Consider the following 120,490-nt stretch of genomic DNA (forward strand, 5'->3'; position numbering starts at 1 on the left):
CTGATACTCAGCTGCGTTGACCTTTCGACAGTTGCTTTCATTACAATTGACTTGAAAGCTTGGTTCAAGTGGTGTATATACTGGACGACACACATCCATGTCATATTTATGCAATAGTTGTTGCACTTGTTGTTTTTGGCAAATTGATATCGCCCCAACTGAACCAACTCGCTCGATCTCCATACCCAAGAATTTGTTAATGGGACCCTTGTCAACAATCTGAAAAATACTAGAAATTTGTTGTTTTATCTGCTTTAACTCACCAAGATCTGAACAAGCAATCATCAGATCGTCAACGTATACTGCAATTATATTTAATTTGCGCCCTTGATTTTTAGTATACAAGCACGGCTCGCTGTTACATGCAGAAAACCCCATTTCCTTTAAAACTTCATCAAGCCTTGAGTTCCAAACTCTGCCTGACTGCTTAAGGCCGTACAATGATTTTTTCAGCTTCAAAACGCAGTCGTTGTCTTGCTGAAACATCTCTGGCTGTCTCATATAAATGTCATCTTCTAGCTTGCCATTCAAATAAGCCGTCGACACGTCAAGCTGATGAACATGTAACTCGTATTCGGCCGCTATAGCCAACACCATTCTTATAGTTGCATATCTCACGACAGGTGAGAAAATCTCGTTGTAGTTAACGCCATACGTTTGCCCGCAACCTTTTGCTACTAGCCTCGCCTTGTACCGCTCGATGTCACCATTTGCGTTTGTTTTTACCGCAAATACCCACTTGCAGCCAATAACTTTATGGCCCTTCGGTACCGCTGCTTTCTCCCATGTATCGTTGTTAACTAAAGCGTTGTACTCCTCCTGCATAGCGCACCACCATTCATGCGCCTGCTTGCTGTTCATTGCTTCTTCAACTGATACTGGTACTTTAACATTTTCAGTATATGCTAAGTTTACTGCACTTTGTTGTTTTCTTGGTCTGCCAGGTAAACCAGTTCTAATTAACCGTGGCCTACCACGCCGCATCTGCTGATGTTCAGGACAATCGCGCATTTCATCATCGATTGAACTGTTACTCTCTACAGCGTCTTCATAATCGGACTGCTCTTCTTGTTCTGCTACATGTTGAATCGGATCAGCTCCTTCCAATGTAAACTGTGCTACCTCCATTGGCGAAAAATGTTCACCCTTATTTTTCCCCATCAAAATTGTTTCGTCGAATTTTACATCGCGTTTAACAATTACTTTTCGCGTTTTTGTATCAAAGAGGCGATATGCTTTCGATGCACTGTCGTACCCTACCATGATGTACTCGTCGCCTTTTTGCTGAAATTTGCTATGCTGCGATTTGTTCAAGGCTATCGCAAGACATCCAAACACTTTGAAATGCTTTACCACAGGCTTTCGTTCAACCCATATTTCGTATGGAGTAACACCATCCAGCGCTTTAGATGGCGACCGATTTCGAATGTACACGGCACAATTTATTGCCTCTGCCCAGTAACTCTCACTCAGCCCTGAATGTACCAGCATACAACGCGCCATCTCTACCAGCGTTCTGTTAGCACGTTCTGCCACACCATTCTGCTGTGGAGTATATGGGACTGTGAGCTGGTGCCTTATGCCACATTCACCCAAAAATCTTTCAAAATTATTATTAACATATTCACGGCCATTATCCGTGCGTAATGTTTTTATTTTGTTACCGGTTTGTAACTCGACCATTGCTTTAAATAATTTAAAGTTTTCAAACACTTGGTCTTTTGTTTTCAAAAAATATACAAACACCGACCTCGATTTATCGTCTATAAAGGTCAGAAAATATCGTGACCCACCGTGCGATTGCGTACTAAACGGACCACAAACATCCGAATGCACCAAGTCTAAAATGTTTTTTGCACGATTTTCTGAAGCCACAAACGGTTGAGAACATATTTTGCTCTTAACGCATGACACACACACAATATCGTTTGCATTTGATATCGAATCTATTCCATTCACAATGTTTTTATTTGAAAGTTCACTTAGGCTTCGAAAATTAATATGCCCATATCTATTATGCCACATTACAGTATTTTCGGCTCTAGTTAAATTACACGACTGTATTTTGTCTCGTATTACATACAAACTATTTTCTTTATTTGCTTTAAATATAATAGAATTGTCTTCTTTATCTCGCACTACTGCACAACCATTTTCGAATGTTGCTTTAAACCCTTTCTCATCAATTTTTGGTATTGATATAAAGTTCATTTGCAAATCTGGTACATACAAACATTTCGTCAGTTTAAAATTCCAACCAGACGTTTTTACAACAACGTCGCCAATGCCTTTGGCATCAACGGAGTATTTTCCTGCTAATTCTATTCTTTCGCTATGCTCGTTCATTCGCACAAATAAGTGTTCATCTGTACACATATGCGACGTCGCGCCGCTGTCGATACACCAAACGTTAGAATTCTGCTGCTGCCGCTTTGCCTCCGCAAAAATTGCTAACGATTTCTCCTTTGCCTTCTCTTCTCTGCACTGTGCCGCATAATGCCCCTTCTTACCGCAGTTGAAGCATTTGAAGTTGCGCTTCGCTTTGCTCCTACTGTGTTCGGTTTGCGCACTCGTTCTTTCTCCATCGCTGCGATTGTTACTAAGCGTTTTGGTTTCGTTGTATTTCTTTGAATTTGCGCGTGCAGCGCATGCTTGTGTGTTTTCGAAACCGTTATGGCTCGCGTCTGTACAGTTGTCTCTGCGACGCTCGCCTTCTTCCGTTACTTTTATTTTCAACGCGTCCAATTTTGGCAAATTATCCCTTGCTTCCAATGCTACTACAAGGTTCTCGTAACTTCCAGGTAAGCTTGCCAACAGCATGATTACCAATAGCTCTTCTTGTAACTCGATGGTTACTTCTGCCAACTCGTCGACAATTTTTGAAAATGTATTCATATGCTCGCGCACATCTTCGCCCTCAGACATTCGTAGACCAATCAGCCTCTTAACCAGTGAGACTTTTCGTACGGGACCACTTGATTTGTTTAAATCTTTTAGCGCTCTCCACACTTGTGGCGCTGTTGTACACTTTTTTATATGATTAAGGCTGGTTGCTTTTACACACAACATTATAGTTGCGATCGCTTTATTGTTTTTTACCAACCATTCTGCCCTATTCTCCGCTGTTTCCTTTAACTCTTCGGAAACCACTGGCCACAAATCTTGATGCACAAGAACACTACGCATTTGCAGACACCAAGTGTCATAATTGCTTGCGTCTAGTTTTTCGATGTTGAAATTCATTTTTTCAGTCATTACTACACTTACGATTTTTCGCAAAAAACTGTTCACGGTTTGCTTAATTTATTTCGCGGCACTATTTGTAACGTTTTACAATTATCCGCGTTGTTACTGCCCAGCCTGCGTTTGGCCTGGGCCCATAACCTGTTGACGAAATAAATTGAAAGCCGACGATGTTTGTTCAACGATGTTTATTCAACGACAGTTTATTAGCAATTGATTTGTATAGACAGAGTTTCGGTATTCAATAAAATAGAAAAGTACTGACTTAGAATATTCGAACATACGAGTGTTGCCAGAGTTTATATTATATATTCAACAGTTATCTTGATTGTAGGCAGCAGCCATTGAAACCTGAAGAAGCCGATTAGCATGAAACGGATGAATTCATTAGACGAAAACAATATTCCTTGGATTCACATCACATTCGTCACCAGAAGATCTATGTATATATTTGATCAAGGACTGTTAACTCGTTTTAGATTATTTAATTTATTAGCATATGTATTTCTCAGTTATATAACTCTCTTTATTCCAACGAAATTAAACAAATTTTATTAACGTTATAAATATTTTTAATAATTTATTTTTTAATCTTTAAGTTTTGCATATTCCACACCACCCCTGAGGTTTGCAATAAGGCGCGTTACCGACTTTTTTTAGGTGTTCGGTTCCCCGGTAGGCCTATTTTCACCATTACGACTTAAAATAAACATAATTAATAATTTACATAAAAATTTAAATATAAATATTGCACAAAATGTTTAATAAGCTCCCACAATAGATGCATCAAAAATCCTATAACTCTATTAAATATATTAAAATACAGAAACTAACTTTAAAAGGGGGAGGTAGTTACCTATGTGAAATGCACAAAAATTTTATGTGCCGAAAATGAGGGCTGGCTGCCTGCTTATTAAAAATTCTTAAAGAAAAATATGTCCTAATTCTAATAAAAAGGAATTTTAAAACGTCGGGTTGTGAGTTTTCGCAGCAATAAAAAGGCTCTACATCTCCCATCATACTATGTAATTTTTTTGAAAATCCTACAAGATGACAACAAGAATCAAAATTGTCATTCAATATAGCATCAAGTTTTTTCAAAAAATCTATGAAGGGTTCAGGAGCTTTTACCAGATTTGACGAATCGTACACTTTTTCTTTTGTAAAAGTGAATGCGTCTTCAGGGATCTGGTCTTTTTCAAAAAGTGGCAAAGGTTGGGAACAATTATGCAATTTAAAATATTCATAATACATATAACCACAAAAATATGCAAATGAATTTCGCTGTAGGAAATCGCTTTCAATTACATCGATTTCGATACAATTCCTAACATTATAGGGGCTATCTAAGAACGGTCTTGGCAAACCTTGAAATGTCTGCCAAGAACTATCCTGAATCAAAGGGTCATTACATACCCTTTCAAGGGTATTGAAAGAAAATATCTCTAAATCTCTACCCTGCAGAGATTCACAATTGCCACGTGTCACAAATTTGACATGTCTAAGGCCCCAAGATTGGCGGAAAAGGTCAGAAAACATAGAAGGAGTTGTTCTGGCGTTTAATCCTCCCCCTTTCCTAATCTGTCCGAAGTAGTGTTCCAGTTCGTCTTGGCAAAGTCTTCTTGTCTTAATATATTCAAATCCCTCCCGGGACAATATGCGCCACAATCGTCTTAAACTGCGAATGTTAAGAAACCAACCTCTAATGAACGAAAATGTATTTGTGATATCTCGACCAAACATATCACAAACAGTGATAGAGTTAAGTGCTTCTTCGGCTTCTACTAAAAAATTCATTTGATCTAAGCTGCCCGAAAAGGGTTCACCATATTTTTTCAATGTTCCGAGGTATTTACTATTAAAAATATTGAAAAGTTGGTCGAAAAACAATACAAACTCCGCGGTATTTAAAAAAGTTTGGGACAGAGATGTATTTAAGTGACCCGTTGTATACATGGCTAACATTGCGCTAGCAATTGTATTGCTAAAGACTTGGGCAGCTAAACGTACATTCATTTTTTGAAAAGTACTGGGCTTTAAATGTGCGGAAGTCAATTTTGGCGCACATCGAATATCACGATGTGAATCCTGTTGATGGAAATGAACTATATCTTTCCAATCTACAGGATGCCCACGAAATTGTACATGGTTTTTGAAGTTTTCAATACAATTTCTCGTACTCTTTAACAGGTGAGGAGAATCATAAAAGAACACGATTTCTTCACCGTTAACTTCAAAATAGGGCCTATCATCTGTAATCCCCACTACCTTAGCAAAATTAACAAAATTGGATCCTTGATCACAGACTAATTGACAGGTATGAAGACCTATTCCCTGGAGTTTCTCAATCACTTCAAAAACATACTTCCGAACCACATCCCCTTTACAAGAATTATGGACGAAAAAGTATGCAACTGGTTGAGACCAGGAGTTGCCTCCAATGCCTTGAGCCATTACTGTAAAAACACTGTTGGCTATCCTGGACGTGCGATTTTCATCCCCATAGTCCTCCAATCCTACTATAAAATCCCTATACCTATCATATTTCAAATGAGTTTTCAATGACATTTCATCACAACACAATGAAATGTATTTCTCCTCATTACTAAAGCCTCGGCTACGCAACTCCAGGGACTTAATGCTGCAAAATGAGCATCCAGGATTTTATAAATTTTGAAAGGGTGGTTGTAGAAGGCCAATGAAAAAGGGGTCGCAAATATCTATAGGCCAAAGGAGATGTGAATTTTACTCCAAGGGCTATAGTCTTCATATTTTTGCTATATCTGCGACCTGAAGGGCTGCGAGAAGTATTTTTTACACTATTTCGGACACATATTGCGAGATGCGGTGGTAATTTGCCACAAATCTCATCAATTTGGGGATGGATATTGTTTTGATTAATTAAATAATCTTTTTGGGCTTTTAGCTCTAATATCTCCTGCTCTTTTTCTTTGATTAACTTCATTAATAATGAAATTTGATTCATCGCACTGTCAAGTTGTTCTTGGCAATTTCGATGACTGAAGGATCCATCGCAGAGATATGATTCGGTTTGGGTCCCCTGACATCGAACCCCAAAAGGAATCACTTCTGCCCTAGCTTTTTCTGTTTCCCTAAAATAATCAAAACCCTCCTCCTGAGCAGCAAAATCCTCAGGCCCTAATCGAATTACCCCGTCATCTGCGTCCGTCTGTTCGACTAAGCTACCTATTCCAACCCCTAAATTATTTTTTGTAATTCCATCTACTGTGGGTGCGTACAAATTACTATCGGGGACTGCCCCTTTACTTAGCTTTAATTTGTTCCTCATCCGGAACGAGAAATGGCGCTGGCAGGCGAATAGCTCTTTTTTTGGGGTGTCTGTTACCCCCAAAAGTTGCATCCATTTTCCTCGTCTATAAAAATTTTCATAAATTTAAGAAAAGAATATGCAAGCAAAATGGTTAGTATAAAACAAATAAATCTTGGTTAGTTTTTTTTTTTTAATAAAAATTAAAATGGTGCAAAAAAAATTAAAACGCATGAAAAGCATTAAATTGGTTAGTTTTTTAAAATAAAAATTTAAATGGTGCAAAAAAAACTTAAAACGCATGAAAAGCATTAAATAAATGCATGAAGTGAACCAACCTTTTTAGAGGCATCATTTAAAACATCGCCGAAATTTTTAATAAACTATTTATAAGTTTATTTTCATACAAAAAAACTTATCTTTTAAAAACTATCATATTATCTATGACTAATTTTTAAGGTTTAACAAAATGAATTACCTTAAGTAATTAATACTATTTATGGTATTGATAATTTAAAAGTAACATGTGGTCATATTTTGTATAACTACGCTCTTATAAGTTAATATAATATTTACTTAAAGAATTATATTTATAATTAAACATTTTCGTAAAAAAAATTTTGTTAGCCATTTGTTCTTTAACCTAATTAAAACTAATACAGTTTTCATTATACTTAAAAAAAGTTCTTAACTAAAACTGTATTCCGTAGGCCATCCCGAAAAAAAACATAACCACTTCACTTGGGTAGTTTGTATTGGTGGAAAGGCTGCCTGTAGATAATACACATGTGGCAAAAAAAATGGTTTTGAATTAATAAAAAAAGATATTTTAAATTTTTATAATGCACACATTTATGAACAATAGCATTAAAGGGGCTATACCAGTGTGACACTTTCAAAAAACCGGTTTTTATTATTTTTTTTTATAGTTGAAACTGAGTATTCTATAGTATATTATTTACCATACAATAACCTACGATCTTCTTGATTGGTTGAAAATTGTCAATTTGCCATTAAAAAAACGACAACTGTTTACATAAAAAAAAGACACTTTTTTCGGAACCTCCGAAGACAGCACATAATTTCGTTATTTTTAAATATTTTTGTAAAAAAAAACTTCAAATATAGCCGAAAATGTACCTTATTCTGTCCAAAGAACTTCGAAATATTCGATGGAGTATTTAAAAAAAAAAAAATCACGAAATTCGCCTAACTTTCCACTCGTAACACTGGTATAGCTCTTTAAATATTTGATGAATGTTATATATATATAAATTCACCCAAGTATTATTAAAATATCTAACATATATTCCAAAATAAATTCATACCTTGCTAATTCTCGTTCCGATGGGAATTTGTAGAAGGATTCAGCTCCTGCGCATCTACATACACATGATTTCGGCATTCTTCTGTAAACACAAACTTATTAAAAACTTCAACATATTTCTGATATATTTATAGACCTTACCTTTATCTTGCTTTTCAGCAAAAACACTTATACAAAATATATATATTATAAAATACACACTAAATATAATAATAATAATAAACAATAAATCACTTTGTAATTGATATTTTTCTAATTGTCACTTTGTATACATATGTCAAACGACAAATTACCACCCAGGATTGTATCCTACTGCATGCAAAAATATAGAAATACTTGAAGCATGTTTTAAAATTGCACACAAAAAAATAACTGATTTAACATTAAACAACAAGTAATATCCCAATAAAATTGAACAGATACTCAAAGTAATTCAATATAATCACTTAAATAACGTAAACACTTGCATTATTTAATATATTTTAAAGTGGTGATGATCAAAATTTAAAATTTATATGTAGCTCAAATGCTAACACAACACCCTGATTACCATGAAAGTAGCAAAAAAAGTGTTACACAAAACCCTAAGATTTGATAGAGGTGAGTATAAGTATGTAAACAAAGCAAAGGTTGTCTACTGTATATACTGAGGATTGGACTCCAGTGGAAAATGATGGAGCTATATTTCTTTATTTATTGCGATTAGACAGTACTTAAACACTTCTCAGAATTAGTTGTTTTTGTTGGATTATGAACTTGCGAGCACCTACTTTGCAACTCAACGGTGGATTTCCCTGAGCCCAAATTCAACAGTATTTTTCACAAAAAAACAATGCTTTATTGACACATGAAATGCTTTATGATCGATTTTTTTAAACTAACACAAGTTGCTTCAGAAAAATGCTATATCTCATTAACTAATAGTAATAATCCAACTAATAGAAATCATATAGATGGTAGTAGTAGTATTATTTATGTATCAGCCACAGTGAAGCGTGGACGGGTCCTCTAGTGCTAATATAAATATATGATTTGTGATATTTTCAGTTTGGTTGTTTTATCAAAATATTCAAAGAATTGAGGTTTTTTTCTACAATTATTTTGTTAAATTTTAAAAATCTAAGTTGCCTCTGGAAATGTATTAAAATAATAATATGCGTTGTAGAAAGGGAGCACATATTTTCAAAAATATAAGAAATCATAAAATAAAAATATATTTGCGCGGTATGGCATTATTGATTAAGAGTGGCTAAGCACACAAATAGAATACAAACGCTAATGGCAGAAACATCTTCTCACTTCGCCACGAGCGGCAAGCGTTTTGTTCTCGTTTTCATTCAAACAATGTTGCCATTACTCAATACGCATATGTAGTTTTGTACACATCTAAATTTTCAATTATAATTTTTCATAATAAAAAATATCAAAACTGAAATCAAACTATTAAAACTAGTTTATATATTTGTAAATAATAGCATTCGATTCTGAATTTGAGTTATTTTAAGAAAATTTCAAATATATTGAAGACAATTTTTATAATTACTACAATATTTTGAGCCTGGCAACCCTGCGGTGTGAGAGAGCAATCAGCTGAGTCGTTGGAAATTCTAGGATTGGCGGGTGGTAGAAGGGTCGTTGGGTGATTATTTACATTGCGCTCTCATAAGATTCATTTGATCATATGTGTTTGAAGAAACAGTGGTTCATAAACTGAAGTTATTATTGAAATTACTTTTTATAACGAAGTTTTAAGAAATAACCTGGTTTGAAACTTTTTGCTTCGAAAATTATATATAAAATAAGAAGTAGGTTATCTGATTTAAATTTTGGTACTTGGTACAATAATGCGTGGAGCTATAGCAAATGAGATTAAACCAGATTTATATATTTTAAATGCTGATATAAAGACATATTAAAAAAAATGATTACTAAAATCAAATATTTATTATACTTTTTGTTGTCTTACATTTTAAAAATTTATAGTAGTTACAAAGAAACTTAAAATTGTTAGGCACTTTTACCCACAGTGCAACTTCCCATATATGCGTAACCGGACCGCTGAGTGATCAGAGTAGGAGAAGTTTCAATAATCCCAGTGCGCAAGAGTTGCACGAACGAAAGCTGCTCACAGCGCAGTATAGAGCCGAAGTGTTGTAGACGAATGTGGTTTATCGAATTGTATGGGTCGAATTGTTAACGTGCGAATTGTATGTGGATATGCGACGAGTGACTGACGAATTGTGTCCGCTACCCTTTTTGTTGAGTGGGTTGATTGATGTAGAATTGTGGTGAGTTGTGTTGAGTGGTATTGTATTATAAAGTGTGGTGGCCGCTTGGTGGGTGATGTTCTCAATTGTGGTGTGATATAGAGTCATCAGCTGTGGTGAATTAAGCTGTCTTATTAGTGTGCGCCAGTTTTTTCGGGTAAAGTGGGTGGATGCTTAACTCATTTAAACATCCTGGGCCCCCTAAGCGAATATTTTGCCTAGTTTTATATATATAATCTGAGACATGTAATTCGGCTTACTGTTGGTGAAGTAGCCGAGTCCGCAGAATATTAGCTGTAAGAACCGATTTTGGTTTTAATAGAAAATTGTGTTTTATGTAAGTTGAGGTAGTAATTTCCTTTTGCGTGTTTTGACGACTTATTATTATAGTAAATTTGTAAAATTGTTTTGATTTTATTTAATTTACTAGTGGTTATTTACAATTTATTATTTTATCGTTTTGACATACCGGTTGCATAGTATTTGCCCTTTCTGTATTATCGGCAATTGTTTGCATTTAATTTATTCTTGGCATATGATACGGGCTGACTCAGATACGGCCAGAATGGGTACTCCCTAGCCCTGGAGTTAGGGCTGTGCCAATAGAGTAGGGCTGTCGTAACTCTGACTCCGCTCACCAGGACACTTTACCCAAAAATTTCCCACTCATAAAAAAAAACCAAAAATTTTTTTACTGATAAATTTATCAAACATTTATTTGAAAAAAAATTAACAGTTCACTTAAACATGTGTTCGAAAAAAAGACTATTCATTTTAACATTATAAGTCTTAGTATTTCTCTGAACTTTGAACTTTGCGCAAAACTTCAGTTTTTTCTTTGATATAGTTGTAAAATTCATAGCATGTCAAATTAAAATTAAACTTACATTGAATGATACATTCTAATGTAAAGAATTTCTTTCTTTGGTCCATTGTGAACTTATTAATGAAAAAATACGTTCTACGTAAGCATTATGACTGGGCATTGCGTATAAATATTGTACTATCTTTAACAAATTTTCTTTTCGCTTTTTTTAATTGTATCCTTATCCTTTAGATATTCTTTATTTATCTCTAAAAATGACTTAAGATATGAAACTTCATGGAAGGATTCATCAGACAAAATAATATTTTTTTCTTGTAAATAAGTTATCGTTTTTTGAACGTCAGTCCATTCAGGTATATTTTTTAATGTCATCCAATTAAAAATTGCATACTTTTTTAAGGGAACCACCCAATCCTCTAAGTAGTTAATTGAAGTCGTAAAAATAGTTTTAACGTCATTTTCAAAATCAGAAATTTTATCATTCAAACATCTGTTCTTTAAATTATTCAAAACAGTTTGTGTTTGAATTCCAATAAAATTGTTTTCAAATCTGTCTTTCATATCACATATAGTTTCACTTAAAATTAATTGAACTTCTATAACTGAAATATTTCGCTTTTCAATTTTTTTTGATTTGTTTCTCAATTACAAATGCTTGGCTGTGTATGAACGGATTTTTAAAAAAAGTCAGTAATTACTTTCGCTGCTCCTTTTTCAACCTTAAAGAATTCTTTGAGCGGTATCCAAAGCTGTAATATGGGAGAGTATTTCGTTAAATATTACCTGGGCGTTTTCACAAAACTGTTTCAATCGTTCAGTTCTAACCGTGAAGATGCAGAAATATTTATATATCTTCAAAACAACAGATTCAATGTCGATTGACAGTACATCTGTAGCATGTGAAATAGTGTTGTGGAGGATATGAGCAGAGCAACCAATGCCGTCTATTTCTCGACCCAATTCAGATTTCAACTTGTAAAAAACGTTAGTTACGCCATTCCTTTGTCTGCCCTAAAAATTCGCGTTTGTTTTGTCTGCACCAAAAGCCGTAAGATTTTTTAGTGGAATATCAGCTGTTTTTAGTGCATCGATGCAGTATGTTGTTATTGTTTCGGATGTTTCATTTGGCAATGACTGTATTTTTAATAATTTTATTTCCAACCCTTTCTCCGTAAAATAATGAATTATCAGGGGGAACATTTTCTGTGCTTTGTGATTGCTCGAATCGGTAGATATTCCAAAGAATGGAACATGATCTTTTAGTATTTTAGTGAATTCCGTAACTGAATGTGATGCCAAAACATTCTTTATGATGGCTGTTGCTTTTGTTCTGGCGTTCGACTGTTTTGCGGCGATTTTTGAATCTGGATATAATACGGCATCCAGTTTTGTGGTACAATCCAATGAGCTAAATGATTGATGATGATTTACAATTCTGTAGGCGCTTGTGATTTCAGCAACCTTTATCAAATGCTCAAGTTGTGTATTCTTCTTCACCATAAAAGTACTAATATCTTTTGAACATGAAGCAATTGTTATTTTTGAAAGCACTAAGCACTTTTTACATGATCTTGAATGCTTGACTTTCCTCCATTTGCAATGTTAATGTCAAATCCACATAGTGTCATCAGTTGTTCCTTTTTTCATATACGACCATTCAGCTGTTGTGCATTTGCTACAGAAGAAGGAAATAACATTTAAATGAAATTTATTAAACAAAAAATAGAAAAACTTACGAGCGATACAAATCCACGTTCATCAGCAATGCATAAATCATATGTTCAATATGGTAGAGAAGAAACAAATTTTATTATCGATTTTCGATTAAACTAGCGATGAACATTTTTTCATAATAGCGGACTTACACTTGTCAAGTACTTGAAAGCAACTCTGCTCGCATAGGATGAGAGGGGTGAGAAGCAGGGGAAATTTCTCTTGCTTTCAAGTACTTGACAAGTGTGAATCCGCTCTAACAATAATCTGAAAAAAGAAAAGCTTTTTTTCATTTTATTTATTCACATACATGACAATTTGACAGTAGACCAGGACAATTTAAGGGTTGACCAGGACACCAGGACAATTCGTGCAAAACCAGGACGTATGACAGCCCTACTATAGAGGGATCTTACGAGAGAGTGGCCGGTAATTGCGGCTTCATTAGAATTATAATTTTTTAAGTGAAAGGTTCATGCTTTACCACAGATTCTCACTAACTACCCTAATGAGGAGCGCTTATGAAGGGGCGATAAGAAAGATATCTGCTTTTGTTAGTTTTAAATTTTTATTTTTTTTTATTTTACAATTTGGGCATCTGTGGGGCAATATTGTATGAAAAGTGTCGTTTTTTTTGTGTTTTTTTTTTTTGGAGACACTTTTGTTATATTTTATGTTTAAATGCTTATGCACTAATTGTCGTTTAGTAGCCCGCCACCGCTCTAGGATTTTTTTTTTCATCATTGGCGAAAGCCATCCTGCGGGGCCGAAAATTGTTATGTGTTTTTAATATAGGGACTGTCAGAGGTAACTCTGACTTTGTTTTTTATACCAATTTGTGGAGTATTGGAAAATTGTGGCTCTAGTGGTAGTCGTACGACGTACCGGCCATTATTTGATCGAGTAGTTGTGGCTTTAAAGAAGTGCTCACAATACTGATCTTTTATAGTTTCGTTTGCTAATGGAAGTTTCTTTAACTTTTGAGATTTACTTAATTGTTAATTAAAGTTTTTGCTCTCAAGCTGAGTTGGTCTAGTGGAAACTGGTTCTGTAACTAGACCACTTTGTGCTTCGCTGTGCAGCGTTTGAACTTTTTGTGCCTTTGAGCAACATGGTGCCTTTTGGCTATTTTTAGAATTTTGATTTTCGGGATTTGCGTTTGCAATTAAACCCGAGGTTCTTGATTTATAAGCCCTTTTTTGGGTAGAGATGTGATATCTGCTGTAATGAAGCATTGAATTGTGACAATATAAGCAGTTAAATTTGCTTTTGCAATTATTAAGATTGTGTGAGTGGGACAAGCAGTTTGTACAGAGTCTTTTTGACCTGACAAAGTTGTTCCTTTCATTTATGTTAAACTTTTTAAACTTCTCGCAAGTTTTAAGTTTATGTCCTCTTGTGCATAGTTCGCATGACGTTTGTTTTTTCCGTTCGGATGTGAATGATTGCGTTTTGTAAAATTTTTTGTTTGAATTGTTTTTGTTACTAACTTGGGGTCCATTTTGTTTATTTTTTCTTCTAACCTTTCCGCAATTTCATATTGGGTAGTGAGAAAATCTTTCATTTGTTGCCACGTTGGGCACTTTTTTCGTGATGACAGCTATTGCTCCCATAGAAGTAAGGACTTTTCTGATAATGCGGCGTTGCAAATGTTTACCAGAATAGGATCCCAGCTGTCTGTGGGGATATTAAGTGTCGATAGAACCGACATAAAAACAGTGGATTCTAGTTTAATCAATTCTACACTTGTTTCTTTCTTAATTTTAGGCAAGTTTAATAGTGTCGTTACTTGCTTATCGACCAGTATTCTTTCGTTTTCAAATCTCGCTTTTAGAGCTTCCCAAGCCAAATTGAAATTATCGTCATTTAATGCGAACTGTTTCACTATTTCGCCTGCTTGACCTTTTGTTTTGTATCGGAGGTGATACAGTTTTTGCGCCTTTGGTAGTTGTGGATGGTTGATGAAAACGGCTGTGAACATGTCCCGGAAGGACGGCCATTCTTCATAACCTCCGTAAAACGTTTCTGTATCACATGCAGGCACTTCGAGTTGGATGCCTGAACTTGCCTCTTGATTGTCTATTTGTGGCAGCTCTACTCTACAGTGGGGAGTAGGTGCAATTGCTTTGATGAGCTTTAATTGATCGGAGATCATAGCTTTCGTTTCTTCATATTGGTCCAAGCAGTTTTCGTAAATATCGTTAGCAGATAATTTAAAATTTTGTGGTAGATCTGAATCGTCAGAATATACAATGGCGTCGTGAGCCGCTTGGAGGCGAGTCCAAAAATTTTTTTAGATTTTGATTTTTTATTTCTAGTAACGATTCCGAGTTTTCGTGAATCGGTAAAGATGCAAATCTAGTGCAGTATCTTAAAAAACTGTCACTTTCTGATATAAATTTAGCAACCTGTTTTGAGCGTGTAGCTGCTGCAGGTGTATTTTGATTAGTGTCGTTATTAACCATTTTTGCGAAATAATATTACTTATTTATTTTATTTTAGCTTTAAGTTTGAAAATATTCGACCTTTTAAGGTGATTTTAAAAATTATGTAAGAATGAGCAAAGAAACTTTTGATGAATTGTTGGCAAAAGTGGCACCACTAATAAAAAAAATTATACAATTATGAGAAAAGCGATTCCAGTGCATCATCGTTTGGCCTTGACGTTGCGGTTTCTGGCAAGTGGCAACAATTTTGAGGACTTAAAATTTCTAACAGCCATTGCTCCGCAAACTATAGGTGGAATAGTGTTCGAAACTTGTGAAGCCATAATTGAAGTCCTGAAAACCAACATTGCGGTGATTAGTCAGAAGACTTCACGTGTTGACACCTAAATATAATTATCGTTTGTCATTTTTGCAGTTGCCATCAAGTGAAGAAGATTGGAAAAAGGAAGCTAATGCGTTTTACCAACGATGGAATTTTCCTAACTGTATCGGGGCGATGGATGGCAAACATGTTGCTATTACAAAACCCCCTGGAACGGATCTTTCTACTTCAATTTTAAAAAATTCTTTTTAATAGTTTTAATGGCTGTTGTAAATGCAAATTACGAGTTTTTAATGGTAGATGTTGGCAAAAACGGACGCGCTTCAGATGCTGGAATTTTTAGTGATTCACTTTTTTTATGAGTTTGAAGAACAACGAGCTCAAAATACCGTCTAAAGAGTGTCCTCCAGGTTGCGATACTGCATTACCCTATGTTTTTGTCGCAGATGACGCGTTCCCTTTAACTGGAAATATAATGAAGCCGTTCAGCCATACTTCGATGATAAAAGATGAAATAATATTGAATTGCCGACTGTCACGTGCGCGGGGCGTAGTTGAAAATACGTTTGGAATTCTTTCATCAAGATTCAGAATTTTGTTAAAAACTATTAATTTGTCACCCGAAAAAACAACAATCATAGTCCTCACTTGTTGCCACTTACATAATTTTTTAAGAAAAAAAAAATGACCAAGTATACGCCAACAGTAATCTTGCAGGTACAACAGAAACAGAAGTCCTAGCACCAGTAAATCGTACTGTTATAAGAAATCATGCAACTAATGCAAAAGATATAAGAAGCCAATTTTGTAAATACTTTAATTCTGAAGGATCTGTTTCATGGCAAAACAATATATATGAAAAACTCACAAACAAAAATGTCAATGATTCAACCAACTAAAAATAATTTTTAACCAAACACCAGTGTTTAAATGAGTTAAGCATCCACCCCCTCTACCCGGTGAAATTGGCGCATCCTAATGCTACAGCGCAATTCACCACAGGATGCCACTACACAACAACATCAATATAACACACCACACTCGCACCAACCCAACCAACAAAAGCAAAAGCGACGGAGAAGCGGACACTTTTCGATCTACACTTTCGCCATACACTCGTCGCAAATCAGCATTCGTCATTTACTATTCGTGCTGTACAAGCCGCTCATCCACAAACGCTTTTTTTCGACTCCACACTGCGCCGCGGAATTCCCACTTTGGCTTCGAGCGTCATCGTTCCACATCCTATTTCTATTCGGCGCGATATATTATTAAGCAAAACATTGTACCGCAAACAAAAGATAATTTTAAATAAATTGTGCTTTTCAAATACTCAACTACTTTTTCCTTTTAAACATTTGCGCGAGTGTCAGTTCATACCATCAGTGGTTTGTATTCCCCAATAAATTGGGTCGTTATTTGTACAACCAGAATTATATAATATAAACGACTGGATTTACAAAAAACAAATAATTCTTTTTTTTATTTATTTTTCTCTAGTATTTGGTAATAACAAAACATAAAAAATTCACTTTAATTCCAGTAGTATAAAAAAAAAAAAATTTATTGAAAATTCGCGTAGAATCCCTGTATTGATTCCTTTGAATTATATGTTGTTGGGTCATATAGAGCATTTATAAGCTCTACTGGCGATGGAGTTGATACGTAAGAAATTGCTGTTGTTGGTCTGGATTGAAATATGTTGAATAATAACCCTGACAGACGACAGCGCTAACATGCATTAGCGGGCTTAATTTACATTTATTTGCGCATTTGACCCATATTAATGCAAGTTTGTAATGCACAAGAATTCCGTGCATTTGGTTGAATTTACTAAATTTGAGTAGGCAACACTGCTCAAAAATGGCCTATTTTTGCTATTTATTGACAGATGTCGCACTTTTGCTATCCATTTTTCCAATATTCTTAACTTTTTTGCACGCTTTTTCCGCATTACAATCAATTATTGCTATTAATTTCACTCTATTATCTTTTAACGTAGATAATAATAAACGAATTTTTTCGTTAAATTTATATTGATTTTCCAAAATTACCACAATTTCTTTTAATAATTTATCTTATTCATTTTTATTTCATTTTTTTTTAATAAAGAAACAAATTTCACTATCAGCTGTCTAAATGCACAAGTCAGCCGTCTGTCACCATAAAATTTTAATTCGCATTAGCGTTGCTTAAGGCGCATTAATTTTGCTCGTCTGTCAGGGCTATAATTCCTGTATGTGCGAATTATTCAAATTTCCAACACATCCTTGAAACAAAACATCCGATATTAATTTACGCGCCAATATTTTTTGTTAAGGCTCCATCTCTTTTAATTGCGCACCCCAAGATGTGGCAACCACATCATGTGAGTCATTGTTGTTTTGTTGGTTACTGTTATTTTGTGAATTCAGGTATTCGCACGCTATTTTAATTAAATTATCTTCCTCGGTAATTTTACGTTTTTTTAGCCTATGTTGTGTTGTTGATGTTTTTGGTGAAGTCTATAATTTAAAAAATAAGTTGTACATATTTATGTGAATACATATTTATATATGTATGTATGTATATAGATTATAAAAACTACTTATTTTTACCTCTTCTAAACTATCATATTCCATGTGCTATAGGGTGTGTCATTCTGAGGCAACCTTTTTTTCAACTGAAAAACAGGCTCAAAACTTTCGAAAATGTGTAAAAAAAAGTCACTCAAAAGATGAGCTCTTAATATTAATATTAAGAGGTGCCTATTTCAAATTTTCTGTTTTCCATATAAATTACATGGAAAAAAAATCATTTTTTTTTTGTGGTGGTTATTGTGCGGAGGTTTTATATGTGCCCCGATGGCTGCCAGTAGGGTTGATAAACTCGATTCCGATTCTACTCGAAAATCGAGTTTTCTCGTAAAATAATCGATTTTTCGGAATCGACCTTCAGTAGAAGAAGTCGATTAAGAATCGGTTCTTGACATTCGAAAAATCGATTATTTTACGAGAAAACTCGATTCTCGAGTAGAATCGGAATCGAGTTTACCAACCCTACTGGCAGCCATCGGGGAACATATAAAACTCCCGCACAATTACCACCACAAAAAAAATTATTTTTTTTCTATGTAATTTATATGGAAAACAGAAAATTTGAAATAGGCACCTCTTAATATTAATATTAGGAGCTCATCTTTTGAGTGACTTTTTTTTACACATTTTCGAAAGTTTTGAGCCTGTTTTTCAGTTGAAAAAAAAGGTTGCTTCAGAATGGCACACCCTAATGTGCTAGGTGCACTTTCTTCTTGATCCTCCAGAAAATTTAGAATATTATAGAACCATAATTTTGGCTCATAAATATCCTCAAATCCAGCTCCAGACTTTTCGCTTCTTTGCACTTTCTTGAATTCTTTTCTGTATGTTGTCCTATTTGTATTTATTTTTTAACCACCATATCTCTGTTTGCGTCGGGATATTTTTCTTTTAATTTTAAAACTAATTTTTCGTATGCTTCAGCTTTCATTATTCTGTTGCTATATTCTTTGCTTTTTATTCGCCATAATGAAGGTGATTCTTTATAAAGTTCAAGGAACTCGGTCCAAAACTGTTTGTCATCACTCATAATTAAAATAAATGCCTTGTTTCCTTTTTTGGTTTGATGTTAACTTCACAAAACTGAAACAAAACTGAGCTAATTTCGCCATATACTACGCAAATTCACTGCGCAGTATTCAGACTTGTGTAAAAATATGAAAATCGTTTTGATATTGCTCAGTTCGCTGCACAAGTAGCACAAACACCCCCATATACTACACAAACGCACTGTGCAGCGCTAGACTTGTGCAGTTTACTTGTGTGGTCTATGGCCGGCATTAGAGAGATCAATTCGTTTTTTTTTGATTAAAATGCACAGATTGTTTGTGCTAATGTATATGAACAACAATATGCTGTAATGCTTGTGTAATTTTACTTTTTTTGTTTGCCAATATATTTGCACAACGAAAAGAGAGCGGGGAAAATGGATTCGGAAAAAACAGGTGTTTTCCGTATGCACTATTATATATACATATGTATATATTATGTTTATATGTAAATGTTCTGATAAGTATGTTTGTAAAACAAAATATATTTTCACCACGTAGATACGCATACATATATGTATGTTTGTAAGTATGTTTTTTTTTAATTATTGCCTTCGCTTACTAATTTTAAGCAATCCATAAGCAGGTATAAAGGGTATTGCCGGATACTGGTGTAAGTGAATACTTGAATTTTTATTTTATTGGTGCGATAATACTGTTTAGACTGCACGAAGGTAAGTACATAGGCATCGAAATTTTTGGTATCTGTATTTCTGTATGTATGCATATGTGTATACTGAACAGTTTTCGGGTTTTATATTCCTATATATATATACATACATATGTGCATATAATATATAATACATATTAAAGGACTTGATACGCCCACTTGGTATTTTGGTATGATATGTTTTGCAGGGTATATTTCTTTCTGCGATTTGTTCCTCTTTCTTTGCTCCAGCTGACTACCTCCTTCTGCCGTTGTTTAGTTTTGTGTACGCCTGTGTGTTTCTTTTTTGGTTTTTTTGTTATTGGTGTTTTAGTTTTTCGCGCCCGATTTGTGTTTAAGCTTATTACTTAAATTTCGTTTTCGCGCACGATTAATTATTTAGTTGATGTTTTGTGTTTAGGTAACGCACGTTAGTTTGTTGCTGTTGTCTTTTGTTCGTTTTGTTGTCGTTGTCACTTCACCTTTTCTCTCCACTTTATGTATGTATGACTGTATGTACATATATTTTAAATGTACTTCACTGCACCTTCTGTTGATTGTTATTTTTGTTTATTATGTGTATATAAGTATACGGCTATGTTTTTTTGTTCGTTTTCTCCCTGCACACTTTTATTTGGTTGCTTTTTTTTTGTTTGTTATATACGTATGAACATTTTGTACTTGTTCTCTGCACATTTTGGTTTTTGCACTGCACAAGTATATATTAATATATTTATATGTTTATTGTGGTTTATGTTTTTCCACTAGTGCCTGGGGATGTTCGAGCAAGCAAATAACTGCGGCAATATTGCAACCCTGATGTTTTTTTGCAGATGCTCAGCTGATACTTATGCATATATTTTGCAAATATTTTGCGCGGCATGCAAGTAAATTGAACAAGTGGAGTTAAAAAGTTTCTAAAATGAATTTTTTAATAAATTTAACAGTTGATAGCATGGTGGAGAGTGAGAGTGCTTTACTTTTGAAATACAAACAAAAAAGGAAAGAAAGTTTTGCGCGTAAAAAGAAATGGCTGTTGACTGAAATTTTAAAAAAGAGGACGATAGTGAAATCGCAAAATTTTTTCAAGACAATTCCATTTTATCCTCCGGACATATATTTGTCACATTTTCGGATGTCTCGTGAAACATTTGCGGTAAGTTTTCTGATTTAAATAATCTAAATAAACACATATATATGTATATACTTCGTAGGAATTAAAGAGCGCCTTGGAGCCTTTTTGGATAACGTCACGAGGGGAATATTCAATGGATCAGGCCTTGCATATTACCCTGTGGAAGCTTAGTAACAGCAGAGTCACTTATCGTGAATTATCAGATAAATTTGATGTTTCAAAAGGGACTGCCCACAAAATTTTTCTTAAAACGATCAATGCAATTTGTCAGTTGAAGCATGAAATATGTTGGCCATCAATTTCCCAACAGCAAACAATAATGGAGCGTTTCCAAGCGAGCCGGCCGAATGCATTTCCTTTCGTAGTCGGCTGTTTGGATGGGACACATTTTAAAATAAACACACCGAAGAAGGATGCAATTAGCTACTATGACCGAAAGGGGAACTATTCCATTATTATGCAGGTATGTACATATGGTGATGGTTAAGCTAGAACTATTTTAAAAACATAAAACATTTGCAATGTTTAGGGCATATGCGACAGCACATTTCGTTTCTTGGATGTTTTTATCGGCTACCCAGGGAGCTGCCATGACGCCAACGTATGGAAAAATAGTCCGATATACAAAGGAATTACGTGTGGAGAGATACAACTTGCAAAAGATGCTATAATTTTAGCTGACTCAGCTTATCCTCTTTCAAAATATTTGATCGCGCCTTATAGAGATAATGGACATCTGTTGAGAGAGGAGAAACAATTTAATTATTATTTAAGTTCAACTCGGGTATTCATAGAACAAGCTTTTGGGATTTTGAGGGGAAAATTCAAAATTTTAAATCATATTGATATTCAAAATATGGAAGAGGTATCAAAAGTAGTATTAGCTTGTGTAATTTTGCATAATTTAATAATGCGGAACAATTTTAATGATTCTGAAATCAATTATCCATTGGAAAATTTCGAAATATTTAATGAAAACGATGCTGAAATGCATGAAAACATAAATGATACTAACGAAGGTATTATCAAAAGAAATAATTTAAAAATGTTGTTTGTTTCTTAAATTTTTTATTTTTTAAATAAAAATGTTAGTAAATAAATATATGTACATGTGATATTTTATTTCATTTCAACTACTTCAAGTACAGGTCACAACAGTAATAAAAAATTATAATTAGAGATCAGGTTTACATTAAATTGTTTTTTTTTTTTACTTTTCGGTTAACTTTTCTAAAGTTTCCCGCAGCTTCATCATTACGTTTATTTTTTCTTTCTCAAAATTCAATTTTTCTTTTTCAAATTGTAGCACTTCTTCATGACGTGCTTGTTCTTTTAAAGCCTCATTCTTTAAAAATTCCAATGCTTCATTGGCGGCAGTCTTTGGACGCTTTCGTCGTTCGTTTACGAGTTGACCCTCGTAAGAGTCGTCAGTCTTTTCATCCCCACTGCATGCACATACTTCGGCGCTATCCACTATGGAGCCTTGAAGGTTTTTGGCTGGCGGTTGTATGGAATGCCGCCTACCGTACACCTCGTCGAACTCTTCAAAGAACTCCCAGCTTGTTGCCTCTCTCCCAGTCTCCCCATTTCGTTTCTTTATTCGTTTGTATGTCGCAAATAAATTTAAAAACTTTCTCTGCATAAGGTCCTTTGATTGCGGAACATCCCTATTGACCAAGCTCATTTTGTTGACCACTTTTGCCCATAATACCGACTTTTTGCGTTTCCCCGCAGAAAATTCGTGCTCCATTTCGAGCCGGCATCTCACGAGGAGCTTGGTAAAATTGTGACATAGCTTCGGGCTGGAAATGATGTTTAAAATAAAAAATAATATAATATTATTCATTAGTACACATAATTAATAAAAATAATTAGTTATAAACAAAAATAAAGAGTGATTTCGCTTACCTCATTTCCTCCATCACGAATTTTGTTGATGCCGATTTTGTCACTTTTGCGCGCACGAAATGTCAATATTTGAGTTGTTCGAACGCTTGACATTTGCAAAAGTTGCCACATTTTTGCGTCGAATATGATGCTTTGCAATATTGCCGCAGTGATTGAGACTCGAACATCCCCCCTTTCTGTTTTGTTGCCGAAAAATTTGGAAACAAAGCAGTATTCACTTTCACGACGTCAAATAAAAATGCGCACGTATTTAAAGTGTAAAATAATTTAACGTTTATTAAAACTTATGAAAAAATATAATATAAAATATAATGTTCTGTTTGAAATCCGAGTACACGTATACGGAGCGGGGAGGATGTAAACCGGACCGCTGAGTGATCAGAGTAGGAGAAGTTTCAATAATCCCAGTGCGCAAGAGTTGCACGAACGAAAGCTGCTCACAGCGCAGTATAGAGCCGAAGTGTTGTAGACGAATGTGGATTGATTATTGATTGATTGATTATTATCAAATTCTATGGGTCGAATTGTTAACGTGCGAATTGTATGTGGATATGCGACGAGTGACTGACGATTTGTGTCCACTATCCTTTTTGTTGAGTGGGTTGATTGATGTAGAAGTGTGGTGAGTTGTGTTGAGTGGTATTGTATTATTAGTGTAGAGTCATCAGCTGTGGTGAAATAAGCTGTCTTATTAGTGTGCGCCAGTTTTTTCGGGTAAAGTGGGTGGATGTTTAACTCATTTAAACACCCTCTATACAAAATTCAATATCGTGTGATGTGTAATTTAAATCTTTCAGAATTTCCATTATTTTGATAAATCCCGGTGTTGGATCGACTAGGGCCGAAGGCCGCCAACGCCATCCTACGTGGAAAAAAAACGTGACACAGCCCGGTGTTGGACCGACCAGGGTTATTTCTTTGAATCGCGGCCGAAAGCCGCCAACGCAAAAAAAAGAGTTCTACGCGAAAAAAAAACTTAAAAAATCCCGCTTTTGGATCGACCGGGGGTATTTCTTTGAGTCGCGGCCGAAAGCCGCCAACGCAAAAAGGAGTTCTACGCGATAAAAACTTGACACACCCCGGTGTTGGACCGACCAGGGTTATTTCTTTGAATCGCGACCGAAAGCCGCCAACTCAAAAAGGAGTTCTACGCGAAAAAAATTTAAAACACCCCAGTGTTGGACCGGCCAGAGTTATTTTTTGAAAAAAAAAATATAAGTGTAAAATTAATTTTAAATCCAAAAAAATACGTAATTCAAGTAGTAATGGTTATTTTCCGCTTTAAACGCAAATATCGCGAAAACCATTGGTTTCCTGCGGCTATAACTATATATATTCTTGATCCGCAGAACCTCCTCTATCCGACCATAACCATTTCACATCTGTAATCCTGGGTCGGTATTCGGCTGGGATTTAGAATAGCATCCAAAAAGGTATGTACGGATAAGGGAGGTCCCCAAGATCAAATATATATATATATATATATATATATATTAGGGTGTGCCATTCTGAGTGCCATTCTGAGGCAACCTTTTTTTTTCAACTGAAAAACAGGCTCAAAACTTTCGAAAATGTGTAAAAAAAGTCACTCAAAAGATGAGCTCTTAATATTAATATAAAGAGGTGCCTATTTCAAATTTTCTGTTTTCCATATAAATTACATAGAAAAAAAATCATTTTTTTTGTGGCGGTTATTGTGAGGAGGTTTTATATGTGCCCCGATGGCTGCCAGTAGGGATGGTAAACTCGATTCCGATTCTACTCGAGAATCGAGTTTTCTCGTAAAATAATCGATTTTTCTAAAGTCAAGAACCGATTCTTAATCGACTTCGACTACTGGAGATCGATTCCGAAAAAAAAATATATATATATATATATATATAAAGTTGCCGCTCACTTATGGTTTTTGAGATATTTGCATTTAAAGTTCAAAAATTCAACGATTTAAAACGCGTATTTTTCCAATTTATAATTAATTTCATTTTTTCATTCATTTCACTTGTATTTTTAACTTTTATATCCACTAACTAAACTCCACTTATTGGTTTCTAACTATTTATTTTATATTAAATGTTGTAAAAATAACTTGAATTCCATATTAAACTTTAGTTGAAATTCACTTATTCATACAATAAGAAAATTGTTGTAAACAAGCAAAAAATCAGTGTTACTATATTTGTAATGGAATAAAAATAAGACAACAGAGTGATTATAACGTCATTACAAAATACATCATCGTGTAATGAGTAATGTGAACCCGTGAAAGGAGAATCGAAAGGAGAAATTAATTTTAAATCCAAAAAAATACGTAATTCAAGTAGTAATGGTTATTTTCCGCTTTAAACGCAAATATCGCGAAAACCATTGGTTTCCTGCGGCTATAACTATATATATTCTTGATCCGCAGAACCTCCTCTATCCGACCATAACCATTTCACATCTGTAATCCTGGGTCGGTATTCGGCTGGGATTTAGAATAGCATCCAAAAAGGTATGTACGGATAAGGGAGGTCCCCAAGATCAAATATATATATATATATATATATATATATATATATATTAGGGTGTGCCATTCTGAGTGCCATTCTGAGGCAACCTTTTTTTTCAACTGAAAAACAGGCTCAAAACTTTCGAAAATGTGTAAAAAAAAGTCACTCAAAAGATGAGATCTTAATATTAATATAAAGAGGTGCCTATTTCAAATTTTCTGTTTTCCATATAAATTACATAGAAAAAAAATCATTTTTTTTGTGGCGGTTATTGTGAGGAGGTTTTATATGTGCCCCGATGGCTGCCAGTAGGGATGGTAAACTCGATTCCGATTCTACTCGAGAATCGAGTTTTCTCGTAAAATAATCGATTTTTCTAAAGTCAAGAACCGATTCTTAATCGACTTCGACTACTGGAGATCGATTCCGAAAAAAAAATATATATATATATATATATATAAAGTTGCCGCTCACTTATGGTTTTTGAGATATTTGCATTTAAAGTTCAAAAATTCAACGATTTAAAACGCGTATTTTTCCAATTTATAATTAATTTCATTTTTTCATTCATTTCACTTGTATTTTTAACTTTTATATCCACTAACTAAACTCCACTTATTGGTTTCTAACTATTTATTTTATATTAAATGTTGTAAAAATAACTTGAATTCCATATTAAACTTTAGTTGAAATTCACTTATTCATACAATAAGAAAATTGTTGTAAACAAGCAAAAAATCAGTGTTACTATATTTGTAATGGAATAAAAATAAGACAACAGAGTGATTATAACGTCATTACAAAATACATCATCGTGTAATGAGTAATGTGAACCCGTGAAAGGAGAATCGACCACCTCTTCGTCGACTTCAAAGCTGCTTTCGACAGCACGAAAAGGAGCTGCCTTTATGCCGCGATGTCTAAATTGGGTATCCCCGCAAAACGAATACGGTTGTGTAAACTGATATTGAGCAACACCAAAAGTTCCGTCAGGATCGGGAAGGACTTCTTCGAGCCATTCGATATCAAACGAGGTTTCAGACAAGGCGACTCCCTATCGTGCGACTTCTTCAATCTACTGCAGGAGAAAATTATTCGAGCAGCAGAACTAAATCGAGCAGGTACAATTTTTTATAAGAGGGTAGAGCTGCTGGCGTATGCCACCGCGAAAATGTTCAACACCCGCGCCGTTAGTTCTGCTTTCTCCAGACTGGACAAGGAAGCAAAGCAAACGAGTCTGGCAGTGAACGAGGGCAAGACGAAATATCTCCTGTCATCAAACAAATAGTCGTCGCACTCGCGACTTGGCTCTCTCGTCACTGTTGACAGTCATAACTTTGAATTTGGGAACCAGCATAAACGTCACCAACAATGTCAGCTTGGAAATCCAACGCAGGATAACTCTTTCCAACAGGTGCTACTTCGGACTGAGTAGGCAATTGAAAGCAAAGTCCTCTCTCGACGAACAAAAACCAAACTCTAGATGTCACTCATAATTCCCGTCCTGCTATATGGTGCAGAGGCTTGGACGATGATAACAACTGATGAGTCGGCGTTGCGAGTTTTCTAGAGAGAGAGGTTCTGCGAAAGATTTATGGTCCTTTGCGCGTTGGCTCCGCGAATATCGTATTCGGTGGAACGATGAGCTCTACGAGATATACGATGACAGCGGCTACGCTGGCAAAGTCATGTTCTCCGAATGGACGAAAACACTCCAGCTCTGAAAGTATTCGACGCAGTACCCGCCGGGGGTGGCAGAGGAAGAGGAAGACCTCCACTCCGTTGGAAGGACCAAGTGGAGAAGGACCTGGCTTCGCCTGGCATTTCCAATTGGCGCCACGTTGCGAAAAGGAGGAACGGCTGGTGCACTGTTGTTAACTCGGCAGTATGAAGATTAAGATCAGAGAAGACAATTGGAAATAATAATTGACACGCAGTTTTTAGTGTATAAACCAGTGCTGCCAGAACGACGAATTTTCCCCGAATTTTCGAGGCTACACACATGTCAATATAAACCCATACTTTTATGCAATTTGATATCCTATGTTGTACATAAATAGTGTCCTGGTGTCGATTTATATAGAAATGATGTGATGTCGGATTTTTCCATATTTTTTAATATAATGCAATAAAGTTATGGTGATTTATTAGTGCGTTCATATATAATTGACCTTACAATGTTGAAGATTTACAGGTATGGTTGTTCTGATATTTGGCATGGTATTTCACGCATTTCGTATAATATTTCAGGCAATTAAATCCCTGAACAAAAAGACGAAACTGCAGGAGTGGAATTTTTATGTTCTAACTCCATTTAGTCTATTGGTCTTTCAACATACATTTCAATGCAGAAAACAATTTGTGTAAGTTTTTATATATTTATTTCCTAATATGATGCAATTTTGGTAATAACCTTTTGTAAACAGAGTAAATTTTCAAGACCGGATATCTGTTATGTTATTTTTATTTATATTGCAATGTAACGATATGCAATTTGATGGCAATCTGTTCTACGAAATACGAACCAACTGTATTTAAAAACACAAACACTGTAATTTCTGCAATTTCTGGGGCAATTATTCGAGTTTATTTAATATTTGTAAGAAGCAAAAAAAAATATTTAAGAAAATAATTTCAAATGTATGTCTAGTTAACGTGATTGTAGGTACCAACATGACTTTTGACATAAATAACACTTCAATGCTTTCAAAATTGTTCAAATTTCCGAGACGTAATGTAAGTGAAGGTAGCAACGTATTATTGTACATTTACCGTTATAATAAAACTTCTTACTTCTACGATTTAAATTAATATTAATACCTTGAGACGCACTTAGTAATTAAACTTTCAATAAAAATTCATACACGTATACTTTTACAATCCGTTATTTGTTGCTGTTGTAGAATTTATCATATATCATGGTCTTAAAAAAAAGTTATATGTATATTTTAATGTTTAGTAAGTAGTGTCAGTCTGATTATAATATATATTTGCTTCAGTCTAGTATGATCGGCATCTGCGAGATTCGCTGGCATAACTGACTGAAGTAATTTTCTGGAAAATATAACAATTAGAACTATGAGTCAACAGTAGTCATAGCCAAGATGTAGCAAATTTATAGCAAATTGATGGTAGAGCTGGTTAATTGGAGTTGAAATATTGTACACGAGTTATTCGTCTGCAATTTGACAGATGTTCATCTTGCAATAGCTAGAAAAAAAATAAATTTCTTTTGTACTATTCATAATAAAATAGACATTAAATTCACGTTTCTTATTATCTTAGACAGTTTAGAATAGGAAACAAAGTTTCCTTGAGAGCTTTTGTTTGTGAACTATTGCTGCAATTCACGGACTCACCTTTTCTAAACATACTGGAACACTCACTAAAATTCTCTAAATTCATACTGTCCCTTAATATGTAGTGTGACATATTTAATAAATTATTTGCTTTAAATAGTAGTTTATTTTCAGGGAAATAATTTTCATGCAGATGTCAGCAAGCAGAGGTTTCCTCTCCACTTAACGTAAACGCCACATTTTCCAACTTATGTGATAAATTATTTTTTTTGCAATTCAGATCCGTATCTAGAGCATGAACGATCTGTAGAAATGATAAGAAATTAATAAAAGTAATTAATAAAAAATGTGTTTTGAATATATAAATATAATAGAAAACCTTAACACCCAAATTTAATTGCGATTTATGTTACTGGGCGAATCATTATTTTCCCCGAGAACTACTCTTACCTTCGAAACAATTGTGAAACTCCTCCTTGATGAGCAGAAACAGGACTACATAATTCATTAGCGTACAAAATACTATTAAAAATTGTCTTTAGCAATAAGCCACTCAGAAAATAAAATGATGGATTTAGAATCCGAAAAATCCTAGAGAGATTCTTCGAGCGTTTTTGTGTTAAGAATAAATCCGGTACTTATGCTCGAATGGTAAGCACGTATAACATTTAATATTATAAACTAATACAATCAACATAGAAACAGTCAATATGAAAGCATATATACTTTCTTCTCTTTCTTCCCCGGACTTCCACCAATATTTTAATTAGTTAAATTTATTCAGCCGTAAAAAAAAAATTATTTTTTTTGTTACATAAAAACTCATATCAGTAATATGTGAATAAAATATAATTTACACTTCAAATTTTCTTGTGACATCAAAACCTTTAATTTCTTATAAAGTATAAATATCAGCTACCTTTAGAGAGATTACTGCTTAATACAATAGTCTATGTTGTAAATGTGGCAACACCAGTATTTGTCATAAATGTTAAGTCACAAATCTTTTGAAATTGTAGGTGCGCAAAATAGTTTTTGGCTAAATGAGATAAAGAAAACAATCCACACGGGCGCGAAGCTTAATGACCAAAATATTGTATTGGTGAAAAGTAAACATTTATAAACGTGAAAAAAAAATTAAAAACACAAAAAAATAATAAAAAATAATAACAACCTAAAAAGCCAACCAACGTAGGAAAGTCAACCCAACGAAGGAAAGCCAACCCACAAAGGGATATTAACAAAAACGGAACAAGGAACACCAAACAGGAAAGGAAACGGACGGGAAGCAGTTTGGACGAAGTGGCATAAACTAGACCACCCCAACACACAACATTAAAAATAAAAAAAAAAATGTTCAAGTACTCACTTGACAACATTTTCCGGCAATACCCCTTATACTCAACAGTATAAGCAAGATTGCGCAAAAAGTAAGCTAAGGCAATTGCGAAATTCAAAAGGAGAAAAGAAGAATAACAAAACCAAACATACATATATACCGAAACAAAGTGAAAGACAAAATTAATGCGACATACACCCACATGTATGTATAAACAGCATAACAAAAATGAAATTTGACGTATTAACCAAAAGTGCATACCTGCACTTCACCGATTTTCCATTCCCGCGTTATCCGTACGGCAAATAATATACGCACATACATACGGCATACAATTTGCCTATGCCGGTACATACAACGTACATAGGGTACCAAATTAAATTAAAATTTCAAATTTTACAAAATTTGGAAAAAATAAAACGCTAAATGCAAAATTTTAATTTATTAAAAATTTTAAAATTTACTATTAAAAAAAAAAAAAAAATACGGTCAAAATAACACAAAAACTTTAAGCGTTTTTCAAGTATTCACACACACATACTTATATTCAAAGACGAAATCGGCACCTGTCCAGCAATACCCCTTGTTCTTGTTAAAGCACAAGCAAGCAGGATTGCAAACAAAACAAAAAAATAAATGTTTTGCATGTTACGTATGCACATAAACACGCACATATTGTGCAAACTTATATACAAAGGTCATCAATCTTTTTCTCCTTTTTCATTATCGCTCGTATACGCAAGTATTTGCTAACGAGTACGAAACATTAAATAAAATAAAAAACAAAAACAAGAACAAACTAGTAGCTAAATACATAAGCACCGGGAATAAGTAAAACGAAATACGCGTTCGTTATTTGATACATTGCGTATACAACAAAAAAAAAAAAAAAACTTTTTATCTTAAAGATTTCACGCGTACTTATTATTATCAGAAGTACACTGAGAGAATTTTTTTTCTCATATTTGCAATTTTATCATATTATCAAAATAAACGGAAATTCTAAGGAATCTAAATCAATACAATATTTAAAAGTACAAACAATGATTTCAGAAGAAAAGAGCCCATGTACACCTGCTGATGCTACACGCTCAAAGCAAGGTGCTACAAAGCAAAAAAAGCTGAAAGATATTTCATATACTAAATTTATTGCTGAGAGTGACAGTCTAATTCGATACTGCACTCGATTTCTAATTCGAATTCTGAATCAAAAAAGAAAATCTAAGAAATTTCTGGACACGTCTCCAAGCTGCGTATGACGCAATTGTAGAATCTGACGAATCAGATCTACCTGAAAATTTCAAATCTTCAGCATACTCCAAATATGAACACTGCTTAGACCAGTACGAAGAAACAAGAGCTATGATCTCCGATAAATTGAGATTAATTAAAGCAATTGCACCTACTCCACAACCGAGAGTAGAGCTGCCACAAATTCAAAGCCAAGAGGCCTCAGGCATTCACCTTAAAGTGCCAGCATGCGATACAGAAATATTTCATGGAGGTTATGAACAATGGCCTTCCTTCCGGGACATGTTTACGGCCGTGTACATAAACCATCCTAAATTATCTCAAGCGCAAAAATTGTATCACTTCCGATACAAAACAAAAGGCCAAGCAGGCGTAATAGTCAAACAGTTCGCTCTTAATGACGAAAATTTCAATTATGCTTGGGAAGCTCTAAAAGCTCGTTACGAAAACGAAAGAATATTAGTCGACAAACAAGTCACAATATTAATGAATTTACCAAAAATTCAAAAAGAAACAAGTGAAGAATTTATAAAACTTCAATCCACTGTTTCAAATTGCTTGTCGGTTCTAGCGACACAGAATATTCCCACAGACAATTGGGACCCCATTCTGGTAAATATATGCACATCCGCATTACCAGAAAAATCGTTACTTTTGTGGGAGCAATCGCTCTCATCACGAAGAAAGTGCCCAACGTGGCAACAAATGAACGATTTCTTAACTACCCAATACGAAATTGCAGAAAGGGTAGATAAAAAAATGGTCAGAACTAAAAACGTTCAACACGACCTGAACTTAAATCGTAGTTTTTTCAAAACACAAGCGTTCACATCCGAACAAAATAAACATACGTCATGCGAACTGTGTAAAGGAGGGTACAGGCTGAAATCTTGCGAGAAATTTAAAAAACTAAACATTAACGAAAGAAACAATTTCGTAAGAACAAAAAAAATGTGTACCAATTGTTTGTCTCATGCGCATGCGCTCAAAGATTGCGAAAGCAAATTTAATTGCGTTTATTGCCATAAACGACATAACTCAATGCTTCACATTACAAATTTTTCCAGCTTCGCTCAAAATAACACTAATGTTAAAAGAGCTGCGGGATTAGTGGCAACAGCAAATCCCGACTTACAAAATTCAGAAAATTGCCAAGAAGCACCATACTGCTCAAAGGCTTTAAAAACTCAGACGCTACACAGCGAAAACCAAAGCAGTGTATTATTACCCACAGCAGTGGTCTCCATCGAGCACCGAGGAGAACTGTTTAAACTTAGGGCCTTAATAGACCAAGGATCTCAACGATCTTTTATAGCGTCAAGGGCACAAAGTAGGCTACAACTGCCAACAAAACTAGCTAATTTTGAAATTACGGGAATGGGCGGAAGAGTAGTACAAAACCCAAACAAAATCTACCCCATTACCCTTATTTCCCCCCAAGCGGATAAGCGCATTCAAGCAGAAGCTATTGTCTTACCGCAACTAACAAACATGCTTCCAAGCTATCATATAAATAGCAAACATTGGCAAAAGGTTTCACACCTTAAGTTAGCAGACCCCAACTGCAACACTCCCGCTCAAATAGATATTCTATTAGGCAGCGATCTCATACCTCAAATTATTCTCGAAGGTGTTGAGAAAATTACAAAAACACTTCTGGCGCAAAATACCATTTTCGGATGGGTCCTAAGCGGACTAGTTGCGGAACCAGTCACAACAATGACAACTCAAGTTGAGGAAATCTCAAACGAGTACCTCAATACTCAACTAAAGAAATTTTGGGAGTTAGAAGAACTTCCCCCCATATCAATCACAACCCCAGAAGATCGATATTGTGAGGATTTTTACAAATCCACAACTACTCGATTAGATAATGGCCGGTACGTCTTACGACTACCACTAAAGCCAGAATTTCCCCACACACTCGCCTTAGGTCATTCTCGTACCTCTGCTATCCAACAGTTTTTAAGTATGGAAAAAAACCTACTTAAAAAAGGCGAGCTTAAACCAGAATACGATAGGGTTTTAGAAGAATACATCCATTTAAACCACATGGAGGAAGTCAGCCCTGGCGAAAAAATTATAAAAAGTAAATACAATTCTTTTTACCTGCCACATCATGCAGTAATAAAGCCAGACAAAAAAACCACAAAGGTAAGAGTTGTCTTTAATGCATCAAAATCATCAAGTTGGGGGAATTCCCTAAATGACATTTTATTTACGGGACCCACGCTTCAGCCAGATTTAATGCTCCTCATACTAAATTGGCGTATATACAAATACGTTTTCAATGGGGATGTGGAGAAAATGTATCGACAAATAGTCGTACATGATGATGACCAAGATTATCAGCGAATTATTTTCCGAAAATCTCCCAATAGTCCACTACGCGACTTTAAATTAAAAACAGTTACCTTTGGCGTAAACTGTGCCCCATACCTCGCCATTCGTACACTCCACGAACTGGCAGAAGACACAAAGTCAGAATTCAATTGGCAACGACATTCTATCCGGAAGCCACAATCTTCCACAGGCATACGAGTCACTAGCACAAGTGACACAAGCGCAATACAGCAGGGTTTCCGTTGAAAAAGATAACGGCGAACCACCCTAATATTTTAAAGGACATACCTAAAGAAAATCTATTAGACACTAATTTCCTTAAATTCGAAAAGGAAAACACAACAAAAACTTTGGGGATACAATGGAATGCGATATCTGACCAGTTTTCATACACAAATGAGTCAATATCCGCACTATCAGCTATAACAAAGAGGCAAATTTTATCCTCGGTGGCAAAACTTTTCGACCCCGCAGGATGGCTTTCACCAATTATGTAACAAGCAAAGATTCTAATACAAGAATTGTGGCTAGACGGAACTGACTGGGATGAACAAGTGAAACCACTTCGTTTAGAAAAGTGGTCCCAGTTCGCGGGTAATCTGAATGATATCTCACAGATACAAATCCCACGATGGATAAATTATGCCCCAGAGCACAAAGTCGAACTACATGGCTTCTGTGATGCCTCTGAAAAGGCATATTGTGCCACCATCTATGTGCGCACACAATCTGACACAGCGACCACCAGTCACCTACTGGTAGCCAAAGCAAAAGTGGCTCCGCTAAAAACAATAAGTCTGCCACGACTGGAACTATGTGGTGCGCTACTACTAGCCAAACTAGTATCCATGGTGCAAACGCATCTAAATATGACCAAATATAAATTGTATCTCTGGTCTGATTCCGAAATTGTATTAGTCTGGTTAGAAAAGCCACCACACCCGTGGAAAACATATATTTCTAATCGAACCTCTCAAATACTTGACCTAGTAGGAGCAGCCACATGGCGACACGTAGCCAGTGCCGACAATCCTGCTGATCTAGGTACAAGAGGGTGCAAACCCCTGGATCTTGCCACCACCACGCTCTGGTGGAATGGCCCCCGATGGTTAACCGAATCCACAGATTCTTGGCCACAATCGACAATACGCATTGCCCCCGAAAGTCGAAAAATCGACTCCTTTCACACGACATTGGATGATACTGACATCCTTAAGCGATTTTCATCATACCCTCGAGCCCTCAGGATAATCGCTTACATGCTCAACTTCATAGAGCGACTCAAACTTAGAATTAAGGGAATGCGCACAGTATGTCCCCAAGGCGTTACATTGACGCACCTAGACCTAGAAAAGGCAAAGGTCGCTCTTATCACTTATACTCAGTCGCGCCACTTCAGCTGCGAGATGTCACTACTAAGAGAATCGAAGCCGATTGACAAAAAGAGCTCACTCTTAGTACTAAATCCATTTCTGGATACGAAAGGTCTGCTTCGTGCTAATGGTCGGCTTGCTAACTCAAGCCTGACATAAAACGAACGCCATCCTCTAATAATACCAGAAAAGTCTCGACTTGCAACATTGCTACTCAAGTATGTACATATACTAATGTTGCACGCGGAACATCGCCTAATGCAATATATAATCCGCCAAGAGTTCTATGTTCCCCGGCTTAAGCCCCCAATAAAAAAGTGCATTTTCATGTGCAAGATCTGCACTATGCATAAACAGAAGATGAGGACGCAGATTATGGCAGCACTTCCACCGGAACGCTGCAACTTCGCTCTGCCTCTCACTATCACAGGTATTGATTTTGCTGAGCCTTTTCAGATAAAGGCGTCCATGCTAAGGTCTCCTACCCTAATGAAAGGCTACGTGGCTGTCTTTGTCTGTTTTACGACAAAAGCAGTGCACCTCGAGCTATGTACTAATCTGACAAAAGAGGCTTTTCTCGCGGCATTTGCTCGCTCCGTCGGGCGACGCGATTTTCCGTCCAAACTCATGAGCGACAATGGAAAAACCTTTATCGGAGCTCAAAGAGCCACAGAAAAACAGTTTGTGGACTTTATTCAACAAGTCTCCCCTGAGATTGTACAAAAGTACGCCCCCCAAGGCATTAATTGGTAATTCATCCCCCCAAGAGCTCCTCATATGGGTGGTTTATGGGAATCAGCTGTAAAAAGCTTCAAATCCCACTTAAAGAAAGTAGCTGGAAACTACAAATTTAATTACGAAGAATTTACAACTCTATTAATTCGCATTGAAGCCGTTCTCAATTCACGGCCACTAACAACACTCTCGCAAGATCCCTCAGATCTCACAGCCCTAACACCAGGGCACTTTCTCAAAGGAGCACCCATTGTGGCCACACCTGAGCCAGGCGTGGAGTCGCTATCCTTATTAAATCGATGGGAGAGAATTAAAATTTTCCATCACAATTTCAGTCGCAGATGGAAAGAAGACTATTTAAAGGACCTCCGCAAGAGGTATCGATGGAAAACATCAGAAAATGCGCCAAAGCTTGGAGATTGTGTACTTATTAACGACGATTGTCTTCCACCTACCGAGTGGCGACTTGGCCGTATTGAAAAGCTCCATTATGGCTCAGACGGCGTCGTTGATCTCCGTACTCAAAGCGGAATACTCACCAGACCGCTGGTTAAATTATGCTTTCTACCAACTGCGGATAATAACGAAAATCCGATACTAAACAATCCGAACATAATGCCGTAACGCAAATGAAAATAAATCAATAAAATCGCAACCCGCAACCAACCGTTAACAATAACAATAAAAATAAAAATAACAAAAGAATGGTCGGTGAATACGACGACCAGTCATGCCACATAACGTGGCCCAATCACACATTCTATTTATATACTACCATGTATATTCAAATACAATTTCTTACAGAGTTCAAGATGGACGTGGACATGCCTACAATCCCAACACCAACTGTTCGGTCTGCCACCAACGGGGCACGTATTGGGCCTACTCCTCCGCCCCGCTCAACCAGTGCTACGGTATCGACTGCCGCTTCTGGTAGTGGCTCACGAGCAGCCCCATCTACGCCATCCGCTCAAGTCGAGCCGCGTCGCATCCGATGCCCGCTATGTCGCCGGAAACATCGACTGCAACACTGTGGGCTCTTTAAGGAGCTAACACCGACACAACGACATCGTGTTGCCCAGGCACATGAGCACTGCCTCAACTGCCTGTCGCACACGCATGAGACGCAGGAGTGTGCTTCTTCCGACTTATGCCACACGTGTGACAGACCACATCACACGCTGCTGCACAGGACCCCACGACGCGATGTAGGTCGGCCAGCTGCCCCAAGCACGGGTAGATCAACGCAAGGAGACCGGACGGTACGACGTCGAACTACTGCAGCCCGGCCTGCGCCCCATCAATGGCGTTCGCACCGCGTTGCACAAAAGCGCCACAGCATCGCCCCGCTACTGGACTCAGCAACGTGGTGGCAACACTCCAGCAATTGCAGAGATTGCTAGGCTGAATATTCGCTTAGGGGGCCCGGATGGCTAAATGAGATAAGCCGCCAACCCCCCATATTGAATTTCCCTTGTAACTTAGCCGCGTTTTTATTAAAATAAGTGGAAGTGGTAAGTGTCACAAGGATCACAGTGAATTGGACAATGCTGCTTTAAACAGTTTTTAAAGTATTTTTTATTTCTTAATACATAATAAATGTAAAAGTCAGAAATATTTCAATGTGTACAGTGTAATTAAAATGTATTAATTGTAAAATGTATGCAAATTGAGTTAAACATAGTGACAGAGCATGTATTACTTTTACAAATTTTTGAACTTTACATACATACAAATATCTCGAAAACTGTAAATCTGAGGGGGGCACATGTTCAAACACTTTTTAATCCTGAGGTGTTTCTCTATTCAAATCACGTCACCAAAATAATCGTAATATTGCCATAACATTTATATGGAACCTAGGATTTATTTTGATTCCTCACAGGAAATCCAAAATAGTATAAATATTCTTCTTCTTAATTGGCGTAGACCCCACTTACGCGATTATAGCCGAGTTAACAACCGCGCGCCAGTCGTTTCTTCTTTTCGCTACGTGGCGCTAATTGAATATTCCAAGCGAAGCCAGGTCTTTCTCCACCTCCCCCGGCGAGTACTGCGTCGAATACTTTCAGAGCAGGAGAGTTTTCGTCCATCCGGACAACATGACCTAGCCAGCGTAGCCGTTGTTGTTGTTGTAGCGGCAGTTGTAGCGTTGTTGTTGTTGTATCGGCAGCGTAGCCGTTGTCTTTTAATTCGCTGAACTATGTCAATGTCGTCGTATATCTCGTACAGCTCATCTTTCCATTGAATGCGATATTCGCCGAGGCCAACGCGCAAAGGACCATAAATCTTTCGCAGAACTTTTCTCTCGAAAACTCGCAACGTCGACTCATCCGTTGTTGACATCGTCCAAGCCCCTGCATAGGGAATCGCCTTGTCTGAAACCTCGTTTGGTATCCAACGGCTCGGAGAGGTCCTTCCCGATTCTGACGGAGCTTTCGGTATTGCTCAACGTCAGCTTACACAGCCGTATTAGTTTTGCGGGGATACCAAATTCAGACATCGCGGCATAAAGGCAGCCCCTTTTCGTGCTGTCGAAAGCAGCTTTGAAATCGACGAAGAGGTGGTGTGTGCCGATTTTGCTTTCACGGGTCTTTTTCAAGATTTGGCACATGGTGAATATCTGGCCGATTGTTGATTTGCCAGGTCTAAGGCCACACTGATAAGGTCCAATCAGTTTGTTGACGGTGGGCTTTAATCTTTCACACAATACGCTCGATAGAACTTTATATGCGATGTTTAAGAGGCAGATTGAGGGGTCTCCTTTTTTATGGATTGGGCATAGCACACTTAGCGGCCCCTGTCGCTTCATTGTTCTTCAGGAGGGCAACTGCTTTCGAACTTCTTCATGGTCGGGTAGTGGAACGTCTGCTCCATCGTCATCGATTGGAGAATCGGGTTCGCCTTCTCCTGGCGTTGTGCGTTCACTGCCATTCAGCAGGCTGGAGAAGTGTTGCCTCCATATTTTAAGTATGCTCTGGGCATCGGTGACTAGATCACCTTTGGGGGTTCTACAAGAATATGCTCCGGTCTTGAAACCCTCTGTAAGCCGCCGCATTTTTTCGTAGAATTTTCGAGCATTACCCCTGTCGGCCAGCTTATCAAGCTCTTCGTACTCACGCATTTCGGCCTCTTTCTTTTTCTGTCTACAAATGCGTCTCGCTTCCCTCTTCAACTCTCGGTATCTATCCCATCCCGCACGTGTTGTGGTCGATCGTAACGTTGCGAGGTAGGCAGCCTGTTTTCTCTCCGCTGCGACACGGCACTCCTCGTCGTACCAGCTGTTCTTTTGCACCTTCCGAAAACCAATGGTTTCGGTTGCAGCTGTGCGTAAGGAGTTTGAAATGCCGTCCCACAGTTCCCTTATACCGAGTTGTTGACGAGTGCTCTCAGAGAGCAGGAGTGCAAGCCGAGTAGAAAATCGTTCGGCTGTCTGTTGTGATTGCAGCTTCTCGACGTCGAACCTTCCTTGTGTTTGTTGGCGTGCGTTTTTTGCTGCACAGAGGCGGGTGCGAATTTTGGCTACAACAATATAGTGGTTTGAGGCGATGTTAGGACCTCGGAGCGCACGCACATCTAAAACACTGGAGACGTGTCTTCCGTCTATCACAACATGATCGATCTGGTTGGTGGTTTTTCGATCCGGAGACAGCCAGGTAGCTTGATGTATCTTCTTATGCTGGAATCTAGTACTACAGATAACCATATTTCGGGCCCCGGCGAAGTCGATCAGCCTCAACCCATTTGGGGATGTTTCCTCGTGGAGGCTGAATTTACCGACCGTAGTGCCAAAGATACCTTCTTTGCCCACCCTGGCGTTGAAGTCGCCAAGCACGATTTTGACATCGTGGCGGGGGCAGCTCTCATAAGCGAGCTCCAAGCGCTCATAAGAGTCATCTTTGGTCACATCGTCTTTCTTTTCCGTCGGGGCGTGGGCGCAAATCAGCGATATGTTGAAGAACTTCGCTTTGATGCGGATTGTGACTAGGCGTTCATTCACCGGAGTGAATGATAGTACTCGGCGACGGAGTCTCTCGCCCACCACGAATACCACACCAAACTTGCGCAGCCTTTATTTTTACGAGGACATCAACAAGCTGGGCAGGGGCACCTTCCCAATTAAGAGAGCGAACATTTCAGGCGCATGTCCTCAATTCGTAGTCCTTGCCATCCTTTGCCATGGTCGTCATCAAAAGTGGGGTCTCTCATCCGAGGCTAATTGCTACTTTTCATTGGTGGTGTTTTTTACGTGGCGGGTCCCAAACGAAGCGCACAACCATATGCAGGGGATGTTTCGCCTTTTCACTTCGGCTCGCCTTCAAACGGATGTTCTTAGGCTACCCAGAGGATACTTGGTCAAAGACCGGAAGTCGTGAGCTGCTTGAGTCATATGTAAAAGAATCGTTTCTGGCCACTCCCAAGTGAATGGCGATCAGAGAACTTTCCTCACTTGCGTGAACTTCTACACATGACTCCGATCGCACTATTCAATTAATCAGTGGTGTGGAATCTGATAGTTGTCGGAATTAGAATTTAACCGAAAAAATGGAAGGTGCCATGGCTGCAGGTCCTCCACACAATGATGTTACCGTGAAATTATGTGTGACGGAGCTTGCATACCAAGCCTCTCCAAAGATTTTAGAAATTCCACTGAATAATTCACGGCTTCGAATTTTTGGCAGCTAAAATTGTGCGTGCGCGTGGACTTCAGTGGCATGCGAAGTAGCTATCGAATCGTCTATCGTTTGATTCCAATGATTATCATGTTCCCGCAATTGTAATTGCGAACATGCTTCTCAAAAGGTTGCAAACACTCTACCATTCACAGTATGCAATGACTCAAATGAAATTTAACCACGTATGTACATTTATCAATAGCAACTGAAAGTAGAAGCAACCGTCGTTTTGCGGAGGGATTGTGTAAATTCATCCTAAGGCATTAGTTGAAGACACACCTTGGATGTCCATCTACTGGCTGGCCATAGTTTCTGCGTAACTATTTCTTCTACGATGCATTCCATATATAATATCAAGGTATTTCCGAATAGAGCTTTGTTCTCGCAAGCGGATCACTGACGCAAGTTGAGAACAAACTCGTCAAGGTCAATTTTGTTGCTGGCGGTGTTTCGACTGGTATATATATATTCTCTGGGTTGAAATACGCTCTTTGGCCATTCTCCAATGAACTGCGAGACGCACAACAGTCGGAAAACGTTCATAAATTGCAAAAGTAAATATCCTAAAAAGCGCTTTATTGCAGTTCACGTATCGATCGATTTGATACTTGCTGATCTTATCTCGTTCAAGGGCAATAACCGCCATGTTGCTTTCTTTGGTGACGTATTTGCAAACGTATTTGATCGATTTTACCAAACTGCAATAATCAACATTCAAATGAGTTTTGAATGTGAAATAGACAACAGTAGCGAATATGGCACGATCCATAGTTATCGACTTCGAAATTCACTCCTTTAAGTTGAATGCTAAATGTTCTGCCATTGTCGTCTGGTAATCTACGCCGATAGAGTGGATATCCATCATTTCCCGTTTGCTTTTCCGAAATAAAAGCACGTGGATAGCGTTTCGTGCATTTGTTACAAGCCGAAGTGGGATTGTGGTGTCCGAAAGGTCCATGAAAAATATGGGTCTTCATCACTTCGTATAATACTGAATCTTTCTCTGCATCAGGAATTTCCGCAGAAATTATTTCATCAATTTGATCTGGTGTAACCACCATCTACCATCCAAAGAAAAATATGTGCGTGTGGCAAACCACTTTTTGCAACTCAACAGAGTACATGCAGCATCTAACAGCACCATATATACCATACTTTGCTTCAAGATAAAGTCCATCAAACATCTTAGCTGTTGTTTGAAAAATTGTTGTTTTAACGGTTTGCTAATCCCCGTTAGTATGGTAAGGGTCGTTTGTGTTGTCGTTGAGGTCATCTAACGGTAGGCCCAAGGAACGTGCTGTTTCGACGGGGTCGGACTAAAGGGAGGAGGGTGTTAGATGGGTAAGGCTTGTACGGCATTCAAAGAGGTGGCCAGTGTCATGCGGAGACTCGTTGCATGCAGGACATACATTAAGTATGTCGGGGTCGACGTAGTCGAGGAATGACCTTTTGATGCTCCTAGGGGGCGGTTCCGCTCCAAGCAGATGGCTGCAAGGGTGATTCCTACGGAAACATCCCAGCAGGAACTGCCTGAGAGGAGTTCATTATACTCCTTTACACGTAGCGTCTCACTGTGGAGGTGTTCAATGGGAGACATCAAGAGGCATCCCGTCGTGGTCCGGAGTGCTGTATTCTGGCAGGTCTGAAGTTTCCTCATCTGCGTGCCACTGCATCCAGGCGACCATATTGGTGCTGCGTAGTTGAGGACCGGCCGGCCGATTGCCTTGTAAGTTGCCAGCAACGTTTCTTTGTCTTTTCCTCATGTGCTGCCGGCTAACGACTTGAGGATTTTGTTGCGGCTCTGTATCTTGGCGATAATCGCGGTCGTATGGGGAGAGAAGGAGCATAGACTATCAAAAATTACACCTTAAATCTAAGGATTTTTTACAGTCGGAATTTTGACGCCATCGACTGCATTATTAAGTTCAAGTCTATACTCCTTCGTCCAGTTTGTGAATATGGTCGCTGTGGATTTGGTAGGGGAAAGTTGGAGATTCCGTGCAGTGAGGAAACGAGAAAGGTCGGAGAGGTAGTTGTTTACTTTCGAACAAATGCGATCGATTCCATTGCCCGACGTCAATATCGTGCAGTCATCTGCGTACGAGGTTATGGAAACCCCCACTGGTGGTTGCGGGAGTTTCGAGATATAGGAGTTAAAATGTAACCGGGAGAGGACACCACCCTGCGGAGCCCCCTGTTTAATTTTTTTCACTTTAGATGTTTCACCTCGAAATAGTACGGAAGTCTGACGACCGCGATAGTTCATGGTCCACCTCTTTAACCCTGGAGGAAGCGTTGTTTTTTCTATGTCCTGCAGTAGCGTTGTGTGGTTGACTGTGTCAAAGGCTTTTGACAAGTCCAACGCTACGAGGATCGTTCTCTCACAGGGTGGCTTCTGGTTGAGGCCACGGACTATCTGGGCGTTTATGACGCTAATTGCTGTGGTTGTGCCGTGCACTTTGCGGAATCCATGCTGGTGAATGGCTAGGCTCAGTTGGTGAGTGAAAGTCGAGAGTAGCAAGGCCTCAAATGTCTGCACTACTGGGGGGAGGAGAGTTATCGGGCGATAAGATTCCTCTTTATTGGCGGGTTTCCCAGGTTTCAGTAGTGGCACCACTCTTCCAATTTTCCACACATCGGGTATTTGAAGAGTGGTTAGTGACAAGTTGAGGACCTTGGTGTGATAACTTACTCCCGTCGAGCCTAGATGCTTTAGCATTAGCATGTTGATTCCATTAGGGCCAATGGATTTGGATGATTTTGATGAACCTCCTCATCGGTGAAAGTAAGCGGCGCGCAGTTGTTTGGCATTTTGCGCAGCCGTCGGTTAACACATCTCTTGGCTTTGTCTACGGAAGGGAGCAGTGTAAACTGCCGGCTAAAATAGCTCGCGCACTTCTTCGGGTCCGAAGAGGCATGGCCATTGAATTGAATTTCAACTCCGTCGTCATGTCTCTTCGGATCAGTCAAGTCAGTCAGAGTGGGAGCTATGTTGCCTGTTTGAGCTCCTGTTGCAGTCATCTAACCCCGTCATCTGTTGGCCACTCTGGTTAAGTGGCGGCGCGGCGCGCGAACTATGTGCAGTGCAGATTGCACAGCCGTAGAAGCTTGTGTCGCAGTATTGCGCAGGCAACATGGGTCCACGTAACGCGTGGTCCACTCCCTATGAGTCTTAAGGCCTGAGCAGGTCTTAAGATGGCTCCATCCATTGCAGAAAAATTCCTCCGGGCCCGGGTTGGACTCAATGCCAGCACGAGTCCGGAGGATACGGAGCAACCTTGCTGCAAAGCGTTGCTCCAATGACGACAAACACAAATTAGTACTCATCGATCCAAACGGGGTTAGATCGCCGAAAAAACAGCCCTTGGTCGGAAAAAATCTGAGTCAATTCCGGTGCGTAGAACCGGCTGTCGTGGGAATTGAATCCTGTTTGAAAAGTCGTGACGATCGCTTTCTGATTGACCGCGATCCATAATTCCACACGTATGCTATGGAATCCTCGGAGTACTCGTTCATGTGTATTGAGCTGCCATACGTTGATGGCAAAAGGAAAGCCGACTGATATTAGCGTGACCTCTTCGCAGCTTCGTAACAAATTTCAATCTGTAATTGGTCACTTTGTATGAAACACACAAAGTTTTCACTGAATAATTTTCAATAATTTTTCTTTTGAATAGCCGGTATAAAAAAGCAAGTGACCGAAATTGAACGATTCAAAAAATTTAAAAATCAAAATATAGAAAAATAAAACAAAAAATTTAAAAAAAATATGTATGGAAAAAAGTTACTTTTTGGAATTGTGCAATTTTCCGGCATTTCCTCTTGAAATGTATAAGGGTTTTTTTTATTTCTAAACCTTACCCGATCCACAACGAATAATCTCTGAAAATTTCATCAAGATTGGTGCAGCCGTTCACGAGCTTAAGCGCTACTATCAAAGAAACATTCAAGAAAATAGTTGTTCTTAGGGATTCGCAGTAAAAACCATCTTTAAATATCAATGAATATTTAAAAAGAGAATTGGCCAAATTGGTCCAGGCGTTGTTGAGTTATGCGCTTACCAACACATTTTGCGATTCATTTTTATATTATAGACAAGTCTAAGCTCGCTTGTCCTCTCGCTCATTGTTGTCAGGGATATCATCTTTTTTTTAGCTGAATTGGCAATCTAAATTTTTTATTGACATCGTAAATCACTTAAGGAATAGTACATACATAAATATGTATGATGTAACAACATCTTCACAGTGTCCGCATCTGCATCATATGTGGTTACATCATATATGGTATATGCTTCTTGTTATAGTGAATAACAGTGCACGAGTAGAGTAGAAGAGGGCGCGTTACACGCCCTATATCTAAACATATGGTAATGTTTTGTCCAACATTCATCGAATGTATTTGCAAAATCGACTGCTACTGCACATGCATTGCATTCAGGAATATTTGTCAGCTATTATGCGCTCATCTCAAATTATGATTTAACCTTTTCTTATTCAGTTACAACTATCATTATAATTCATATATGTATATGTGAACCACTGTACCCTGCCAGTAACTGTGTGATTATTTTGTACAAAAAAAATTGTAAAAAAATTTTCAAATTTATCTTACATGAATATTGAACACATGCTTTTGTTTTAAAATATACTTTTTTCCTTTATGAATAGATATGACTTTAACATAAAACGATAGAAAGTAACCTATATCAGCACCATTTTTCAGCCGTTCTTGAGCTATAAATATAGACATAAATTGCGAAATCTAGGATGGTTTTACTTAAAAAAGCTAGGACTAAAGGGATACACGTGCAAATTGTCACGTCTTTCCGTGCTGTGGTTCGGGCGGAATGCGTGGACATAAAAAAGGCGTTTCATTTTTAAATATAAGAATAACTGTGTAGAAAAGCGAAATTAAATGAAAATTAGCACACAACAAAATTGAGAGCCGAGCAACAGGAGGTGGCCCCTTTTCTAAATATCAGCTTACTCAACTCAGCAACTATTGTGCGTCTTTGTGGCATTTCGCAAACTGTAGAAGGCTAAACAACGCCGTGTTGCTGCCATTGGAATTACAAGTGGAATCGTCGAGGGCTGCATATGTGGTTCTATGATATTTAATACCATAAGAACACATACACAGTAAATACAAGCTAAATTCCACTCCGGTTCTCCTGTGGCAACAAGTGGGTTACTGTGATCTCTTAGTATTTTCCTTTTATGTTTTTTAGGATTGCTTTCGCACGACTTGTCACTTTAGTAAACAGCTGATTCGAATATTGTTTTTGCGTGTATTCGAAAACACGAATATCCAAACAGATTCTGTGACACCATTGAAAATCAGAATTGGTTTGCAATGACGGAAGTTTACGAAGCTGCGATTAAAAATTTAATTTTCAATTAAAATTGCCGAGCTGATTGTAAATTTTATTATTATTTGTCACATTAGTAAACAGCTGATTCCAATATTGTTTTTGCGTATATTCGAAAAGACGAAAATCTCAACATATGAGTTTACGATGCTGAGATTAAAAAGTTAATTCTACACAAACATAACAAAAACTCTCAGGGTCATTAGAACGAGTGGGATGTTTCCGATGTAACAAACGTATACTTATAAATGATGCAAGTTAGTAGAATGCAATAGTTTTACAGAAGTATAAATGAAGTTATTAAACAAATATAGTGGTCAGAAATTCTTATGTGACTGTCACAAAAAACAAGACGTTATTATTACATACTAGAGGACGCGTTCACGCTTTGCTATAGCTGACAAATAAATAATACTACTCCTCAACTAATACCATCTATATTATTTCTCTTAGTATAACTATTAGTTAATGAAACATAGCATTTTTGTGAAGCAACTTGTGTTAGTTTACAAAAAAAATGGATCATAAATATTTCGTGTGTTAATAAAGCATTGCTTTTTGGGAGAAAATACTGTTGAATTAGGGCTCTGCACCAGGGAAATCAGTCGTTGAAAAGAGATTTGCTAAGTTTGAAAGAGACGAAATGAGTCCCGAGTACAATCAGCAATTCGTTGTTTATTCGTTTAGATCAGTGTTTCCCAAAGTGGGCGATAACGCCCCTTTGTGTGCGCTGCAGCTGTCAAGGGGGGCGGTAAGAGACCCAGAAAGAAAATGGGGGCGTTGTGTAGAGGCCTGGGGGGTTATTTGTAATTTTATTTAGCTAGGAGGCCTCTTAGACAACGACTACATGAGCTCTCGACTCTCAACAACAACTTGTGAACATCAACTAACTCAAACTCGGTTCTATATTTCTCTCCGCGTAGTTCATATATCTGTCCTATTTTATTGAATATAGAAAAAATGAAAATCATGTCAATCGGTCGCTCCGTTTCATAACGGGGCATCTCGACAGGATGAAATTTATAGAATACTAACTATCAGACGTATTGCTATTGCCATTGCCAAATCTGTATGTGGGCATTTGCTATCATAATATAATCATTTGCGCAAAGGTGTAGGGTAGGTAGGTTCGAGCTGATGTAGTGCACGTTTTGAGCTTTTGAACTATATTATCCGAAAAATTCCTTTGAGTAATAATTCTGTGCAAAGACGAATTGTTGAAATGGCTGAAAACATTGAAGAATCATTGTGCGATCACCTGAGGACAAGCCAATTCTCAATTCAGCTCCATGAGTCCACTTTACTAACTAATGAAGCATTGTTGTTGTCTTACGTGAGGTTTATTAAATATGAGAAAATATGTGAAGAACTATTATTTGCTAGAAATTTAGAGACCGATACAAAAGGCGAAACCATATTCAATATATTGGAAAAGTTTTGCGATGAGAAAGAGATTCTTTTGAAAAATATTATTTCAATTGCTACGGATGGCGCTCCGGCTATGATAGGGTGCCATAAAGGCTTAATAGCGCACTTAAAAAATAAAATTCTAGATGTCCTTGGTGTACATTGCGTTATTCATAGACAACATTTAGTTGCTAGAAACTTAAGTGAAAAACTATTTCAATTAGTGCGATATGTCATCAAAGCAGTCAATAAAATCCGCAACAGCTCTTTGAAAGATAGATTATTTCATCAGCTTTGTGTTACTAATGACGAGGATTTCAATCGTTTGTTGTTTCATACTGAAGTTCGTTGGCTATGAAGAGGCAATTGTCTGACGCGATTCTACAACCTGTTTGACTCTGTTATAGAGTTCTTGGAAACTAAAGATATAGAATTTCAAGACAAGCTCATAACATCAAAGAATCATATAGCTTACATGACAGACCTGTACAAATCATGTCGTTGAATCTCCAACTGCAAGTCACTAAACTAAATTTAATTAAAACAAAAAACGTCGTTTCTGCTTTCGCAGCCAAATTGCTTCTACACAAAAAGAATCTGGGCAGACGTAAGTTTCACAATTTTCCGAATTTATCAGTATCATGCAGTACCGACGAATTGTTTTCCTACTGCCAACATTTGGAAAACCTCCACACTGACTTTACCGAACGATACCAGGACATTTATCAGTATCATGCAGTACCGACGAATTGTTTTCCTACTGCCAACATTTGGAAAACCTCCACACTGACTTTACCGAACGATACCAGGACATTTTGAACTTGGAAATACTAGACTGGGTGTTCAAAAAAGGGTAGCAAGAATTTTGGCTACAAAAATCGATCTCGCAATTGTACCCTGGATTGTGGTCAATCGTTCAACGATTCTTGATAGCATTCCCCTCGTCATATTTGTGTGAACGTGGATTTAGTGCTGTGACAACACTGCTTACTAAAAATAGAAATCGTTTGCTTGTTACCGAACGTGGCGACTTGCTACTGTTCTTGAGTAAATTAGAACCTGATATTAACAAACTTATTAAACAGCATCAGATTCATCGTTCACATTACTTTTTATATATGGGTCGATTATTTTAGTTTTATTTTTAATAAAAGATTATCTATTTTAATACTATAAAGTTGTGTTTCAGTAATCATTCTTATTGGCAGGTGGAGCCCGTAAGAGTTAACTTCAGGCCTAAGCGCCGTTGCATGTTACGTACTGCCCTCAGGTTTCAAGTTGCTGGTTATAGTATAAGTTTCGTTTAGAATTCTCCGTTAATATACATATATAGGTCACAATAATTAATTTGAAGTTAAATAGGTGAAAAAAGGGGGGCGCTAAAAAAATATTTATTCTCAAAGTGGGCGGTAGACAAAATAAGTTTGGGAACCACTGGTTTAGATTATGAACTTGCGAGGCACCCACTTTGCACAGAGCTTTCGCCTCATTACTGCCTGTGGCCCGCACATGTTAAATTTGGAGCAAAACAATACCTCTTTCCTAAACCATGAACAGCTTTTTTGTCATTAGACAATACAAACGTTTTTACTCTAGACGTTACTCTTAAAAGAGCGACATACAGTAGGCCATGTGAACAACAGTCAACGCTCAAATCTAAGCCTGCAAAGTTGAAGGTTTGACCCTGCGATTTATTAATGGTCATTGCAAAAAATTTCTTGACCGGAAACTGAAATAGTTTAAATTGGAAGAATAAATCCGATGGTATCAGAGGTATTCGGGGAATCAATACATCTTCTCCGGTACCACATCTTGTGAGTATTGTGCACTCAATTATGAAAATTTTCAGTGGTTTTACCTGCAAACAACCTACTTTTAACACCATTTTGTGAGGAGGGTGTCCAGAGGGATTCAAACAGTTTAGAAATTTTGTAGGAAAATTAATAGCTTCTTCCAAATCGAGAACAGTATAGACCGAGAAGTATATTTTAGTCGTCGCATCAATTTTTAAAAGAATCAAGTTAATTACCTTATCTACTTATTCGTTAGTTGGTGACCTAATCGCTCTTTCTTTAAACCAAGATATTGTGTTATGACTTATATTATCAATGTCAGAATAGACATTGTTGACTAACTCTTCAATATTGGCTATCAAAACACAAAGGTTTTCTAGGTCAACCCTTCTCTCACTTTGTGTTAACTCTCCATTGCCAACTTTTTGCAGCGTCCCTGGAAATAGTATGTTCTCACGTGAAGAACCTAATGTTAGTTGTGAGATCTAATCAATAATCAAAGGTTGAATCTTCTTAGGCAAGCATTTATTTCGTCAGTACGTATTCCTCGAGCCACAACTGGTAGGATTTGACGGAAATCTCCTGAGGGCAGAATTGTACATCCACCCATAAGTGAATTTTTGTTGCGCAAATCGCGTAATGTCCTATCCTGTGCTTCCACAGACATCTTAAACAAGATAGTTTCGTAGCACTATTAATGAGCAGTCACGCATAAATTTTCCTGTATTGCTCTGTTTAGAAACACTACAGAAGCTGTTCGATGGCGATTTTCAGCAGGAGCTTGAATGTAGAGTGTGCGATTCGGCCTCCTTCCAAAAGCGTAGCGCCAATGCCGGATGACGCATCAGCTAACGCAATTTTTTCGGTAGATATCACTTTTTTAAAAGCAGATTGTAAAACTCTCAAAAATAACGGTATTTTCCACTATTTAATGGACGTTATTATGCATATAAACCTTTCTCTTCAATCACTCTATATATTAAAAAACCGCATCAAAATCCGTTACATAGTTTTAAAGATTTAAGCACACAAAGGGACATAGGGACAGAAAAATCGACTTTCTTTTATACTATGTATTTATTGAGGGTACACCAACCTGAATAAAAATCCTCTGAAAATTCGAGTGGCAAAAACAGTGTAATTTTTGTACTCTATCATAACAACTAACCATTATGGTTTATTATTCGTGTGCAGGGATTTTATATGCAAACTGCAAGATTCATGTCATAAATTGCTGAGTTAAAGGAGTTACCTAACTTACCTCATCCCAATATTTTGTAACGTATATATAAAGCTCTTTTAACGCCACTAATGTGTCAAACTCATCACTCTGTTGCACTGATAACTGCTGCATAGCTGTACTAATTTCTTGATCACTTATTTGAGGCAAACGAGCGATATCGCGATAAAATTGTCTAACCATCTTACGATATTGCGGAATGTCCTAAAAGTATTAGAATTATATAAAATCACCACATATAACAGCATATTCGGTACAAACCTTTGCAAATAACAACTTGTTAGAAGGAGAATCTTTCCCAAGTCGATGCTCAGTTGTTGAACACGCATCCATAAAAGTTTGCGCTATTACACTTAGGCAAGAGTCCAAGGTTACTGTTTTATTTACATCAAATATAAAGTCTGGATTCTTTATAAAATTTACCCAAAACCGCAACGGTAAACTGTTTGATTTCCATGCTTGGAGTATTTCTGCGTCGACAATTTGGTATCTCCGTGCGGCTTCGTCAAAAAGATCAAATAGCCATTTTACAGACGGAGGTAATTCTTCATTTACAGTTAGTATCGTAGCAAAAAAATCATCAACAAATTTGTGTACAGTCCCTTTAGCCGCCAACAATCTCGTTAAATAAACTTCAGGTATAGTCTTGTTTATGCGGTCGCTAACTGCGCTACATGCCGCAGAAGTTACGTTGCCACCGGAAATGGCAGTATTTTTAATATTCATAAAATGATCATTCCCTACTGGTTTCACCAAATGATACAATCGCGGTTGCTGTGGTCCACTTTCGATGTCATTGTTAATAATAATTTGGGATTGCGAATTATTAATGTAATAAACTGCAAAAATATCTAATTAGTTAAATATGTATTGCTTCATGGTCATGTTTTATTACAATTATGATACGATTGCTGATTTTTATTGTAATGTGTATTAAAACCATCCTCTTGACGTGCTATCAGCGACATAACTGCAGATTCCTTCACCCCATAATGGGCCAGAGTGTTTAGGCGTTTCCATCCATTTATTGTCTTGGTGGTTAAATCCTCATCTTGTAATGTTAAGTGACCGCCACGACCATGACGCCATTCTAAATCGACTTCATTCACTGAAGGTCGGCAAGAAAATGGTGTATTTTTAAAAAGGGCATCTAGTACCTTCGATTTTACTTGTGAAATAGTATCCCAATCAAGTACTTTGCACTGGACTTTTTCATCAAGATCATCCTGCACTATGTGTAGCATCACAACAGAATGTGGGATTTGCTCGTGTAATAATCGTTCTTCTGATAACGAGTACCGTGCCTCATGTGTTATAGCATCTACAAGACCTTTCTCTATTTGATGTTTGATGGCTTTAAACAATAAGAACAAACTTGAACCAGCATATTCCTTTAAATAGTCGTACATACAAATCGCCATGTAATTGGTAAGCATTTTTTCGACAACACTTTCAGTACGGCGTAACATTAACTGCGGATACTTTCCCACTACTGACTTATCTACTAAACGTAATAATAGACACTTCAAAATCTCTGTGGTATATTCCATTTTATTCATCAAAACGATCATTAACAGCGAAGCAACATTAACTCTACCCGAATAAAAAATAAATTTATGTTCAATTCAAATACTATATTACTTACTTGTCGCGGATAGTGAACGTTTTCTGAGATTCCAGTGTTTCAATAAATGTCAATACAAAATACTTATTGCTGATCAGTTGTTCAAATTGAAGCATGGCTGTATCGTATGGACTATGGGGAATATTCATTCTTAGCTAGATAAGAATAATTGTGAAAATAAATATGAGTAATTATTGATGTAAAAACACATTAAAAATTTTTGGTAAAATGTTTACTTAAAAAGGATCGAAGGACCAAATCAGCGAATACGCCGTAAAAAACAGACTTTATTTTTTAATAAATTTTACCATATAAAGGATCTATGCTAAATACATAACTGCATATTTTAATGGATTATTTCATTTTTCTACAAAAAGAATGAAACAACTATGCCACTAATCGTTCTGCCATTGATAGCTAAGCTGTGTCCCTTTTAGGGAAGAATTATATGCGGAAAATTTTATTCCTATCTCTATTGGTGCTTGTTTTATATATCGTAGAATGAAAAAATCTGATAAAATTTAAAATGATGCTATATGGAAAATGTGTTTTCATGTATGACAATTATACAATTTAACATATGTTATTTACACCACATATTAAGAAGAAAATGTGAAATTAAAAATTTTATAAACATGACAAGGTTTCCCTTTTTCATCAGTACCAGGTTTTAGTTATAGCGCTTTATATTTTTTTGATTAACAACATTTTGGGGGCGAGTTGCTTATCTAACCAAAGCCGTTTGCACCGGCGGTATAAGAAAAACTTTTGTATTCCGTACAAACATGCTCCAAGAAGAAAAAATGGGAAAAGTTTTGGCATTTTCAGAAAATAATGTCATAGTAAAACAATAATAAAAATCTGTGATATTTCTACTACACAAATTTAATCGGTTTTATACCAAGATATACACATATATTTACATTTACCTTCGGTGCTACTAAAATTGGGTGATCGGAAACTCCAGGAAAGAACACTTTCATTATGTAATTGACATGGTCCAGCGTAGGTATGCCAGTACTTTCTAAATCAGCGGTCAAATCAGTCAAATCGGTTTGCAATTCGGCAAATGCTTGTTTACATTCTGAACGCACATTGCTTTCCAATGTAATCATTTGAATTTGAATTCGTTTGTATTCACGTTCCGCCTGCGTTGATTTTCTTCTATAGATAATTAGAACTACAAACAAAGCTACTAATGCGGTGATAACTATTACAATAATAGCTACTAGGGCATTAGAAAATGTGTATGATTTATGTAAGTCATACTTTAAATGGCCGATCACAAAACGTAGATTTCGACCAACTTTTACAACTACTAAAGGCAAAGAGTTTGGCTGCTCCGCTCCAGTTTCGTCAGTTGGAACTGGCTGATTTTCTGGAGGAATACAAACTAATTGGTTTAGCGCTAAGCTTGTAATATTACACCGCATAGTACCAATTGTTACATTTACGTCATACTCATCAGCAGCAATGTTTAATTGTTCGCCTTCTATTACCAGGGTATCGCCCTTATACAACTTAGTACCTCCCGGGAACGGAGTATACTTCGGATCAGGCACGTAAACGATGATGCTACGTATACTTTGAAAGTATTTGTTTAAATCGCGTACCCACTGCACATTGTCCATAATAAAGCCTACTTGAAGACTTAATTGTGCTTCTCGTATTTTAACAAAAGCGGTAACATCAGAACTAGCACCGGTTCCAGGAAAGTAACCACTAGCAGTGTTGCTTGTCGATGTGTATAAATATGTACTATCTTTACCTTGTGGACTGCGTTTATTAATGGTACCAAAAGTATATTTAGTAAGCGGTGAAACAGATGGGTTAGCGACCGCTGTTGGGATTTGGTCCAAAAAAGCTTTGTACTCCAAAAATTTTAAATTAACTGCTGGTGATGGGCATTCCATCTGATTAGAGTTTATGACAGTGCAAGCACTTTTATTTACACGCTCACTATCAATCATTACTTCTAATTCCGGCTTCTGTATCGAGTTCAGATGTATGCCATGTATTGTCATTACCCTTCCTCCACTTATAAAACTTCGTAAGGGTTTTATTTGCATTATACGCGGATCTTGTGTATAATTAAATATGGAACATACTCGTGGCGTGGGTGTAAGATAATGGTTATTGTAATCCAATTCAGCGGATACAACATGTTGTTGGCTGTTCAATCTTTCTTGCTGACGAGTGTGTGCAAATAATGGACTATTGCAGGTGTATGTACGATTAGCACCATCTATGACTAAATGTAAAGTTCGTATCGGTTCCGGTTGAGTAGCTTCGGAAGTAATGCAAGTTAAGCGGGAGGAGGATGCTTGAGTAACATTTATATGACATTCATATTCATCTAGAAAGGCCCGTATATGTGACCCGATATTGAGATACTTTCCCATAAGGGAAATTTGAGTACCTCCTGACCTAGGTCCTAGTGTTGGTTGCAGTCCATTAAGTTGTATATTCTTGTAGTGAAACTGGACACTAGACTCTGTATAGCCAGCTTCGTTTGCAACTTTTATAGGAGCAGATAGCTCATGCGCAACAGGGCCAGTACGACATTCAATTTTTACAGAAATTTCATAATTAACCAATTCACATGGAACCTTGCCAATCGATATTTTTCCTCGAACATCTTCTTCTCGTATACCAAGATTGCTACCTTCAATAGTAATTAAGGTTCCGCCTTCAATCGGTCCTGATAATGGTTTAATCATGTCAATGCGGGGACGAGGACAATCATGAGCACGAACTAACGAATATGGCGAGCCGTACATTACCACTGACTGTTCTAATATATCAGTGGAACAAGTTTCGTTGTAGACACATGAATTACCACACCACGCACATTGATATTTTGGGTCTCTTGTAACACATAAACTGCAATCGGCATGCTCCCGATGTGAGCCCAATACATCACATTTGTATAAAATGATCGTTGCCGTATCGACATAATGTTGGCGATTCCATGTAATATCTACTTTGGCTTCATATTCACGTGTATTTGTTTCGTAGAAATACTAAATATACATGAAAATTAAATTTAAATTAAAAATTTCACATTTTATTTACGTACCAGAGTTTTTTCGCATACTACAATATTATTAGATTCAATTCGCGCTGGTAAAAGCATTTGTGATGTTTCTATTTGAACTGTGCACAGAAATCCTGAATGAGCACTTTTTGGCTTCGGCAGGTTTTCAATTTCTAGTCGTATTTCCTTTGGCACTTGTACAGGTAGTAATATCGGTTGACGGATGGATTTTAAGTGGGGGCAGAGTTTTTCATTAACAATTACGTTCTCTATATTCCTACATTGCTCCATTCGATGTACACATCTATTATCATAAATGCACCAATTACAACCCCAAATACTCCGAACGCAGTTCTGACAGGTGTTATGTCGCGAACAATCAAAAAATGCAAATGAACGTGATACAAAGTCTTTATTTGTTTCAGAACTTCGAACAGCCAGTGGAACAAGAACATGGTCCATATTTGGAAGTATATTAGGCCTTTCCTCTAATAGTGGAGTCATACAAGCTAATCCATTTTCAATAACATCAGCGTCGATGGGAGTAGAATTTCCAAAAACGCAACGATATTTAGCATTGAGTGGTTCTGGCAAAGTACGTATAATTAACTGCACTTCTGTTCGCTCTGATATCGGTATTTTGTCCGGAACAACAGACTCGAAATCGATACATTGTTGACCACTTCCTAAAGAGAGCCAGCGAGCAGCAGAAGTGTCCTTTTGACATGTAGATCGTACAGTACATCGTTTTTCCAAAGAACACCAGCCACAAAATGGGTCACGTGATTCCAAGCACGTGGAGCAATTTGTATAAACAGAGCAGTGTTCAACTCTTAACTTAGTTATCTTGAAAAAAATTAAATGAAACAAAAGTATAAAAATAAAGTCTTCTAGAATAAGGAAAGATTATATGTAACATATGAATGATGATGTAATTCGTGAACCGAATAATACACTAAGTCATTAAACTATACTATATCCTATATAATACGTTCACTTAATTTAGCTAAGATATCGTGTATATTGACCGATGTATACGGTATGTTGTTATTTTAGCGGCCGGAAACATTCCTGAAATATTGGGTAGTAAAAAAGCCTTTTCGTATTTCTAATCAAACTTCAACATATTATTTTTATATTTATACTAATAAATAAATAACCAAAGATGTACCATTTTTGGTCGACCACTTTTTGCCATTTTTCCGCTAGAGTGTGAATCGAAATTTCGAAATTTCCAGTACGGAAGCAAGCGAACCATTGTTGTGCTACACGAACTGATACAGCATCGTCTCCGTAAACTTAGCAAATTTCATTGGTGAATTGCGTCATTCTTTTGGTTTTTTAGTAAAGTGAAGCTTAAATTCTCACCTTCCCAACACTACTTATATGGTATGACACAATTTGATTTGACCAGTGCTACCGGTGATATACGACTGCAACGATATCTACTGACAAAATACGAAAATACTTTTTCAACTACCCAATAATTTGGAGTAATGCTACCGTGGAGTTGGGTACCTGTAATAGCTCGCCCGATATTGCCATTGCTAGCGGTGTTCTGATAAATAGTATAACCTGGCGTTTTATGCTAACACTCTGATAACAATAATTATCTCGATCGACAAACCTCCCGATTTTATTTATTTGGGCAACTTTAACAAAGCTGATTGAGTCCGCTTCACAAAATTTACTGAGAACACCTTCACCGCTCTACCCATCCCTACGGAAGTAATCGTTGGCGAACGTCGATTCCGCAAGGTGATCGCAGCAGCCATCGCTCACTTCATCCCGGCTGGAAGAATTGCAGAACTCCGCCATAATTTCCCAGCTGAAGCAGCTGTTTTAACTAATGCGCGTGAATCGACGGGAGTAAGTTACTTCAGGTCCTCAACCTGTCGCTGACCACTATTCAAATACCCGATGTGTTGGAAGGCGGAAGAGTGGTCCCACTACTGAAACCTGGAAAACCTGCCAACAAAGGGGAATTCTATCATCCGATAACTCTCCTCTTCCCAGTAGTGAAAACACTTGAGACCTTGCTACTCCCGACCTTCACTTGGCGTTATAGACGCCCAGATAGTTCGTGGCCTTAACCAGAAACCACCCTGTGATACGAGTGATCCTGTGGCGTCGGACTGGTCAAAAGCCTTTGACACAGTGAGTCACACAACGCTACTGCAAGATATTGAAAAAACTACGTTTCCTCCAGGACTGAAGATGAACTACCTGAGAAGAATTAAAGAAGGGGTTCAGAAGGGTGGTGTCCTCTCCACGCTATTGCTTAACTTCTATATCTCGAAACTCTCACAGCCACCAGAAGGAGCTTCCATAACCACGTTCGCTGATGATTGCTCAAAATTAACGTCGGGCAATGGAATCGATGGCATGTGTTCAAAGGTAAAAGGCTATCTCTCCGACATTTCTCACTTTCTCTCTGCACGGAACTTAACACTTTCCCCCAGCAAATTCACAACGACCATATTTACAAACTGGATGAAGGATTAGACTTGACCTTAATATTGCTGTCGATGGTGTCAAAATTCCGACTTTTGATAGTCTATGCTCCTTCACTTCTCATAGGACCGCGATTATCGTCAAAATCAAAGTCGTCGCTAGCCTAGACAGCATAGACAGCACATAGGGAAAGGACAAAGAAACGTTTTTGGCAATTTAGAAAGCAATCGGCCGGCCGGTCCCCAAACTACGCCGCACCAATATGGTCGCCTGGGGGCAGACTTGTCAGAACACTGCACTCTGGACTACGACAGGATGTCTTTTGATGTCTCCCATCGAACACCTACATAGTAAGGCCCGTATGCTCGCTGTTAATGAGCATAATGAACTCCTTCTTGCTGGGATGCTTTCACAAAAACTACCCCTACAGTCACGTTTTGAGCAGAACCGATTCCTAGGAACATCAAGTAGGCATTCCTTAATTACGTCAATGACATAAGACAGTCCGCCGACTAGACTTCGGACACAGCAAACTTCCGACAAGCACTGACCGCCATTCACAGTGGAGCCATCAACATCTTTCGACTCCCTTCCAGTGAATGGCGTAATCGGAGTTAAACCATCACCCCACGGAGACTAGGTACCCGTTAAAACAACAACTACAAAATGGGTCCATCCGCTGCATGTATTACACCCTACCGAGGTGGAGTTAGGACAGCCTTTTAGCGCAGACGCAACAGAAGAATTTCTCAGGGCCCAGGTTGGACACAATGCCAGCACAAGTCGGGAGGATACGGAGTTACCCTACTACAAGGAGTTGCTCCAGTGATGACAAAAAGTCTAAAAGTCACCGATCCAAACAGGGTTTGATCGCCGGAAAATAGCCCTTGGCCCGATAAAATCCGGGTCAATTTCGGTAACATAGAACCGGCTGTCGAGGGAATTGCAACATTTTTGAATCTTAACTTACGTCTTGGTTATGAGACTTAGTAAGTTTTCGATGAACAGGATTTTGTGAACGTGGCAGGCCTTTGGATGCAAAAGATTAAGTTTCATCAAAATATCTTACTTTTTATTCAAGTTATCGCTTGCATATGCAAACACAGACGAAAAAACTTACTATGAATAAGAATAGTATAAGGTATAAATTAATTATAAACCACGCAATCCAGTGAAGAGTCCACAGGGTTAAAATTTAAACATAACGTACAGATTTGAGATTTTTGCCGTTTAATCGAGCGATTCTGTACTATGATAAGTTACACGTCTCTAAAATTGTGATTTTGCAATTCAGTGACAGTCACAGAATCTCTTAATTGAAAACGAACATATATGTAGAGATGTATATAAACATTAATGAAAATAAACATATCGATAACAAATATTGCAATTACTAATTATATAATTGTCTATAAAAGTAAATGCTGAATTTGTTTCAGAATAATTACGAAATTCATGTGAAATTTATTTTTAATTTTTTTGTGTTTGAGTTGCTAACAAAGTATTAAAAAAACGACATGAGATCACAAATTTGAGACATTTTGTGACTAGAGACTGTGTTGTGAATAGAAACTAGTCACAAATTGAGACTACCTCAAAACATCTCAAATAGTGACTAGAGACTGATTACAGAACTGCGCTATAAATATGCCATTACTCTGTGCTGTGCTTTGAAAATATTTGTGAGTCATTATGCGCTCATCTTAAATTACATATTTTCTGAACATTGGAATTATTCCGCTATTTTTTATGTTAGATATTGCGTTCGGTTTATTATGAGGACTTGGCGTCGTACGCCCATTAACTAGCTAAGTAACTGTAATGCTTAGGCGTGCAATTGTCAATGCGATTTTCTATTGTGATATTATTTTGATTATTTGTTTTGTATTGCCGGTTCCACATGGTGCGCTTTGTTCAGTAATACCGATACGAACAAAAATTACTGTAGTAGCTATATGTTCTTATTTATTAATATATTGAATTGATTTTACATACATTTTGATCACATGCTTATGATTTGAAATAAAATGTTTGTATTTACGGATTGTTGACTCTTGATTGACTTTAAGCATAAATATTGTATATAAAAAGTGATCTATGTCCGTCTCGTAGTTTTAAACTACCTCCCCACCAATTTTTTTATATCAGTTCATCCTATTGATCTGCTATTTATCAAATACAGGGTGTTTGGTGTACTGACAGTAAAATAGAAAGCTCTTTCATTTAAGTCAACTATTCCACTCTACTACTACTATTTTCCATTACTCTAACCATTACACGGGATTCTCCATAGCATGAGGTCACATAACTAATATTCCATGTTCGATATATCTTAACGGCTTAATATTGTAGGTCTCCTCCGTCTGACTACATCTATTACACCTAATCGAGATGCAGTTTTGACGCGAGGCTTTTGACGCACAAGAAAATTTTTGGATACAGGATAGACTAATTGCCATCACTAATTAGGAAGAAGAAAACACCCCTGCTGCACGGTGTTATTCCAAGGATGTGAACTTATGTAAAAGTTATCAGTACAAATTGGGACAAATCTCCGAAATAGTCCGTAAGGCCGATGATATGGGATTAGTAGGGAACTGAACTCGATGTATGTGGCTATCTTGCTAACCTATATTATGCGGTCAGGCGGCACTTAAATCAATCTCGTCTTACTAGAACAAATCAGTATTGGTCCAAGAGTGCTCATTGAGTCTATGTAGCCTTTGATGAGGATGCACTAAGTAAAATTAACGAGGCACTGGGGCATAGCCGGAAACAAATTGGCTAAAGAATTGCTACGGCTGTTAGACTTTTAGAACCTTCCATGACCATTCCCATTAGGACTCCATGGCATACAGAAGTTCCGTAAGGAAAAAACGAGCGAAAAGAAGAAGGAGCTAGCTGTATATTTGTTGCCACCGTCAGTATCAACTTGTTTACAGACCACAGTAGATTTCGGAAACATTTGATTTTGAATGTGTAGGACTCATTAAAAGTGAAATTCTCAGAGGGAAACATTGCCTTCTCGACTCCAATAACGATTCTGAAATTGATCAGGGACATTTACTTAATGAGACATTGTGAAGAGAGAGCGGCACAATTTGTACTTCGATTAGATTATAATTCCAATTCAGATACCAATAACGCCTTTTAATCCCGAAGTGTAACAGAAAGTGAGTTTGACATAAAAATTAATACACTATAGTAAATTATTATTTTTTTCTTTTTGTTTTTTTTTGTAACTAACCTTACGCTTGGAAAGAACGTATAAAAACTCTTTATTAGCAGACATCATTGTATCCTGTAAGATTTTGTTTCCAGGGTCGACGGCTATCTCTTCATATTCGCCTGCATTGTTACCAGATATTAATACTTTTTTTATTGAACCGGTTTCAGTGCCCAAAAATGCCAAAGAATGAGGACCAGTGGTCGTGGTAGTAACTGATGTGATGCTAACGTTATCAAAATGAAGTAGGGCTTGCGCTGTAATTGGTGATGATCCACTGATTTTTAATCCCACGGTGCAAAAGTCTTGAATATTCCCTATAGTCTGGAAAACATTAAGACAAAACCCATTACAGAGCTTTACTAAGTATTTCATGAAAATACGTACTCCTGCTATTGGACAGTGGCCATCATCGATAGTTCCTGAGATATAGCCTAAATTTCGATCTTTGATTGTACCATTGAAGCACATATGTATATTTTCGTTAAATACTTCCTCAATATCTTTAAGACTGTATAAGCACATAGCCGAATTGGCCTCCGCTTGGTCAGTAATCTCATTAGATGGTGAAAATATCGCAACTAAAACAAAATCGTCACGCTTTATTCCCAAATATTGTGCTAGTTTTTGTTCTGCTTGAGTTATCTTTGCGTCGCGTAGGATGTTATAGTCGACATTGTTCTTAGTAGCAAGGCATTGAATGGTTACCTCAGTATAGGTGTCATAATTCGGATCAGTAACACAAATTCGTGCTAATCGAGTAACATAACCAGCTTCATCAGCCAAGTGAGACTTTTTCTGTACTATAGCAAAATAGGCATATTCTGATGAATTAAATCCATAAACGTAGTTAACAAGAAAATGATCTCGATATTTTACATCTATATTAATAATTGATTGTTGTATTGAAAATTCAACGTAGTTTAAATCGTCTAAACGGCGTGATGAAATCGCAGGCACGTCGTGCCTATAATCGCCAACATTTGTAAACGTTGTACCAACATATAGAATGTCTTCATCTTTCCATGAATATTTGGCTGGACCAACATATGCATATGTGGATGCAAACTCATCATTTGCTGCCAAAGGTGTTTCAATAAATGTTGGAGAATTTGGGAAGTTAGTAAGATTGTACATTTCACAGGCTCCTACAGAACAAGAATATATTTATATAACTTATCTATGAAATTGTAAATAAAAAAAATTACCTTGTCGTACACTGCCGCAAGCAATAAGAATTCCAAGCCCTTCTACATAATTAACAATTAGTATTTTATTATGAGTATCAACTAATGTTGTTTCCACATCTTCGGGGCAACCACTGGCATGACATTGTGGAGAATCATATTTTGGTCCAGTTAACGCCTCAGATAAAACTCGTAAATTTTCATTTAATTGTAGTATCTTATTAGTTGCGCCCGCGTAAAACACTTTCTGCTTAAAATCGTATGTCAAATGTGTAAAATAATTCTTGGCTTGGGAACCACTTATAGTGTTTGGTAGTGAGCGATTTAGGAAATTTAAGGTTATTGTTGAAGTGGTAATACTTTCGGAACCTCCATCGCTATTGCCTAGAGCCCCTTCAGACAAATTAAATTGAGCTACTATATCACTGCATGAAAGTTGTAAATTTATAGAAGTAGCGTTTGTAGCGATTATATTCGACGATGCGTCGTTTAATTTTTTTCGACCGCCTTCATTTAATGCGGCATCGACGCTTAAAGTATCGCAGTAGAAAAACCAGCATATAACGCTAAATGTATAAAATCTAAATATTCGTAATAAGGCCTGTCTTTTCCGACGCCGCCAAAGTCTGAATTGTATAAAACCATTTCCGCATGTGCTGGCAAAATCTGGTGACATAGAAATAGAATTCGGTTCGTCATTATTTGGGCGGAATATGCAGTGAGACATAGTTGTTACTGTTCCTAGGACGGTACCAATCACTTTCCCATTTCGTTGATTACGCTCATGGGTCGAATTGAGCATTTGAAGTAATAGGACTCTTTTTCTGATATATTTTTGATATTTGAGTGAAGGGATAATTTAAATTGCCTTTCAATATAGCTATTATAATTGATCTATTACAAACTTATATAATAATGAAATGGCAGTAAGAAAACTTTCTGGACAGTCTGCGCATTCCGAGGCATTCCATCCACTATTCTCCAAATGTGTTATTTCATAATTTGTATTCAAATATTAATTTATTTAAATTTTTTTTAAATCACTTTATTCTTTTTACCCAAGCTCGTGGATTAGATGTTGAATCAGTCTTAACTTTTTTATGGTTTTGTAATTAATTCTCCTTTTCCATTTAAACGAATATGCTGAAAGTTATTAAATATATTCTTCATCAATTATGTAATGCAAAGAATGAATATGGAAACTAATTTATATAATTACATCACTAATATAATGTAACTACATAATATATACAATTAAACTATATAGAAAAATGCATAATAAATCGAAAAATGGCATATTTATATTAGAATTTTTTCGATTTTAAATTCAATTTCTAGTGAATATTTCTTAAAGTACAAAATGTGGCCTTAAATTTTTTTTTAAGAATTATCACAATTATAATAACATAAGCATTATAATTATTCGAATTAACATATTAATCAATGTAGTTACATTATAAATACTTCGGACAAAATAATAGGTGTAAGCTGGTTTTACTTAATAAATTTGAAATACCCAATTCAAACAACTTTGTTTTAGTTATATCTGTTTTACTTAATTAAACCTAAATATGTCGTAAAACTTTCATTTCGAATATTAAAACTGAAGTTTTTTTTAAACTATTACATTGGCCAAATAATAGGCGTAAAATAAATATTTTTTGAATAAAAACAATAAATTCAAGTTATCTTTTATTCCGTTCACAGATTTTTAATAACCTGTATATCGCCCGTGACTTTTCTTCAGTTTTCCATTGCGCTTCTGCATGAATTGAATTCATCCATCTTCTCTTAAGGTTACTCCAGTTCTCCTTAAGGTTACTCCAGTTCTCAATTGGGGTTAGATCAGGGCATTAACTAGGTCATTACATGAAGGTCACATTTACATCCTCGAACCACTCAGATACTAACCGTTATATTTTTAATAACACAATCTCAGCGGGATGTTTTCTTTACCATAAGGTAGCATAACGTTTTGCAAAATATCTCTGTACTCAAAGGCGGTCATTATGACATTTACCCAAAATAGAAGACGAATGCCCTTTCAGGACAAACAACCCGACATTATGTTTTCGCCCTCAAGTTTAATTGTCTTTGTTATCTACAATCAAATGCATTACCGCCGGCGGACAGTGCTTTTATATTCATTTGCATAAATATTAATCCTTAATAACTGCAACGAGTAATAAATTTTTGTTCATAATCGGGTATTGATCCTTTACTCTTTCTGATTCTGTCAGTTAAGCTCATGTACACGAAGCGAACCGTTTGTCTTCAAATCATCGATAGAGAACAACTTTGAATCACTAGCGATCAGCTTATACTTGATTTGTTAACGAACGTTCGCATCAACAGAAAATACCCGAAGTGATGCAAACTCAAGTGCTAAACACAATGACAGCGACAGACTGCAGCAGCACTACAGTGAACTGAAAATGACGTTGTGCATCCTACTACATGAACGCATGCACACAAGATAACACAGCTCTCCATTTTGCATGTACACAATTTCGTTGTGGCCATACTAATACCTTGAACTTCAATGAAATTTTAATATTTTGTTCAAAGTGAAATTATTTATGCAAAAAATAAGTAAATAGGTATATATTTTTGTTTTAAATTATCAATTGTTATTACAAATGATATAATGGAGCTATTTTACGCTTTTATTTGTAAAATAACGTCAAGTTTGTTAGAGCTGTGAATAGTTTTACATTTTACATATTAGTGGCATCACCACTCTACCTCATCTCTCTATCTCCCATTCTACTGTCAGCTCTACTGTCGTTAGCAAATATAAGAATATATTGAAGTTAGCGCGAACGACAGCTGTCAGCCTGCAGCCGTGTAGTCGTGCAGTTGTCAAAATAACAGTGTCCATAGGAACGTGTGTATTTTAATATTTGACAGTTGTCGTGTGCGGTCTGTCGCCAGCATTGTGTTCAGCATATCATGCTTCAATGATTGAAATGATCGATATCGTCCGGTTTCAATAGCATCCCCTAAACACTGATTTACTCGTGCACTTCTGTTCTATTTCAAATACATATGTTTGTATATACATGTATGTATGTATATACATATGTTATATGTATAATGGAAATTCCATCCGGTAGATACATACAACAAATGTATGTACATATACATTATATATGTATGTACGTACTCGATGGAATTTCCATTGCATACGCATCGAAAATTTGTAACATGTGCACATTTTCAAAGCTGATACATTTTTTGTCTCACATGATTTAAATCAATTCATCAGAAATTGTTGTTGCTTGCTGTACTCATAGAATTACTCGTAGATTTACTTATAGTTTACCCGAAGTGTCACATCGATTCAAACAATCGTCGCAACGCTATGAACTGACATGATACGATTGGAACCGAAGCCAGCCATACCCGTTACCCGATTGTGATTGCCGAAGAACAGATCGTTCATGTTGCATCAAATTAGTTGACCCTGCCGGGTACTCGAAGTGATCAACAATGTTGTCTATGATGAAAGGAATTGACTTGATTTAATCATACTCGTTGCAGCTCCCTGGTCACTATTTGAGGTAAAGTCTGTATTTGTGACTAGTTACTATTCACTAAAGGCTCTAGCATTAGTCACAAAATGTTGTCACAAATTTATGAGAAATTGACACAAAACTAAAAGGAACTCTTGTTTGCATTTTGAATAAACTGAATAGAGATCATCACAGATATTAATCGATTGTTGTTTTTTGTAAGCAACTGAAACGCGAAAAAGTCAAAAATAATCAATTTCTCATAAATTTCGTAGATATTCTGAAACAAAGTCAACATATATTTATTTTTATTGACAATTATGTTGCTATCTCTAAATAATGAAATGAGGAGATTTTTGTGACTGTCACGTACTGAATTGAAAAATCGTCTCAACTTACAAAAATTGTCTCTAATTTAAAATCTCTATTTTAGAGACTTGTGACTGTATCACAGTACAGAATCGCTCGGTCAGTCTAACTGCAATTTGTCGTGTAGTCTAAAAAGTATAGGGCGTTCATTGATCCAGACAAGTTTTAATCAGACAACCACCAGTCTTCTTTCCATTTTTTGAGCATTAGCAAAAAAGTTTTCCCACCGCCCTAACATATTTGCAAGAATCTGGTAGGTTTTTTGTTTATCACACAATTTTTTTTACCAATCGACGCTCTAAATCGGTGCAGTGGCTCTTACGACTCATGATATATTGATCAATTGCAATTATTACAATGTAAAATGAAATACCTCTTTTATTGTCCAACCCAATTTAATGAAGCAATGATAACTTGTCACTCAATAGCAAAATAGTAATGCACGTTGTTGGTACGGTCGCTCATTCGCCTTCATCGTAAAAATATAACGGTATAAAAAGTAACAGGTTCAACAGCATTTGACGAAAAAACTGTACCAGCTAAACTCACACCTATTATTACGTACATATGTGCATATATATTCGAAATCGGCAGCAGTCCGTATCAGCTCACACCAAATTTAGGGTAGGATTCAAAGTCAGATAAGTATCCTATTTATTTCAACTTAAACGCACAATTTGAATTTGAAAGAATCGTATTCAAAAGCTTCAACTATAAATTAAATACTATTATATTATAATAGACTATTCGATGCGTTGAAAACTTCATTGCTGTTATAAAAACAGAAGGGATTAAGGTTTTGACTTAACATCTAAATTTGAAAATGATGGTACAAGCTATTGCTCATTCGAAGTCAAAATTTAAACTACAAATCACCCTTTTTTGAACTTATGGCTTGCTTGAAGACATGCTGAAAATTAAAACAATAGGATAGCATTCTGAGAGGTAACGTAAATTTTATGTCACTCAAATACGTTGCAGCGCGATTTCCGGCAAGGTCTACAGTAAGATATTCCCAATGTTAAGTTTATCGTTTTTTGATGGAATATGTTTTTGCACAGCATTTCAAGCTCCTTACGCACAGCTGCAACGGAAACCATTGGTTTTCGGAAAACGCAGAAAAACAGCTGGTGCGATGAGCAGTGCCGTGTCGTAGTGGAGAGAAAACCGACTGCCTACCTCGCAAGGTAACAATCGACCACAACACGTGCGGGATGGGATAGATGGAGTTGAAGAGGAAAGCGAAACGCATTTGCAGACAAAAAAAGGGAGAGGCCGAAATGCGCGAGTCCGAAGAGCTTGACAAGATGGACGAAAGTCGTAATGCTCAAAAATTCTACACATTGTCATAGTTCAGCAAATTAAAATATACGCGGCTACGCTGGCTAGGTGATATCGTCCGAATGGACGAATACATTTCAACTCTGAAAGGTTTTGACGCAGTAGGTGGAAGCAGAGGAAAAGCAAAACCTCCACTCCGTTGGAAAGACCCGGTGCAGAAAGACGTAGCTTCGCTTGAAATCTCCCATTGGTGTGTCTACGCAAGTAAAGAATTTGTTTTGCAGAAAACTTCCTTCATTCCGATATATCTTTTAGGGTAAATCTTAAAATAGCATCCCTTGAAATCGGTAGCTCGTACGGAGAAATTTTTAGCAACCGCAGATATGTAGTTGTTTACAGTTTTGTATTTAAAGTTCGAAAATTTTAAGTGCGTGTTTCTTCGATTTATGATGTAAATATTTTTACATTCATATTTTAAACGCTCCACAATTACTCCACTTTCCACTTGCTCTTCTATTTTGAAGACGGCAGCGACATATCAAACAGCTGGTGTTGGTTCCTTGTTGCTGTATTAAAACTGTTCACTTGAATGAAATCTTAATATTTTGTTCAAAGTGAATCTTTTTGTACAAAAAATAAGTAAATAGGTAAATTCATTTGTTTCAAATTATCAATTGTTACTACAAATAATATAACAGAGCTATTTTATGGTTCTGTTGGTAAAATAACGTTAAAAGCTTTGAATAACTTTAAAGTCCACATGTTAGAGGGCAACACGACCGCTGAGCATTGTCGTCGGCACAGTAGAATGGTTTTAATTTAGCGACAGCGACAACTGTAAGCCTGATGTCTCAAAGTCATGCTGTCGTTAAGAACATGTGTATTTTAATTATTGGCAGATTTTTGTTGTAGACGCTTCTTGCGCTTGCCGCCATCAGTGTTTTACATGCATAAATTATTTAATAACTTTTGTATAACTCTTTTTAACTGCATTATAGTTGAATTTTAGAAATTCGGTATTACAGTGTCTAACTCAACCCGTCACAAAAAGTTTCGGTTGAAGTGTTGTCAAACTTCAACTTTTGGGGTATTACCGTTTACAAATCTGTAACATTGGGGTTTATAGATTATTAAAAATTGTCAACCTTTAACGAACATTTGTAGTTAAATATGAATAAATTTATTATTGAGGAAAGACCTTTTGATGTTCCTAGGAGGCGGTTCCGCTCCAAGCAGGTAGCTGCAGGAGTGATTTCTGCGAAAACATCCTAGGAGGAACTGCTTGTAGAGAAGTTCATTGTGCTCCTTAACTGGAAGCATAAGCATCTCACTACGCAGGAGTTCGATGGGAGACATAAAGAGGCATCCTCTCGTGGTCCGGAGTGCAGTGTTCTGACAGGTCTGAAGTTTCCTCATCTGCGTGCCACTGCATTCAGGCGATCATATTGGTGCCGCGTAATTGAGGAGAGACCAGCCAATTACCTTGTAAGTTGCCAACAACGTTTCTTTGTCTTTTCCCCATATGCTGCCGGCTAGCGACTTGTGGATTTTGTTGAGGCTCTGTACTTTGACGATAATCGCGGTCGTATGAGGAGTGAATGAGCATAGACTATCAAAAATTACACCTTAACTCTAAGGATTTTTTACAGTCGGAATTTTGACGCCATCGACAGAAATATTAAGGTTAAGTCTGTATTTCTTCATCCAGTTTGTAAATGTGGTCGTTGTGGATTTGGTGGGGGAAAGTGTTAAGTTCCGTGCAGAGAGTAAGCGAGAAATGTCGGAAAGACAGCCTTTTACCTTTGCGTACGAGGTTATGGAAGCTCCTTCTGGTTGCTGTGAGAGTTCCGAGATATAGAAGTTAAACAATAGCGTGAAGAGGACACCACCCTTCTGAACCCCTTCTTTAATTCTTCTCAGGCAGTTCATCTTCAGTCCTGGAGGTAGCGTAGTTTTTTCAATATCCTGCAGTAGCGCTGTGTGACTCACTGTGTCAAAGGCTTTTGACAAGTCCAACGCTACAGGATCACTCTATCACAGGGTGGTTTCTGGTTAAGGCCACGAACTATTTGGACGTTTATAACGCTAAGTGTTGTAGTGATACTGGCCTCAAGAGTTTTCACTACTGGGAAGAGGAGACTTATCGGACGACAGGACTCCCCTTTGTAAGCAGGTTTTCCTGGTTTCCGTAGTGGGACCACTCTTACGACTTTCCACACATCGGGTGTTTGAAGAGTGGTCAGCGACAAGTTGAGGACCCTGGTGAGGTAGCTTACTCCTGTCGAGCTTTGAAGTTTCAGCATCAGCATGTTTATTATATCAGGGCCAATGAATTAAGAGCAACTTCCTCATCGGTGAAAATGATGCGCCGTCTTTTAGTATTCGTCGGCTAACACATCGACGATATTCCCACTCTGCGAATGGTAGGCACCTTGAAGCGGTGCAGGGGCTTAGACGCAAGGCATAATTGGCATTCCCCAACCGGTGTGGATGGTGCTGATAGGCACTGCCCAGGCAGGATGTCGGGTGCCACATGCGTGCGCCAACCAATAGCTACCACCTTCTAATCCACGATGTTATGCGATTCCCGTGCCCATTGGATGATTTGCAGCCAGGAGGTAAATTCGGCTGTATTATAACGAAGCCTCCCCAACACTGGGGCGAATTGGGGAGTAACTGTGCCCTTCCCGCGTCAAGGGGCTCTTGCGTGGCGGACCCCCTAGTTCCCCGTTAAAATAATAGACCCGACAGCTCACCTTGTAGAGGCAAAGGTCCTACGGACAAGATTAACACAAATAAACAAACAAACACAACAACCACACCAACCAACTCGACAACGAAGCAACAACAAAGGACAACGGCCACGGATAATGAGAAGGAGATCGGCGCAGTGGCAGGCAAGGGGGGGTCAAGGAGCTAGGCGGAAGTTTAGCTTCCTTGACGCTCTCTCATCAGAGGAGCGGGCGCTGTTTGAGGAGCCTGCCAGGGAGGATGACGACGACATGCCCTCAAGCATCGGCGCTAGCTTGGTGAAAGATCCTATTGGCGCTAAGGCAGCTACGAGCGCCGCCAAGACCCATGCCAGAAGGCGTAGCGGGTCGGACTCGTGTGAGTCACATCGGGCAGAGCCCGACGGTGCTCGTAGAAGGAGGAGGAGGCACAGAAGAGGTGGGCAACGCCCTCTCCCAGGAGCTGGCAAACCCGGCGGATGTCATGACCCGCACAGGAAGGATATGAACGGTGCCAGCCTGAAATTATAGCTGCGTTACCTCCGGGATGGGAAGACTCCCGAGGTAGCAGAGGCTATGGCAAGAAGTAGGAGCAAAGGGAGCAACGTATCGCCAGCAAAGGAGCGTGGCAATATCGGAGAGAGTGTTCAAAGAGTACGGACGTTTTATTTAACTCGCTCCGTGAATTCAATCTTTACAAAAAACAAAAATTAATCATAAAACCAAACAAAAAGTAAAACAAAAATAATTTGTAAATTGTAAACAAACATTAACAGTGCACACAAATTACTAATAATATACATAAACAATTAGTGCACGAATCAACAAGTGAAAGCAAAAAAAAAAATAAAACAAACAATAATGAGTGCTTCGCAGCCTCATCAGCAAGGCCGTAGGCATTCCTTAAATGCCTACTTCAGCTTGTCGACCCAACAACAACCACAACTATTGGCTATAAAAAGTGTAACGGCGATGATGAGTCATCGCGGCGATCAGCTGAAAAGGAATCGAAGCAAAGAACGCAGTCAGCAGTAGCAGCCGAAAACAACAATAGGGCAACAACAAATGCCCTGAAACCAACCAGCCTGCAGATACCAGGAAACGCGCAGGCAACGAAGAAAATCACAAAGCAAGGTGAGTGTACCAACAAAAAAAGGACCGTCTGTACAAACAGGCATTGACCGCTACGTCAATATAAAAAGGAAATTAAGTCCTTCTAAATCAGCGGTCAATCCTAAAAAATTTCAAGGCAGCACACCAAATAAAAATAAAACGGAAGTTTTAAATGGCAACAGATTTGCCATACTAAGCAATGGTTCAGACGACGATACCGACGAGGGTACCACCACAGTCGTTAATGCCAAACCACCTCCAATATATTTGCGCGAGCGTAGCAGTAATACTCTTGTTGCGAATTTAAGTGAAATTGTTGGCACTAACAATTTTCATATAGTGCCTTTGAAAAAAGGCAATATAGACGAAGAGAAGTTTCATGGAAATCGTTAAATTTTTGTCGAATAAAAACAAAAATTATTATTCGTATCAACTGAAGAGCCTTAAGGGCCTAGTTGTTGTAATCAAGGGTATAGAGTCCGTTGTAGATTCTAGTGAAGTGAAAGAAACATTGGAAGAATGTTGTTTTGGAATTAAAACAGTTGTAAATATATTTAATAGAAACAAAGTACCACAGCCAATGTTTAAAATTGAATTGTTGCCGAATTCGAATCAACTAAAAAAAAATGAGACCCATCCTATGTACAATCTGAAATATTTGCTGCATCGCAGAGTAACTGTGGAAGAACCACATAAAAGAAACGGTCCGGTACAATGTACTAACTGCCAAGAATATGGGCATACTAAATCATATTGCACTCTACGCAGTGTTTGTGTGGTATATGGTGATTTACATCCCACTTCGAAATCTTACACAGTGTATAACACAATTTATGTCTAGCATGCAAAACATGTTCCAAGATTTAATACAATCACTAAATCAAATGCTGCAAAATTTATTAAGTAAAAAATGAGCTTACTAAATATCTGTATATGGAATGCTAACGGTGTTAACCAACATAAGTGAAAGATTATCATATTTCTGGCTGAAAAGAATATTGATGTAATGCTTATATCAGAAACTCATTTAACAAATAAAAATAATTCCGGGATTTAGAGTCTATGTCACAAATCATCCAGATGGAAAAGTGCATGGTGGCACGGCAGTGTTGATTAGAAATCGTTTAAACCACTACACAGTTACAAGCTACAACAATTTCACTCAAAAATCGGGGTTATGACTTAAACCTTACTGCTATATACTGTCCACCTCGTTTTAAAATTACAGAAATCGAATTTAAAGACTTTTTTGGAACACTAGGTCAAAAATTTTTAGCAAGTAGAGATTACAACGCAAAACACACGTATTATTACGCGTTCACGTTTTATTAATCCGAAAGGACGACAGTTGTACTACACTATTATGAATAAGCATAATAAGCTGGATCTAATATCTCCTGGTAAGCTGACATACTGGCCCAGTGATAAAAGAAAAATACCAGACTTAATAGATTTTGCTGTAGTCAAAAATATAGATAGATCGCTTATGACAGCTGATACATGTACAGACTTATCATCTGATCATTCTCCTGTACTAACAAAGTTAAACATAACACTGAAAATTAATTAAAGAAACTGTGTCCAAATTCTCGCAAGCAAAACTCTCTTTGGAAAGCCCAAAAGTCTTTCAAGCCACCAGTAGATTCCAACATACCTCTAAGACAGTTGAATGGTAATTGGGCACGTAGTGATGAAGATAAGGCAAATTGCTTTGCAAATCACCTAGAAAAGGTATTTCAACCCAATTGCCCAAAGAACAACTTTGAGCTGCCAACCTTGCCCAATACCGCAAACGAGTCGCATGTGTCTATTAGGACTTCTACTTCTGAAGTTACTAGAATAATAAAAGAACTTAACCCCAAAAAATCACCAGGACATGATAATATTACCCCAAAAATGCTAATTGAGTTACCAAATATTGCCGTAAAGGTGCTCTCTTTGCTCTTCAATGCAATTCTTAATCTCGGATACTATCCTAATTCTGGAAAAAGTCGCAGATTATCTTGAAAGACAAACCTGGGAAAGGCTTAACACAGCTGTCTTCATACAGACCCATCGGTCTTTTACCCTGTCTACCTAAAATATTTGAAAAAGTGTTACTATCAAAGATGTCTCCTTTCCTCCACAAAAATAATATAATACCAACGCACAAATTCGGGTTTCGTGAAAAACATACCACGGTAGAGCAAGTAAATATAATTACTAACGAAATAACAAAAGCATTTGAGCACAGAGAGTACTGCTCATCTATATTTCTAGACGTGGCTCAGGCGTTTGGTAAGGTATGACATAAGGGCCTTTTATATAAGATTAAAAATATTCTACCTTCAGAATTGTATAAAACATTGGAATCTTATTTAAAAAATGGAAAATTTATGGTAAAAGTGGGAGGTTTAATATCTGATGAAAGACAGGTAAGGGCTGGTGTACCCCAGGGCAGTGTTTTAGGCCCAACACTATACATCATATATACAGCAGATCTTCCAACAGCTAACAATGTATTAACTTCTACTTTTGCGGACGACACAGCTATAGTGAGCCGTAACAAATGCCACATAATAGCATCAAGAATATTAGCCGAGCACTTAAAGTTTGTCGAAGAATGGCTAGCCAACTGGCGTATAAAGGTAAATGAACAAAAGTGTAAGCATGTTACATTTTCGCCTAGACCAAAAATGTGTCCGGCAGTAAAAATAAATAATATTTTAGTACCCCAAGCGAATGAAGTAAATTATCTTGGTGTTCACCTAGATAGAAGACTTACGTGGAGAAAACATAAATCTAGTAAAATAACTTGCATAAAGATAAGAGCTGCAAATTTAAATTGGCTATTAAATAAAAACTCCAAACTTAGCCTAGACAACAAAGTGCTTTTATATAATGCGGCCATAAAGCCGATTTGGATGTATGGCATTCAACTGTGGGGTACAACCTGTGCAACTAATAGACATAATACAAAGGTTCCAATCAAAAATGCTTAGATCAACCACGTGTTCGCCATGGAACATGCGTAATAAAAATATCCATAAAGACCTTGGTATTTCTATGGTAAGGAAAGAAGTAGAAGGCAGCAGAATTAAATATATATCTAAACTCCGTGATCACCCAAACCCTTTGGCTAATGATTGGGTACATTGGATATGCCCGCGTACTGAGGAGCAATGTATCACCAAAACAGCTCAATCACTTGCTTGTGAGTGTCTAGTTTTTAAATACATTTAAGATGTTTATAACTTATTGTTAGGCTTTTAAAACAAAAAGCAGATTCAATAAATAAAAAGATATTGAAACAAAAAAAAGGACCGTGTCAGCTCACGCGCAAGGCAGCGAAACCAGCAATCGTGGCCCGGTCAGTGCAACCTTGACCGCAAGGCGTGGCAATGGAAAGGTAGCGCCCTCGGACACGTATGCTCAAACCGCGAAGCGGAAGAGCGGCCAGACCACGCCGCAGGAGCCCCCCAGCTCCAAAAGATTGAGGGGCAGCAACATAAAGGCAGCGGGAGGCCCACCATCCGCACCGGCTTCCCAAAACTACCCGGCGGAGTCGCTTAAATCGGAGGAGCTTACCGTGCTCCAGGACCTCCTCATGGAAGAGATATTCAGAGGGAATGAATATGCGGCGTCCTTCTTGGGGTTGGAATTAAAAGGAGATATGCTGCAAGTGAACTCCAAGAACGAGACGTCCGCCAAATGGCTGCGGGAGTTCGTCCCAAAGCTGGAAGGCTGCAAGGGTCCCGTCCTCTGCGCGAGAAGGGCGGAAGACTTGCCAACCATGCACAGCATGACAATGTTCCTCCCCCGATGCGGGGATAAGCCCTATGAGTTCGCCTTAGGTCTGGCGAAGAATCAGAACATGGGCCTCAGTATTTCGTCCTGGCGCATCGGCATAAGTGGAGGAAATAGGAAACATGAAAGGTTGGAGACTGTACTTGTACATTGACGACGAGTCGTACAAGTACGTCCAGGCAGCGAGCTTCCGCCTGTACTACAGGTTCAGCACGGTGGTCATGCGGCCCCACAAGCCCGCAGCCACTGGGAGCAAGGGAGCAGAAAAGGCTGCGACTCAACAAAGCAGGGGTATCGAAAACAGGTAGTGACTGTGGTAGCCCCGGAGGTAGTAGCAATGCAGGTGGACGAGGTGGCGAATCAGCCCAGCGGAAGCAGGACTGGACAGGCAATGCCAACGGCGACCACCGACGTCCCCAATGCTAGTTCCTGCGGTCAGAGAGCAGAGCTACCCTCCACGCAGGAACTCCTCGAGGGGCTAGGAGACCCACTGGACGGCAGCGCGATTGACGGCGGGAATAGAATCTGCCCTTCCACGAATCATTACTATAATGGTCGTCAATACGGAAATCGCCCAGGTGAACCTGCATCATGCGGCGGCAGCTTCAGCCTTCATAACGAGCAGGTTCACAGCGGAGAAACTGGGCATAGGTTAAAGGCCTCAAGTCAAATAAGGTAATCTGGGATCTCTCTAGCGAGAGACCTAGAACTTGCATAGTTCTCAGGAATAACATTAAATTATGCTGCATTTCAGAGTTCCTGACACAAAATCTGGTGGCGGTGCAAGCCTGGGACTGAAAGGGCAAGGACTTCGTCCTGGCTTCAGCCTACTTCCCAGGGGAGGCATCCACGGCACCCCCGGAGGTGGTGGAGCATTGCAGAAGGCACAGGCTTCCCCTATCTATTGGCTGCGACGCAAACGCCCACCATATGAAATGGGGCAGTACAAACTGCAACGTAAGAGGTGAGTCTTTTTTTAGAGTACATAGTAGGAAGTAACTTAGCGGTATAGAATATAGGGTGTGAACCCACATTCATAACTATAAGCAGGAGAGAAGTGTTAGACATCACCATGAGCAAAGAGCCTGCGAACGGATTGGTCTCACAATGGACAGTCTCGACGGAGCTCTCGTTGTCAGACCATAGGATTGTAAGGTTTACGCTAAGGATAGAGGTCAGACAACTCCCCCCTAGACGCAACCCTCATCCCAAGGTGAACTGGGATGCCTTCAGGGATATACTAAGTGAGAACTGAGCAGGGAGGGACAGACTGATAATAGCGTTTCAGGCCCTGAATTGGAGAGAAGGCTATATGAGCTGAACAGGTCTGTTATTAACGCTTATCATGGCAGTTGCCCCCTAAAAGTGCCCACAGACAGACAAAACGGTCCCTGGTGGTCAAGGAAGCTAGCAGACCTCCGAAAAAAAGTACGTAGCCTATTTAACAAAGCGAAACGTACGAGGGGCTGGGAAGAAGACAGGGGTTATCTCACCTTATACAATAAGGAGATTAGGTCTGCAAAGCCGGCAAGCTTCAAGAGATTCTGCGAGAATGTCACCTCTACACCAGAAGCGGCCCGCCTTCATAAAGCTCTGACCAGAGGCACAAATGACAGTAATAGCAATTAAAAGAGATTATGGACATTTACGCAGAGGACAGAGCCACGGAGCAATTTGTCTCCGGGAGTGAATGGCATCTTTCCTGCGCTGCTACAACAGTTACTACAGTTTTTACTGCCTCACCTGGTTCGGTCGCTGAGAGAAAGCCTCGCAATGGCGTACATTCCCGAAGTATGGAGGACAGCGAAGGTGATCTTCATATCCAAGGTAGGAAGGAAAGACTACTGATTGGCGAAATCTTTCAGGCCAATCAGCCTAACTGCTTTCCTACTAAAAACCATGGAGGAGATCGTGGACCATAAAATAAGGACGAAAGCGTTGAAGAGAGCACCCCTGCATGCGACTAAGCATGCCTACAGAGCGGGCAGATCTACCAGTACTGCTCTGTACCAGCTAACCTCTGATGTGCTGGACACAATGACCGCGACAGACTGCAGCAGCACGACAGTGAACTGAAAATGGCGTTGTGAATCCTACTACATGAACATTTGTGAGAAGGCAGCAACATAACAATGGCCCGCATGTACACAAGACAACACAGCTGTCCATTTTGCATGTACACAATTTCGTTGTGGCCATACAATACCTTGCACTTAAACGAAATTTTAATATTTTGTTCAAAGTGAAATTTTTTATGCAAAAAATAAGTAAATAGGTAAATTTATTTGTTTTACATTATCAATTCTTATTACAAATGATGTAATAGAGCTATTTTATGCTTTTATTTCAATTCTACTGTCAGCTCTACTGTCGTTGGCAAATATAAGAATATATTGAAGTTAGCGAGAGCGACAACTGTCGGCGTGCAGTCGTGTAGTCGTGCAGCTGCCAAAATAACTGTGTCCATAAGAACGTGTGTATTTTAATATTTGTCGTTTGCAGTCTGTTGCGGTCATTGTGTTCAGCACATCAGAGTTCACTGGAGAATGGGAGATGGTGCTTTACGCGTTCTTAGACATCGAAGGTGCCTTTGATAACACGTCTCACAGGCAGCGGCGTAGCTACAACTTCGGGCGCCCGGGGCCAAGGATGTTCTGCCGCCCCCTTTATCTACCTACCCACAAGTTTCATGAGGTGGTTCGAACAAAAGCGGATTTTACAAAATATCTTCTGTATTAAGTATATAAAATTTGGGAACTAGAAGCAACGCAAATTCTGAAGTTCCAAAATTTTCACAATACGGTTTTTGAGGAAATTGATAGTAAATTTACAAGACATCTTATTAAAAGCCATAGAAAAAACCCATTTTCGCCCTATATCTTGTACACTTTTGGCACAGTATTTTTCTGAATATTAAAAAACAGCGAAGATCGTTTTGACGCCCCCAAGACGTTGCGCCCGGGGCGACGGATCCCTTCCATCGGCCTCAACACCCTCGCCTTTAGTTCTGCTTTCTCCAGACTGGACAAAGAAGCAATGCAAACGAGTCTGGCAGTGAACGAGGGCAAGACGAAATATCTCCTGTCATCAAACAAACAGTCGTCGCAATCACGACTTGGCTCTCACGTCACTATTGACAGTCATAACTTTGAAATTGTATGTAGATAGTTTCGTATATTTGGGAACCAGCATAAACGCCACCAACAATGTCAGCCTGGAAATTCAACGCAGGATAACTCTTGCCAACAGGTGCTACTTTGGACTGAGTAGGCAATTGAGAAGCAAAGTCCTCTCTCGACGAACAAAAACCAAACTCTAGAAGTCACTCATAATTCTCGTCCTGCTATATGGTGCAGAGGCTTGGACGACAACTGATGAGTCGGCGTTGCGAGTTTTCGAGAGAAAGGTTCTACGAAAGATTTATGGTCCTTTGCGCGTTGGCTACGCGAATATCGTATTCGGTGGAACGGTGAGCTGTACGAGATATGCGATGACAGCGACAACGCTGGCTAGGTCATGTTCTCCGAATGGACGAAAACACTCCAGCTCTGAAAGTATTCGACGCAGTACCCGCCGGGGGAGGCAGAGGAAGAGGAAGACATCCACTCCGTTGGAAGGACCCAGTGGAGAAGGACCTGACTTCGCTTGGAATATCCAATTGGCGCCAAGTAGCGAAAAGAAGAAACGACTGGCGCGCTGTTAACTCGGCTATAATCGCGTAAGCGGTGTCTACGCCAGTAAAGAAGAAAGTAATGTAAAATCTTGCAAAATTTTCATTATCTTGATAAATCCCGGGGCACAATTCCGATTTCTTTGGCGCCGCGATTTTAAGGTACCTTTGGAAAGAGGATGTCCTCCTGATTAAAAAACATAAGGGGTTATAGGGTCCACGCTTAGTTTAGGAGATATTCGGCGTTAAATTTCAAAAATTCGCAAAATTGGACCATTTCAAGGAGCTATTTCACCACATTAAACACACTTTTTCACATTTTTCACTTCAAATTAATTGAATTGCACTATAATCTTTTAAATAAATCTACATTTTACACTTTTAGCAGGTTTTTTACCTAAAAAATTATTTTTTTTTTTTAAATCACATTTTACATTTGTTTACAAAAAATTACGACGAAATGGAGCGCTGCCATGTGATGATAAGGCAATTCGCTGAAATTCCTCTTTTTCGCAAAAATTCCTCTATTCATGCATATGGATATTTTCTTTTTTAAAATTATTAAGCAAATAAGTAATATTATATACATGTATTAGTAATATTATATAATAATATTATATATACATATGTATAAGTAATATTTATCTATTTATTAAATTAACGCCAATCGGCAATATACAGCAGTTAATTTTATAAGTAAAAGAAAAAAAGAGAAAAAATATATAATACTAAGGGCTATTGTATTACAGTGATCACATTAATGGTATGGAAAGAGTTTGTCCTTTATACTATTGATGAACGAACTGAGGGAGCCTCCATAGAAATCGATGTTCTGGTGAAGTGAATTTACATTGTTAGCAATCCTGTTGTGAGGTCCATGGAAGACGTAGTTTTTCTGTGTCTTTGTTGTTTTAAGTTTCCGTGATTGTCTCAGTGAGAATGCCGTAGGAGCAAACTCAAAACTACCAAGAATCTCTGGGGCATCAATTAGGTTGTTAACAACCTTGACGACGTGTAGCTAGGCTGTTGATTTTATAGCGTGAACGTATATCGTCAGTGGAGAGTACCTGCGACCTCAAGGTTGTATGATAGGATAGAGACTTACAGAATTTATTTTGGACCTTCTCCAATCTGTTGATTGAGACATCAGTGTGAGGAGACCAGACTACAGTGCCGTACTCAAGTATGGGTAGAACTAGTTGGCGAAATAGACAAATCAATGTGTAGGGATTGCGAAAATCTCTGCCTGTTCTCGTGATTAATCCAAGAACCTTGAAAGCTTGGAGTGTGATCTTGTCTATATGCTTCGAGTAAGTGAGTTTGTTGTCTATCATGATGCCCAGGTCTTTCATATCGGGAACTTCTTGCAGGTTGTGACCGTTTAGTTTATAACTGGTGGCAATATTGCTGTGAGAGCGTGAGTACGAGACTACCGCGCATTTATTTGCGTTAAGGTCAAGTTTGTTGTTTGTACACCAAGCTGCGAGTTTGTCAATGTCATCTTGAAGCAGCTGGACATCTAGCTCATTTTTGATGGTTCTGTAGATCTTGAGGTCATCTGCGTAAAGCAGGTATTCTGACAGGAGATTTTTGCCAATATCATTGACAAAGATGTTGAAAAGCAGAGGACCTAAATGGGATCCCTGTGGCACTCCAGATGTAACCTTATATTCCTCAGACAAATATCCATCAACTCCAACTTGCAGGGATCTGTTTACCAGGTAGGAATATAACCAATCCAAGGCATTGCCGTCGACTCCGTAGCCTTGAAGCTTAGAAACAAGAATTCTGTGATTTACACGATCAAATGCTTTGCTAAAGTCAGTATATATGGAGTGAACCTTGAGACCATCATTCAAAGTGTTGAGTATGAAATTAGTGAAAGAGAAACGATTGGACGTGGTTGATCTGCCACCTGTAAATCCGTGCTGTCTTGTCGTGATGATATCTTTAAAGGCAGCAGTAAGTTGAGTGAGGACCAGCTTTTCAAATAGTTTTGCCAACGCGGATTGAATGCATATAGGCCTGTAGTTGGAAACATCAGTTCTCTGCCCACTTTTGAAGATTGGACTGACATACGACAGCTTCCATGCGCTAGGGAAGGTGTCAAGCTGCAAAGATCTATTGAATATGTGAGTGATAGGCTCATAGAGCGCAGTAGCGCAGTTTCTAATGAAAACATTTGGTATACCGTCAGGTCCAGCACCTTTGTTAGGGTTCAGCTTGAGTAATTGTTCGAGAACATCTTCACATTTGATTTCCAGATTATCGAGGTTGGTTTTTGGATCACTGATCATTGTATTTTTGTTAATTCGATCATTATTGTTATCATCAGTGAATGTTGTTTTGAAGTATGAGGCAAACAGGTTACTGATTGATTCACCAGTGGTAGCAGATTGATCGAGCCATGACATCTCGGATGGAATGTTCACACTATTGTACTTCTTATCCTTGATGAACTTCCAGAACGCACTTGTGTCGGACTGAACCATGTTCTCTATTTTGTCAACATATTTTCTGTAACATTCAATACTTAAAGTTTTGCAATCACGCCTTAACATGCTGAAGCGAGCGTTATCTCTTTGATTATTAGAGTTCTTATATTGCGAGTGAGCCGCATTTTTGAGCTTAATACTGTTAATAAGCTCAAAAGAGAACCAATTAGGGTAATTACTGACATAATTCTTATGTACAGGCACATATAGGGTAATGCCTTCCTCTAGCTTGTTATAAAACCAAGCAATTTCATTGTCGATAGTGTCTGTTTCATACATTCCTACCCAGTTAACCTGGTGATAAAAAACGTTGAGATTATGATAATCGGCTTTCTTGAAGGAGTATGTAGGTGAACTCGGTGATGTAAGATTAGGTCGAAAATTAAGACTCAACAAATGGTAGGGTTTTATCAACACTAATTTCTATATTACTGTAACAGAGATCCAGAAAAGTGTTATCACAGTTGCTTGTGTTGTTTACTTGAGTGCAATCAAGTAAAGCTAAACCATCTTGAAGAATCCTTTCACAGTCCGCCCGGGGGACACTACTAGGCAAATTGAAGTCGCCTACAAGTAATAGTTTAGCATGTTTAAATTTATCGTTTATATAAGAGAGTAGAGTGAGTAGATTATTATAGGAATCAAAGTTTGAGAGAGGTGGCATGTAGACACAGCTAACAATGATATCATGGGAAGCACCTTTTACGTTGACGAAGACGAGCTCAAGGTTATGTTGGTCAATTTGTATTAATTCAGCTTGAAAGTGGCGTTTGACTGCGATGAATACTCCACCTCCTCGTTCCAGACCGGACAGAACTGGATCCCTATCGTGCCTAAAAATTGTGTAAGTGCTGTCGATTAGTTCGACCATGATTCAGTAATACAAATGAGGTGAGCTTCGAATTCTTCCTTTTCACTGAGCGGGCGAAAATTTTTGTTAACTATCTGCGGTATGTCATGGATGTACTTGATGGTTTTACTTGTGTCACCATTCTTGTTGAGAGTGTTTAATTCAGAGCGTAAATCATTAAGGTGAGTCTGTTGTGCAGGGGTTAGGTCTGGTTTGAACCTAACCTGAGAGCTCTCACTCTGGTTTAGTTTAAAGATTTCTCTGGCATCAGCAACTGACTGGGTCTCTATAAGCAGAGGGCGTGTACGGTTGGGTGTCTGACGTTCGCGTCTTCGGATTTTGAATCCAGTTAACTTAGCAGATAAGTCGCCCGATAATACAGCTGAGAGTGATACTTTATCATCTTCCAGTCGGTCGATGCCAGAAGCTTTGGTTGACTCTAAAATTCCAAGAGCGATGACTTTTGACTCACGCTTCTTACGATCATTAATTTCTTTTATGATGTCCTCAGGAGAAGATGGTGATGATGATGAGATTTGGTAGGAGCATAAATTATTTTCAATAGTTGTAATACGGTCACTCAGGCTCGTGCATTTTTTATCGGTGATTGCATGTTGCTTGGCGAGCGCTTTAACTTATTTTTTTAACCCGGTGATACTTTCACTAATAGATGATTTAAAGTTCTCAAGATTGTCATGAAATTTTTTGGGAAATTAGAAAATTAGAGAGCATCTCAATCGTGTTTTTTCTCACGTTTTCAGAACAGCTACCACATGTGTTGTTTGCAATTATCTTTTTAGGCGGCATGTTGATAATCGGATTGACACATTACCAGTAGTATTAGTAACTAAAAAAATGTATGTATTCACAACACGATATTTTACTCAATTAATTTAGTCAGTCAGAGTTAATTAATTTACAAAAATTGTTTTAATTAATAATAAAATATCACGAGCGAAAAAAATACGTATGTCTACTTGGTAGCGTTGCCAGATGTATAATATTATATAATAATATTACGTAATAAAGTGTAAAGTATACAGTACAGTACGAAAACTCAAATTTTCTTTCAGTATGAGTGCATGATAACCGAAAAATATAACCACTTCATACCCAAAACTCATATTTTAAATATAATAATGTTACAAAAAGTAGTATTAAGTTGTATTTGTATTGCTATATGCATCCCTTATTATGAACAATAGCTGTAGGTATATGGAATAGCATTTGTCTTGTTGTAGACATCTGGCGCCGCGGCTGTCTGCTTGTCGAAACAATAGACATCTGGCGCCGCACTGTCTGCGTGTCGACTTAAACAATTGCTGAGTCTGGCGCCGCGGCTGTCTGCTTGCGTCTGGCGCCGTATAGCATTATGTTCTGGTAATTTCCAGACCCAATATTCTAGAAGGACACGTCGGCATCAGCGAGAAGTGCGTGGCTATATAAGCCGTGGCAGCGCCAACGTAATCAATCAGTGCTAAGAGTAAACTGCTATAGTGTAGACGAGTTGTGAAATAAAGAGTTGTTGAATTAAATTGAACAGTGTTGATTTTATTTGTCAATCCAGAGATACGAACCTAACAAAGTAAACTAGCAAGAGTAAATTCGTAAAAATTGGTGTCAGAAGTGGGATTGTCAAATAATCCAAATTCAAGATGGTTAAATTCGGAGAATTGAGAATTCAGCAATTAAAAAAGGAACTGGAGGAGCGTAATTTGCCGATAAGGGGGCAAAAGGCGGATCTGCAGGCACAATTACGTGAAGCAATGGAAGCGGATGGAATTAATGTGGACGAGTTCGAATTTGTTGGGCCAGAAACTTCTACAAAGGTAGAAGAGAAAGTAGAAGAACAACGAACATCATCAAGGGTAGACATGAACACGTTGTTAGTGGCTATTAAGCAAATGGCAGAAAATGTAGTGCAAACAGAAAATCGTCTGGCACAGCAAATGGCAGAAAATGCAGTGCAAACAGAAAATCGTCTGGCACAGCAAATAGCCGAAAATGCAGTGCAGGCAGAAAATCGTCTGGCACAGCAAATAACGCAAATAGCTGAAAATACATCACAGTTAGAGTCTCGCCTTACACAACAAATAACTGAAAATAATACGCAGTTAGAAAAGCGTTTGGTACAACAGATTACAGAAAAAAATACACAAGTGCAAGAGAAATTTTCAAAATTTGAAGACGAATTAAGCACAATAAAAAATGACGAAGAAAATTTAAGATCAGAATTTCTTCAACTGAGTAATCGTGTGCGAGAACTTCAACTACATGGCCCTGCACCATCAACAAATAATCAAAGATTGAAGGCACCCACATTCGATGGAAGTATTCCATTTCAAATTTTCAAACTTCAGTTTGAAAAGACAGCAATGGCCAATAATTGGAATGCAGCGGACAAAGTGGCGTCCTTGTTTGTATCATTGAAAGGACCTGCGGCAGAAATCCTTCAGACTATTCCAGACTGTGAACGGGACAACTATGAGGCATTGATGAGTGCGATAGAAAGACGATATGGTAGTGAGCACCGGAAACAAATATACCAGATCGAACTGCAAAATAGGGGTCAGAAGATGACCGAGTCATTACAAGAGTTCGCAACTGAAATCGAACGACTGGCTCATTTGGCAAATGCAGATGCACCTGTGGAATACATTGAGAGGGTAAAAATTCAATGTTTCATAAATGGAATTCGTGATGTGGACACCAAACGCGCCACATATGCATTGCCAAAAAGAACGTTTGCTGAAACGGTTTCGCACGCCCTCACACAGGAAACAGCTTCCCTACTAAGTATACCAGCACACAAAGTACAAAGAGTTGAAATGGAACAACCGGCGCTGATGGAAGAAATATTGAAGACTCTGAAGACAATTGCTGCACCGCGAGTAAATACAACAGGAAGAGGTTTCAACTGTGGAAAAGCGGGTCACTTTGCCTGAAATTGCAATATAAAAGTAAACCCATCAAAACGGAAACAACCAACAGATAACGAGGACGGAGCATCCACATCTCACAAGTCGTTAAACTAAAACGGAACAGTTTAAAGGGGCGTGAGCTGGTTCCCACAACTATTTGCCCCGCCATCTCGATATCACAAATAGGTCGCCATGACACCAACCTTACTATCAACGGCATCGTAAATGGACGACTGTCAACGCTTACTTTGGATACTGGTGCCACACATTCAATTATCCGACCGGATGTGGTGAGAGGAACGGTTGAACCATTAGTTGGTTGCAAGCTTCGAACGGCCACTGGAGAGGAAGCAGCTGTCGCGGGAAAAGTGTTTTGCGAAGTAATGATTGGTACCCTGGAAGTTAATCACACCTTCATCGTAGCAGAAATCACGGATGAAATTATAATGGGAGTAGATTTCATGATTGATCACGGGGTTACTTTGGATTTAAACAAGCAAATGCTGTTTTGCCAGAACATGGAGATGCCTATAAACACCGGATATGTGACCAACGTTGAAAGTAAGAGGGTGATTGTTGATGATAATCAGAGTATTCCACCAAAATCTGAGGCGATTGTATGGGCTAAAGTGAATGAAGGAGGTGGGACTGAAGAATTGTGGATTGTGGAACCAACAAAAATAGATACACCCATATTGGTAGGAAGAACGCTTGTGAAAATTAGAGAAGACGCCACCATTCCGGTCAGAGTAGTGAATGAATTCAACACGCCTATAAGTCTGAAGAAAGGAGCAGTAATTGGACAGTGCCAGAATATAAGTGCAATAGCACGATGCGAACGGTCACAACAGAAGCCTACTATTGAGCCACAACAGATAAGTCCTACACTCCTAAATAATTTGCTGAACGAACTGCATGGAAATGAAAAATTAAAAGCAGAAAAACTATTAGAAAAATACGCATCCATATTTGCAAACGAAGGAAACACAGGAAGAACCGGCATTGTCAAACATCGCATAAATACCGGAGACGCTAAACCAATCCGACAAGCTCCGCGTAGGGTTCCACTAGCAAAACGTGAGGATGCTAACAAAATTATTGAAGACATGCACAAAAACGGTGTAATCGAACCTTCAATAAGTCCATGGAGCTCACCTATCGTCTTAGTTAAAAAGAAAGATGGTAGCACCCGTTTCTGCGTAGATTATAGGAAGTTGAATGATGTCACAAAGAAAGACAGTTATCCTCTACCAAGAATCGACGATACATTAGACACCTTGTCTGGAGCGAAATGGTTTTCTACATTAGATCTACAAAGTGGATATTGGCAAGTCGAGATCGATGAATGTGACCGTGAAAAGACCGCTTTCAGTATGGGCGACGGGTTATGGGAATTCTCTGTGATGCCATTTGGGTTATGTAATGCGCCTGCAACGTTCGAGCGACTGATGGAACATGTGTTAAAAGGACTCAACTGGAAGACATGTTTGGTGTATCTTGATGACATTATCATCATGGGAAAAAGTTTTGATGATCATCTGAAAAATCTAGAGGAAGTCTTTCAGCGAATAGCATCAGCCGGATTACGCTTGAATCCCAAAAAGTGTTCATTATGGAAGAAGCAGGTCACATATCTCGGACATAAAGTATCAACTGAGGGGATTCACACCGAGGAGGGAAAAATAAAAGCAATTAAAGATTGGCCTCAACCCACCAACATACATGAACTCCGCAGCTTCCTCGGCTTATGCACGTATTACCGCCGTTTTGTACCTGGATTTGCGAACGTGGCTAGAAGTTTACATGATTTAACAAAGAAGAATCGCCCGTTTGTATGGCAGTTGGAACAAGAAAAAGCGTTTGAGCAGCTGAAAGAACTACTTTGTACGGCACCGATGTTAGCTTATCCAATACCTGGAAAGAAATTCATACTGGATACAGATGCGAGCGCTTATGGAATTGGAGGTGTCCTGTCTCAGCTCATCGACGGACAAGAAAGAGTAATTGGGTATTACAGCAGAGTGCTCGGGAAACCAGAGAAAAACTACTGTGTGACGCGAAAAGAACTACTAGCTGTGGTGGAATGTGTAAAACATTTCCACAAGTATTTGTATGGACAACGATTCTTGCTGAGGACTGATCATGCAGCATTAAAATGGTTATTACAGTTTAGGAATCCGGAAGGTCAAATTGCACGATGGGTCGAAAGATTACAGAATTACGACTTCGAAACGGAACATCGAAAGGGGATTCACCACAAAAATGCGGATGCATTATCACGTCGCCCTTGTCCACTGGAATGTAAACATTGCTCCAAATCAGAAGGAAAAGAAGGTATAATCGACGTGCGATTACTGAATATAGAACCTGAAGATGATTGGACTCCTCACCGCATCAGAATCAATCAGCTGGAGGACTCTGATCTTGCAAAGCTGATAATAGCCAAAGAAAATGGGGTACGACCACCAAAGGAACAAATAAGTAGCGAGAGTCCAACGGCAAAAGCATATTGGGCCCAATGGAACAGCATAAACCTCGTTAATGGATACCTTCATCGTACCTGGGAAAGCGAAGATGGCAAACAGTCTCGTCTGCTGATCATAGTACCGAAGTCCATGATCCCGAAAGTATTGAAAGAATATCACAATGGACCTAGTGGAGGGCACCTTGGAATTACAAAAACTATAGAGAAGATTAAACAACGGTTCTACTGGATCGGTTGTCTAGATTCCATAGCAGAATGGATAAGTAATTGCGTAGAGTGCATGGCAGCTAAAGGCCCTAAAGCCAAAAGTCGCGGTAGGCTACAACAGTACAACGTGAGATCACCATTTGAACGAGTCGCAATGGATGTTGCAGGTCCGTTCCCAACCAGTACGGCCGGAAACAAATATCTACTGGTTGTCATGGACTATTTCAGTAAATGGCCAGAAGTATATGCCTTACCAAACCAAGAAGCGAAGACAGTAACCGAAGCGTTTGTAGAAAATTGGATAACAAGGTTCGGAGTGCCCGTCGAATTACACTCAGATCAAGGCAGGAAATTCGAATCTTCCATTTTCCAAGAAGTCTGTACATTATTGGGCATCCAAAAGACACGGACAACAGCGTTACACCCACAATCAGATGGGATGGTAGAGAGATTCAATCGAACGCTCGAAGAACATCTGCGGAAAATCGTTAATAAAGATCAACGGAATTGGGACAAGTGCATCCAGATGTTCCTGCTGGCGTATCGTTCAGCAAAGCACGAGACAACTGGTTACACGCCAGCAAAGATTATTTTTGGATCTGATCTGCGACTCCCTGCTGATCTTAAGTTTGGAACGAATCCTACAGCTGTAAGAAATGATGGAGATTATTGTTCTGCCTTAAAGGAAGAAATGAATGAATTGCATCTAATGGTAAGACAGCATACGCATCTGATGAGCAATAAGATGAAGGACCGGTTCGAACAAGCGGCAAATTCAAAAGTTTTTGAAGAAGGTGATCTGGTCCTGTTGTACAATCCACTTCGAAAGAAAGGCTTGTCCCCGAAACTGCAGACAGCCTGGGAAGGACCATATATGGTGATGAAACGACTTAATGACGTGGTATACCGCATACAAAGAAATGGGAAAGCACGATGTAAAATGAAAGTAGTACATTTGGAGAGGCTCGCCCCATTTGGTTCAAGAGGATTTGTGCCTAATCGGAACGATTAGGCTTTAGTGGAGGGCAGTGTTACAAAAAGTAGTATTAAGTTGTATTTGTATTGCTATATGCATCCCTTATTATGAACAATAGCTGTAGGTATATGGAATAGCATTTGTCTTGTTGTAGACATCTGGCGCCGCGGCTGTCTGCTTGTCGAAACAATAGACATCTGGCGCCGCACTGTCTGCGTGTCGACTTAAACAATTGCTGAGTCTGGCGCCGCGGCTGTCTGCTTGCGTCTGGCGCCGTATAACATTATGTTCTGGTAATTTCCAGACGCAATATTCTAGAAGGACACGTCGGCATCAGCGAGAAGTGCGTGGCTATATAAGCCGTGGCAGCTCCAACGTAATCAATCAGTGCTAAGAGTAAACTGCTATAGTGTAGACGAGTTGTGAAATAAAGAGTTGTTGAATTAAATTGAACGGGGTTGATTTTATTTGTCAATCCAGAGATACGAACCTAACAAAGTAAACTAGCAAGAGTAAATTCGTAACAATAATATAAATATCGTCGCCTAAAATACAAACCAATGTATCATCCAAAATAAATGGAAATTACTGACAGATATAATAACCAAAATTTATCCATTTTATAACGAGCTCTTAAATTTTATTTAAATATTGGATATAAAGTGGTTATATTATTTGGTTATTATGCAGTCATAATATTGGATATAAAGTGGTTATATTTTTTGGTTATTATGTAGTCATATTGAAACAAAATTTGAGTTTTCGTTATAAAATGGTAAATTTTAGTACCCACGAAAGTACTTTTATTTGTAGAACGCGGCCGAAGGCCGCCAACGCAGAAAGGAGTACTACGCGAAAGTACTTCAGTCACCCCGGGTATTCGCTCGACCAGGGTTATTTTTTTAGAGCGCGGCCGAAGGCCACCAACACAGAAAGGAGTACTACGCGAAAGTTCTTCAGTCACCCCGAGTGTTTGCTCGTAATATTATAACATTATCACACTTTTTTACTTATCTGTGTTTATTAAATATAAATCACATATTATTCATATATTCATATATGTATGTATAACATGTATATGCAAAAGTGTTCACATATTCAAGTTTAGCTTGAAAAATCTGCTTTATAGTTTTTTTATAGTTAATAAAGAAAAAAGAATCGGCACAATTCCGATTACTTTGGCGCCGCGATCTGAAGGTACCGTTGGAAAGAGGAAGTCCTCCTGATTAAAAAATATATAGGGTTATAGGGTCCGCAAACGCTTAGTTTACGAGATATTCGACCTTAAAGTCCGAAAAATCGCAAAATTGGACCATTTCAAGACGCTATTTCACCACATTAAACGCACTTTTTTCACATTTTTCACTTCAAATTAATTAATTTACACTATTAACTTTTAAATAAAACCACATTTTACACATTTAACAGGTTTTTTACCTAAAAAATCTTTATTTTAAAAATTACATTTTACGCTTGTTTGAACCTCATTTGTTTACCAAAAATTACGACGAAATGGAGCGCTGCCATGTGATGATAAGGCAATTCGTGAAATTCCTCTTTTTTCGCAAAATTCCTCTATTCATGCATATGGATATTTTCTTGTATAAATTTATCAAGCAAATAAGCAATATTATATACGGTAAATGTTCAGCAGAGCGGCTTTTCCGAAAACGTGCACCAATTTTCACGGGAATTGTCTTAAAAAATTCGTTTTTAATTCCGATTCACGAATATGTATGGCGCGTTATTTAATTTTATGTTATTAATTGGAAAAATAAAAAGAAATTAAAATATCGATATTCTCAATATTCGAATCAGAAAGAAAATTTGTAAAAATGAGAAATACATATTATAAAAATAATAATAATTGGAAAAATAAAAAGAAATAAAAATATCGATATTCGCAATATACGAGTCTGATCGTGAATTGGCAAAACTGAGAAATACATACTAGGAAAATTTATAATTCATTATTATTGCAGAAAGAAGAATTTGGACGCAGATACCGTATATAATATTGCTTATTTGCTTAATAAATTTATACAAGAAAATATCCATATGCATGAATAGAGGAATTTTTGCGAAAAAAAGAGGAATTTCAGCGAATTGCCTTATCATCACATGGCAGCGCTCCATTTCGTCGTAATTTTTGGTAAACAAATGAGGTTCAAACAAGTGTAAAATGTAATTTTTAAAATAAAGATTTTTTAGGTAAAAAACCTGTTAAATGTGTAAAATGTGTAAATTGTAAATTAATTTGAAGTCAAAAATGTGAAAAAAGTGCGTTTAATGTGGTGAAATAGCGTCTTGAAATGGTCCAATTTTGCGATTTTTCGGACTTTAAGGTCGAATATCTCGTAAACTAAGCGTTTGCGGACCCTATAACCCTATATATTTTTTAATCAGGAGGACTTTTTCTTTCCAACGGTACCTTCAGATCGCGGCCCCAAAGTAATCGGAATTGTGCCCGATTTTAATCCCGAAATCGGGGGATGCTATTCTATAATTTTTCCCGCGTAGCTTTTATTTGAATATAACCATGTTGTCATTAATTTGTATCGCATGCTGGTATATTTTATACAAAACACTTTTATTAAAGCGAATTTGTGTATCTGGATATAAAAGTTGAAAATATAAACGTAAAACTAATTGTAAATCAAGAAAACACGCATCTGAAGTTTAGGACATTAAATGTATGTAAATATATAATATAAAAAAAACATAAATCTCCAGCACCAATACAACTCATATTCAAATGTACATTTTTTCTTTTTGTGGAGAAATTCCTTTACACGCACATATCCATTTGAAGCCCGAAATCCGGGGTGCTACTCTAAATCCCAACCATTCTTTTAAGCTACTTATTGCCTTTCTTTTGTTAGGAAGATCTAATAACAACTTCAAAGCTTGTGCGACTTCTGTCCACTAGCTAACGAGGTAGCCACAATTCCTGGCGATGTATCCTCTAATGCGATATTCTATTGACATCGGAATTTTCACAGTATATATGATATGTTTAAACTTTTAACATATCGGGATTCAACTTAATTATAACCCTTTGACGGATAATATACAAATAATTTGCAACAAAAAAGTCTGCAAGTACATACTGAGCCACAAATAAACTGTGTAAAATCGGTTCAAGGATTTATCGCAGATAAACGCGTCACGTTATTTTAATAGAAAAGGATGGAAGGGAAGAATAATGGACCAATCACTTTAATTACATATCAAAAATCACTTATTCTTCATATACACTTTATCTTATTTTTATATAGCAATATGACGTATACCCAATTATACAACTCCAATACACACGACAACCCTAGTCGCAAACTATGCAACGAATCAAGATATTGGCTGCAATTTTGTTTGGAACAATGTACAAAGGAACATTCGCGGGCAATTGATCTTAAAGGGCATCTCGAGAGGCAATTTAAGATAGCTAAAAATCTAAATTGCCAGCGATATTGCTAATGTACAGACTCTACATTGCTAATAATCAGAAATTGTTTCTAAATATATTTAAAGCCAGCTATTGACAGGAATGATCTGTCTGTTTTGATAATTTCACAGAGCTCTTTTCACATTCACACTAATTTTGAAGAGGCTACCTGTAAATGTTATCGGGACATCTCCACAGGCGAAAGTTTATGGTATACTAACTATTGCCTTTGGAGACACCATATTGCATATGGAATGTAATATATGGCATACAAATTTGAATGTTTTCTTTTGCATGGAATGAATAGCGGGTTTCTCTAGCCTCTATTTGAGACATTTTTAGGTTAAGTTTCAATTTGTGACTAGCTACCATTCACTAAACAGTCTCTAGCGTTAGTCTCAAAATATTGACTCAAATTTGAGACCTGATAGTTATGTGGTCACAAAAGGAAAGAACTCTTGGAGGCAACAGAGTTCAGTTAAATATATACCGACGGCGGTTTTATTTCGGTTATTTTATTAGTGGTATTCTGTAAGCAGTCTCTAGTCACTATTTGAGACTTTTTGACGTAAAGTCTCAATTTGTGACTAGTTACTATTCACTAATAGGGCCCATACACGACACACATGAGCGTTCGATCTGTGTGAATTCGTTTCGCCCAAATATGACACACAAATCTATTTTGCGTTCGTTCTTCACACAGTGAACATGTGCGACAAGCAAGCGGAACATTTCTTCGAATTTATTTTTCTCAATTTTATTTTAATATTGTATTTATCACTTTTCGTTTGCCAAATTGCCAATTCATTTTTTCTAAAATCAATAAATTCTGATACGAAATCTTTATTAAGGGGAGAGCCTGCTTTAGAAGCTTCAAACAATCGATTTTTTTTTTTGCTTAAATCTCTTTAAAAATTATCTAACAATATTTACCCAAAGTTATAGATTGGAATTCTAAATATTTTTGAAGCTAGAAGGGAAATAGTGACCGAGCGTCTAACAGATATATGAGCGCTTGGGCAAAAAGCGAATACTTTGAGGCGCGATTTCTCAGATTTCATGTTTACGATTACTCTTGTTTGACGGGCAGGATAGAAAAAAACTAAACGTTGTATAGAATTGGGGCAGAGTTTATCAGCTTTGGAATAAAAAGTGGACTTAATGAGCTGAATTGAGAATTGGCTTGCCCTTAGGTGATCGCACAATGATTCTTCAATGTTTTCGGATAATATCTGCGGCCGGTTTATAAAGCACAGTAGTTATTACTTCATTTATTGTTTGTAATATTAACTCTTCTCCGATGTTATGTGATTTGCCTTTTTGAGCAATTAACAAAGAGATATTGTACGAAGCTCGAAGTCCGTCGTCATCTTGCTTAGCAGCCGTAGAAAATAGTTTTGCTACACTTGGCTGAGTATTATGCTTCTTCTCTAGGTCTTGAAAATATGCTACATTCTTTTCTCTCTTATCTGGATGCATTTTATTCTAATGAAGGCTTCATTGCTTCATTCGAAAAATGTTTTTAGACATAGAAGACACAAAGGCGAGGATGGGTTTGTGGGATTTTCAATGAATCCGAATTTAATGTATTCGGCACAGTATTGCCGTCTCTTCTTTTTTACTTCCGACATTGTTTTGCTTTGAGAAATACGTTTAACTTCGCGAGTAATGTAAAGGAGGTGTAAGTAATGCTCATCTATTGCGCGCAAAACCACAAATGAATATAAAATAAATATTACATTGTTTATATAAGAATGCTTAAGCACAATAGTCCAAAAAATTGAATTCTTATTTTTCCTAGAAATACATTTGTAAAAAAAGGATCTTTATCTTATGATTATATTATGATGGCAAATGCCCACATACAGATTTGGCAATGGCAATAGCAATACGTTTGACAGTTAGTATTCTATAAATTCTATCCTGTAGAAATGCCCCGTTATGAAACGGAGCGACCGATTGACATGATTTTAATTTTTTCTATATTCAATAAAATAGGACAGATATATGAACTACGCGGAAAGAAATATAGAACCGAGTTTGAGCAATCTTTTAATTCATATTAGTTGATGTCCACAAGTTGTTGTTGAGAGTCGATAGCTCATGTAGTCGTTGTCTAAGAGGCCTCCTAGCTAAATAAAATTACAAATAACCGCCCAGGCCTCTACACAACGCCCCATTTTCTTTCTGGGTCTCTTACCGCCCCCCTTGACACCTGCAGCGCCCACAAGGGGGCGTTATCGCCCACTTTGGGAAACACTGCTTTAGAGTTTTTGAATGTACTATTATGTATATTATAGTATGTCGTCAACACATACGTGACAAAATTTTCATATAAATTCATGTAAAATATTATTCATTACTCTCTGAAATATACTTGGAGCATTTTTATGTCCAAATGGCATTCTTAGGTATTCATATTTTCCGTTATTTACATAAAATGCTGTTTTTCTATATCGTTTTCTTCCATCAATAAATAATAAATAATTTCTGCTTTAATATCTGTTCTAAAAGGTAAATCCATGTTCACGTTTTGATGAGTGTTGACGCCGCCCCCGCCCAATTTCTTTTGCCACGTCTGTATCGACAGAGCAATCTTTTCTTTTCCTCTTTTTCGAAGTTTAATTCGCGCGCAACTAAACTCTAACTAAAAAGTTGCGCGCTCTCTCCTTATGCGACATCCTAGCGATACAGACGTGGTAAGTGTTTGTCCAATTTGTTATTTTAAAAATACATTTATTATATGAAACCTTTTGTTTTATTTAATATTTCTGTGGAATAATTGCGTCGACCATTTCCCCACGGCCAACCACATCTTTGGAACGAGCGAGCACCGTGCTCCACCCCCCGAAATTATCATTGGTCCTTCGAGCCGGATAACAGGTAAAAAGTTGATTTTTTATTTAAAGTGAAAGTGCATAATTTGCCCAATTTAGCAACACGCAAACATATTTTGGATTTGTGCTCTGCAAGCTATAAGGCAATAGATTGGTTAATTTGTGCATCATTTATGTACAAAACCCATTGTGTGAAGTGGAGACCAAAACTTATTTTTGGCACTCTACCCACAAAATCAACGCACAAGATTGCAGGTAGTATTGTACTTCATTTAAGTACAACAATAAATACACCTGGCAAATGCACTGAATATTTCACTTTGCATAGAAAAAAAAAACATAAAAACACACTGTTATTCGAATAAAATTATAAATTTCTTGGACGCACAAAATCGTCTGGAGCGTCAACAATCTCTCTCGGTTTTTTTGTTTTTCCTTGTGGTTAATTTGAGTCTAGTTGCTCAACTCTGCCTTTCCATATATTGCTCTAAGAGCAATAAAGGCAAGCAGCAATAACGCAGCTGCAGTTACGCGAGTGAACAAAAAAAAAAAACAAACTGCTTGTGAATTTTTATCTGTATTTGTATTTGGATTTAAATAAAGCAATTAGCACAAATCAATTTTGTTTGTGTACATAGTCAAAAACTAAGCGTGCAAGTGGATTGGGACGATTACCCAGCAAGTACATTCTAATTAAATTCAAAAAATGCTTTGAGAAAATAGTTTACTAAATTTATTCACGCTTCACTGAGAAACAACGCACTACTAATTTGTAGTCTGTCCGTGATTGGTTCTATAACTTTTGAACTTTTGCAACATATTTGCAAATATTTTTAAATTTTAATTTAAATTTTTAGATCCGATTTTATTGCGATGTTTTACAATGGCCCTCATTTAGGGATTTATTTGCCGCCATTTATGGGAATAACCCAAGGCTATCTCCGGTAGAAAAGTTAATCCATTTGAATCAAAAAACGCGAGGTGAGGCAAAAGCTATCGTTTCCAAAGTGCCACTGACGAATGACGGATTCGCATTGGCTTGGAATAATTTGCTGTGTAGATATAAAAATAGGCGAGTGCTTGTCAACACACAATTGAATTTATTATTCAAGCTTCCGCACATTTCTACAGAATCTGAGACCGAACTCAGAAATTTACAGAGGGAGATAAATAGCTGCATTTCAGCTTTACAAATACATGGCATCAATATAGACAGCTGGGATGCCATATTTACGTATTTGTGTTCTATCCGACTGCCGTACTATACACTGTTGCTTTGGGAACAATCTCTGGATTTGGATTCAGAGATCCCAAAATGGGTTGAGTTAGACAAGTTTCTAACCAAATGTGTTAAAACGCTTGAGAGAGTATCAAATCTCAAAGGCGAGTTAGGTACTCAACCCAAAATTAAATCGGCTGATGGTGAAGATCGGATACCAACCTTGCAGTCAAGGATTGGATCTAAACCCCTCAATGCCCATCACGCCAAGACAAACCATATCAAATGTAAACTGTGCTCATCTCAATCACACATTTTGAAAACTTGTCAAAGAGTCATTGAGATGCAGCCTAATGCACGATTAAATGCTGTCAGAAAACTCCACGTCTGCCTAAACTGTTTATCAGACTCACATGAAGTAAAAAATTGTAAAAGTATGTTTAATTGTAATAAATGTGAACAGAGACATCACTCTACGATTCGTCGGGATCAAAGAGAGGAGATAGCTCAGACATCCGACAGCACAGACACTACTGAGATTTCTACTAAATCTCATGTGGCTTCTATTAAGGCCAATATTTCAAATGTGCCTACCAGTCGAAGCATGCTCTTAGGTACAGCCATGGTGACCATATGTCACAACGAGAGCACCTTCACTGTCAGAGCCCTGATTGATTCGGAATCTGAAGCCACCTTCGTAAGCAATAGTCTGCAAAAACGCTTACATTTGGCAACCAAAAAGGTCAGCGAGCGAGTTTCAGGATTGAATAATACCGTATCAGGACGAGTTCAATCGGTATGCTCGATCACAATTGGCTCGCCCCGTAACAAAGGTTTGAAACTAGAAGCGGAAGCTTTGGTACTGCCAAAATTGACTTCCATTTGGATCAATAAACCCTTCAATTGTCAAAAGGTTACCTAATATCCCCTTAGCGGATAATAATTTCCATACGAGTCAAAAGGTTGACTTGTTGATTGGAGCGGATCTTTACCCTAAAATCTTACTAAACGGGGTAAAATCGAAAATCTTCGGATCCCTCGTTGCACAACGTACGGTGTTCGGTTGGGTTTTAACAGGTTGCGTTCCCTCCGAAGAAACAAAAATAAATGGCAAAGGCGACAGACAAATTATATTTACAGAACAGAAACAACATCAGCAGAAGCACCAGCTACAACGGGATCAAAGTAACGATGATGGCGAAACAAATGATGCGCCCGGCTCATCGAATCACACCGATACGCATGGTAGCGTCGGTGTGCCGACACTGCCTGCAGCAGCGCTATCTCTGTCAGCAACATCCGTAGGCAGCACACCGCCGAGCAGCGCTGAAGCGACAAATACCAACAATTTCGCATTATTACGGTGGCAGCAACGGCTGTCACAGCTGCAACGCACCGACATGCTGACGCAGCAACGCCACCACTACCACCCCAATCACAATCGTTGCCGCCTTCATCAGCTGTGGCGGCCTCATCAGCAACAGCGCACTATCCACCATCACATCAGCAACACTATGCCACGAGCAACACAGTGGCGCCACTGTCGGATGCCTTTCACCACCAGCGGATGCAGCTACAGCTACAACAACAATACGAGCAGCGTTATCAACTGCAAACAGCCTATTATCACCAGCAACAGTAGGCGCCGCCGTCGCAATAGCAGCAAGAAGACCAATCAGCAACGTACGTGACGTCACAACAGCCGTCTACACAATACCAACATGCGGCGGCCATAACAACAACAGTAAATCAACATGCAGCGCGCAGCAACAGACAAGCAACGCAGTCAACAGCCACACCCCACACAACGAACACATCACAAGCAGCGGCAACAACAACACAGCAGCAGCAACCTGCAGTAATGGCGCACGCGTTGACACACGCCACACAGCAACAACAACAACGCAGTCAACAGCCACACCCCACACAACGAACACATCACAAGCAGCGGCAACAACAACACAGCAGCAGCAACCTGCAGTAATGGCGCACGCGTTGACACACGCCACACAGCAACAACAACAACCATGTCAACGGACGTCATCAGTTACGCAAAGCTCTGACCAACGAGGCCTCTCCCGCATACCACATGCCCAAGATCGAGCCAGACTCGAGTCGTCTCGCCGACTTCGGCATGCTGGTAACTTCCTTTCGGATTGGCGGCATGGCAACGATCGACTGAGACTCGATTCGTCTCAGCGACATTGGCCGGACCGAACCAGACTCGATTTGTCTCGACGGCCACCCCATCCGAAGCGAAGGCGTGGACGAGACGCCCGACGTCAAGCAGATGCACGCTGTATAATTAAGGAAAGGCACGCAACACTACCTTGGCAGCAAAGACTTACGGCGTCATATAACATCGGCACAATAAAGTGCACTGGCTGCCAACGCCTCTCACATTCACCACCTACCCAGGATCGAGTTAGACTCGAGTCGTCTCGCCGAATTCGGAAGGTGGTGACTTCTATGCAAATTGGCGGCATGGCAATGACCGACTGAGGTTCGATTCATCTCAGCGGCATTTCCCGGACCGAACCAGACTCGATTCGTCTTGTCGGCCACCCCATCTGCAAAGAAGACGTGGAAGAGGAAGTGCAGGAGCCAGTTAGTTAAGTTAGTTTTAAGTAATTTATTGTAAACTGCATTTGCAGTAATACTGCAAGGCGGGGAGAATGTTGACGCCGCCCCCGCCCAATTTCTTTTGCCACGTCTGTATCGGCAGAGCAATCTTTCTTTTCTTCTTTTTCGAAGTTGAATTCGTGCGCAGCTAAACTCTAACAAAAAAGTTGCGCGCTCTCTCCTTTTGCGACATCCTAGCGATACAGACGTAGGTAAGTGTGGTTCCAAATTTTTATAATTAAATTATATATATTATATGAAACCTTTTGTTTTATTTATTTAATATTTCTGTGGAATAATTGCGCCGACCGTTTCCCCACGGCCAACCACATCATTGGAACGAGCGAGCACCGTGCTCCACCACCCGAATTATCAATAAGTAAATACATTTTCAAAATTCAAAAAATTAATTTTCAGTTTACTGGTGTAATTTTGCAGAGAATTTAAATGCAAAATACGTTAAAATCCTCTCCTTCCTTTTATAAATTTTAATTCGTAAAGCCTTTTAAAAATTTTAAGCGCTTCTATAGTTCGTACTTGTTGAACGTCATTTCGCATATGATCAGGTAATGATAACAAAAGCCCACATACAGATTGGCAACGGCTTTGGCAATAGATTTGACAGTTACTATAACATAAAATTTTGCCTCTCGAAAAGCTGGGTAACTCTGAATTTCCACAGGCAAAAGTTTATGGCCTACTAATGCCCGGTTTCACAGTCCATACTTGTGTCCACGGTAGAGGAGGTGTAGAGTAACTATCAGCTGATGTTATGTAAACAAAGGCACAGCTGAGAGGTGCCACCGTAGAAACGTCAAGGGGAGTCCGGGGTTGAGTTTCTATTGGAATGCAAGATGACCGGCTTTTAACCGGAAAATGGTTTCATTGTGTTACTTTTTTAAAATTTATGGAAAAGTTGTCCCTAAAATATTGTAGTTATTTTACCACTTACTTACTTATAGATAATTTCTTTAGCACTTACACCTTAGCACACACTCCAGAATAAAATGCCTTTTTTGTTATGGCCAAATGATTGCCTTTTAATTCAGGAGGATATTCACAAGCTTCACAAATGCGTTTACAATATTTTAAGTATAATGTTAAAGAAGAAAATCTCCCTGGTCGGATACCAGTGGAGTGACAGTAAATGTATGGAAAACCGTGAATTGTTGGGCTCCTTGGTCGGAGGCTGCACCAAGTGTATATATAAAACAAATCGAAACTAGGTTGGATGAGCTGCTGTGCGAAGATCAAAAATGATGACACCCGATGGTTGTGAAAAACTGAAAAAGTTGTTGCGCGCCGAAAATCAAAAATGATGACACCCGATGGTTGTGAAAAACTGAGAAAATTGCTGCGCGCCGAAAATCAAAAATGATGACACACGATGGTTGTGAAAAACTGAGAAAATTGCTGCGCGTCGAAAATCAAAAAGTCTGCTGATGTTGCTCGCTCGTAGGTCGTGATCGAAAAGGGGCACGCTTCTTTCAGGACGAGCCCTTTTTTGCTCGTTGGGCTGTGGAGAGTGTGGTCTCCAAGTGTGGAGAGTGTGCCAGTGTTGCTTTTTGAGTGTGACAGAGTTGCTTGATGAGTGGTGTGTTGTGTGGTGTAGTGGTGTATGAGGGCGGACAGCTTAACTCATTTAGCCATCCCGGCCCCCCTAGGCGAATGTTCAGCCTAGCAATCGTAGGAGTTGTTGCAACGTTGCCACAACGTTGCTAAGTCCGGACTTGCGCCGGTAGTGTGGCCTTTGACGATGGCGCCTGATGGGTACTGCGTTTCGCGGACGCCATAGACGGGACTCAGGAGGTGCCTGTGCTACCTGCTGCCGCTGGATGGGTGACATGCCCTTGAAGAGCCCGCAGTGTTGCAGTCGATGGGGGCGGCGACAAAGGGGGCATCGTATGCGATGCGGCTCCGCTGGTGGTGACGGTGTGGTTACCACTGCTCGTGTGCCATTACGAGCTGCAGTTGACGGTGCTGATGCGGTGATTGTACGGGGCGCCGCTGTTGGGACAACCCCAGGACGGGGAACACTGATGGCCGATCGCAGTGTTGGTGTTGGAGTTGACATGTTTTCTGCATCCATGTTTGCCTGTATGGAGAGAAAGTCGTGTTTAGTTGCAATTCATTTCTATATATTATGAAATTATGCGATTTTCAACCAACTTTATTTGGTTTGTCAGAGTTTACCCATTATTTTTTAATATCTTTTTGATTTATCATATGTGCGATTGATTTCGGTTTTAGTTATTAACGGATGTTTTATTTTCTGCGTGTCGGTATTATTGTACGGATTGTACGGATTGTTCATTACGCGCATTTTCGCTATTATCTGCGGTCGATCTGCTAACGAGCGGTCTGGTCAGCGTTCCGTTTTGCGTACGGAGATCAACTACTCGGATATGACCGTCGCAGCCGTGATGAAGCTTCTCTATGCGGCCAAGCCGCCATTCTGTAGGGGGGAGACAATCATCGTGTATTAGGACAAAGTCTCCAAGCTTTGGCGCCTTTTCGGGAGTTTTCTAGCGGTACCTTTTGTGAAGGTCCTTTATATACTCCTCCTTCCATCGGCGGCTGAAATCATGATGGAGAATTTTAATTCTTTCCCATCTGTTTAGTAAGGAAAGCGACTCCATGCCTGGCTCAGGTATGGCCAGAATGGGTGCTCCTTTGAGAAAGTGCCCTGGTGTAAGAGCTGTTAGATCTGAGGGATCTTGCGAGAGTGTCGTCAATGGCCGTGAATTGAGAACGGCTTCAATACGAATTAATAATGTTGTAAATTCTTCAAAGTTAAATTTGTAGTTTCCAGCTACTTTTTTAAAGTGGGATTTAAAGCTTTTTACCGCTGATTCCCATAAACCACCCATATGAGGAGCGCTTGGAGGGATGAACTGCCAGTTAATGCCTTGGGTAGCGTACTTTTGTACAATCTCAGGTGAAACTTGTTTGATAAAGTCCACAAACTGTTTTTCGGTGGCTCTTTGAGCACCTATAAATGTCTTGCCGTTGTCGCTCATGAGCTTTGACGGAAAACCACGTCGTCTGACGAAGCGAGCAAATGCCGCGAGGAAAGCCTCCTTTGTCAGATTAGTACATAGCTCGAGGTGTACTACTTTTGTCGTAAAACAGACAAAGAAAGCCACTTAGCCTTTCATGATTGTGGCAGACCTTAGTATGGACGCCTTTATTTGAAAAGGCCCAGCAAAATCGACACCTGTGATAGTGAAGGGCAGAGCAAAGTTGCAGCGTTCCGGTGGAAGTGCTGCCATAATCTGTGTTCGCATTTTTTGTTTATGCATAGTGCAAATCTTGCACGAAAAAATGCATTTCTTTATCTTTGGCTTGAGTCTTGGGATATAAAACTCTTGGCGGACTATTTTCTGCATGAGGCGGTGTTCTGCATATAATAATAGTACGTGGACATAATTGAGATATAATGTGGCAAGTTGCGATCTCTCTGGTATAACAATGGAATGACGTTCGTTATACGTTAGGCTTAAATTGGCAAGCCGACCATTTGCACGAAGTAGACCCTTCGTATCTATGAATGGGTTTAGTACTAAGAGTGAGCTCTTTTTGTCAATCAGCTTCGATTCTCTTAGTAACGATATCTCTTGGCTGAAGTAGCGCGCTTGAGTAGATGCGATAAGAGCGACCTTTGCTTTTTGTAAGTCTAGGCGCGTCACTGTATCGCCTTGGGAATATGCTGTGCGTATTCCCTTAATTCTAAGTTTGAGTCGCTCGATGAATTTGAACATGTAAGCGATTACCCTGAGGGCCCGGGGGTAAGATGAAAATCTCTCAAGGATGTCAGTATCATCCAATGTTGTGTGAAAGGAGTCGATCTTTCGATTTTCTGGGGCAATAATGTTGCGCATGGGCGATTGTGGCCAAGAATCGGGAGATTCTGTTAACCATCGGGGGCCATTCCACCAGAGGGTGGTGGTGGCAAGGTGCAGAGGTTTGCACCCTCTTGTACCTAGATCAGCAGGATTGTCAGCACTGGCTACGTGTCGCCAAGTAGCTGATCCCACTAGGTCAAGAATTTGAGACGTTCGATTGGAGATATACGTCTTCCATGCATGTGGTGGTTTTTCCAACCAGGCTAATACAATCTTGGAATCGGACCAGAGATATAATTTGTTTTTCGCCATATTCAGTTGCGTTTGCACTATGGATGCTAGTTTGGCAAGTAGTAGTGCACCACATAGTTCTAGTCGTGGTAGACTTATGGTTTTTAGAGGAGCCACTTTTGCTTTGGCAACTAGTAAGTGGCTTGTGGTCGCCTTGTCGCTTTGTGTGCGAACATACATAGTGGCGCAATACGCCTTTTCAGAGGCGTCACAAAATCCGTGTAGTTCGACTTTGTGCTCTGGGATATAATTTACCCATCTTGGGATTTGTATTTGTGTGATATCTTTTAGATTGCTCGCGAACTGGGACCACTTTTCTAAACGAAGTGGTTTTACCTGCTCGTCCCAGTCGGTACCATCTAGCCATAATTCTTGTATCAGTATTTTGGCTTGTATCATAATTGGCGATAGCCATCCTGCGGGGTCAAAAAGTTTTGCCACAGAGGAGAGAATTTGGCGTTTTGTAATGGCGGATAGTGCGGATATGGACTCAGTTGTGTATGAAAACTGGTCCGATATCGCATTCCATTGGATGCCCAGAGTTTTTGTTGTACTTTCCTTTTCGAAAATAAGGAAATTAGTGTCCAACAAACTTTCGTTTGGTATATTTTTTAATATAGTTGGGTGATTTGCCGTAATCTTTTTTAATGGAAACCCTGCGGATTTGAGGGCTTGGATTACTTGTGATAATGATTCGTATGCTTGTGGAAGACTGTGACTTCCAGACAGAATATCGTCTACATACGTTTGTGTTTTTAACACCTGGGTCGCCAGAGAAAATTCTGACTTGGTGTTTTCAGCCAATTCATGGAGTGTTCGAATGGCTAAGTATGGGGCACAGTTAACGCCGAAGGTCACTGTTTTTAGCTTGAAGTCGCGTAGTGGACTATTGGGGGATTTTCGGAAAATAATTCGCTGAAAATCTTGATCGTCTTTATGTACGACTATTTGTCTATACATTTTTTCGACGTCCCCGTTGAATACGTATTTGAATATACGCCAGTTTAGAATAAGCAGCACTAAATCAGGTTGGAGCGTGGGTCCCGTAAACAGGACATCGTTTAGGAAATTCCCCGAGCTAGAGGATCTTGAGGCGTTGAACACAACTCTTACTTTAGTTGTTTTTTTTATCTGGCTTTACTACTGCGTGATGTGGCAAGTAAAATGAGTAGTATTTGCCATTGATGATTTTTTCGCATGGGCTTACTTCCTCCATGTGATCTAAATGGAGGTATTCTTCCAACACACCATCATATTCTGGTTTTAGTTCACCTTTTTTAAGTAGGTTTCTTTCCATACTTTGAAACTGCTGTATTGCAGAGATGCGAGAGTGACCTAAGGCGATTGTGTTGGGAAATTGTTGTTTTAGTGGTAGTCGTACGAAATACCGACCATTATCTGATCTAGTAGTTGTGGCTTTGTAAAAGTCTTCACAATACTGATCTTCGGGGGTTTTGATTGAAATGGGGGAGGGGGGGTTCTTCTATCTCCCAAAATTTTCTCAATTGTGAATTGAGGTAATCATTTGAGATTTCCACAACTTGAGTTGTCATTGCTGTGACTGGTTCCGTAACTAGTCCGCTTAGGATCCAACCGAAAATAGTCTTTTGTGCCAAAAGTGTGTTTAAAATTTTCTCAATACCTTCGAGTATTATCTGTGGTATGAGATCGCTGCCTAATAGAAGGTCTATTTGAGCGGGGGTGTTGCAGTTGGGATCTGCTAACTTAAGGTGTGAAACCTTTTCCCAATGCTTGCTATTTATATTGTTACGAATTTACTCTTGCTAGTTTACTTTGTTAGGTTCGTATCTCTGGATTGACAAATAAAATCAACACTGTTTAATTTAATTCAACAACTCTTTATTTCACAACTCGTCTACACTATAGCAGTTTACTCTTAGCACTGATTGATTACGTTGGCGCTGCCACGGCTTATATAGCCACGCACTTCTCGCTGATGCCGACGGGTCCTTCTAGAATATCGCGTCTGGAAATTACCAGAACATACGGCTATACGGCGCCAGACGCAAGCAGACAGTCGCGGCGCCAGCAATTGTTTAACTAGACAAGCAGACAGTGCGGCGCCAGATGTCTATTGTTTCGACAAGCAGACAGCCGTGGCGCCAGATGTCTACAACAAGACAAATGCTATTCCATATACCTACAGCTATTGTTCATAATCAGGGATGCATATAGTAATACAAATACAACTTAATACTACTTTTTGTAACACTGCCCTCCACTAAAGCCTAATCGTCCCGATTAGGCACAAATCCTCTTGAACCAAATGGGGCGAGCCTCTCCAAATGTACTACTTTCATTTTACATCGAGCTTTCCCATTTCTTTGTATGCGGTATACCACGTCATTAAGTCGTTTCATCAGCATATAGGGTCCTTCCCAGGCTGTCTGCAGTTTCGGGGACAAGCCTTTCTTTCGAAGTGGATTGTACAACAGGACCAGATCACCTTTTTCAAAACCTTTTGAATTTGCCGCTTGATCGAACCGGTCCTTCATCTTATTGCTCATCAGATGCGTATGCTGTCTTACCATTAGATGCAATTCATTCATTTCTTCCTTTAAGGCAGAACAATAATCTCCATCATTTCTTACAGCTGTAGGATTCGTTCCAAACTTAAGATCAGCAGGGAGTCGCAGATCAGATCCGAAAATAATCTTTGCTGGCGTGTAACCAGTTGTCTCGTGCTTCGCTGAACGATACGCCAGCAGGAACATCTGGATGCACTTGTCCCAATTCCGTTGGTCTTTATCAACGATTTTCCGCAGATGTTCTTCGAGCGTTCGGTTGAATCTCTCTACCATCCCATCTGATTGTGGGTGTAACGCTGTTGTCCGTGTCTTGTGGATGCCCAATAATGTACAGACTTCTTGGAAAATGGAAGATTCGAAGTTTCTGCCTTGATCTGAGTGTAATTCGACGGGCACTCTGAACCTTGTTATCCAATTTTCTACAAACGCTTCGGCTACTGTCTTCGCTTCTTGGTTTGGTAAGGCATATACTTCTGGCCATTAACTGAAATAGTCCATGACAACCAGTAGATATTTGTTTCCGGCCGTACTGGTTGGGAACGGACCTGCAACATCCATTGCGACTCGTTCAAATGGTGATCCCACGTTGTACTGTTGTAGCCTACCGCGACTTTTGGCTTTAGGGCCTTTAGCTGCCATGCACTCTACGCAATTACTTATCCATTCTGCTATGGAATCTCGACAACCGATCCAGTAGAACCGTTGTTTAATCTTCTCTATAGTTTTTGTAATTTCAAGGTGCCCTCCACTAGGTCCATTGTGATATTCTTTCAATACTTTCGGGATCATGGACTTCGGTACTATGATCAGCAGACGAGACTGTTTGCCATCTTCGCTTTCCCATGTACGATGAAGGTATCCATTAACCAGGTTTATGCTGTTCCATTGGGCCCAATATGCTTTTGCAGTTGGACTCTCGCTACTTATTTGTTCCTTTGGTGGTCGTACCCCATTTTCTTTGGCTATTATCAGCTTTGCAAGATCAGGGTCCTCCAGCTGATTAATTCTGATGCGGTGAGGAGTCCACCCATCTTCAGGTTCTATATTCAGTAATCGCACGTCGATTATACCTTCTTTTCCTTCTGATTTGGAGCAATGTTTACATTCCAGTGGACAAGGGCGACGTGATAATGCATCCGCATTTTTGTGGTGAATCCCCTTTCGATGTTCCGTTTCGAAGTCGTAATTCTTTAATCTTTCGATCCATCGTGCAATTTGGCCTTCCGGATTCCTAAACTGTAATAACCATTTTAATGCTGCATGATCAGTCCTCAGCAAGAATCGTTGTCCATACAAATACTTGTGGAAATGTTTTACACATTCCACCACAGCTAGTAGTTCTTTTCGCGTCACACAGTAGTTTTTCTCTGGTTTCCCGAGCCCTCTGCTGTAATACCCAATTACTATTTCTTGTCCGTCGATGAGCTGAGACAGGACACCTCCAATTCCATAAGCGCTCGCATCTGTATCCAGGATGAATTTCTTTCCAGGTATTGGATAAGCTAACATCGGTGCCGTACAAAGTAGTTCTTTCAGCTGCTCAAACGCTTTTTCTTGTTCCAACTGCCATACAAACGGGCGATTCTTCTTTGTTAAATCATGTAAACTTCTAGCCACGTTCGCAAATCCAGGTACAAAACGGCGGTAATACGTGCATAAGCCGAGGAAGCTGCGGAGTTCATGTATGTTGGTGGGTTGAGGCCAATCTTTAACTGCTTTTATTTTTCCCTCCTCGGTGTGAATCCCCTCAGTTGACACTTTATGTCCGAGATATGTGACCTGCTTCTTCCATAATGAACACTTTTTGGGATTCAAGCGTAATCCGGCTGATGATATTCGCTGAAAGACTTCCTCTAGATTTTTCAGATGATCATCAAAACTTTTTCCCATGATGATAATGTCATCAAGATACACCAAACATGTCTTCCAGTTGAGTCCTTTTAACACATGTTCCATCAGTCGCTCGAACGTTGCAGGCGCATTACATAACCCAAATGGCATCACAGAGAATTCCCATAACCCGTCGCCCATACTGAAAGCGGTCTTTTCATGGTCACGTTCATCAATCTCGACTTGCCAATATCCACCTTGTAGATCTAATGTAGAAAACCATTTCGCTCCAGACAAGGTGTCTAATGTATCGTCGATTCTCGGTAGAGGATAACTGTCTTTCTTTGTGACATCATTCAACTTCCTATAATCTACGCAGAAACGGGTGCTACCATCTTTCTTTTTAACTAAGACGATAGGTGAGCTCCATGGACTTATTGAAGGTTCGATTACACCGTTTTTGTGCATGTCTTGTGTTTTGCTAGTGGAACCCTACGCGGAGCTTGTCGGATTGGTTTAGCGTCTCCGGTATTTATGCGATGTTTGACAATGCTCGTTCTTCCTGTGTTGTTTCCTTCGTTTGCAAATATGGATGCGTATTTTTCTAATAGTTTTTCTGCTTTTAATTTTTCATTTCCATGCATCTCATTCAGCAAATTGTTTAGGAGTGTAGGACTTATCTGCTGTGGCTCAATAGTAGGCTTCTGTTCTGACCGTTCGCATCGTGCTATTGCACTTATATTCTGGCACTGTCCAATTACTGCTCCTTTCTTCAGCCTTATAGGCGTGTTGAATTCATTCACTACTCTGACCGGAATGGTGGCGTCTTCTCTAATTTTCACAAGCGTTCTTCCTACCAATATGGGTGTATCTATTTTTGTTGGTTCCACAATCCACAATTCTTCAGTCCCACCTCCTCCATTCACTTTAGCCCATACAATCGCCTCAGATTTTGGTGGAATACTCTGATTGGAGGATGGAGTCATATGTAGAAGTTCACGCAAGTGAGGAAAGTTCTCTGATCGCCATTCACTTGGGAGTGGCCAGAAACGATTCTTTTACATATGACTCAAGCAGCTCACGACTTCCGGTCTTTGACCAAGTATCCTCTGGGTAGCCTAAGAACATCCGTTTGAAGGCGAGCTAACGTGAGAAGGCGAAATATCCCCTACATAGGGTTGTGCGCTGGGTTTAGGACCCGCCACGTAAAAAAACAACCCCAGCGAATAGCAACAACCAGCCTCGGATGAGAGACCCCCCTTTTGATGACGACCATGGAAAACGAAATAAGGACTACGAATTGAGGGCATGCACCTGGAATGTCCGGTCCCTTAATTGGGAAGGTGCCGCTGCCCAGCTGGTTGATGTCCTCGTGAAAATAAAGGCTGACATCACCGCCGTCCAAGAAATGCGATGGACGGGACAAGGACAAAGACGAGTAGGTCCTTGTGGCATTTACTACAGTGGCCATATAAAGGAGCGCAAGTTTGGTGTTGGATTCGTGGTGGGAGAGAGACTCCGTCGCCGAGTACTATCATTCACTCCGGTGAATGAACGTCTAGCCACAATCCGCATCAAAGCGAGGTTCTTCAACATATCGCTGATTTGCGCCCACGCCCCGACGGAAGAGAAGGACGATGTGACCAAAGATGACTTTTATGAGCGCTTGGAGCTCGCTTATGAGAGCTGCCCCCGACACGATGTCAAAATCGTGCTTGGCGACTTCAACGCCAGGGTGGGCAAAGAAGGTATCTTTGGCACTACGGTCGGTAAATTCAGCCTCCACGAGGAAACATCCCCAAATGGGTTGAGGCTGATCGACTTCGCCGGGGCCCGAAATATGGTTATCTGTAGTACTAGATTCCAGCATAAGAAGATACATCAAGCTACCTGGCTGTCTCCGGATCGAAAAACCACCAACCAGATCGATCATGTTGTGATAGACGGAAGACACGTCTCCAGTGTTTTAGATGTGCGTGCGCTCCGAGGTCCTAACATCGACTCAAACCACTATATTGTTGTAGCCAAAATTCGCACCCGCCTCTGTGCAGCAAAAAACGCACGCCAACAAACACAAGGAAGGTTCGACGTCGAGAAGCTGCAATCACAACAGACAGCCGAACGATTTTCTACTCGGCTTGCATTCCTGCTCTCTGAGAGCACTCGTCAACAACTCGGTATAAGGGAACTGTGGGACGGCATTTCAAACTCCTTACGCACAGCTGCAACCGAAACCATTGGTTTTCGGAAGGTGCAAAAGAACAGCTGGTACGACGAGAAGTGCCGTGTCGCAGCGGAGAGAAAACAGGCTGCCTACCTCGCAACGTTACGATCGACCACAACACGTGGGGATGGGATAGATACCGAGAGTTGAAGAGGGAAGCGAGACGCATTTGTAGACAGAAAAAGAAAGAGGCCGAAATGCGTGAGTACGAAGAGCTTGATAAGCTGGCCGACAGGAGTAATGCTCGAAAATTCTACCAAAAGATGCGGCGGCTTACAGAAGGTTTCAAGACCGGAGCATACTCATGTAGAACCCCCCAAGGTGATCTAGTCACCGATGCCCAGAGCATACTTAAATTATGGAGGGAACACTTCTCCAGCCTGCTGAATGGCAGTGAACACACAACGCCAGGAGAAGACGAACCCGATTCCCCAATCGATGACGATGGAAAAGACGTTCCATTGCCCGACCAAGAAGAAGTTCGAATAGCAATTACCCGCCTGAAGAACAACAACGCGGCGGGGGCGGATGGATTGCCAGCCGAGCTATTCAAACACGGCGGCGAAGAACTGATAAGGAGCATGCATCAGCTTCTTTGTAAAATATGGTCGGACGAAAGTATGCCCAACGATTGGAATTTAAGTGTGCTATGCCCAATCCATAAAAAAGGAGACCCCACAATCTGCGCCAACTACCGTGGGATTAGCCTCCTTAATATCGCGTATAAGGTTCTATCGAGCGTATTGTGTGAAAGATTAAAGCCCACCGTCAACAAACTGATTGGACCTTATCAGTGTGGCTTCAGACCTGGTAAATCAACAACCGACCAGATATTCACCATGCGCCAAATCTTGGAAAAGACCCGTGAAAGGAGAATCGACACACATCACCTCTTCGTCGATTTTAAAGCTGCTTTCGACAGTACGAAAAGGAGCTGCCTTTATGCCGCAATGTCTGAATTTGGTATCCCCGCAAAACTAATACGGCTGTGTAAACTGACATTGAGCGGGACCAAAAGCTCCGTCAGGATCGGGAAGGACCTCTCCGAGCCGTTCGATACCAAAAGAGGTTTCAGACAAGGCGACTCCCTATCGTGCGATTTCTTCAATCTGCTGCTGGAGAAAATAGTTCGAGCTGCAGAACTTAATCGAGCAGGTACAATCTTTTATAAGAGTGTACAGCTGCTGGCGTATGCCGATGATATTGATATCATCGGTCTCAACACCCGCGCCGTTAGTTCTGCTTTCTCCAGACTGAACAAGGAAGCAACGCAAATGGGTCTGGCAGTGAACGAGGGCAAGACGAAATATCTCCTGTCATCAAACAAACAGTCGTCGCACTCGCGACTTGGCACTCACGTCACTGTTGACAGTCATAACTTTGAAGTTGTAGATAATTTCGTCTATCTTGGAACCAGCGTAAACACCACCAACAATGTCAGCTTAGAAATCCAACGCAGGATAACTCTTGCCAACAGGTGCTACTTCGGACTGAGTAGGCAATTGAGAAGCAAAGTCCTCTCTCGACAGACAAAAACCAAACTCTATAAGTCACTCATAATTCCCGTCCTGCTATATGGTGCAGAGGCTTGGACGATGACAACAACCGATGAGTCGACGTTGCGAGTTTTCGAGAGAAAAGTTCTGCGGAAGATTTATGGTCCTTTGCGCGTTGGCCACGGCGAATATCGCATTCGATGGAACGATGAGCTGTACGAGATATACGGCGACATTGACATAGTTCAGCGAATTAAAAGACAGCGGCTACGCTGGCTAGGTCATGTTGTCCGAATAGACGAAAACACTCCAGCTCTGAAAGTATTCGACGCTGTACCCGCCGGGGGAAGCAGAGGAAGAGGAAGACCTCCACTCCGTTGGAAGGACCAAGTGGAGAAGGACCTGGCTCCGCTTGGAATATCCAATTGGCGCCACGTAGCGAAGAGAAGAAACGACTGGCGCGCTGTTGTTGACTCGGCTATAATCGCGTAAGCGGTGTCTACGCCAGTAAAGAAGAAGAAGACTCTGATTATCATCAACAATCACCCTCTTACTTTCAACGTTGGTCACATATCCGGTGTTTATAGGCATCTCCATGTTCTGGCAAAACAGCATTTGCTTGTTTAAATCCAAAGTAACCCCGTGATCAATCATGAAATCTACTCCCATTATAATTTCATCCGTGATTTCTGCTACGATGAAGGTGTGATTAACTTCCAGGGTACCAATCATTACTTCGCAAAACACTTTTCCCGCGACAGCTGCTTCCTCTCCGGTGGCCGTTCGAAGCTTGCAACCGACTAATGGTTCAACCGTTCCTCTTACCACATCCGGTCGGATAATTGAATGTGTGGCACCAGTATCCAAAGTAAGCGTTGACAGTCGTCCATTTACGATGCCATTGATAGTAAGATTGTTGTCATGGCGACCTATTTGTGATATCCAGATGGCGGGGCAAATAGTTGTGGGAACCAGCTCACGCCCCTTTGAACTGTTCCGTTTTAGTTTAACGACTTGTGAGATGTGGATGCTCCGTCCTCGTTATCTGTTGGTTGTTTCCGTTTTGATGGGTTTACTTTCATATTGCAATTTCGGGCAAAGTGACCCACTTTTCCACAGGTGAAACATCTTCCTGTTGTATTTACTCGCGGTGCAGCAATTGTCTTCAGAGTCTTCAATATTTCTTCCATCAGCGCCGGTTGTTCCATTTCAACTCTTTGTACTTTGTGTGCTGGTTTACTTAGTAGGGAAGCTGTTTCCTGTGTGAGGGCGTGCGAAACCGTTTCAGCAAACGTTCTTTTTGGCAATGCATATGTGGCGCGTTTGGTGTCCACATCACGAATTCCATTTATGAAACATTGAATTTTTACCCTCTCAATGTATTCCACAGGTGCATCTGCATTTGCCAAATGAGCCAGTCGTTCGATTTCAGTTGCGAACTCTTGTAATGACTCGTTCATCTTCTGACCCCTATTTTGCAGTTCGATCTGGTATATTTGTTTCCGGTGCTCACTACCATATCGTCTTTCTATCGCACTCATCAATGCCTCATAGTTGTCCCGTTCACAGTCTGGAATAGTCTGAAGGATTTCTGCCGCAGGTCCTTTCAATGATACAAACAAGGACGCCACCTTGTCCGCTGCATTCCAATTATTGGCCATTGCTGTCTTTTCTAACTGAAGTTTGAAACTTTGAAATGGAATACTTCCATCGAATGTGGGTGCCTTCAATCTTTGATTATTTGTTGATGGTGCAGGGCCATGTAGTTGCAGTTCTCGCACACGATTACTCAGTTGAAGAAATTCTGATCTTAAATTTTCTTCGTCATTTTTTATTGTGCCTAATTCGTCTTCAAATTTTGAAAATTTCTCTTGCACTTGTGTATTATTTTCTGTAATCTGTTGTACCAAACGCTTTTCTAACTGCGTATTATTTTCAGTTATTTGTTGTGTAAGGCGAGACTCTAACTGTGATGTATTTTCAGCTATTTGCGTTATTTGCTGTGCCAGACGATTTTCTGCCAGCACTGCATTTTCTGCATTTTCGGCTATTTGCTGTGTCAGACGATTTTCTGTTTGCACTGCATTTTCTGCCATTTGCTGTGCCAGACGATTTTCTGTTTGCACTACATTTTCTGCCATTTGCTTAATAGCCACTAACAACGTGTTCATATCTACACTTGATGATGTTCGTTGTTCTTCTACTTTCTCTTCTACCTTTGTAGAAGTTTCTGGCCCAACAAATTCGAACTCGTCCACATTAATTCCATCCGCTTCCATTGCTTCACGTAATCGTGCCTGCAGATCCGCCTTTTGCCCGCTTATCGGCAAATTACGCTCCTCCAGTTCCTTTTTTAATTGCTGAATTCTCAATTCTCCGAATTTAACCATCTTGAATTTGGATTATTTGACAATCCCACTTCTGACTCCAATTGTTACGAATTTACTCTTGCTAGTTTACTTTGTTAGGTTCGTATCTCTGGATTGACAAATAAAATCAACACTGTTTAATTTAATTCAACAACTCTTTATTTCACAACTCGTCTACACTATAGCAGTTTACTCTTAGCACTGATTGATTACGTTGGCGCTGCCACGGCTTATATAGCCACGCACTTCTCGCTGATGCCGACGTGTCCTTCTAGAATATCGCGTCTGGAAATTACCAGAACATACGGCTATACGGCGCCAGACGCAAGCAGACAGTCGCGGCGCCAGACTCAGCAATTGTTTAACTAGACAAGCAGACAGTGCGGCGCCAGATGTCTATTGTTTCGACAAGCAGACAGCCGTGGCGCCAGATGTCTACAACAAGACAAATGCTATTCCATATACCTACAGCTATTGTTCATAATCAGGGATGCATATAGTAATACAAATACAACTTAATACTACTTTTTGTAACAATATGATAGCTTGGTAACATATTGGTTAATTGCGGTAAGACTATAGCTTCTGCTTGTATTCTTATATCCGCTTGGGGGGAAAATAGGGTACTGGGGCAGATTTTATTAGAGTTTTGAACTACTCTTCCGCCCATTACCGTAATTTCAAAGTTGGCTCGTCTTGTTGGCAGATTTAGCCTATTTTGTGCCCTAGACGCTATGAAAGATCGTTGTGATCCTTGGTCTATTAGGGCTCTGTGCTTAAACAGTTCTCCTCGATGCTCGATGGAGACGACTGCTGTGGGTAATAGTACCCTACTTTGATTTTCGCTGTGTAGCGTTTGAGTTTTTAATGCCTTTGAGCAGCATGGTGCTTTTTGGCAATTTTGTGAATTTGGCATTTCGGGATTTGTTGTTGCAACTAAACCCGCGGCTCTTTTGATATTTGCGCTGTTTGGGGGTAAGCTGGAAAAATTATTTATATGAAGCATCGAATGGTGTCGTTTATGACAATAGACGCAGTTAAATTTGCTTTCGCACTCTTTGAGTGTATGCGCATGTGACAGACAGTTTGTACAAAGTCTCTTAGTTTTCACGAAATTGTTACGGTCGATAATATTCATTTTTTTAAATCTCTCGCAAGATTTGAGCTTATGCCCTCATGTACATAGTTCGCATGATCTATATTTATTCTGTTCAGATGAGAACGATTGTGTTTTGAAGAAGCTTCTATTCAAATTGTTGTTGCTATTGGCTTGGGGCTTGTGGAAGCTTCTATTGAAGTCTTGCTGATTACCTTTTGGTTTACTTGTATTTATTTTTTTGTCTACCCTTTCTGCGATTTCGTACTGGGTAGTGAGAAAATCTTTCATTTGTTGCCACGTTGGGCACTTTTTCCTTGTTGAGAGCGATTGCTCCCACAATAATAAAGACTTTTCTGGTAATGCTGCTGTCAAATTGGTCTAGGCAATTTTCGTATTTGGCGTAAGTCGAGGATTTGAAATTTTCTGGTAGATCTAAATCATCAGATTCTACTATTGCGTCATAAGAAGCTTGGAGACGTATCCAAAAATTGTCCAGGTTTTCTTTTTTGATTTCTAATGCCGATTCATAATTATCTTGAATTGGCGAAGATGAAAAGCGAGTGCAGTATTTAATAAAACTGTCACTCTCAGCAATAAATTTACTGTATAGAATGTCTTTCCCCCTTTTTTGTTTTGTAACACCTTGCTTCGAGCGTGTAGCTTCTGCAGGTGTACATGGACTTTTTTCGTCCGAAATCATTTTTGGAACCTTCAGTAATTGAGAAGATTTAGATTCTTTAGAATCTGCGTTCATTTAAAAAAGTTCAATTTTATCAAAAAATTTCTATCAGTGTAAATAATTTGAATAAATTCGTTATTTCTCCGTGAAATACCGTGTTTCGTTTTTCTTTTCTCGGATTAAATCAAAATGTTGTATATTAATCCCGAAAATAGTAAAATTTTATTTATTGTTTATGTAATTGTTTAAATTGCAAAATTTATTTCAATAATAATTTGTATTACGTTTGTATGTCTTATAGGGTATACCTATAGACGACTCCGTTTGTATGTACTTGCAAATGAGTGCTCGTATAAGAGTTCAATGCACTTTGTACATACATAAGTACGCAATCCTGCTTGTTTTTGCTTAAGCTTAGTACGCAGCTCTCAAGAAACGTAAAAACTTCATATAAAAAAACACTTAAGAAACGGTCCAGAAACGTTCCTTCGATAAAGTTACTAGTGCTAGTACGCAGCTCTCAAAAAATCTAGTACTAATTTTTAATACTTTTTTTTCAATAAAATGTGAATATGGCAAACTTGGTTTTGCGAAGAAACATCAAATTAACAATTGTTTCTTGAAGAAAATTCGAAATAATCGTCAAATTCATCCTAAATTAGTTGAAATCATTATTATAAAGTATATTCCATTTTGAAATGTTGTATAAAACCAACCAATCATCAACAACATTCCTTAAATCTCAATGAAAATATTTGTGTTACTATACACATACATACATACATGCATACGCACAAAGTTTGTTTACTTTGTTTATTCTCTCTTGCTCTTCTAATGTGGATCATTCACAATGCGTAACCAGCTGTCAACATTACTTGAGAAATAATGTATTTTTTTTCTTGAGCAATTACTTGAGAGCTGCGTACCAACCTTTACCAAAGAACAAGGGGTATTGCCGAAAATGTGCCAATTTGGACTTTGAAAATGTAAAATAAATGTTTTGCAACAGTGAATTTATTTGTAAAAATATATTATGATATTTTTTTTTTTTTTTCTCGAAGGTAAGAAAAAATTTGTGGTACCCTAGTAGGGTATAATGTCCCGTATATATGTACTTATGTAAGTATTATGGTGAGCACAAATTCCTGTAGTGCACTCACATACATGCTCTCCAACGAGTAAGTATAAATATATACGTATGATGGGAAGTCAACAACAAATATACATGTATTTGGGTATGTAGAAGAGCACATATCCCGGTAGTGCTCTCCACTGATAAGTATATGTATATATAAGTATTATAAATTTATAGTATATTGAAGCGTATAAGTTAATACAACAAATATTTATTTCAACAATATTCATTGCTACAATGTAATTGTTAAAGTTCAATAACTTAAAAGTTGACACAACAAATATTTATTTCAACATAACAACAATCATTGCAACAATGTTGTTGTTAAAGTTGAATAACATAAACAAACATCCGCTGCAACTCCCAAAATTGATCGACATTATTGCTGATCAATAAATAATAATATCAACAACAATAATCAACTTCAATTCTGCTGACTATTCAACATCCAAACTCTGCCGACGCCGCTGCCGTTGAACCACAGCTAGCTTAGGGTATTTTTAAGATTCTATGTATCAGTTTCTTTTAGAAATTCAATAAAGAAGAACTTAACTGGCGCCCGAGCAGGGACCAACGAGGATAAAAACTTAAAAGTAGACCTTGTTGGACAACTTCGGTGGATTGCAAGTCTTGTCAGATATTAAGTTTAATTGAAAATAAAAATTGTATTAAAGAATTTTAAATTTTATACAAACAAATTGATATTAAATTTCAAAACATAATTATTAAGTAGAAAACTAAAATTTTATATAAATATTTCATAAAATATTAAACCTAAGTGAAAGTGAAATTAACAAATTGAAATTGTGAGATTTAAGTGCATATAAAATTACAAATAATCAAAAGGGCGTAAAGCGATAAAAAAATAATAACTCCTACTTTTGCAAACAATTAACTTAACGAAGTTTTGTAAGCAAAAGTAGTATAATTTAACCCAATTCTGCGATTCCTACCCAAAGGACCCTCCAGGATAAAAGGGTAAAACCAGCTACTGGCTTTCAAAAACAATAATAATAAATTAAAAAAATGTTATTGATTGATTAAGGCGAATCATGAAAAACTTATGGTAGTAAAAATACTCCAATCAAGTTAATAATACAAAATTAAATTTTGATAAAACGGATGGCTAATCCAAATAATTTAGTGAGACCCCCATTAATTGATATTGAAAAAAATCCCCATCAACGACAAAGACAGTTACAAAGACAAGCGACATTTCAAAACAACAGAAATATGACCCAACCTAGCGACTTAACAAATGCCATTCGGCAAGTGTTATATGAACAATTACCGATTTTATTACAACAAACTCAAAATCAAACATTTGATTTTATCAATGTAGAGAGTCAAGGAATTGACCAAGAGCACCTAGGTAATTTAGGAGAACTAGACAAAGTGCCAGACATAGTAAAAAGTTTAAGAGAATTTTCCGGTGACCCAGCCGAGTTTGGTTCATGGAAAAAAAGTGTAGACAGAATTCTAAGAACTTACGAACACACAGTTGGTACGCCAAAATACTTTGGTATTTTGCATACCATTCGCAATAAAATAACTGGTAACGCAGACACTGCGTTAGAATCGTACAACGTACCTTTAAATTGGAGTGCCATCTCCAAATGCCTTACGCTACATTATGCAGATAAAAGGGACTTGGGTACATTAGAGTACCAAATGACCACATGACCATAGCACAAGGTGCTAACCAGTCTGTTGAGGAATTCCATCAGGCCGTCTATAAACATTTATCGTTGATCCTTAATAAGATAGGGTGTATGGAATTAGGCAGAGAATCGGAACAATTAATGACCAAGCTGTACAGGGATAAGGCTCTTGATACCTTTATTCGCGGATTACGTGGAGACCTTTCACGTCTTCTCGGCATGAAGGAGCCTGCTGATTTACCAACTGCATTGCATTTATGTTTGAAACTGGAAAATCAAGCATACCGTACCAATCATGCGTCAAATAGAGGACAACAAAACATATTTAGAAATCAACCCAATAGACCAACGTCAGTACCACGCCAAGTTCCGACACCTCATTTTTCATGTTTTCAAGCTAGACCATTTATTCCATATAGAATTAACACACCGCAAAACCCAACCATGAATCCCAGACAATTAAATAATTTTTTCGAACAACCACAACAAAGGCCATATTTTACTAATATAGGTAACCAATTCGCACAGAACCATAACATACAACGACCATTATACCAACCACCTCGTCCTATGGTTGCCAAACCACAACCACGACCAGAACCGATGGACATTGACAGAAGTATCCAAACTAAGCAGATTAACTACATGAACCGACCACAATTTGATTTAGGTAAAAGACCACCCATGCCCACTGCCGAGATAGCCAAACGACAAAGGAATTTTAATATTCAGACAGATACTTACCAACAAACAGGCACAGAAGAACCAGTACCAACTATGGCTGATTATCAGCAAACTATCTCAGAACAAGAAGAACAAACAGATTACGATGAAACACTTAGTGACTATACCGAAGTTATTGAAAATAGTGATCACGAACAGCAATCCGATTCTATTTATCTTAATTTTTTAGAATAACTGACTCCTCACTTCCGTACTTCGAATGTAAGGTGAGGAGCGGACAAATGCTTAAAATACTGATTGATACCGGATCCAATAGAAATTATATTCAGCCAAAATTTGTAAAGAATCCACTACAGAATGAAACCCCATTTAATGCAGTATCCGTAGGAGGTAAAATAAAAATAACCCATTACAAAATGGCTAATTTGTTTAATGATCCAAAATCAATAGTTAAATTCTTTTTATTACCCACGCTCAGAACATTTGACGGAATATTAGGAAATGACAGTTTGAAGGAACTAGGTGCAATTATTGACACCGAAAGAGGTAAATTGTTCCTTAGAAACGGCATGAGTATTACCATAAAAGAGAAAAAATTTGAATCAGTAAATACAATTATACCCATATTAGATCATCTTACAAATTGTCAAAAAAAGGAATTAAACCGTTTGCTAAAAAAATATCCAAATCTCTTTGCAAAACCCGATGACAAACTGACCTATACCACTAACGTTAAAGCCGAAATACGCACAAGTACAGACACACCAGTATACTCAAAATTCTATCAGTACCCGATGGCTTTGAAAGACGAAGTCAACAAGCAAATTAAAGAACTTTTAGATAACAATATAATACGACCTTCCAGATCACCCTACAATTCACCTGTGTGGATTGTCCCCAAAAAATTAGATGCATCAAATATAAAAAAATACAGAATGGTAATTGACTATAGAAAATTAAACAGTGTCACAATAGCGGACAGATACCCTATACCAGACATTAACGGAGTACTTGCACAGTTAGGCAACAATAAAATATTTTCTGTGTTAGACCTCAAGAGTGGGTTCCATCAGATCCTCATGAAGGACAGTGATATAGAAAAAACAGCGTTTTCCGTGAATAACGGAAAGTACGAATTCACTAGACTCCCCTTTGGGTTGAAAAATGCCCCCTCAATATTCCAACGCGCCCTTGATGATATACTAAAGGATCACATAGGTAATAATTGTTATAAAGGGTGATTTTTTAAGAGCTTGATAACTTTAAAAAAAAAAAACGCATAAAATTTGCAAAATCTCATCGGTTCTTTATTTGAAACGTTAGATTGGTTCATGACATTTACTTTTTGAAGATAATTTCATTTAAATGTTGACCGCGGCTGCGTCTTAGGTGGTCCATTCGGAAAGTCCAATTTTGGGCAACTTTTTCGAGCATTTCGGCCGGAATAGCCCGAATTTCTTCGGAAATGTTGTCTTCCAAAGCTGGAATAGTTGCTGGCTTATTTCTGTAGACTTTAGACTTGACGTAGCCCCACAAAAAATAGTCTAAAGGCGTTAAATCGCATGATCTTGGTGGCCAACTTACGGGTCCATTTCTTGAGATGAATTGTTGTCCGAAGTTTTCCCTCAAAATGGCCATAGAATCGCGAGCTGTGTGGCATGTAGCGCCATCTTGTTGAAACCACATGTCAACCAAGTTCAGTTCTTCCATTTTTGGCAACAAAAAGTTTGTTAGCATCGAACGATAGCGATCGCCATTCACCGTAACGTTGCGTCCAACAGCATCTTTGAAAAAATACGGTCCAATGATTCCACCAGCGTACAAACCACACCAAACAGTGCATTTTTCGGGATGCATGGGCAATTCTTGAACGGCTTCTGGTTGCTCTTCACCCCAAATGCGGCAATTTTGCTTATTTACGTAGCCATTCAACCAGAAATGAGCCTCATCGCTGAACAAAATTTGTCGAGAAAAAAGCGGATTTTCTGCCAACTTTTCTAGGGCCCATTCACTGAAAATTCGACGTTGTGGCAGATCGTTCGGCTTCAGTTCTTGCACGAGCTGTATTTTATACGGTTTTACACCAAGATCTTTGCGTAAAATCTTCCATGTGGTCGAATAACACAAACCCAATTGCTGCGAACGGCGACGAATCGACATTTCACGGTCTTCAGCCACACTCTCAGAAACAGACGCAATATTCTCTTCTGTACGCACTGTACGCATTCGTGTGGTTGGTTTAATGTCCAATAAAGTAAACTGAGTGCGAAACTTGGTCACAATCGCATTAATTATTTGCTCACTTGGTCGATTATGTAGACCATAAATCGGACGTAAAGCGCGAAACACATTTCGAACCGAACACTGATTTTGGTAATAAAATTCAATGATTTGCAAGCGTTGCTCGTTAGTAAGTCTATTCATGATGAAATGTCAAAGCATACTGAGCATCTTTCTCTTTGACACCATGTCTGAAATCCCACGTGATCTGTCAAATACTAATGCATGAAAAT

The 120,490-nt window shown here is 38.7% G+C and overlaps 2 protein-coding genes, 1 long non-coding RNA gene and 1 pseudogene across 12 annotated transcripts; 1 reads left to right on the plus strand and 3 right to left on the minus strand.

Annotated features, from left to right (window-relative positions):
* Positions 1-7,014: 7,014 nt before the first annotated feature.
* On the minus strand, positions 7,015-19,760 carry LOC125779561 (uncharacterized). 3 transcript variants are annotated; one of them, XR_007423313.1, is made up of 5 exons: positions 18,032-19,317; positions 12,689-17,938; positions 8,001-12,627; positions 7,861-7,941; positions 7,015-7,303 (listed from the first exon to the last, which is right to left on the minus strand). It is a non-coding gene; the product is annotated as an uncharacterized LOC125779561 (long non-coding RNA). The 3 variants fall into 3 exon arrangements; XR_007423314.1 differs by lacking the exon at positions 7,015-7,303 and adding an exon at positions 19,622-19,760 and having other exon boundaries at positions 7,310-12,627; positions 18,032-19,093; XR_007423312.1 differs by lacking the exon at positions 7,015-7,303 and having other exon boundaries at positions 7,310-12,627.
* On the plus strand, positions 19,331-36,983 carry LOC125779332 (uncharacterized). Of its 7 annotated transcripts, none has more exons than XM_049460618.1 (5): positions 19,346-19,455; positions 20,477-20,595; positions 20,656-20,864; positions 20,923-21,306; positions 21,373-21,951. In XM_049460618.1, exons 2-5 carry the CDS (start codon positions 20,559-20,561, stop codon positions 21,904-21,906), a joined length of 1,164 nt encoding a protein of 387 aa, XP_049316575.1. In that variant the 5' UTR covers positions 19,346-19,455; positions 20,477-20,558; the 3' UTR covers positions 21,907-21,951. The 7 variants fall into 7 exon arrangements, with proteins under 7 accessions (XP_049316576.1, XP_049316575.1, XP_049316571.1 ...); XM_049460614.1 differs by lacking the exon at positions 19,346-19,455 and adding an exon at positions 19,531-19,733 and having other exon boundaries at positions 20,477-20,591; XM_049460615.1 differs by lacking the exon at positions 19,346-19,455 and adding an exon at positions 19,624-19,733.
* Positions 27,796-91,279, minus strand: LOC105224496 (plexin-B). 2 transcript variants are annotated; one of them, XM_049459983.1, is made up of 12 exons: positions 91,103-91,279; positions 61,617-62,738; positions 60,796-61,556; positions 60,430-60,732; positions 54,771-55,574; positions 52,621-54,714; positions 51,713-51,846; positions 50,963-51,660; positions 50,329-50,906; positions 50,089-50,271; positions 28,600-28,843; positions 27,796-28,450 (listed from the first exon to the last, which is right to left on the minus strand). In XM_049459983.1, the coding sequence occupies exons 2-11, from the start codon at positions 62,395-62,397 to the stop codon at positions 28,736-28,738; spliced, it is 6,444 nt and encodes a 2,147-aa protein (XP_049315940.1). In that variant the 5' UTR covers positions 62,398-62,738; positions 91,103-91,279; the 3' UTR covers positions 27,796-28,450; positions 28,600-28,735. The 2 variants fall into 2 exon arrangements, with proteins under 2 accessions (XP_049315940.1, XP_049315941.1); XM_049459984.1 differs by lacking the exon at positions 27,796-28,450 and having other exon boundaries at positions 28,800-50,037.
* LOC125779438 (uncharacterized) lies at positions 63,775-76,238 on the minus strand (annotated as a pseudogene).
* Positions 91,280-120,490: the final 29,211 nt, after the last annotated feature.

The sequence above is a fragment of the Bactrocera dorsalis genome, chromosome 6 (genome assembly GCF_023373825.1).
Source record: "Bactrocera dorsalis isolate Fly_Bdor chromosome 6, ASM2337382v1, whole genome shotgun sequence".
In the NCBI taxonomy this organism is placed as follows: domain Eukaryota; kingdom Metazoa; phylum Arthropoda; class Insecta; order Diptera; family Tephritidae; genus Bactrocera; species Bactrocera dorsalis.

Bases quoted from the DNA above. Each gene is read 5' to 3' on its own strand.
- LOC125779332 (XM_049460614.1), top strand. From the start codon at position 20,486: ATGTTCGAGCAAGCAAATAACTGCGGCAATATTGCAACCCTGATGTTT. The intron at 20,592-20,655 runs GCAAGTAAATTG...TAAATTTAACAG, and splicing joins GCAAATATTTTGCGCGGCAT to TTGATAGCATGGTGGAGAGT. The intron at 21,307-21,372 runs GTATGTACATAT...TGCAATGTTTAG, and splicing joins ACTATTCCATTATTATGCAG to GGCATATGCGACAGCACATT.
- LOC105224496 (XM_049459983.1), bottom strand. From the start codon at position 62,397: ATGCTCAATTCGACCCATGAGCGTAATCAACGAAATGGGAAAGTGATT. The intron at 61,557-61,616 runs GTAATTTTTTTT...CTTGTTCTGTAG, and splicing joins TTGCGGCAGTGTACGACAAG to GAGCCTGTGAAATGTACAAT. The intron at 51,661-51,712 runs GTAAGTAATATA...TTATTCGGGTAG, and splicing joins ACGTTCACTATCCGCGACAA to AGTTAATGTTGCTTCGCTGT.